We start from the raw sequence: 117,220 nt of genomic DNA, 5'->3' as shown, positions 1-117,220 counted from the left end.
CACGCTCAGCAGCTGGGGCCGTTCCCCTCGTGTGGCCAGGGGACAGCCCTCCAGCAATTAGGCTCTAGGTGACCGTGTCCCCCTCACACCCCAACCTGCTTCCTGCTCCACTGGGTGTGGAGTGGGGAGTCCCCCCATGGGGCCTTCTGTGCTTCCCGAGAGGGCCCGCGCTGCCATGGCAACCGGGAGCAGCTTGCGCCCTCGGCCTCCGCAGGGCTGACAGTCCTGTCATTAGAGCTGCCATGCAGAAAACTGGGGCCGATGGCAACAGGCCTCCATCCCCATTACCATGGCGACGGCCCAGCCACACTTCGCCACCTGTGCAGTTCCCAGGGCAGGTTCGTGAGGTCTTCAAGCCCATGTCCTAAGGAGCAGAGGGGACAGGGAGCAGGTAGTGTGGCCATTGGTACCTCCACCTGCCTGGACTGCCAGTGAGCTCCGTTGCTGCCTCCCCTGCCTACCATCTTGAAACAGCCGGAGCAGTGGGCCCAGCCAGCCAGAAGCCCTCGGACCCTGGGCTCAGCTGGGATGTATCCACACCTCTCCCTCTGCAGGGAGACAGCCCTGGGATCGGAGCAGGGGGCCAGGGTGCCGGAGCTGTCCCTCTTGCTGGCTCAGAGTGCTCCCCTAACCACCGGGGTGAACTGTGCAACACCAGGGACCATCCAGCTGGCGTTTCTGGCCTCAGCCTCCGAGGTTCAGTGTGTTTTACACTCGCAGTGCTCCTCCATTAGGACTGGCACACTGCCAGGGCTCACGTGGCTGGTGGCTGTGGGGTGGGACAGTGTGGGAACAGAGCAAAGAGGGGCCAGGACTGAGCACTGGGCTGCTGGCATTTGAGTCCAGCAGAGGGAGTGATTGGGGTGGCCAGTGATGTTCCAGATGGATGTTCATCCATCAGATTGCTCCAGATGGATGTTCAGCTGTAACATTTTAAACCAGCCTCCTATTGACGATCATCTGGGCAGTTTCGGTTTTACCCGTTGTGCGTACGTGTACTCCACCAGAGTTGACACATGCACATATTTCTTCAGGATGCTTCCTAGAGGCTGAACTGCTAGATCCAATGCTGTGCACACTTTACACTTGGGTAGATGAGACAACACTGCCCCCTCAAATGGCTTCGCCAATCTCTTAATCCTCCATGGACATTAGGAGTTTGGCTACACGCTGGCCCATCCTTGAGAGTATAAACCTTGATAATTTTATGCTGATCTGTTGTCTCCTTGTCATTTGAACTGCAAAGGGCTGGCCCCTATTTTTGTCATATTAGTGGTTATTTGCATTTCTTTCTCTAAGGATGATTGGTTTATATTTTTAAACCATTTTGTTATCGAATTATCTTTTACCTTTCAATTTGTATAAAGAATTTTTATGTTCCATCTGTAATACCTATTAAACCATTGTTAGATATGCTGTGCTGTCTCCCACAATGTGTTGCTAAGTTTAGACTTGGTCAATGCTGTCTTCCATCACACAGAAGTGTTTCCTTTTTATGAATTTCAGCCTTTGCTTTCTTGTTCTGAGGTTCATGTCTTGTTAAAAAAAAAAAAAAAAGCATCTCCGTAAAGCTTTATATCAAAAGATATTCACTGCATCGTTACTTAGGATAGGAAAAGAAAAGAAAATTGCTACAAACAGCTAAAATGTTCATAAAAGGTAACAATTCAGTAGATCATGATATAACTTTGAAGTAATCTACAAAGAAGTTTTTAAAACCTGTGTGCATGGTTCGTAACATTGTAAATGCTTGGAATAAGGTTAAATGAGAAAGAAATCCTCAGTAAAGTTGTATCTTAAGCAGGACCTAAATGGCCAGCCATTCCTACAGTTCTCTTCCACGGGTCTCTTTTCCAATGACCTGTCCAGCTGACCACAGCTGGGCCAGGGGCAGAAAGCTGACCAGGGAAAGCCAATTTATCTACAGAATGGCCAGTAGGGAAGATAGTGATTAACTGAATCATGCAGAACTTTCCTGGGTGGAACCTGACATTGAGGACCCGAGAGAGAAGAGCAATTGGACGCAGGGGAGAGGCTAAAAGAGTGTCAAATCTCCAACATCGTGAAGCAGTGTATCAGTTACCTATCGCCTATCTATCTATCTATCTATCTATCTATCCCCAAACTTGTTTTTTAAAACAGCAATAAAAATTTACCTGTTCACACACGAAAAAATAAAAGTGTTTCCACCCAAAATTGGAAAAATGTTTTCTCACATTTCCTACTAATATTTTTCCTCCCCACCCCCCCGCCCCACGTTTAGTGCTTTGATCCTTCTGAAATTTATGCACAGTGTGAGGTAGGTGTCTAATATCTATTAGGAAGGTGATCATTTTTCCACTGACCTGTAATGTTGATGACACACAGCTCACATACGCTGTTATATTTCTCTGCTGTAAGGGAATGGCTTAGCTCTGGCCACCTTGCAGGTGCACTCATAGGCCATGAGGCCAGGTGTGAACCACAGCTAACCTGAGCCTGGCAGATCAACTCTGTGCTCCTCCGGGAACTGAGGATGGACTAGTGAGGACCTGCTGGGGGGCCACTTCCCACTCTCTTCCCCATCTGCCTGGGAGGTGGTCAGGAGGGTTTCCCCCATTCTCTGTTTCTGAGACGTGAAGCTTTCTGCCCATGTCCCTCAGAGTGTAGCTGCTGTGTAGCTAGCATGGCCCACAGTCAGGGGCGATGCCACTACTTGAGGTGCAGACACCTGTCCTTTTTCGTTTCCATGTTGTCCTTTCTAGTGCACAGGACAAGAATGGGGAGTGACACCGTGGGGTGCTCTTTGATGTGTCAGTAACAGATTGTCTGCATGTAAAAGTGGCTCTGGGGACCCTGCCTGGCATGGCTTCAGCTCTACCAGTCCGCCCACCCAGCAGTCCATCTGTGGTCCATGGTCACAACATCCTGGCAGAGGAAGAGTTCAGTATCTGATGATAGTTGCACTTGGGCAGAGAGCAGCTCTTTGTCCTTACCCGACCTGTGTCTCTAGGACAGAAATAATGTTGCAGCTTCCTACCTCTTGCAAGCATTTTGAATATTTCTTGAGAAAGGACATGCTTAGTTGGCTAATTATTATACAATCCGGGCCCAGCACTCAAGTGTTGTGACCCTAGGATCTGCCCAAAAGAAAAAAATGATAGAAGCCACACCCAGGAATTTCCGGGACCTCTGGCTCTCTTGGCAGCCGCTCCATCTTGGGAGAAAGTGCTTTAATAAAACTCACTCTGCTTTCCTTCCCTTTCTGGCTGTCCTACTCGTCTTTCCTTTCCTTCTCACTCTTCCCAAAAATTTCATCGCGTTGCCAATACGCTTCACTCTTAGCTGGTGTAATGTTTTGATTTCTTGATATCTGGTAGGGCAGGTATCCCTTTGCCCCCACATTTTCTTTACCATGAGCCTTTCAAATTTCACATAAATCTTCGAATCCACTCATGCTACCTCAGAAAACAATGCTGTTCATTATTTCACTGGAATGCGGGGAATTTGTGGATTCGTTTTAGAGAGCAGACATCTTTCTCTATCTCGAGGTGAGTCTTCTTATTCAGAAATACAGTGGGCTGCTCCGTTTGGTCAGGCCCACTTCGTACCCTTCAAGGGACTCATTTTTTTCTCATTAGATCTTACACTCTTTTTGCTAGATTTATTGCCAAAGAAAAGCGATGTATTTATTAAAAGGGTGATTATTGTAACTACTACCGATTAAAGCATGTGTGATGCACAAAGCACTGCTGTATTCAGTCCGTCATTTGAGCAGCCCATCTTGGGGCAGCAGGCAAGACTGACGTCATTGCCACTTTCAAATGAGGTCACTGAGGATGGGGAGGTTGAGGGATGGGGGTGCAAAGGGGCGGGACCTGCCCGCCTTGGGAAGCATCTCCCGCTTGTTCCTGTGCTCCTGCTGCTCTCTGTCACTCACTCACACACACACACACACACACACACACACACTCACTCGCGCGCGCATTTATCTTCCAAGTTCAACCGTAAGTTGCTTAGAAACTGCTCTGGGCTCTCAGACTTTCTTTCTTTCTTTTTTTTTTAATGTTTTTTTTATTTATTTCTAGGAGAGAGAGAGAGAGAGACAGCGTGAGCAGGGGAGGGTCAGAGAGAGAGGGAGTCACAGACTGAAACAGCCTCCAGGCTCTGAGCTGGCAGTCAGCACAGAGCCCGACGCGGGGCTCGAACCCACGAACCGCGAGATCATGACCTAAGCGAAAGTAGGACGCTTAACCAACTAAGCCACCCAGGCGCCCCTGGGCTCTCGGACTTTCTACAAACCCCGGAGTTTCTCCTGAGGGTCTCAGTCATGGGCTCTGTTCTGATTGGATGGCCTACCCCTGGAGGGCCTGTATTGATTGGCTGAGGCCTGGATCACGTGCCCATCTGTAAAACAATTTCTGTGGTAACGGATGAACTTTATTGATTGGTTGGGTGCCCACGTGCCAGCAGTGGAGGGTCTGGGGGACACTCAGAGGGGTGCTAGGGGGGTGCTCAGCGTATGGGGAGGGCTGAGGGGCAGTCAGAGGGGAGCTGGGGGGATGCTCAAGGGGAGGAGGTTGTTCAGTGTTGGGGAGGGCTGAGGGGTAGTCAGAGGGAGGCTCGGGGAGGGGGTTCTCAACGGGGATGGGGACTGGGGAGGGCTGGGGGGCACTTAGAGGGTTGTTCAAGAAGGAGGTGAGCTGGGGGGGCTCAGGGGTGTCCAGCGGGAGCGGGGAGGCTGGGGAGTGTTCAGTGGTGAGGGAGGGCTGGGGCTAGTACTCTGGGGGGCTCAGGAGGACTGTGAGACGGGGCTTGGTGGACCACCCAGAAGGGGGTTCTAGGGGCTCAGTGAAGGACTGGCATGGGGCCTCCCTAGGGCTAAATGGAATGAGGCTTCAGTGGGGGTGGGGTTCAGGAGGGACTCAGTGGGGACGGTGGGCCAGGATAGGGCCTCAGGGCCCCTCAGCCAGCTGGGGTCAGCATCTTCTCAACCACGCCCCAGCTTTCAGATTCTTCTTCATGACTTTTCCTCCCATCCTGCTCTTTGCTCCCCCTTGGGAGTCCCGGAGACTAGGCTGCCCTGGGGCCCAGACTCCCCACTTGCAGGGCTCCCCCTCCCCCTCCCCTCTTCCTTCTCTGCAGACTTCCTCCCACATTCTGTGCAGGCTCCACAGTGGTTAGGGCGCCATCCTCAGGAAGTCGAGCCCCACCCCTCCCCAAATGGCCATGTGTCCAAGCGTAGGCTACATATCCATCCCTGGCCCCTGAGCTGGGGTGGGGGGGGGGGGGTGTCTCCAGGTAGAGCTCCTGAGAAGAGTCTGTCTTCCTCCTGGCACAGAGGGTGCACCTTTTCACCTGGGCTAGTCTCCCACTTTGAGGAGTTAAAAGGAGGGGGACAGTGGGCTTCTTTCATCTGCTGTCTCTCAAGAGCTACTAGCTTAAAATGGTGTCGGCTGGCACATTTAGGAGTGACATGCCCTGAAGGCCATAGGAGGCCTGATCACACTTGTGGCCCTTTCAGGGCTCCTTTCCTGTGCAGGCTGCAGAGGCTCACCTTCCATGTACAGTGAAAATAGCCCAGACAAGGGGGTATGGAGGCCAAGGCCACTGCCTGGCCAGGTTCGTGCAGCTGGCTGGTTCTTCTCCAGCTTCGTGGGGATTCCACTGTGCAGCTAAAATGGGCACCTTATGGGAAGGTGGGTGGGCACCTGCCTGCCCAGCAGGGCTGAACTCAGCCCTGGGCCGCTTGTCGTGGGCACATCACTCCAGTCCTGTTTGTGGGGCACTCTTCCTCTAGGGCCCAGCGCGTGAGGGACAGTCTGGACTTCAGAGAGCTTTACTCCCACAGGTGTTGCAGGGACACCGCCAGTGTCCCTTCCCTGTAACCTAGCTCCATGATTTCAGGCTTACAGAACAATACAAAGAATTCCTGGATACCTTGATCCCGACTCCTTAAATTTACCATGTGTGCTTTACCCTTCATATATACATCTGAACATCGAATGCTTCAAGGCTAAGGTGCAGATATGATGTCCCTTTCCCCCTAAGGACCTGTGTACCTGTGTGCATTTTCTAAAACCCAAGAATTTTCTTACATAACCACAATGATCATAATGAGGGAATTAAAACAGATACGATAGTATTCTTCAATCTGTAGGCCTCACTCGGATTTCAGCCCGTCAAATCTCTGCGTCCTACAGTCTGCAGGATGCCTTGAACCCATGGTAGTTGCTCCTGTTTGTCATAAATGATAATAATAGATGTAATCATCAAGGTTGTTACTAGTTAAACATTTACAGTGGCTAGAGCTTCGGATATAAACTCACCATTCCCAGCACATACCTATAGAAAGGGTTATGTTTCCAGTTTTACAGATGAAAACAAGAGAGAGACTCAGAGAGGTTAATGGTTTCGGGGCAGAGCCAGGTCTGAATCAAAGTTGGGTGTCAGCTGGGGTGATAGGATGGAAGGTGGGCTTGCTTTTCAGTGAGACGGACGATGAGGTTGAGGCGTTTGGGAGTGAGGCTTCCTTGGCGGTGGGGCTGGGCTGTGAGTTCGTTATGTGTTTAGTGTTGACATGTACCTAGAGATTTCCTTAACCTGAGCTTGTTCTGTCTGTAAGGTGATAGTAACGTCTTCCTCTGTTTCGTGAGGATAGAACGAGGGAGCGCACAGAGTACTTGGTGTGAGGCCAGCTGTAGGAAATCTGTTACATGTCGGGTGAATACATTTAAACCTGTTGCAACCAAGAATTGCCCTCCTGGTCCCTTTAAACAACTTTCAGGGTCAAAGGAAAAGGGGCAAAAGGGTTTTGTTCAGAAATGGCTGTCGCCCGCCCCCTAGAGGACGACAGTGTCAGCACAGCATCTTGAGACTTTCGTGAGCCCGCCCCCATCAATGAGTGACTGGCCTGGCATTGGCCAATGTCTGTCCTTAGCGTTTTGTACCCAGACACGTGTGTGTATAAGAACCTTCCGGGATCTGCAGACGGAAGAGAGCCAGTGAGGAAGGTGCTGAGTTGGCAGGTGGTGGGACCTTCCTTTAGACACAGAGACAGCCTTCTCCACTGCTCGCCAGAGCACTTTTGCCGATGACTGGAGACATTCTGGGTTACCAAATAGAGGGAGGGGTGCTACTGATCTCTAGTGGGTCCAAGGCCCGACATGCTACCTACGCTGCACAGGATGGCCCCCAACAACTGGGACAAGCCCCGAGCTTCCAACCACAACATGAATAGTGCTGAGGCTGAGAATCCCTGATTCAGAGTCATGTGTACAGTGATGCTGTTGCTTTGTCACATGTGCCATCTCTGTCTCAAAATCTCAGATTCAGCTGCTTGTAGCATAATGGTTATGTAAGCTTACTGTCAGCTTCCAAAAACCAAGGGCCTTTTATGTGTCCTGCAAGATGCTGATTACAAAATATCATTTAATAAATAAGAAACGGGCAAGTTGCAGTACCTTCGTGGAATTGTGCCCCACCCGTCCCCAAAGCATTAATGTCAACATCTCGAGCAAAACGAGGTCTTCTAAGTCACTGTACACCAAGCTGCTCCCTAAGCGTGGGGCGGATTTTCTGCCGTTTTGAGGTGATGCCGCTCTGTTCCTCTCTTTGTCAGAGGTCTGCCTCCTACAACAGTGCCCAGACAGGGAGGGCAGGCCCAAGAAGCCCTTAGCCCTGCAGGTTTGTGGTGACAGGGCCTGTGTGACCAGGGGCAGGAGGAAGGCGTGGCAAGGACGTGTTCTTCGGAATCAAACCTCTGGAATGAGAGGCATGCCTTCACATCCCTGCAGGAGCCTGCCCGTCACTCTGAAGGAGGCTGGATTTACACACTGCTTTACAGGCAGCCCTCCTGAAACCACAGTCCTGTCTACGGTCCACAGGGCACTGGCTGCGGGTGCTGCTCCCAGGAGCTGCCCAGGAAGGCTCAGGACAGTCTGGTAGGGAGAAAGGCAGCCTGGGAGCGGACAGGACACCTCATGAGAGAGGGGGGAGGCAAGGTGGGGACCGGACAATACAGGTAGGGATGGGACACCCCAGGAGGGGACGGGACACCCCAGGAGGGTACAGAACATCCCAGGACGGACAGGGGAAGGCCCAGGAGGGAACAGGACACCCCGGGAGGGGACGGGACACCCCAGGAGGGAGGGAGCGACCCTAGACTGGCCGGAAGCGCGGGGCCGGGCTTACGCGCATGCGCTGAGCTGCCTCCCTGTGTCCTCGTCCCACCGCCTTCGTATTTCCGGCATTTCCTATTTCCTTCCAGGGCACGAAAGCCCTCCGCTGGCCTCGGGCGGCGGCCCCTGACCGGAACCGGAAGCGGGACCCGCGCCAGGCGGGGAAGCCGGCGTCCGACCAGTCAGCAGACTGTGGCGGTCCCCAGGGGCGGCGGCCGCGCTGCTCGGTGCGAGCCAGTCCCGCGGTGGGGCGGGCGGCCCGAGGGCGCGGCACCATGAAGCTGTACAGCCTCAGCGTCCTGTACAAAGGCGAGCCCAAGGCAGTGCTGCTCAAAGCCGCGTACGACGTGTCCTCCTTCAGCTTCTTCCAGAGGTCCAGGTGAGCGGGCCCAGGCAGGGAGGCCCGGGGGGTGGGAGAGGGACGGTGGGGAAGAGGGGGAGGGCGGGGGAGAGAGGGAGAGGGAGGGGTGGAGGAGGCCCGGAGGGCGGGGGAGGGAGGTCCAGGCGGGGCGGGGGAAGGGTGGGGGTCGAGGCTAGTCGGGGGTGGGCGGCGGGGGCGTGGCCTCCCGCGGCGGAGCGCGGCGGTGGTCTCCTCTTCGGTTTGGGGACTGTACCTCGGAGGAATCCTCTTTGTTTCGCTGGAAAGGTTTATACTTTTCTAGGATATTATCCTTGTGCTCAGTGTGTTCTATATATCTGTCGTTATAAAATTATCAGTGGACTTGGAAAAAAAATGCCGATTCCCAGGTTGATACCCGGACTTTCCGAACTAGAGAGTTGGGGCCCAGAAATCTGTATTTTAACCTAGGCAGGTTGGGCGCCACCCCTTGGGAGCCGTTTAGGTTATCGGGTGGGTTTTCCCAACAATTCAGTGGGAGGGGTGCTCCGCTTTGCGGACGGAATCACCGAGGCCGCGAGAAACCAGCCAGGACCCACAGCCAAACTGTGTGCTGCTTCTGGGGGAGCCCTGGTGGTGCAGAAGGGTCTGCGCTGAAGATTTGGAAGGAAGCGCGGAATGTGTAGGGCCTACAGGCTTCCCCCTGTTTCTGGATGCTTCAGTATCAAGAACCTGTATATTGGAGACCCGGCAGCCCGTCGTGGGAGGGCTGGGCTGACTCAGGTACAAAAGGGGAAGGACCCTCCAGGGTCCATGTCTGTGGCCACACCGTCCGTCTGGACTCTAAGCATGCAGTTCCTGTTCCTGATGAGTGGGCTTTGCTGGCAGAATCTAAAACAGTTATGTTGTTATTTTGTGAAACGTTCTGCTTCTTTTGGGTCCTTAGTGAAGCACCTTCGTGATACTGTTTCCTTTAGCTGGGCTCCATTCTCTACTTGTCTGTGATGGGACATTTGGTACCAGCTTGGCCAGGTGATTCCCTTTCTTTGTCCTGGCCCATGTATACCGAGGGTTCTCAGGGATTTCAGGGTAGGGCCCTGACATCACTGGCAAGGGTTTCCAGACCATTTCTGGCGGTGAAAACAGCTGCAGCACTCCAGGGACACCCTCTTAGGGCAGCACACCATCCAGCTGTTTTCTTCTTCGGTCCTTCCTGCCTCATGTGACCAGACCCCAGGCTGTGAAACCTTCAGATGGTTCCCTGGCTTTTCTGGCTCTTGTGTGCAGACTTGCAAGAGTGTAATTCCTCCTTTGCCTAACGACCGTCCTTCTGTGAGCTCTGTCTCTGGTTAGTTTTATTGCAAGAACTTCCTTATGCAGAGACTTTTCTCTGGGATTATTATGATCACATCACTCTCCCAAAGCGACATAGCAAGTGCTACCATGCACTTGTGTGGCCATCACATCGCGTGCACAGACACAGCGCCGCAAGTAACTTGCTTGGAGGTCACACGTCTCGCACGTGGTGGAGCTGGGGTCCAGACAGGGACGTCCACCACAGGGTCAAAGGTCCTCACTCCACGTAGCCCCTTGCATGGCAGTCCCAGTCACGGGCTTTCTGTTGGCCCCTGTCCCTCTGGCTGCACTGTTGCCACCTGTGACTGTTGTGTTCCGGCTGCATCTTACTGTCGGGTGGCCCTGGTACAAGTCATTTCCTGGTCTCAGCTGAGCCATTGACTCCCAGAGCGGCCTGGCTGACGCACCACGGTTGAGCCAGTGTGCCCGAGGCCGAGTTTTGTGCCCTCGGCTATGTCCATGGTGCACGCACACCCTGCTGCAGCGTCTGGCATGTGCGGCAGCCCCCCGGTTGCATATCTGCCAGCTTCTGCTCCTGTGTGTGTCCTGGGGCCTCCGCTGACTGCAGTGTCAGCTCCCCATAGCCTGTAGAAGGTGCCTGGAGGTCAGGAAGTGGGTTGTCTGGCGCGGTGGGAGCAGCAGGCGTGGGGTGTACGGTCGGGGCGGTTGGTAACAAAACAGCGTTTATCCCTTGTCGCCAGGGCCGGGAAGGCAGTGAATGAAGCCAAGAAGCACTAGTTCCTTAGTGTCCGAGTTCAGAGGTCACCTTCCGTTGTGCTGGGGACAAGGTGACCAGAGTAGGTAATCCGCGTTGTGTTTCTTAGTGTTCAGGAGTTCATGACCTTCACAAGTCAGCTGATTGTGGAGCGCTCGGCCAAGGGCAGCAGAGCTTCCGTCAAAGAACAAGGTAAGAGGACCGCCCCCTCGTGGGTGTGCGCGCCATCCCTCCTGGGCAGCCTATGGCTCCTGGCACACCTCTGGCCTGTTCCTCCCTCCTCTTCCTTCTGTCTGCACTCGATGCTGAGCCCACTGCTGGCGCCTGAGTGGTCCAAGTAAACGTGCCCCCGCGGCTCAGACCTGCTTCAGATGAGGGTCTGACTCTTGGGGCCGTAAGCGGCCTTCCTGAATTCTCTTTTCATCCAGAGCTGGGCACACCTCAAAAAAGGATTTCCAACCAGCCCTGTTAAGGTAATTCTACAGCCTGTGCTCCTTAGGGTTTGGACCAGGAATCCGAAAACTCACCACATTTTCTCTTGGCTGTTGTTTTTTCCTTGTTCATAATTCAGGTTTCCTGTGAGAATCTTCAGGCTTTTATCGGAGAGGCATATGTTGTACAGACCGATCAGGAGAGACAGACGTGTCGTACCGACACATCGTGTGAACTTCATTGGGCAGAGATGGCCCATCGCACACAGTGCCACCCTGGTCACCATCCCCGGGGTGCTTCTGTTCTGTGTGAGATCCCAGTACTGATCATGTCGCAGAAGTGAAATTGGGCCGTGAGCGTGGAAACACTCTGGTTCCCACCGGCTGTGTCTGCTTCCCCAGTTTTCTTCCTGAGATTGGTTCCATCCGCACCAATCCAGGGTCTCCGGTTCTGTGGATGCACCTCCACTCGCGTGTGATCCTTCTTATTCGGGAGTGCAGACAGAGCCTGGAGAGTGTCGGTGACAGTCCTATCCCCCACCCTGCTCTCCTTTACTGCCCTTTCTTGACTCTGGAGCTCTTCATCTCTCCCTCTCCCCTTTCCTTGTTTTCGTTTTGCGTCAGGGTCTGGTGCTTGAACATCTTAAAGACAAGAAGGTTCTTGTTTGTCAGCTGTCAACCTCACATCCCTTTTACTGTGGTGTAATTTTTAATCCTTTTTAAAATGACAAAGCTTTGGGGTGCCTGGGTGGCTCAGTCGGTTGATTGTCCGACTTCAGCTTAGGTCATGATCTCATGGTTTGTGGCTTCGAGCCCCGCATTGGGCTCTGTACTGACAGCTCAGAGCCTGGAGCCTGCTTCGGATTCCGTGTCTCCCTCTTTCTCTGCCCCTTCCCTGCTCATGCTCTGTCTGTCTGTCTCTCTCAAAAACAAACTTGAAAAAAATTTAAAATAATAAAATGACAAAGCTTCGTGTCCTGAATGATGACTGTTTTGTAGTAGCCTTTGTACAGACTGTACTTTTGGATAATTTGATGATTTTAGCACAGGCATCCGTAGCCAGCAGTGACTAATTTTTTTGTAAATGGACCTTCTCTCAGCTGTCCTCCCCTCCCCTCTCCTCTCCCTCCCTTACACCCTCCAGCACAGAACAGAACAGGCCAGGTTTCCTGTAATGATGAAATCTGGGGCCCCGAGAGGTGATGTCTTGATTTGGGTCCACTCTTATAGGGATTTTTAAATTATTTTTTATTTATTTGAGGGGGGGCACATGCATGCGTGCACAAGTGGGGGAGGGGCAGAGAGAGAGGGGGACACAGGATCCGAAGCAGGCTCCAAGCCATCAGCACAAAGCCCAACACAGGGATTGAACCCACAAACTGTGAGATCATGACCTGAGCTGAAATTGGACGTTTAACTGACTGAGCCACCCAGGCGCCTCTCTCTTTTTTTTTTTTTAAGTTTATTTATTTTGAGAGAGAGCAGGGGAGAACAGAGGGAAACACAGAACCTGAAGCAGGCTCCAGGCTCTGAGCTGTCAGCACAGAGCCTGACGCAGGGCTCAAACCCATGAGCTGGGAGATCGTGACCTGAGCCAGAGTCTGACGCTCAGCTGACTGAGCCACCTGGGCGCCCCTATAGGGATTTTTAAGAAATTGGAGGCTGCTTGTCTCATACAGGGTCTCCTCAGCTTGGGACAGAGTGGAGCCTGAGAGGTGCAGCCCCTGAACTGCAGCCAGGCCTGGTCTAGAGCTCAGGGTGTAACTTGGAAATGCATCTGGGGCTGTGTTGCCTGAGACGTTTTCTGCTCTCCTGGCTTTGCACGCCAGGCCCCTGGGCATTCGCTCATCCTAAAGCAGGTGTTGGGCCGTGCCATGCTAGTGGCAGAGATCCATTATGCACTGTCCTGTGTGAACTTCAATGACCCAGAAGGCAAGGGCTCAGCCTTGCGATGCTTTGATGATCAGGGGTGAAAACGTCTAATGGCCTTAGGTTACCATCTACATGTCTGGCCTCTTCTCAGAGTATCTGTGTCACGTCTACGTGCGAAACGACAGCCTTGCAGGAGTGGTCATTGCTGACAGTGAATATCCGTCCCGGGTGGCCTTTACCTTGTTGGAGAAGGTGAGTTTGCAGTGTGGCCAGACTGGATTTGGATGGACAAGTGTGGTCAGTGCCCAAGGGACAGAGGATGAAGTAATATGTCCGAAATCAACCCATTTTTTTCTTGGCCCTAAACCAAGAGACAGTCTGGCATCCCTTCCCAGTTTCTTTCCCTGGCACTGATTTCTGCCTGTCCTCGCTCCCATGTCTGGGCTCATGTCCCCAAGTGCCACCTTGACTCACCATGTCTGCCTCAGTGTCACAGCCTCCTTCTGGGATGGGCCCTGGGTCCATCTCTATCTGTGCTCTTTCCCGGCCATTCCTCTGGCCAGTCTCCTCCTGCCTCTGCCCTCAGCAGTGGTGACTGTGGCTCCGTGCCCTGCCCTGCGGCCGCCTCCCTCCATCAAGCTGTCCCTACAAACAGTGGGCCCTCCCACCTCTGTGCTTCTGCCTGTCCCGCAGTGATGGGCACTCCTTCCCCACTCTGGTCCATTGCCTGTGTGCGCTTTGGTCCTTTGAGCAGCACTTGTCATAAACCCTTGAGGGTGCCGGCCCCTGGCCTCCTGGAGCACAGCTGCACTTACAAGCCAATGAAATCTGGTGGTCACTTAAATCCAAAGGATCTAGTTCCCTTTTGAAGAACTGTTTTGGAAACCAGGAGGGCCAGCACTCTTTCTCCTAGAACTTTATGACCACATAAAAGCAGAAATAGTTTAAAATTTGAATACTTTTATTGTTCTCCAGATGAGGTTCATCTTAGGCTGGGTACGCTTTGTTTTTAATCACCAGAGTACTTAAAACTTGAGCCTCAACGTGCCCTTGGCCACTAGCTGTCCTCCCCTTCCCTCCTCCTGGGGCCTGCCTGCCTCTCTCAGGTAAGGCCATCTGCTGAAGCCTATAGCTGTGGGCGGTACTGACATGCTCCTTTGTCTTGCAGGTACTAGACGAATTCTCCAAGCAGGTGGACAGGATAGAGTGGCCAGTCGGATCCCCTGCTACAATTCACTACACGGCCCTAGACGGCCACCTCAGTCGCTACCAGGTAGGCTGTCTAGTCACCCCGGGGAGAGGCCGTGTGACACAGGAAAGCCAGCACCCCTGACTGCTGTGGCTCTGGGTGACTCCGGGCAGCCTTGGTGTCGACGTCTCTTTGAACCATGCAGGGGCCCACGTTACGACCTGGATCTAAGACCTGAAACCGGAGCCCCGCGGCAGGCTTCCACCTCCCTGTCCTGTGTGGAAGCAGCTGCAGGTTTTAACTTGGGAAAGTGTGTCCAGCTCACTTGGTTTGAGCTTTGTTTCCAAATGGTCCTGATATTACTTTTGGCTCTTCCCCTAGAATCCTCGAGAAGCTGATCCCATGACTAAGGTGCAGGCTGAGCTGGATGAGACCAAAATCATTCTGGTAAGCAGGGTGGGGGCCAGCACGTCCCAGAGCTGAGGGCAGAAAGCCTGGCAGCCACCACGCTGCCATCAAGGCTTATTGGGAGTTCTCATCCAAACACTTTTCTTTTTTCTTTTTTCCTAATGTTTATTTTCGGGGGGAAGAGGGCAGAGCACAAGTTGGGGAGGGGCAGAGAGAAAGGGAGACAGAATCTGAAGCAGCCTCCAGGTTCCAAGCTGTCAGCATAGAGCCTAACGTGCAGCTCGAACCCGCAAACTGTGAGATCATGACCTGAGCCAGAGTCTGGCGGCCGACTTACTGAGCTACCCAGGTGCCCCTCAAGCACTGTTCTGAAGGGGGTGTTTGCCTGCTTCTTCCTATGCGTCCAAGGCCTCAAAGCCAGACTTGCTTAGGCAACGCTATATCTATCTTTCCTGCCAGTTGTAGGGGTCCACACAGAGAACCAGTGTGGACCTCCATCCTACCCTCCCACCCTCCCCCCTGCCAGTGAGGTCCGCCATTCTCCTGCCAGTGTGGTCCTCCATTCTACCCTGGTGTGATCCTCCGCCCCCTCCCTGTGTGATCCTCTATCTTCCCTCCAGTGTGGTCCTCTATTCCTCCCGTGAGGTCCTCCATCCAACCCCCCCTTGTCCTCCACCCACCCCTGTGCAGTCGTCCATCTGCCCCCACATGCAGTCTTCCATCCGCCTCATGTGGTTCTCCACCACCCCCATGCAGTCCTCCATCCCACCCCTTTGAGGTCCTCCCCCCTCCCCCGTGCAGTCTTCCATCCCCGCCCCCTGTGGTCCTGCATCTACCCACCTTGTGGTCCTCTATGCCTCCCCCATGAGATCCTCCATCTGCCCCCACTGTGTGGTCCTCCATCCCCCCCCATTCAGTTCTCCATCCCCCACCCCATGCAGTCCTGCATCCACCTGCCCTGTGGTCCTCTATCCCTCCCCCATGAGGTCTTCCATCTGCCCCACCCCAATGTGTGGCCCTCCATCACCTGCCCCATGCAGTCCTGCATCCACCCGCCCTGTAGTCCTCCATCGCTCCCCCGTGAGGTCCTCCATCTGCCCCCCCATGTGGTCCTCCATCCCACCCCCGTGCAGTCGTGCATCCACCTGCCCTGTAGTCCTCCCTCCTTCCCCCACAGGATCCTTTATCCACCCCTGTGTGGTTCTCCATCCCCCGCCCCATGCAGTCCTGCATCCACCACTCCCCTGCCGGTGCAGTCCTTCATCCACTCCTGTGCGATCCTCCATCCATCCACCCCGTGTGATCCTGCCTCCACCCGCCCTGTGGTCCTCCATCCCTCCCCCTGTGGTCCTCCGTCCCCTGCCCCGTGAGGTCCTCCATCCACCTGCCCTGTGGTCCTCCATTCCCCCCCGCCCCATGTGGTCCTCCATCCCCCTGGTGCTCCCCTCTGGGCAGTTGCTGGTTGTGAAGGTCTGAGTTCTTTGGCTCTGCTATCCTGTGCTGATGCCTTTTGTAGTTTGTCTCCAAGCCCAGTAGGTGTGTCCCTTTGCGGGATGTGGGCTGTGGGGGCAGCCAACAGCCGCCAGTATGGAGTAAACACAGATCTAGGGTTGTTAGGTCCTGGTCAGCAGACCAGGAACCTGCATCTTATTGAAATCTCCTGGTTTGTAACCATTGCTTCGGCTTTTCATGCACCCTTTTTTTCCCCTTAACTTTGATCTATTTTTGGTACTTGAGGCATTTTTGTTTTCATCTCAAGTTTGGTCCTGTGGTCCCTGCCTCATGCCTGCCACCAGTCTGTCCAGTAGTCGGTGACCATCAATATGTCCCTCTCTGCTTACAGCTCCTCAGCGGCTCTCAGGACAGCTGTGGGGCCACGTGCAGGCTCCCTGGCATGGCCCCATGGTCTCGTGTCTCCCTTTCCTCCCTGGCATCCCTGCAAGTGCCTTCGTGCACAGGCCTCCAGGACGCCACCACATGGTCTTTACTTGTCTGTGCGTCTCCCTAACTAGTGTGTGAGCTATCAGGACTGGGAGTTTGTCCTTATTCCTACGTCCCTGTCCCCAGTACAGTGCCATGCTTAGGCCACCAGTGCCCAGTGGCTCATGGACCCCAACTGAGTGGATACAGAGCCCAGAAAAGGTGCCCAGGAAAACCCTGCCCAGACATAAAACTCCTGCCACCGCTGGCTCATCTTTGGTGCACACACGTGTTTCGGGGGACAGGACCCAGGTGCTCGGGACCACGCTTTGAGTCACGTGGTTCTGGGGCTTGGGAAGGAAAGTGAGACATGACAGTCTTGAGGTGTCTGCATCTTTCACCGTCTGCTCCCCTACGTCTTCTGACCGAGCCCCATCCTCTTGTCCTGCGCCCTTCATCTCCTGCCCCATTCTGCTGCTCCTGCCGCCTGACTGCGGAGGGCAAACGCGTCCTGGCCCTGTTCTGGCTGCAGAAATCCGGTTGCTGGTCCTGCAGCCGGTCTTCCCTTCTATGTCTTCCTGTGGCTGACTGCTGTGGTGAGAACCTGAGCTGTGCAGCTGCACGTGGAGATGAAAAGATTGCTTATTCTTAGGTCTGCGCATTTCATGCTTGTGTGCCCACGTTTCTGCCACTCACTCCAAAGAGGCCTCGGGGAGTCCTGTGGCTGCTCCAGCAGTGGCTGTCCAGGCTGGAAGCGAGCCAGCCACTTCCCAGTGGCACCAGGGCCGGGAGCTCTTCTGAGGGCCCTGTCTCTTCACTCCTGAGATGGGGTCTGGGTGCGGCCGTTCCCTGGGTGCTAGCATGCTAACACAGTCCCCTTCAGGGAGGTGAAGCGCAGCTGTCTGGTGGGAATGCGTGTGTGTGTGTGAGGGCAGGTATCAGTGATTTGTAGAGTGTGCTTGTCTCAGCCTGCACTGTGGGCACCCCAAGGGATAGTCACTAGGTCCTGTCTTGTTTCATCCGCAAGCCTAGGACGCGTCTTGACGCATGGCAGGAAGGAACCCAAAGGAGATGTGCTTCTTGTGGCTGAACTTCAGGAGGGACTCATGTCAACTAGCTTTGTGAACAGAAGAATGTTCCTTCCTTTTGTGTCCCTGCAGCACAACACCATGGAGTCTCTGCTGGAGCGAGGGGAGAAGCTAGACGACCTGGTGTCCAAATCCGAAGTGCTGGGGACACAGTCTAAAGCCTTCTATAAAACGGTGAGCACTGGCGCTGGTTGCTCTGGGCACCGTTCCCTAGGGTTCTCCGCACTGCTCGAGCCTTCAGGACGTTCAGTGACCTGTGGGGAGAGTGGAGGGGGTGGCCCAGGTCCAGCAGCGGCCGCAGGGTCCTCGAGTGCCGCCATAGCGGAAGTGGGCAGAGGCCTCTTCCGGCCTGTTTGTGGCCTCAGGCCCCAGGACCCCAGGAGGGTGGGTCTGCTCGGCTACTCATGGAGCAGATAGGTGCTCAGTCTTCCCAAAGAGGCCCTTTCGTCTCTACTTGTCTCCCTGCAACAGAGAGGCCTCACTATCTGGACGGTGCTGGGGCTGAGTTTATTTGTCCATGCACATCTGCTGTCCTGTGTGCTTGGAAGGGGCCTGGGCATATCTGTGAGTCGGGGGCGGGAGGGGGGTCTACCCAGTTCTCTGAAGTCCTTCTCGGTATCGCCTCCCCGTGTGCTGTCCTATAGCACATGGGGACCTAAACTGGGCCAAAGTCAGACACTCAGTCCCCCCCACGTGGCCTTGCTCCCCAACCCCCAGCACTGACGGGGGCCCACCTCGGGTGCCCCCAGGTCCTGCACCGGCTCAGCGGTCCGATTCCTGGAGCCTCACAGGGCCCTTGCCGCGTGTGCCCTGGTGGAGCTGCCGGCCACCTCTGTCCCCTCCAGCTCCTGTTTGTTTCTTTCAAGGCCCGGAAGCAGAACTCTTGTTGTGCAGTCATGTGACAGCAGCGCGCAGAGGCCCCTGGGCCGAAACGCCCCATCATTCGCATCAGAACCACAGCCCCTCGAGCAGCAGAGCCACCACGGGAAGTCTCTGCACCCCTGGAGCCCTTGGCAGGGACCGAGGGGTCGTGGAAGAGCCTGGGGGTGGGGAACATTCAAATTTACATGCCTGGTGATTTTTGAAAAGATGGTTTCAGGCACCCAGGGGTGTATCATTAGGCCAGATGAAACTATAAACTCTGAGTGACTCACACCGATGCTGACGGGCTCATCTCTCACTCCTGGGAAGACCCGTGGGCCCCAGACCTGGGCAAGGCCCTCAGCAGGTCGGATCCTGCCTTGTTGGGCTTTAATCTGCCTTTGGGTTGTGTCTGTGCATGGACTGCGTTAACGCTGCAATAAGCCGAGGGGAGGCTGGACTGCAGGGCTGGGGACACAGAGCTGGGGCTTGGGTCTTGGGAAACCCACTGTGGGCAGGCCTGAGGCGTCGAGGGCCAGCAGGGTGTAAGCGCTTCAGGCCAACGTCTGTGGTGGGAGGCGACGGTCACCCGGCTTCACAGATTCTGGGGCACCTTTGCGCTTCTGAATTGACCTCTTGCTGAGGGCACTACTTGTCCGTCAGGTTCCACAGAAATGCCTGCAGGGGTGGAGGGGTGGGGGGCCTCTTACCTGACTTGCAGTTGGGCTCTGACCGCCAGGTCACAGCAGTGTGTGCTCTCAGCCTGTGTTCCCTTTGTGTCGTTGGTAACAAGACTGTCCTAGCAACCACCTGGGATCTGTGCACCTTTGCAAGTGGCCTTTCCCGTGGCTGCCATTCCTGGGCACCAACACCAGGTACCGGCCATCCCGAGCCTTCTGACGCCCCATGGGTGCGGTCTGAGCCAGCGCCTCCCTAGCCCGGCCCCTGCAGGGGCACTGCTCGAGGCCCCCCCCATCCAGCAGCCCAGGCCCTGCTGCCTCCTCGTGATCTGTAGTGCTTACTGAGGACACAAGCTTGCAACGCGTCCTTGGGACCTGCTCGCCCCGAAACCCCTCCTGGAGTGGTGTCAAACGGTCCCATTGTGGGGGCACCCTTCCCTGAGCTGGTTCTTGCCCTACCCAGGAGGTCCCACCACCCTGGCAGCAAATGCCAGGCCTTGAAGTCTGTTGTGTGGACTAGAAGGTGGGACTTTGTGGCTGCTGAGGACCCTGCCCAAATGGGTGTACCTGGCGGCTGCCCTTTTGGCTCTGGGCACTGTGCCAGCTCCTAATGTAGCCTAGGCTGCGGGACTCTGGGCAAGGTGCCAACCCGCCTGCTTGCTGGCGCCCAGGGGACTCCTACTTCCCCTTAAGGACAGCGTGGTATGTGAGTCCTCCAGTCTTGGAGGTGGCTGAGGAGGAGCGGGGGTGGGTATGGGGAAGTGTGGATTGGGGTGAGGTGGGTGGGGCTGGCTCACGCCTGTGTAGGCACAGAGCACTTGGCAAAGAGTGTATTTTATAGTAACTGCTGCCTAACTGTTCTGTTTGGAAGATTTTTTTTCTGGATAAAGTTGTCTTTTTAAATTCTACAATAGTCCTCTGCTTTGTTCAAGCCTCAGGGATGCCTCCCCGTTGTGCCCTTGTGAGGTACAGGGTCCTGGTGCAGAGGCTAGCCCTGCTGTGACCCCTGGGCTAGGGGGACCGGCCTGGGAAGCTGCTTTGCAGCCACAGCTGGGGCCACACAGATGGAAAGTCCTCAGGAGCTGGGGGCGGGCTCTACAGGCATGTGGGGTGCCTGGTGCCTCCTTGGGTGCTTATAGGCCGAGGAGCCTCGAGTCTGATATCAGGTTAGTGAATAACCTCAGTGGCTGGTGGTTAGAGGGTCTGAAGACTTTGCAGCCTGTCATTGCTGGCACCGGGCCTTGTCTTCGGTCTTAGTGTGACTGTGGAAATGAGAAGTAGCTTTGGGATTTGTGGCTGGACTGAGGGCATTAGCTTCTGCTTGGAGGACCTGCTGGGGCACGGGGTCTCCCCGAGGCCCAAGGAGCCTTGCCCAAAGCAGGTACCATTTAAGTGATGAACCAAAGACTGTCTCACTGACCTCGCTCTGTAGTTCCCCAGCCACCCTGCACGGGGCACCCAGCCTGCAGGTCCTGCTCCACACCCCAGGACTCCAGGTCCTCGGGGGTGGGCCAGGCTGTGGTGAGTGCCTGCAGGGATGCCTGGCCTGGAGAGCCTCCTCGGATTACGGCTGATAGGTGAGTGGAGCCCTAGATACAGAGCTGCTCACTCCAGGGTTGTGTCCTAGATTCCCTGAGCCCTACTCTCGGAGTCTCTGTGTGCTCTCTGGCACAGCCTTTCCTCCTGAGAACACCTGCTGGGCACCAAGGAGCTGAAGTCAAGAACCTCCAGTTCTAGTGGGCAGGACTGGGGTGGCCAGAGAAGACCCTCCGCCCAGCGTGCCCTTCTTACCAGAAATCACTTAGATACCTGAGTCAGGAATGTTTGGTGTTTAGGATTGTTTTGAGGCCCATGTTTCTGTCCCAGAAAAGCATGAGACATAAAGTACAGGCAGGCATTGGCAGGGCCTGGGGACATGGTGTGGAGGGGAGGCTCCCACATTTGTATGAGGGAGCATGTGGGTTCTAGCAGGGCTGCACTAGGTCTGTCCAGGAGGGCAGAGGGCCAGGGCGCCCGCAGCAAAACCGGCAGAGCACAGGCCCCAGAAGCCCCAGCCTGGCTGGGCCCGAGCACGTGCAGCCATGTGCTGCTCAGATGTCCTCAGGCCAGGTGGCCGTGGGGCCGTGCATTCAGACAGCCCCGGGGCCACATGGTCCTGCCTTCTTGTGCTCAGTGCTCATGCAGCAGGCACAGTCCCAGGGAGGGTGCTCTTGGGGGAGGCCCCGGATGACTTTGCCTTCCCACGCTGCGGGGGTACAGTGGTCAGCTGGTGATGTGTCCATCCTGAGTGACAGGCCAGGGCCACAGATGATGGTGTAGAGCCCGCCCACCAGGAGGGTGGGGATGGGGGATGGTCACAGGGAAAGGGAAGGAGGGCCCTGGGATAGAGCCCCCAGCTGCACATGAGGCCGTTTGTCCTGTTTTTCTTTTATTTGCAGTTTCCCGAGACAGAACAAAATAATGATTTTTTTACACTTACAAGGCTCAGAAAGAAAAGACAATGAAACTCAGCAAAAAGAGAGAAGAGGAAGGGCCGGCCAGCACTGCAGGCAGCCGGCCTTCCGCAGAGCCGGCCGGCCGACGCCACCACACCTCGGACGTCTAGCTAGAGGAGCAGGTGCGGCTTGTCGAGAGGGGTCATGCAAAAGAACTATCCCCCAGAAAAAATTCCCAAATTATCCCAGACAGGCAGCTCTGTGGAGATAACAGGTGAAGAGGGGAGGGGGGGAGGCTCCCAGAGGGGAGGGTGGCCGGGCCACACGGGGTCCACGGTGAGCACTGCCAATACCCGAGGCCCAGGGAGCCTGGCAGATGTTTACCCTGTGTCCATGGGTGGAGACAGCTGTCCTGAGCACAGCCGTGGATGGCTCCCTTGGCTTGATTTGTGGGGGAAGATAAAGAAAATCCTTGTTGAAAATGTGAATTAAGGGGGCAGGTGTTGGGGCAGTGGGTCCCGCATCTCTTCTATCACAGCCCCTGACCACCCTGACCTGGCTGGCTGCCCTGGGACCCTTGTGCTGCCATCTCACCACAAGGCCCGAGTCTGAGGCACACCTCCCTGCCCACCAGCATGAGGGACACCTCAGGATGGGCCCAGTCTGCCTTCTTCCCATCCCAGGGTCCCCGTCACACACAGCAGCCTCCCTCAAGAGGCCTGGCCGGGGTTCCGCCATGCACTGCCCCTTGAGCCCAGGGCGGCCCACCTTCCTTCCCTCCCTTGGCTCCAGACCCAGACTTCAAAAGCACTGTCTGCAAACACCTGCCTGGACCAGCCTCTGCTGGGAGCCCAGGGAGCCACATGCCCACCTTCTGACCCTGACCCCTCTTCCCTTCCTGTCTCTTGACCAAGGCCGGAGCCCCTCATCGCCGCGCCAGCAGGAGGAAGGTGGGCAGAGGGGGAGGTGACCCTGAAGGGGAGGGAGGCTGGCCCAGGGGCTCCCCTCCCAACCAGGCTGCAGCCAACAGCGTCCTCTCCACAAGTCTGCCAGGCATGAGGTCTGAAACTAAGGGGTGCCCCCACCACACTTCCCTGGCCCTGGAGGGATCAGAACTGGAGCCCTGGGACAAAGGGGGCTTCTTGGATAGCTTGCCCGGTGCCCAGGGGCTGACCCAGCCTCTGCACTGCTCATCCATGTTGGGGGCATGAGAGGAAAGGAGGGGGACAGCCGTGCTCAGGTCCCCTGGGCCCCAGGTGGCCGACACTCCTGACAGCAGCCATGCACGGCAGGGAATGCAGACGCCTGGGGACGGGCGTCACCTAACACACACCGGTCCTCGGCCCGGCCCCTGTGGACACGTTCACTGCCCCACGGTCCCCAGGGGCCAGGAGTGGACAGACACATGGAGCGTGGGTGGGGGGTGCCCGTCGGTCCGAATCCCCACAAATGCCAGTGATTTTTACAGCTTTTTCCTTTTTTTTGTTTTTGTTTTTTTTTTCATTTCATCCAACATCAATTGTTTCTGTGGTTGTTGTCTTGTTGTTAAAAAGAAATCACGTCCGGTCTTGGTTTTCTGCAGACACAGGCACCAGGGGAGGAACGAGGCAGACACAAACATGCGACAGGCAGGCCACCGTGGGGTGGCCGGGCTCCAAACACTGAGTCTGTCCCGCGACTCGGGCCGCGGCTCTGAAAGGGGGTGAGGGCGGGCGATCAGCCCCGCCCCCAGGGGTGTGGCCCGCGCCCCTGGCAACCCGCCCCCAGCCCCTCGCAAGGCCTCCACCAGGGACACCCACCTTCACTGCAGCGGGGCCACGGGTGCGCCCGAGCAGTGGAAGTGTACGTTCTGCCACTTGCCATCACGGCGATGCCACACGCGCGTCTCCTCAGACTGGCTGGTGCGGGGCCGGCCCTGCCCGTCGATGTACTGCGTGAGGCGGATGTAGGCGATGCACGCAGCGTCCTCCCCGATGACGTGCACGTGCGGGTTCAGGATGGTCGTGTGGATAGGCTTGCTGTTCTTGGCGAGCACTATGGGAGGGGGCGGGGCCAGGGAGCTGGGCTCCACGGGTGCCCTATGCGCCCCACTGCCCGTCCCCAACCCCACCCACCGCTGGTCTCTGCCTCTCTCCTGTACCTGCCTCACCCGCACCCTTACCACCACCCTGCGCCCACCACCTATCCACTGCCCTGTGCCCCACCCGCTATTCAACCGTACTCACGGTTCTCAAAGTAGAATCTGTGAAAGTCCATCCCTTCCACCAGATTGCCCAGGGCTTCAGGCTCAAAGGAGGTCAGGCCTGGGTCACAGATTTTCCTGGGGAGCAGACCCAGGTGAGGAGGGGCCCTGGCCGCACCCTGCTCCTCCCTCTTGCAGTGGGGAAGCAGCCCCCCCCACCCCGCAGCCCAGATGCCCGGCTCACGCATAGGCTTCAAAGTCCCCGTTGTTGACTGCCTCGATGAGCTGCTCCGTGATCTTGATGACCTCCTGCTTCCGTGCTGCAGGGACACAGCCACCTAGTGATGGGAGGCCACCCCAAGCAACCCTGCTGCGGGCCTAGGGCAGGGTGCCCCCAGACCCCACCTGCCTCTCCTCCCCCAGAGGGACCCAACCTGTCCAGCCCGGACTGCACCCTCTGAGGCCACCAGCGGCCCCCGTGTTTCCAAGTCCACATAAAGCATCTCCATGGAATAGAAACACTCCCTCGGAGGGACCACATGTCTGGAGGCCGGGAAGCAGAGCCCGCCATGACCCGCTCTGCATGCTCCCCCATCCCTGGGCCGCATCCACCGGGCCTTTAGCAGCTGTGGCACTGGGTCCAGTGTCCCAGCTCCTGCCACCTGGATGGGGCTCAGCAGCCCTGCCCCCACCCATCACGTTTTTGGGATCGTCCACTAAGAGATGAGGCCAGGAGGGAGTGGGGGCTGCAGGGCAAGGATGTGAGCAGAAGTCAGGGGGTAGGGCCACTGGGGTCCAGTCGGGAAGCCAAGTCCGTGGGTCTCTCCCTGACTGCCGCCAGCCTCCACTTGTACGGTTCTGGCATAGGTGCCCCCACCCCCATTGCCAATCCAGCCAGGGCTCTGCTGGCTCAGCCTCTGGACCCAGTCAGGCCTGGTCCCCAGGGTCCCCTCCACCTCTTTAACTACAATTTATTTTCATGGAAACTCAAACACATGGAAGAGTGGAGACTACTACAGCCCCCCACCCTGCTGATTCAAACCAGCACAACTCAGGACTGCTAGGAAATAAAACCTCACAGGTATGCTTGTTAGTGCCTGTGTCCCCCTAAATCCTGTGCTTCACCTCCCTCCCCAGAGAACTCCTGTCCTGACAGAGGTGCTTACTGCCCTCCCTGCAGGTACACACCAGAATGCACACGGCATGAGCACATGTGCACACACATCACAGTGATCCATTAAAGCAACAGCATGCTGGTGCTAAACCTTGGACGCAGCGAATGCACTGAAGGCAGGACCACCTCTCCACAGGCTTCCTCCTGGGTCTCAGCCACACCAGATCCGTGTGTCTGAGCATTCCCAGCACCCCTGCATGGCCCTTGGCTCTCTGCCCCTGGGGGTGGGCGTCTGTCTGCAGGTCTCCACTCTTTAGTGAGCAGTACCCCTGGGAACAGCACACAGGTGAGCTGACCCACAGGGCAGGGTCCCAGTGCATAGACTGCAGGGTCTAGAAGGTGCACGTGGTATCCTGAAGCATGTGCCCATAGCCCTGGAGTGGGGGCTGGCCCCTTCTCCCTGCCACAAGCACCCACAGATGCTCACCTGGAGGGTGGACGAGTCTAGGCAGGCCATGAATGCTGCACAGGTTTGAACCGCGAGGGCACGAGGCCCTCATGACACTCAAGGTGTTGGGTGCACGCGTGGACTTGTGTCCCAGGAGAGGGCGGGCACATGTGCACATATGTGCTTGTTTGCATGTGTAGATTCGTGTGTGTGCTGACTTGCAAGTTTTTCCTACTTTGAAAAACCCTCTCTCCAGGCCCAGCTGACTTCTGCTAAGGTCCCGTTTCCCCCAAACTCTGTGTCTGGACCATGTTAGGCTTTGGGCTCAAGGCTGTTGCTGCACAGCCGGGCTCCAGGAAGGTGGGCTGCAGGCTTGTTACACTAAGGCCTCACGTCCCCCGTGTCCGCCTGCAGAGCTCTGTCCCTGCTCACGCCGTTCTCTGTTCTTAGTCTTGGGCTCCCCGGGCAGGGCAACACTGGACATTCAGGGTCCCTCTGCATCACCTGCCTTCCCAGCAACCTGCCACCGCCCTGCCCTCTGCTTGCGCATTTCTGCTGTGGGGACACTCATCCACCCTCCCAGGTCCCTGTCTCCTTAATGGAGATGGCTTCCCATGGCAGCACCAGAGCCGGGCACCCTCTACCTGTGTGAGGGTGGCGGCGCCTATGTGTCCGGACACCCGACACTCATTAGCCTCCCTTTCTCACAGACAGCACCCCACAGGAACCCGCAGCCAACAGCCCTGCCACTGGGGCTGAGCGACATTTCTTCTGTCTGGTTTCCGGGACACTCTGATTTTATGGTCACCCCAGACTACAGCAAGTCAACCTCATCTTCCACTTAAGGAGTATTGAGTGTTTTTAAACTGTAATAAAAAATGAGAATCCACAAGAAGGAAGTATTAAGTAAACAGGAGGAGAGAGTCAGGGTCATGACACAAATCGCAGAGCCTTGTGTATGGGAAACAGCCACTGCACCCATTCTGCAGACATAGAAGGCAAGACCTCAGAGAGGCTACTCCCTGGACCCAACCCTGGCCTGTGGGGCATGCTGCATGAGGGGCTCGCTCGAGGCGAAGCCTCTGAGCTAAGCACAATCTGACCATCAGCAGGCGACTCCGGAGACGGGGTAAGGGTCTGGCTTGGGAGGGGTTCCAGAGGTGAACAGGAGCCCCTCACACTCCCTCTGGCTCTCCTGGGGCGAGCTCACAGGCCAGGGAGGCCAGGCTGCTGGCAAAGGGTCTGGGGGGAACACTGGTGGCCCCAGACTGGCCCTAATACGGGTACCTTGGCATCTGCAGAGGCACCAGGTGTGCCCAGCCATATCAGGCAGGCAGCTGCAGAGGATCAGCCTGGATTGGGTGTAATCCCTGATTATGGAGAATGTGTCCTGGGCCAGTGGGCACCGACCCCATTTACACAGGAACACAGCTGGCAGGCGCATTCCTAGGGAGCAGGGGACCCAAGACCCACAGCCAGACGGCCCCTACAGCCTAGGCCTCTGTGCTGGGAGAGGCGGACCCTAGTCCCAGCGTTGAAGATGGGGGCACCAGGGCTTCACTGCTCAGAGCCTTGAGAGCCAGGTCTCAGCCCAAACAGTCCCTTCTCTAGGCTGACCTGACTCCTGGCCTTCACGTGTGGCCCACCCAACACTCAAAGGAGCTGGGGTGCTGGGAATGGGAGGCAGGGCACATCCAGGAGCTAGGAACCTGGGAGGAGGAGGCAGTGCATCTGCCCTCAACGTCCCTAGTGCTCACCCCTCCCCCACCAGTCCTGCCACACCTGTAGCCACAGGCCCCTGGCACCCCTCCCTTCAGCTCTGCTCCTGGCCCCTTTCTGTGGTCCCCACCTCCATAGTTTGGTTCAAGGTGGACCCCCAAGGTCAGCCCAGTGTACTCAGCCCCATAGCACGCCCTGTTCTCAGAGTCCCCAACCTATCCTGCTGTGCAGACTCTGAGGACAGGTGGCAGACCTGGGCCGGGGTACTGTGGCAGGTACCCCCTTCCACCCCGAGTACACTTCTCCATGAACCCAAGTCCCCTTGCTATGAAGCAAGGCCAGGCAGATCCAGGGTGGTGGGGCATGGATGCTGCACAATGGGGAGTTCTGACCCCTCCCCAGGCTCTGATGCACACCTACCACAGCCCTGCCCCCTCCCTCACGAGACCCCTAGCCAAGCCAGCAGGGGTGGGGGGTGCCCAGAGACCTGCACCTGCCCTCGTCCCTCTGGCCAAGTACGCTCCCTGGGAAAGCCACTGCTGCCTGAAGGCTGCCCCTGTGCCCCCCCCAACCCCCCGCCACTGCCTTGCTTGGCTCCCCTTCCTCCCTGCCCTGGCCCTCAGGCCTAGCCTGGGGGTGTGGGGGCACAGAGCCTGCCAGCACTCACCCAGACACTCCCCAGCCATGCCCGGCCCCTGGCCCGCAGCCTCTCATCTGACAGCACCTCCCTGCCGGTCTGTGTCTCCAGGCAGGTTGGGGGGGCTGTGGCCCTGGGCTGTCATCCATCCCTGTAAGCGATCCTTGTGGCAGTCCACGGACAGGCTGGAACAGCCGGCTCCTCCCTTCCTGCCTGGGAGGGGGGCAGCCCAGTGCCCCCCGGTAACCGACACTGCGTCACACAGGCCTCTAGTTCACCCTGATCATTCCTGAGCCTCTAGATCACCCTGATCTTTCCTACACGAACGCCCATCTGCAGCCACAAACTCAGCTTCTGAGACCAAATGCCACCTTTGTGTGGAACTCCCTGTGCCCCACTTTCTGCCCCACAAGCTGGCTCTTTCCCAGAGTGAGGGGGCAGCACACCACAACCAGGGGTCTCGACATCCCTGTGAGCCCCCAGGAGCAGCCAGGGGGCCACTCAAAAGTGCTACTTACATGGGGTGGGTGGGGGGGCTGGGAGAGCTGAAGATGGGCAGGGTGGGGGCCCCTGGGCTTCCGGGGCCCCTGAGCCCCTCCTCACTGTGTTCAGGATGTCAGAGAGCCTGGGGGCTGGGGTGGAACAGACCAGATGTGAACAGAGAGCAAGCAGGGAGCAGGCAGGATAGAAAACTGGGCTGATGAGCCAAACCAGAGAGAGTAGCGGGGCAGAGTGGGACATAGAGGAGGCATGGGGATGTAGGGGGACAGAAGGGGGAATGTGGAGGATGTAGAAGGATATGGAGGGTGAAGGTAGATGTGGGGAACACTGGAAGACATGGGGGGACAGGGAGGGTGAAGGTGGATGAGGAAGTAGGGGACATAGGGGGACACACGGGGGTATGTGGGGGATGTGGGGGGACAGGGAGGTAAAGGTGGACAGGGAGAGGCTCCAGTAATGCCTGGCAGATGCAGTTGTCTGCCTGCGACAGGGCAGTTGCTGTGGGCGGAGAAGGGAGCACTCCAGGGAGGATAGAGGAGGCAACCCAGCATGTGGAGAACCCAGGAGGGCAGGAAAGCCAGGCCTTTCCCTTCTCAGCCCATAGGCCTGTGGTTGAGAGGGGCTTCTGTAATAGCTCCTTGACCCTAGGCTCACTGGAGCCCGCTGGGTGCTCAGGGCAGGGGGCACCATGAGGCCACAGTGACTGGGAAGGTCAGGCAGGTGGTCTGAGGAAGGCAGGAAGCACAGTGGGCGACCCCAGAGGGCCCTGCCCTGCCCCAAGCTCAGGAGACCCTGGGGGGCTAGACCACAGTGCAGGAGGGAGGAAGGCTCGGAGTTGTCCTGAGGAGTTAGTGCCAGATGCCCAGCCAAGCCCGATCAGTTAGTCTCTGGCAACCTGGCTGGAGCAGTTGAGGCCGTGCATGGTGGATGCAGGAGCCACTGAGCAACAGGGGCAGCAGGCCTGGGACCACTACTTACACAGAGTGGGCAGGGGGCCTTCAGCTTCCAAGGCCCCCGAGCCCTTCCTTGTGGAGCTCAGGATGTCTGGGACTCTGAGGGCTGGTGTGGACAGGAGGCAGAGCATGAGGTGGGGTGGAGAAAGTAGGGCCCTGCTGTCTCCTGCCCCAGGACAGGTCTCAGCAGCAAGAAGCCGCTGGGCAGAGACCAGAGTGCGGCCTTAGCCCACATGGAGGGCCGGTCAGAGGGGCAGAGGCGGCTAGAGGGGACCTGGGTGGAGCATCCCTCCAGAGTAACAGGACCTACAGCAGGGCCCCGCCTCCTGATGCAGAGAAAGCAGGGGGCGGGGCGGGGGGGGTGTCCCTAATGGTGTGTGTGTGTGTGTGTGTGTGTGTGTAAATGACTGGGGGGGGGTGGCTTCTGAGCTCCCCGAGCCTCTCCTCAGGGAGCCCTTCCTCACTGTCAGGGACCCTGCAGGGAGATGAAACTGGAGACAGGTGAGGATACACAGGAGAGAAAGGACAAGGGACGGGACCAGGACCCCAGTGGGGTCATCCTGAGAAGCCCCAGACACCGCTCACAGCTGCCCTAAGACCAGATGGTGGGGTCCAGAGGCAGTGGGGATGCGGGAGGCAGGAGTGCTGGGAGACATCCAGACCTGTAACCCTCAGTGTGTGTGAGTAAGCCCTGTCTTCAGGGATGTCTCCGGGGGCTGTGGAGCTCTGGGCTGGGAGGAGGCTGGCTGGGCCGGGCTCTCCCGGACCCTCCCGCAGGCTTAGGCCATCCAGGCCCCCACCTGGCCAGACAGAACGGCAGGGACAGAGTTTCAGGGAGGCCTCCATGCTGACAGTTCAGGCCTGTGTCTGTCTGGAGAAAACACATGAACAGCCACTCTCCCTTCATTCAAGGGCCTATGCTTACCTTTTGGGGTGCCACTGCATCCCCCAAACTGACAGAATGGCTGGCCATCAGGCCCTGGGGCATCCCTGAGGGGTGTGTGAGCGTGTGGCTGAGAGGGTCAGCTGGCCTGGCCTGGCTGGGATGCCACATCCCTTCCCTGGAGAGGCTGACAAGGTGGAGAGCAGAAGAGGCGTGCCTGGGCAGGCACGTGGGGCAGGTGCTCTGTCACCCTCTGAGGCACAGGCATGCCCACTACACAGACTGGAAGCCCCACCCACCCACACAAGCGGTGAAAACACCCAAAACCCAGGAAAAGCCCCCTTGCTAGCTATCTACTTATCAACTGCCAGATAGGCAAGATCACAAACACAAGGAAATTTAACAGAAGTTGAGTAAATTCAACCATGAACTTGTTCCCTCACAGGAACTGGTCCACCGCAGGGTGGGAGTTCCCGTGCTTGTCAGGGCGCCAGCACCGGAGACTGCCTGGTGCTGGCCTATCTGCCAGCACATGCTGGACAGGTCCCCGCAGACACACCCTCCTCGAAGATGTCCCGACCCTCACAGCCCACCCACCTGCCTCTACCTCGCAGACACCCTGCCCCCTCGCTGGTGACCCGCTCCGATGGCCCACCCACCAGACACCTCCTCAAAGACGCCCCGCCCCCTTGACAGCGTCCCGCCCCCACAGCCAACCCACCAGCTACCACCTCAAAGGCGACACGCCCCGTTGCTGGCGCCCCCTCCCCCCCACGGCCCCCCCACCAGCCGTCTCCTCGCAGAGGACCCAGCACCCAGCCACTGCCTCGCAGATGCCCTGCCCCCACTGCCCACCCACCAGCCATAGCCTCGCAGACATCCTGCCCCCCATGGCCCACCCATCACCCCAGCAGAATGGCACAAGTACCTTTTGTGTCTTCGTCCTCTATGGTGGTGTGGGTGCTGTCCGACGACTCCTGGGGACACACAGGGACAAAGCAGGTCAGGACGTGGCCTCCACGGACGGTGGAGGTGCCCTCCCAAGGCTGCGGGCCCCAACCCCAGAATCCCCAGGTCAGGGCAGGAGCTTCTTGCTGGCCCCCAGAGGTTACTGATCCCCAGGGCTCAGCCGCTCAGGTCCCCAACAGCCCAGGGCCCTGACTGCACCTTCTCCCGACAATACGCCCAGTGGAAAGACCCTGTGCTCAAATGACTCTCTTTAATAAGCCAGGAAGATGGGTTCTTTGAAATTCCATGACCCCTGGTGAAGAACAAAGGTACCCACAACCTGTGCATTTTGGGAGACAGGGAGGGAAGCTTCCAGAAGGTCAAGAGCCTTGGCCTAACCCAGGCAGAATGGAGCTGCACCCACACCTCCTTTCCTAGGAGGGGGACGCCTGCCCCTTAGGCCTTGACCGTCCAGCCAGGCTGAGCATCACCCCCCAGGTGGCCTTAGAGGGCAGACACGCAGCCCCACACCTCCCAGCTTGCTTCTCTTCAGATAAGAAACCAGGTGCTGTTCACCTGTCACATGGTTCCCAAGAGGCTTCCTTGCTCATCAGAAAGAACATGTAAACGGAGTCCTGGAGACCCTGACTGAACACACTGCTCTGGGCCCTGCCCAGAAGTGGGGGGTCTGCAGGCTGGAGGACCAGGGATCATCCTACGGTCTAGAGGTCTAGAGGCCTCCTGCAGGGAAAACAGGAGCCTCTCACCCCAGCCCCAGGGCCCATGGAACACTTGTCTGAAGCCACAAGGCAGGAGTACAACCAGGCCTTTCCCAGCACCTGGAGTCTGGCTTGGTGCCCCTGGTCCTGGCCCACAGCCAGTGTGTGGGGGGCCCTTTGGGGAACCTAGGCCTGGGTGTGTGTGTGTGGGGGGGGTGCTGGTCCTAGAAACGCAGCTTGGCCAGCCACATCCCTCTCGACACCCGAGAGCCAGCCCCTTCTCTGGCCCAGGCAGGAGAGATGCCTATGCAGCAGAGATGATGTCAGAGCGGGAGCAGAGAGGAGACAGGCTGGCTCAGCAGGAAGCAAGGGGGGCAGAGGTGAGCAATGGGGGAAGCCAGGGACATCTGAGCTACTCCTTCCTCGCCCCCACACCAGCCCTTCTCCCTTGGGACCGTCTGAGGCTGCCCTGCGCTCCTGGCCCCTGGCTGCCAGGCAAGCAACGTGACACATGGACCCTGTTCTGGGGCCTTGGCAGTCACAAAATTGTGGCTCTCACTGTACACCTGTCCCCTTACTCTCAGCACAAGTGGCCCCCCCAGGGGTCACAGTCCCAGACCTGCCCCACCCCTGCTTGACTGCCTCCTGCCAGAGCACAGGCTTCTAAGGGGGGGGGGGGCGCAGCAATACCTTGATCCCATCCACAGGGTTATGAATGACGGTGGTTTGAGGCTCCTACAGAAGAAGGAAGCAGAGGGAGGAAAGAGGGAAGTGAGCGGGGCAAGAGAGGGGAGGGTAAAGGGCAGCTAAGCAGGATGGCAGGAGGTGGAGCGGGCTGCGGAGGCCAAGGTGGGCCCAGAGGTGGGCAGAGAGCAAGCGTGTGTGCCCACGGAGCATGGGGAGAACGTGGGGGCCCTGGGTGAGGTAACAGAACCTCCCCTCCCTTTGCTGCCTGACCCTCTGCCCCAGCATGGTGGGGGGCATGGTTTTGAAGATGTCATGGGGGTGGAGTGGCACATGGGATGGACGGGGTCCGAGAGGGGGCTGGCTGTGTGGGATCCTCCCCTCCTGGACTGAGGCCGCCCCCACATGCGAGATGGCCATCTGGCAAACCCAGCCTTCCCATGGGCACGTGGGGCTGGCTCCCGGGAGTGGGCCTAGGGCCCATGGAAACACCACACAGCCTCCGAGAAAACTCACAACCTGTGACCAGCAAACCCCAACAGGCCACCATGGGCCCAGAGCACCCCTGCACCAACAATTGGGGAATCCCTTGGACAGGGTCCCCCCGGTGAGGGCCAGAGCCAGCAGGTTCCTCTAAACTTGTGTCTACCTGCCCCTTCCCAGCCAGGAATCCCTGGATCTTTCCCTCTGGGCCACAGCCTGCATAGCCATGGATGCATCTCTCTCCAGCCGTTCAGGGGCCTGCAGGCCATGGCCTCTGATGGGAAGCCGCCTGGGCTGGGTCATCACGAGGGACAACACCAAGGGCTCTTGTTTCCCTCCAGATCACTGGGTGGGCTCCGAAGCTAAGACCAGCCTCACCCATTCTTCCTGGGAGAAACCAAAGCCCTCACCTCCTGGACACTGCATCCCTGCAGCACCTGGGAGGTGTCTTCCTGACAGGCCACACCCCTGCATAGTGCCTGGTCTGGCCACTCTGGATGGGCCTGCCAAGAGCAGAGGAGCAGATGTGCCCTGCTGGCCCCCTGAAGGCCTCTCACTGCTGACCCACAGTCTACCCAGGCGGGAGGCTGCCAGTCCCTGGCACCTGAGGGCGGCTCCCTAGCACTGCCCCCGGACTGCCCGGATAGGGCTTAGCCCTCATTCCACACCCGAGAGGCAAAGGGGGCTGGAGAACAGAGCGTCCACCAGAGACAGGCTGGGGCTGTACCCCACCTTCACCCCAGGCCTCCTGACGGGTGGCCACCACACACCCAGGGTGCAGGAGGGCCCAGAAGCAGGGGGCTGAGAGGCTCAATACCAGGGCGGCCGGAGGGAGCGTCCCCTTAGGGCTGGTCACAGCTGCACTGTTTTTGGTGCTGTTCGTCTGGGGCTGTGGAGAGAGAGAGGAGGTTAGAGGGACAAGGGGGACCAGCCTGACCAGGAGGGAGGCCCTGCAGGACAGTGGGGTGGAGCCAATTGGCAGGGTTTCCCCCAAACCCCAGGGACTAAAGCACTCACCTTCACTGCATCTGCTTTCTTGTTGAGTAAACTCTTGGCTGCTGCATGAGAAGGATACACACAGCATGAGCAAAGGACCTGGGGCTAACATTGCCCATCCCTCAGGGGCCTCAGGGACCAGCCAGGCTCTGGGGGCCCTCAAGAGCAAGTGGGAAGGAGAGCCACCCCAGGTCCTGAGGCAGAGTGGTTTCTGTGGCCAGCTGGGGCCAAAGTGGGCTGGTAGCCAGTTCTGAGCAGGGCCATCCTGGAAAGGGCTGCCCAACACCATCATCTCCAGGACAGGGCCTTTCCCCTGGCCATGCGCTATGACCCTGCAGGACACCGGAGGTCTCCCCTCCCACCCGGTTCTGCCCCAGATAAGAACACTGGACAGGGCACCAGGGTGGGGTGGGGACATCTGTCTGTCATTCTCCGCATTCTTGGGCAGGGGGGATGGGCTGTAGCTGGCCACCCAAGCAGGGAGGAGCTCATCCCCAGGGGCCTGCCTGCTCTCAGCCTCCTGGTCCCTTCCTCAGCCAACAGGACTCAGGTCCCTGGCTGTACCCCCCCCCCATGCCCCTCCAGCTCAGGGCACCCAAGGGGCTGCCTCGTTTTTCGTGAACCAGTCCTGGAGTCCTGGCCCTGCTCTGGAGACACCAGCCCCAACATGGGCCTCTCTGTCCCCCCGAGGACCCTGGGCTCTGAGGATGATACTCTCGGAGGAGGGTCCCAGGCTCCCACCCCCTGACAGACGCCCGGCAGATGGCCTGTGTCACCCCAACATGACCCCACAGAGGTCGGGGCAGCCTGGCCCTCACCTCCCCCTCTCCCACCTGAGCCCACCCTCCCTGCATCTGCTCTCTCCAGAGCGGTTAGTTTTAATGGTGGAGTCACGGCACGAAAGAGGTCAGCTTACCTCGCAGGAAGGGAAGGGTGAGGACAGAGTAGTGAAGGAAAGAGAGAAAACAAGATTCATGTGGTCAGGTCGGGGTCTGGTGTGTGGCCCAGGACTCAGCCTTGTCCTGCCCGCTCCACCCACGCTCCCAGCCGGTGCAGGTTAGAGAAGCAGCCCTGGGGGCAGACGCAGAGGGGTGGGGCCCAGGGTGGTCTAGACCGCTGCCCTTCCCAGCCCCCTGCTCTACAGCTCTAGCCAGCCATCCCTGAGCAGAGCTCCCCGCTCAGCAGGACCAGGGTGGTCCCCAGGGAGCCTGGCCCAGGACCCCTCACTGCAGGCAATGTCCCTGGAGGGACGCCCACTCAGGGCTGTGACATCAGACCCCTGTGCACACTTGGACCCAGAGAAATGCAGCGGTTCTCAAAGTGGGTTCCCCATGCCAGCAGCGTCAGGACCACCCAGGTCCACCCCAGACCTCCGGGGTCGGGGGAGGTGGGTGTGGTATCTGTTCAGCTGTTCATCTGTCGTAGAGGGTCCTAACGCTGCTTCACCTTGAGAACCACTGTTGAGTCCCCAGTGCAGTAGCCAGGCGGGGGCCCAGGCCTCTGGGCTGCCGCCTCCGGACCGCCTTCCTCTCTCCGCCGCCCTGACTAGGCTCTGTGCAGGGACACAGGTGACTGTGCTCGGCTGGAGAGCCCTATGGGACCTTCTGAGAGCCACTGTGGGCACAGTTTCTGTTCCCAGACCTCCCCCCACAACCCGTCCTCTCCTCCCCCAGGATCCAGGGGGCAGCGTTGCACCACAGAGCCTACCTCTTGCCCCAGCCCCGCGTCTGGTGGGCCTCACCCCATGAGAGGTGTCGCGGGGTCCCAGTAAGCGAAGGGACAAAAGGCTACCCCTTTCATCGCCTCCCAGGCCCACCCGCTCTGTGTCTCAGCCTCCCTAGGGAAGCTGGATCAGAACTGTGTCCTGAGGCCCGGCAGCCAAGACCCAAGAACGTCCCCGCACCAAAACTGCCACCTTCTTGGAGGCACCTCTGGCTGCAGGAACAGGGGAGGGGCAGGCCAGCCCTGCACACAGGAGCTCTTGTTCCTGAGCAGTGTCAGTACAGCCCCCTTGACCCACCCTGACCTCAGCACTCCCCTCCCTCATACCCCTATCCCTACCCCAGCGTCCAGTGCACAGGCAGACCCCATCTCCTCTGAAGTGGGAGTCATGCGGGGACCCCTCCTTGTTGGCTGAACAGCTGGGGGTGGAGATCCTCCAGGGACAGGAAGAGAAAGCCCCCTCACCCCCAAGGCACACACACGCATCAAGGCAGCTGAGCAGGCAGGCAAGCTGACCCCACACCCGAACTGAAGCCGGGCCCCGCGGCAGGCACCTTGTGGCCTCGGCCTCAGAGCGGTGCAGGCTGGGGCTGGCCCAGCGCCCCGGAGGAGATGCAGTCGGCACTGGCTGGCCTCCACCCCCACCCCCAAGCCAGGGCCTGGGCGGAGGCAGATGGAGACCCTGGGACAGACCTGGGTCTCACGAGGGTAACCCCCTCAGTCCCTGACTCTTGTTAAAACCCAGACTGTGCTACTCAGGATGGCAACACCCATCTGGGGACTCGGACGGCTCCACCAGGGCCCAAGCTCCGGAAAACCCGACAGCAGACACCAATCCTCTCACCCAATTCCCAAACACTGTCCCCCAGGAGCCACTTCAAGCAGCATCTGTGAGTCTGGGCGCAGCGTGGACACAGAGTTGTGGCCCTCCCTGAAAGCAGCTTCTAGAAGTTCACATCTCCACCCCAGACTGGCTCCAGGGCCTCGTTGAACCCCCTCTACACTGGCAGTCAAGAGCACAAGCTGTTCCCTCCGTGTTTTCTCAAGTCAGGTGCGCTATATCACAGCAGGAGCCAGGGGGCCTGCAGAGGCACCACAGAGCTGTGGCAGATACGCAGAGACCCTTGGCCTACCCACCAGGGGTCCTCTGGCCAGGCTGTGGTCACCCCCTCCTTGAGGAAGGCCAAGACCCTCCCCTGAACCTCAGCATCTGTCTACAAAGACCCCCGGGCTCCTCTGGCCCAGGTGCTATGTCACCAGGGGGCCGTCTCTGTGCAGGAGCAATGGCCTTGAAACTGAGACCCCACCTAGTGCCTCTGGCTGAGCTGGGCTGACCTAGCAGGGGGGCCCTCAGCCCACAGGGCGGGCCCAGCCTCTGCCCCTTCCGCACACCGGTCACCTGGGACAGCCATGCTGGGCTCCGTCCTCATGCACTGACCGCCCGGGGACACAGCGGCCCTTGGCGGCTGGGGCTGCACATGCACATGGCCTCATGCAGTGCTCAGCCACTGCTGGGCAGGCGGCTGCAGGCAGGGGCCCGCGGCAGAGAGCAGCCAGAGGTCCCGCTTGCTGCGGCTGGACAGCAGCCCTTCCTTCCCCCGGAGCTCCCTGTTCCTGCTATGTTCTCCTCTTCTCGCACGCTCTACGAGGGCTCTGGAGGTGAAGCCAAGGACAGCCCTCTGGGAGTCTCGCCTGTTTGACACGTCCACTGAGCTCACAGGAAGGGAAGGACTCTCCTTCCCGAGGGCAGCCTTCCCCTGAGCATCCCATGGGGACGTGGCTGGGAAGGGGCCCTCTGGCTGGGCAGGCGGGGCTGCACACCAGGCGGGGATGTTGAGGCAAGAGCTGGGGTGGACGGGGTGGGGGTGAGCCCTCCACCCCACCCCAAGCCGAAGCACAAGGCGACGAATGGCAGTACCTAGGGCCCACAGCTCCAATTGGGGAGCCCTGGGATCGGTCATCAGCTGGCTCCGTGCACCCTAACCCTGCCCATCCCCAGTTCATGCTGCTCCAGCAACAAGTCCTGGGGTCTGCTGGCCCTCGGGGTTCTGCCTAAGGTTACAGCTGGATGGCCAGGGCTGGCTGAAGCCAGCGAGAGGTCTCTCAAGGGGCAGGGTCTCTGCCTCTGTGCCTTTATTCCCTGGGGCCCTCCATTTGGGGTTCGAACTCAGCATCAGCCTGGAGGCTTCCTATGGGTGGTCAAGGACACCATGAATGAGGGGTTCCTGACAGACAAGTGGGGAGAGAGATCAGAGTGCAAAGGGCTCTGACCAGAAGGGTCACCTGACCCCCAGACTCAGGGGCCAGGACCAAAGTTCAGTGAAATGCATGTGGGTGGAGGCATAGCTTAGGGGTCACCTAGCCTGGCCCCTCCTTTAGCAGGTGGGGTCCAAGGCCCTCTGAGTACGACCTGTGCACGGCGGGAGCGGGGGCTCCCGGGGCCTCTGGGGCGGCAGCTGCGTGCAGCGAGGGGGCTGCATGCTGACAGGGGGGACCCTGGTCAAGAACATCTACCTTGTTCCACCAGCCCCATGGTGGTGCCGGAGGCCGCGGTGGACATTGTGGCCGGAGCGGTGGTCTGTCTGCCCACTGTTAGCACCGGGTTAGAGACGAGGGAGGGGCGGACACAGACGGGGTGGGCAGGGGAAGGGAGGAGAGACAAAGGAAGCAGAAGAAGATTAGAGTCCACAGTTGGGTGGTGAATGGTTCCAGAGTCCCGTTCACAGGAGAGTGGGGACAGGACGGAGCCGGCTGGGGAGCGCCTGCCTCCTTTCTCCCTAGAAAACCCCCTCAGGGGCTTCTCGAGTCTGCTGGGAAGGCTTGCGCATAGGACAGGTCCTATTAGCATTGGTGTGACAGCACGGCCCCCCCTCCCCTGCAGTGAAAGTAACAGGATGGGGTGCTGAATGCACATGGACAAGAACGGACCCCAGACGCTCCCGCACCTGATGACGTGGGCGACAGACACCACAGGACAGCCAGAAGGCGACCTGCCCCTGGGGGAGACGCTGTGCCCAATAGGCCTGCCAGGGGCCCCTGGCCTTGGGGTCGCCTACAGACCCCCTAGAGAAGCCGCACGCCCCCAGCCCTGCCCGCCCTCGGTACCCCAGGCGGGTGGCCGCCAGCACGTCCGGAGCTCAGCAGGAAGGTCCTGGGCCATCCTCTCCCCTCCCCTCCCACACACAGAACGGTGCTCAGAGGGCTCAGGACAACAACGAGGCCACAGAGGTGCCAACCAACATCCGGACAGACACACAGAGCCGCAGCCCTGGCGGCAGGCAGCTCAGACACTGGGGCGTCAGGCGAGGACACAGAGACCCAACACGAAGGGGCGGGGCCGGGTGGGAGGGGGCTGGCCCCCGGGGTGTAGCCTGTGAAGCCCAGGCCTCCCTGCCCTCAGAGGGCAGAAGGCTGGGCTGCTGAGCAGTGGAGGAGAAGGGCCAACAGGGTGAGAGGGGCGGGCCGCTGGCCACGGGTCAGTCGTGAGCCTTCTCTTCCTGGCGAAGACTGTTCTCACCTGAGAAATTTCTCGTGGCCAGCATGGTGGTGAGGATGGCCCCCTGGAGAGAGACATACATCTGAGGCCAAGAAACCCTGGCCCCGACCTCAGCCCCTGGGTGCCTGGGCAGGACCAGGGTCAGGGCCTTGCAGGCGTGAGAGTCCTCAAAGGTGCCAGGACCCCTTCCTACAGAGCCAAGACAGTGGCTGCCCACTGCCCAAAGCCTCCCTTCCTGCAGCAGTGCTTTGGGGAGGCCCACGAGGGGCCGGCCTCCCGCAGGTCGGCCCCCTGCCAGCTGTCCCCCACCCGCAAGTGCCAGCTAGGGTGCTCTCCTCACCGAGCCCACCGGGGTCCACGGCTGTCCACTCACTTACATGGAGCAAGTGGCCTCGGAGAGCACTTGGCCCACGGGCCTGCTCTGTGCACCTCTGGTGTCACTGCCACATCGGGGCTGAGTCCACCTGGCATGTCTGGTGTGGGGTGGTGCCAAGGTCACTGAACCCCTGTGCCTCTCCTCGCCAAGCCTGTCAGGACCCTCTGGCCTCTCTGAGCATGGGGCCCTCAAGGGCACACCCCTGGGTGCGGTGGGGCAAGTGGGCAGGGGGCTGGGGGCTGGGTCCGTGCCTCACCTTGAGCTTCCTCCGGGCATTGAACTTTTTCAGGCACTCCACGGTCTCCTGCCTGTGCATCATGGAGGCCACGGTGGACCGTTGCTGTGGGAAGAGGGGAGTCAGCTTTGTACCTGAGGCATCTCAAGAGGAGGGTCAGGGAGAGGGACAGCAGGGGGCCATCTGTTCCTGCTGCTGCCTGGGCCCCCGCACCTCACCCCTCACGGCCTGCCCTCCCCTCCTCGAGCCACAGCCCAGCTGGCTTGTTCTGGTCTGCCTCTGTGCTCCATCCCCTCACACCTGGGACAGGGCCTCTCTGCCCCCGGAGCCTCATCCTCCCAGAGGTGGAGGCCTGTGCGGTGCCCAGCAGACCAGGGGCTCTGCAGGAGCGAGGGGACCCCAGGGTAAGCTCGCCAGGAGCACTTACACAGACCCACGGGTGCTTCAGTGCCTCGTGGGCGGTAATGCGCTTGGCGGGGTTGATGGTCAGCATCTGATTGATGAGGTTTTTGGCTTCAGGAGTGACTGTGTCCCACTCAGGGGATGGAAACTAGAAAGCAAGCAACACGTGACAGAGTCTGAAGCCTCCTTCCCAGGCAAAAGCCCGAAATTTCCGAGAGGTGTCATCCGGGTCAAGATTCTGGGGGCAGGTGGTGCCACCTGTCCCCTGCCCCCCCAGACAGGGCGGGGTCCCAGCACTCACGTCGTAGGCTCCCGCCTTGATCTGCTGGTACAGCTTGTGCTGGTCTTCATCCCAGAAGGGTGGGTAGCCCACGAGCAGGATGTACAGGATCACCCCTGTGCAGAGCAGAGTGCCAGCCTCACACTGTGCCTGGCCTGCAGCCCCCGCCCCCGCAGCCCGCTGCCCCTACCCCTGCAGCCCTCTCCCCCTTCCCCACCCCCATGCAGCCCTACCCCCAGCCCCTACCCACAGTCCCTCCAGCACCCAGCCCCTATTCTGCTGCCTCCAGCCTCCACCCCCACCCCCATGCAGCCTCGTCCCCAGCCCCCAGCCCCTACCCCTGCAGCCCCTGCACCCCCACCACACAGCCCCACCCCCAGCCCCCAGGAGCCCCGCCCCCAGAACCCAACCCCTTACCCTGCAGCCTCCAGCCCCTGTCCCCACCCTGCAGCTCCCACCTCCAGGCCCCCACTCACTAGGTCCCCCACCCCTGCAGCCTCCCTGAACCTCTCAGTGTCCACCGGCACCCACCCCCCACTCTCTAGACCCCTCCGCCCCCACAGCCCCACCCCCATTCCCCAGATCCCACAGCTCCCACCGTGCCCCGCACCCAGCACAGCCCATCCCTGTGCCCTTGGAACACAAGTACAGTGACACACCAGTCAGGACACACTGCTCCCCCCCACCCAGGGGACAGGGGGGTCAGGGGCCCACCTCCAGCACTTAACAGCTATGGTGTCCTTGGCCTTGGCTGTGACGGGGACCCTGCCCAGAGCCAGTGAGCCCCATGAGGTCACTGGGGTCCTCGCATCCCCCCACCCCTGAAGTGTCATCTCTAGTGCTCAGCTCTGCAGGGGACCCTCTGGCAGCCCTGCGTGGCTTCTGCCCAGACCTCTCACTGGGGAGGTGGACTTCTGTGACTTGGGAGGGGCTCCTGGCTGGGGGCAGCCCAGGGGTGGGTCTGGCACAGCCCAAGTGGCACAAGTGCACGCCTCCCTCCCTGAGCCCCCAATACCCCCCACTGCACGGAGGCCTCACCACATGCCCAGATGTCCACTGGCTTGCCATATGCCTCCTTGCGCAGGACCTCTGGGGACAGGTAGCCTGGCGTGCCAGCGAACCCTGCAGACCACGAGAGGCAGTGTGAGGGCCCAGGCAGCTGCTGACCCCCGCCCCACCCCACCCCCCACCTCGCCAGCTGGGCACTCACCAAACCATGCCTGCTGGTCTCCCTGCACCTCAATGGCCAGGCCAAAGTCCGCCAGCTTCACCGCAGCCCCTTTGCATTTGCTGGCCAGGAGCAGGTTCTCCGGCTGCAGGGAAGGCGACCAGCCAGTGGGCGTGTGGTTACACGACAGACACGACAGCGGCTTGGAGGCTGCCCTGTGGGTACCACCCGGGGCGTGGCTGACACCCTGTGACCTTCCCAGGGACAGAAGGGAGCGGGCTCACACCCAGGGCAGTGACCCCACTAAGGGCACCCTATGAGCCCTGGCAGGTCATGTTCTCTCCCCACACCTCATGTCTAGGTGCTCAGAGGGTGGGGGGCTGCCTGAGGATGGTGACCCCAGAGGGCACAGAGGAGGGACACGGGCCCCACAGCCCAGGCATCGTGGAACATCTGCCCACCAAGTCCCTCTGGCTCGGCTGTCCCACCCCTAGGTGGGAAAGGCCTGTCGCATGTACCCAGCCTCAGGGAGCAGCAGCCTTGCTCAAGCTGAAATGACATTCATGCCCTGTCCCACAAGAGCACCAAGGGGGCTGCTGTCCCTCACTGGGGACACTTGGCCCCGAGGGCCCAACGGGGTCCCTGTACACTGTGTCCTGTACACAGGGCCCCTCCAGTCCTGGCCCAGCCACCTCCGGCGGTGGCGGCCTCCAGACTTCCCCATCCCTGATGGCCAGGGGCTCCTGGGTCCCTCAGCCCTTCACAGGCCACCCTCCGAACAGGTGGGCCCACTGAGACCACACTGCTATTTCAGGGTAAACACGCTTGTAACCCTGACATGTCAGATTGTGACAAGAGGCACTCAGAACCCATGAAGGGTGCCGGCCCCACAGCAGGAACCAGGGTCCCTCCGGGCTCCATCCCCGCAGATGACACATGCCACGGGGACACATGCCTGCTCGCCCAGCACAGCCTGGAGGCCCCTGAACACCTTCGTTTTGACCATGTAAGCAGGACAGGGGGCCCCCCACATTCTCCTGCTCCCACATGAAGGAGTCTGAAAGAGTAGGGACAGGGCTGTGGCCGGCCAGGGGGCTTCACGTGAATTCTACAGATCAGGGGAAACAAACCTGCACTCCTGAGAAGCAAGAGTTAAGTGAGCTTCCTCTCAGGGAAAGGCTGGAGACCCCTGGAGAGGAAGGGATGCGGCAGAGCCCCGCCCCCCATGCTCTCCTCCCTCCCCATCTTGGCTGAGAGCAGACCCACCATGCTGCCGCCTTTGGGATTCTGTCCCAGTCAGGAGACCAGGAGACGGGGTTCTCCTCCAGAGGAGGGCACTCTGCCCTTCACACCTGGCAGGAGGCAGAAGGGTGCTGTTTGCCCCGAGGTCACAGCTGGACTGTGGGGAGCACTGCCTTGGCCTGAAGAGTTAGGTATGAATCATGAGGGTCAGGAACAAGGTGGGGATGCACCACCAAGTGATTCTGCTTCAGACCAAATATGATGACAGAAGGGGAGACCCATGACAAGGCAGGCCTCTGGCGCAGGTGCGGAGGGCTGCAGGACCATGTGGGAACTGCAGAGAGGGAGCCCTGGCCTGCTCCTGGCATGACCCGGCCCCAGAGAAGCCGCCGCAAAGATCGCTCACACGCACACACTCCTTGGTGGGCCCAAGGTGACCCCATTCGGTGTGAGCACCCATGCACTCTGTGGGAAGGCTGGTTTCAAAGGCTGCCTGGGGACTCTGCAGGAATGACAGGCCCATGCCCACGCCCCAGAGAAAAAGCTGACGGGAACACAGCTTTGGAGAGACTGGGAGGCAGGGGAGGGCTGCTGCTCCTCCTGAGGCCATGCCAGGTTGCCTAGAGCTGAGCCTGGGACAGCAGAGATCTGCACACTGGGCTGGACACTGGCAAAGAGCAGGGAGGCCAGCCCCTCACCCCCTGCTCCCTTGGCATCAGCCCTGCCTGCAGGCACATCACCTGCGTGCCCCCCGCCAGGTCTGAGTCTCACCTGGAGCCCAGAAAGAGACACCCAAGTGGACGTGGGATGATAGGCTGATTTTTGACAAGTGCCCTCTCTCAGTCCTGGAGCCTGGAGGGGTCTGGAGGGACATGTGCAGACACACACATGCACGCACACATACTTCTTCCTACACACATACATGCATGCACACACACACATGCAAACGCACACACACCCAGATGCCTTCATGCACACATGCACGTACAACTTCATGCATACACACATGCATGTGCACACCTTTATGTGCACTCACATGCATGCACACGCCTTCATGCATACACACACATACCTTCATGCACACACACATGCATGTGAGCACATTTGCTCTCCTGCCTTTGTGCACACATATACACATGCCCACACAAGTACACACATGCACACCTGCACACATTCTGCGCACACACATGTGTGCCCACACACCCAGCATCTCCTGCCCACTGCTCCTCCGGAGCCTCTTTTTACAAGACATGCAGGTACAGACAATGGAGCCCTGACACAGAGCAGAGTGGGGAACTCACCTTGAGGTCCCTGTGAACGACCCCCATTTGGTGGCAATGGAGAACCGCCTCCAGGATCTGCTGGATGCAGTGACTGTCGCAAACAGCAGGCGTATTAGTGAGGGTGGCCCTAATTAGAGGGGTGGTCAGGGGTGCAAGAGTGGGGTGCCGTGTGGCACTGGGGCAGGGTCAAAGGGAAGCAGGGATGGTACCTGCCATACCGGCCAGAAGGGGGCCTCTGGGGCTCTTGCCTCACCTCCACAAGCCAGCACAAGGCAAGGCCAGGCCCCCCCCGCACCCCTCACCCTGCCTTCTCCTCCGACCAGGCTCATGAAGGGACCCTCAGAGGAAACATCCGTGTTTGGGGGGCACCTCCCCAGGCACATGCCGACCAAGCATGACCTTGAGCCAGCACCCTCTAGCTCAAAGGGAGGGAGGCCAGGGCCGAGCCCACACCCTGCTAGGTGGGCTTGAAGGGAGAGGGGGGAGAGGGCACTTTGGAGCGGGGTGGTGCCCCAGCACCAGGGCCCTGCTGTGTCCTGGGTGGTGCTAACGCTGCAGCCAGTGCTCAAGTGTTGAAGCAGGTGCTGTTTCATTTCAGCAACCCCGAACATCCGCAAGGCTGCTGGCTGCTCAGCTCTGTAGCCTAGGGGCCGGGAAGCTCTCCTGGGGGAGAGGCAGCCCAGCTTTGCCCAGAGCCCCAAGCCCCGAGCCACGGAGAAGTCTGGGAGGACTGGCTGGAGTGGGAGGTCTGGGCTGCTCTCAGGCACCCTGGACACCTGTGCATCAGCAACATCACTGCACACCAGCCCCAAGGACCCCTGCCTCTGCGCACACAGCACCTTGAGGCCTGAGCCTGCCTGTGCCCCCAGATGGCCCAAGGTGTCCGAACAGTTTCCAGCAGCCCCTGGAGCCGGGCACAGGCCGCCGGGAGCCCACTGCCCAGGGTCTCAGTCTCAACCCCTCTGGGTGGGGGTAAGGGAGGGGGGCAGATTGCCTCAGAGCCCCTCCTGCCATGGCCGGACCCTGTAAGGTGACTGAGGGTCAGCTGGAGGGGGCGGCTCTGTTTTCCTGACAGCAGACTCAGGGAGGGCGACAGACCAGGTCCGCTCCTCAAACAGCTCTGGCCACATCTGGAGACCATCTGCCACTGCGTAAAAAAGCAAACCTGAGTGTCCTTCCTGTAGAAGCCAGGCCCTTGGAGCCCCAATAGTGACAGACTCCCAAGCTTCATGGGGGTCAGGGAGCTGGGGCCACAGCCCCCTCCCATGTCCTGATGCTCCTGCCCCCTTGTCCTGGGCTTTCTGTCCCTGTGTCCTGGCCTAACTCACCCTCAGAAACTGCTTCCTTGCTCTTGTGATTCACAAAGCCCTCATCTGCATGGAGCAGTCCCCTGGGACCCTCGTCCCTGTCCTGGTGGCACCAGGCCCACATCCAGCCACCACCAGACCCTGTTACTGCAGCCATGGGCTCAGCCCCCGCGGGCTGATCCCCACCCCCCCAGGCTCATCCGGGGGACCTAATCTGCTCTCCAGAGTATGGCCATGAGGTCTGGGAAGTTCTCCTGGGCCAGGTGGAGCCCCCAGCACTTGCCACTGAGGTGGCCAAGCCAGGGTCGAGACAGGGGATGACTGCCAGCCCCAGAGAGCCGCCGTCCGGAGGGTGTGTGCACGGTGCTCAGCTGCAGACCCCCGACCACCTGCGCACTGCAGCACCCACACAGGGCGTGGGAGACCCCTGCAGGGCGGCTCCTTCCCGTGATGCAGCAACTCAGCCCTGGCTGTGGGTCTGCGCGCCCTGCTATGTGCCCTGCCGTCCCCCAGCACCCCGGCCGCCCTCGCAGCCCACGGCAGGTGTGTCCTGGGCCTCTGGCCATTCCTGCAAGCCCCCGGGGTGACCTGGCTTCAAGCTCAGACCTGCTGAGATCACTGCCCTCCCACTTTGGCCCGGCCCGTCTTCCACCTTTACCCTCAAGACCCCTTCTGGCTCCGAGCCCTGGCAACACCCTCTGGACCCCCCATGTTGGTCACCCCCTGCAGTCACATGGCTGGCACATCCTGTGTTGGTGTCTCTGCACTGAACAGAGGCCTCTGTGACAGCAGAGGCATCGTTCTTTCCTTTCTGTGTCCCTCATCCCGCCCGGCAGAAGATGCTCTGAAAACATCTGTCAGACCCAAGGGTCCACCTGCCACAGGATAGATTGATGATGTCGGCTCAGAGGGCGTGAGCCCAACCCTGGCCTCCTCCTTGTCCCAATGCAGGGCCCAAACCGTCGCCAGAGATGTGAGACTGCGGCCCCTGAGCTGGCAGAGAGGGTCTGCATCTCTCCAGGAGCATCATGGGACTTGGCCGTGCGGCTGAGATCAAGGCCTACAGCTCAGGACAGACACTGCTCCAGGGGCTCTGCAGCCACCCTGATGTAGAAACGGGCTGGCAGGGGCTCCCTCTGGTGCTCAGGAACCAGCTGGCTGAGCAAACCAAGTTCCCCAAGAGAAGGCTGTGCGGGGCCTCCCTGCCCACGCGGTGGTGTGGGCGGGTGTCCAGGACCAACATGGGAGCTACCTCCGGGGCCCTTTCCAGGCAGCCCTGCCTTCTGGGGGTTTCTGAGCACCACTCCTGAACCCTGAACACCAGTGCCCTCACCACTCCCACCTGAGACCACAGCCTGGGCGGACGTGAGGCCACCTGGCCAGTCATGAGGTCCTGCCCGGCTTCTGCCTCCTGCTCACTGTCTTCCTCAGTGGGACCTTCTGTGGTCAGAGCTGTTCCCAAGCACATTCCAGATGCTGGTGGAGTCCTGGCCACTATATTCTCAGGGTCCCGGGCTCTGAGGTCACCCCAGCTATGCCCCTGCTGTGCCCTCCCCCTCGGGAGCCAGATTCCCAGGGGCCCTCGTACATCTCTCTCAGTGGCCACATAGCTTTTTAGGCTTTTAGCAGCAGCGTTCTAAACATTCTGAACTTTGCTCTCTCTGCTCTGAAAAGAGACCCTTCGGTCCCCACAAACCGCCAGGTCAAGATCTGACTTCTTCCTGAGACCAGTCTCTGGCCTTCTGGATTAGGAACTCCTCCGGGGCTCCCACCTCCTCCAGAAACTGGACACACAGAAGCCACCGGACACGGGGCTGTGAGCGGCAGGGCCCTGGAGGACCCTGAAAGGGAGCTCCGTGCCCACCATGTGCGCCTGGTGCCTTGGGTCCCCAGAGAAAGACAGTTGACACTGGCACCCTCCCAGGACGGGAGCTTGCCTCAGTCACGTCCACCACAGTTCCTGACGATGCCCACAGGCGCCCATGGCATGGGCAGTGGTGGGGGTTAAGGAAGGAGGACCTGGGCAGAGGGTTTCAGGTGGGGAAAGAGGCCAGTGAAGGTACATGATCTCCCTGGGCAGCCAGGTGGCATGGGAGGCAGAATTGGAAGGAGCCCTCCTTGACCCCGCGCTGACCTGGACCTGGTCTGGGGACAGCCTGCTGGGACCCTTCCGTCCTGGCCCCAGAGCCCCTCCCGCCCCTGCAGACCCCAGGGCGGCTGGGCCGGCAGGCAGGCACCTACGCTCGGGGCATTCCCGTGGACACTTCTGAGCAAGACAGGGCAGTGCTGCTCCATGGCTTGCTATGCTCGAAGAGGGAAATAAGGGCTGTGTCTTCCTGCTGCTGAAGGGGACAGGCCACTCCCAGGGCCCTGGGCTCCTCAAGGAGCCTCAAGAAAGCAGCCCCCACCCCTGGGCAGTCTGGCTGGAGGAGAAGCCCAGCCCTGCCTGTCCCTGACACCCCAGCCTGACAGCTCAGCCTGACCCTGCCACACCGCCCGCCTGCAGCCCCTGGGTTCTGTGGGGACCTGCTCACACCTTCTTGCAGAGCCCAGGCTGTCACCAATGGGCAAGGTCCCCCATGGGTGCACAAGTGAGTCATAAAAAGCTACTTTTAAAGATAACGTTCATTTTCTTGAATAGAAAAATAATACATATTCATTAAAAAATTTTTAGAAATAGACAACACAAAAAAATTAAAAATAAAAATCATCCATCGTTACGTCCATGGCCTAGAGATGGCCACTGTCTCCCTTTATGTCTGTCATGCGAGTGTCTCCTGGCCCGGTGAGCAGGGGGACCAGCGGCCAGGGAGCAGCCTCAGCAGTCTTCAAGCTGAGACGCACAGTCAGGGTTCAGAGGGCCTGTGGCCACCAGCATGGGACACAGCAGGTCATGAGTGGCCTAGCCTTCCAGGGAGGAGGCCCCACTGTTCCCAGATCACTGGGCCCCTCATCCCCTGTGTGGGCTGCCCCCAGCATGAAGGGCTGTCCAGGGGCTTCTGCCCCCCCACCCTGGGGAGGACACACAGAAAGGGATTCCTGCAGGGGCACCTGGGGGGGGGGGTGGCTCAGTCGGTTAAGCTTCTGACTTCAGCTTAGGTCATGATCTCGTGGTTCATGGGTTCTGAGCCCCGCGTCAGGCTCTGTGCTGACAGCTCGGAGTCTGGAGCCTACTTCAGATTCTGTGTCTCCCTCTCTGCTCCTCCCCTGCTCTCACTCTTGCTCTGTCTCTCTCAAAAATAAATAAAAAATATTAAAAAAAAAAAAAAAGAAAGGAAGGAAGGAAGGAAGGAAGGAAGGGATTCCTGCCTTGTCTTTGGTGAAGCATCTGGAAACTGCCTGGCTCCTGGGGGAAGGCCCATGGGCCTTGGTGCCGGCCATGGGCCACAGAGAGACATCTCAGGGAGGGCAGGGGGGGCCACCATCATAGGCTGTCTGCTCTCTCCCTTCCAGTCGCCCCAGGGAAAGCACTCCAGTCTGTGGGCCAGTTCCCACCCCAGGGGTTCTGGACTCCAGCCATGCCTCTACTCTGCGGGAGGACACTCGGGCTGCCCCTGTTCTTGGAACCTGCCCAGACTGCCTGATGAGGCAGGGGTGGGTAGAGAAGAGGGCAGGGGGAGTGAGGGCTGCACACCTACCTGGCATCTGCCTCACTGTAGTACTCTCTGGCCACGATGTCTTCGAAGAGCTCCCCACCCGTCACCCTGCAGGTGGAGCACACAGGTCAGTCTGGAGACACCACTTCTGTCACCCTCACAGCCACTGACATCAACTCCTTCCCCTCCCCTCCCCTCCCCCTTCCACTCCCCCTCGTCCTCCTCCCCCTCCCCCCTCTTCTCCCTCACTCTCCCCACCTCCTACCCTTTCTCCTCCTCCTCCCCCTCCGTCCTCCTCCTCCCTCCTAGGAGGACTCCACTATCAGCACTTCCTCCTTAACCCTATTGCCAATTGTCACCTAGGACTGACAGCTTACCAAGTCCTTACTCGTGGCAGCATTTGATATTTTAGTTCTCACCCCTGCTCCAGGTCACAGCACAATTATGCTCAGAAAACCAAGTCTCAAGGAACTAAGTGGCGGAGCCTGGCCCAGGTCTCTGCAATGTTCCCTGGGCCTGTGACTCTAATTCCAGGCCCGACGAGATCTGGCCCCCTCAAGTCCCCCAGGACAAGAGATGTGTCCCTGCACAGAGCAAGGGGCCAGAAGAGACTGTGTCTGGATCCGGTCTCTGGTGGGCAAGACCACGAGGTATTCAAAGTCTGTCTAGGAAGAGAGTGGGGTTTCTGTCCCCACGTGTCCCTGCTCAGAGACTAGCCCTCAGGCCCTGCCATTGGGATGAACACCCAGACACCAGCCACTGCCTAGAGGGCCTCTGGGAACCCAGAAAGATGCCAGGTTCCCTGGGGTCCCTCGGGCTGGAACCCATGGTGTGGACAGGAAGACAACTGGGTGAGACACACAGGGAGAGGGGAGGGGCTGTCCTGGGCTTGCCCACAGGGGACCCGCCCAGGCTTCCCACCCTCTCCAGCCACACCTTGTCTTTGTGCCCAGTGCCCAGGGCTGTGGCCTATGGTAGGGGCAGTGCTGGACGGGTGACCCTGTCATGGGTGGGCTATCCTTTAGCGGTGGACAAAAATGAAAGCGGGACATGCTGGGTGGTAGCACACCCGCTACTCTGGCTAGACGCCTGCCTCATGACCCCACTGGCCATGCCGACGACTCTGGGAGTGAGGGGCTTTTAGGGCCCAACTCTGCCACCAAGAGAGCCTGAGGCTCAGAGCAGGCGACCGCCTAAGGGAGGCAGAGCCTGGAGAATCCAGGAGAAGGGATCTGCCGTCGATCTGCACACAGCGCTCACCGGTCAGGCTCTGCACACCCGGCGCCCACACAGTGCAAAGGCAAGAAAGCCACCAGGTACTGGCCAGGACCCAGCAGGAACACAGGGATCCACCCCAGGAAGCCTTGCCCAGGGCTAGGGACGTGCCCTCTGGGTCCCTGGGTCCCCGCGTCCACAGGAGGCTGCTATGCTGACAGGCACCTGGGGCCACATAGTGCAGGGTTACAGGGCAGGGCACTGATTGCTTGGGGTGGAGAGTGTCTCACACTGGCAGGAAGGACCTGATCCGGAGACCGGCACCTCCCTCCTGTCCTCCCTTTCCACAGCTGGACAATGTGGCTGATTCTGGGCTGTCCCCAAAGCTTGGTGACATTCCCAGGGAGGGAGTGGGGAGACCTGTCAACTCCTGAATCCATACAGCCTCCAAGCTTGGGGCCTCCCAGACTCCAAGTGCTTCCCCAATTCTGGCGCCACAGATCTGTCGAGGGTCTGCGGAGTGATGGGAGAGGGCCGGGGTCGGGGGGGTGGCTGCTGGCGGGGCCTGCCTCTATTCATCCCTGCTCCTGCTCCCCCCCCCCCCCCCCCCCCCCCCCCCCCCCCGCCGAGAAACAGCTGCCTGAGGCCCAGTGCCGCAGGCTTGCAGGCCACAGAGGTCTGTGGGGAGAGCATGCAGGGCCCAGGCCCTTCCCCTCCCCTGACCCCTACAAACACCAGCCACATGTTCCCTGCCCGTTGTGTGGGCTAAGAGATAAGAACCTGTAACACGTGCACACACATGCGTGCAATTACACACACACAATCATGCACATGTGTACCCCATTCTCTCCCTCCCAGTCTGCTCCTAAATCATACCCACCCACCTGTCTGCCACCAGGGCCTGGGCAAGGCCACCCCTCCCAGCCCCATGGCTTCTACAATCCCTGCAAAAGAAGCAGGTGAAGCCGGGTTGGTCTGAGGGCATAGGGTGGGGGGTGGGGGTGACACCAAACCTGCCCCCTCTGCAGGGGTCACAGGGTAGACTTTTGGGGCACAGCTTCAGCCTAGCAGTGGCAGCTGTGTCCCCAGCCAGCCGTGGCTGCCTGGGGTATTGAGAGGTGACTAAGCCCCTGCAGGGACAGGAGGAGCCAGAGAAAGCCCAGGGCTCTCAGGCCCATCTGTCCTTTAAGGGAGGAGCAGCTGTCCTTGAGGCAGCACCCCGCCATGTGGCTGTCTGAAGGCCACTAGAGGCCGCCCAAAGCCTAGGCCCCTGCCTACCCAGAGCCCTGGTCCCAAGACACAATGACTCACAGATGCTAAATATAGCCCTGCTGTGGGAGCTGTCAGCAGGAAGCCAGAGGCCTCCAGGGCCCCAGAAGCCTCCTCTGTCTGCCACTGCTCACACACACACATGTGCACACACGGGCTCACAGGGGCCACAGGCCCCAAGGACAAGAGGGCCCAGTGGGTAGACGGCCCCTTGGGGGACATGGACCCCGATGGTGCAGAGTAAACAGGAGGTGGGGACGCTGGCAGGAAAGGAGGGGCGGGGGTCGGGGCCTGTCCTCCGGGGGCTGGGGAGGCCTCGCATTTCACCCCAGGAGCAGCCTCGGGGCCCCCCCCCCCCCCCCCCCAGCTCCAGCACTTACAGATCAAAGACCAGGTAGTGGAAGCCTTCTTCCGAGATGCTGTCGTGGAGTCGCACTGCAGACAGAAGAGGCCGTGAGGGGCTCGCCCAGCCTGGGGCCCGACCTTGCTGCTGAGCTCCCCTCCACACCTGCTCAGGCTCACCTCGCACGCAGAGGGAGCCCACCTGTCCTGACAAGGGCCTGGGCTCCCCATGGCCTGGGGCTGGGGCCCCCGGGGGGGGGGAGCTGCAGGGCAGAGCCTGAGGGGCTTCATGGGGCCTCTAGGTGTCTGCTGCCGCCTTTCCTCTGCCAGAGGGAGATCCAGGTCCCTCTCAGCAACCCCCTCCCGGGGCACATAACAGTAGCAGGAGGGGTGGGGCTCCTTGGACCAGGCCCTGGAAAGGAGCCATTCATATGGAAGGCGCTCAGTGGGGCCACATCATGTGGCTCTTTGGACAAGCTGGGGAGCCTAGGGAGGCATCACGGGCAAAAGCTCAGGGCCTGGGTTTGGGCTTCCCCTCCTGCCTGGTCCACTCTGTGTGTCCCTGAGCCTGGGGCATGTCGGCCACAGGGCTCCCCTCCTGGCCTGGTCCACTTTGTGCGCCCCTGAGCCTGGGGCGTGCCAGCCACACAGCCCACTAGTGTTTGATGAGTGAGCTAGTGAATGGCAACTCAGTGCACACGCCAACCACATGGCCTCCTCTCTGTCCAGTTGGAGACACACCCACACTGAACAGCACACATTTCTAGGAATGGTTCATTGTGGGCACGGCCCCTCACATGCCAGCTCCTGCCCTCTGTGCTCTGGGAGCCTCCCTCGTGCAGACGCCTCTCTCTGTACCCGCGCCAGCCACCTGAGGGATGCTGCACAGAGAGGTTCAGCCACCGGCTGGGAGATACACAGCTCCCCAGAGGCCCAGTGGTATGGGGGTCAGGGATGTGGACTCCCACAAGCTGCTCTCCTCTCCTGGCAAGTCAGGCCACTGGCGCTCAGAGTGGGGTGCAGCACCTTCTCTCAGGCCACGGCCCCTCCCTCGCACCCCTGGCGTTGTCCTAGTTCCTGACTGCCTGCAGACCTCCTCCCTCCTCAGCTCCAATCCCCCCAGGGAGTCTCCAGGAAGCCCAAGCCGGCATCTGTGCTGACAGGGGCCAGAGGTCGGCACCAAGGGTGGGCTCCCCACAAGCAGCAGGGGAGTCTGGGCCCTGAGGAGGGGGCCACGCACTGGCTCGGTGCGGGGTTGGGGGGTGGCGGCTGGCTCCCCTTTCTCTGTGTCTGCTCAAGGTACAGCACCCAGCCCTCTCCCCTCTGCCCTCACTGTGGTCCTCCAGGGCCCACGGCCTCCCCCGCTGTCTGGGCTCAGTCACCCCTCCCAGGGACGTCCGGGAGGCCTCGGCCCACACAGCAGCCCAGGATCCACTCCAGCAGGCTGCCCCGCTGGTCCCCAGCACACAGCAGAGCCTGCTCACTGCACCCTCCTCCCCGGAAAAAGGTGGGGTGAACAAGAGCTCACTGCCTCCTGGCTTCGCCTCAGCAAGGGGACTTCTGAGCAGTCTCCTCAGCCCTCCACCACCCCCCTTAAGCTCCAAGTGAGAGAGGACTGAGGGTCCCTGAAGGCAGCACCCACTGAGGGACATTCCTGGGGGCCTTCCGGTCCTTCCCTGGGTGGGGGCCCAGGGGTCCATAAAGCTGGGTGCTGCTCCCCAGTGCCACTGAGAGGGGGGTCCCGCCTCCTTGCCCAGGAGACATAGGGGGTCCATGTGGAGTGCAGGCTGTGTGCACGTGGACACTCATTTTTTTCTAAAATTTTTAATGTGCAAAAATATTTTAATGGTTCAGAAAAAAACCTAGCCAGCTTATCAGACTGATTTGTGACAGAGCTAAGTAAAGAAGGGGACCATCTGAGCCCACTTAAAGACAGCAGGTGAACACCACTGTGAGTACGGTGCATGGTGGCAAGAAAGTCCTGACTGCATCTAGGAGCTGTGCTTGACACAGAGGGCCTGGGGGGCACACCCGGATGCTCCCCTCCCCGGGGCCCGGCTCCTCCAGGCCAGGGGGCTATCAGGAGGTCCCTCCACCCTCCCAGGTAGGCTCTGGACCCTCTCTCTGGACTCCCGTGCTTCTGAAACAGGAAGGCCCAGCCCGGGTGTGTGACATCACCAGCTGCAGGCCCCAGGATCCGGACACTGGAAACCTGTCTCCTGCCCCCTGTCCAGGCAGGGAGCCACCCAGCACACTGTCCTCCACGGCCCCCACCTGCCCAGATCAGGGGTAAATCACCCAGCAAAGGCGCTCAGTTCTAACCCAGGAACCAGGCCCGAGGAGAGGTGGTCAATGTGCAGAGGGGAGGCTGGGGGGAGATTACCTCCCCCCAGCCTCCCCTCTGCTTCCCTGCAGCCTCCAACTCCACAAAGAAAGGCCTCAACACTGCACCTGCTCCCCACCTGACTCATCCCAGGTCCTGCTGGGCACTCCCCACTTTGCAGATGGGGAAACTGAGGCTTCTTCCCTCTTCTTTTCTCCTATCCTCCCCTCATCCTGGACACAATTGCTCCCTAAGGAAGTTGGCACAGGAAGGGGAGCCCCTCTCAGAGCCCCTGACCTGTACCTGGCTTCCTCTCCCAGGGGTCTGGGGGCACTTCTGTCTAGGGTGGAGCTGGGCAGACTCAGGCCAGGGAGCAAGGGGCTCCCTTCACCTCCCCCGGAGGAATCTCTCCCACTACTCCTCAGAGAACCCCTCCTGAGTCTATAGAGCATGTTCCCCCTGGACCCCAGTCTCAGCCGTGCATCCACCTCTTCTGAAATGTTCTGTCTGCACCCCAGTGTCAGCCCACCGTCTGCCTATTCTGGAATGTTCCAGCTGAACCTTAGCTCTGACTCCCCTGTGTTCTGGAATGTTCCCTCTGCACCCTAGTCTCAGCCCTGACTCCCTATGTTCTGGAATTTTCCAACTAAACCTGTCTCAGCCTTAACTCCCCGTGTTCTGGAATGTTCCCTCTGCACCCAGTCTCAGCCCTGTGTCTGCCTGTTCTAGAATGTTCCAGCTAACCTGTCTCAGCCTTAAATCCCATGTTCTGGAATGTTCCCTTTACATCCCGGGCTCAGCCTGGCCCCCTCCATGTTCTGGAATGTTCCCTCTGCACTCCAGTCTCAGCCTGGCCTCCCCATCTTCTGGAATGTGCTAGCTTAACCTATCCTGTCTCAGGCTGGCCTCCCCCATGTTCTGGAATGTTCCCTTTGCACCCTGGGCTCAGCTCTGACTCCCATGTTCTAGAATGTTCCCTCTGCACAGTTCTGCCCTGTGTTTTGGAATAAAGCTGCTACAAGGACTTGAAGGACTGATGAGAACCGACCAGGAACTACATGGGGCATCCAGGCAGGGCAGGAAGACGTGAAGAAGTGTCTCAAAGTACCACAGAACACCTGGGTCCTCCTCGCTTAAGAGGGGATTCCTGAAAAGTGCTCAGAATGGTGGCCTGCCCTCAGCTGGTGCTCACAGGATGCAGGGGAGAGGCTGCCAAGGAAGGAGTTGGCAGCGTGCTGCTATCTGCCAGGAGCACGAGGAGAGAGGGGAGAAGTGCCTGGCGTCTGGCCCAGATGCACAGAGGACAACAGCTGGGGCAGTGGGAGGTCAGGCTGAAGCCCACCATTCACCCAAACACCCCCTACCCCCTGCCAGTGAAGACTGGGCCGAGGTCCCTGTGGACGCCTGTGTCAGAGCCACTTGGTGAGCTGGTGAAGGTCACAATTCCCAGGCCCACCCCAGGCCCGAGTCAGGCTTCCTGGTGACAGATCTGGGTCCAACGCACTCACCCTGAGAATCTGGAAGTAAAACACGCTGGCCCAGGCCCACTGGCACAGGGGCTACCCAGGAAGTGGGGGATCTGCCTCCCTACCCCTCCCACTGGTCCAGGACAGCTACAGGCAGGGCTGGGCCCCCAGGCCCAGCTCTAAGGCCTGGCCGAGGCTTCCTGTAGCCCCTTGGGCCTCCGGGAGGCTAAGGGTCCTGGTCTGGGGGTGGCTCCTGCACTGGCTGCCCCCACCGCCTGCTGTTCATACACAGTCCTGGGTCCTGTCCTGGAATGACTAAAGCAGAGTCCTGGCAGGAGGGTCCCAGGACTTCACCTTGATGAGCTCTGGGGTGTCCCTGTGGCAGCACACCCAGAGTCCCCTCCGTGCCTCCTGGCTGCTTCTCAGAGTGGGCTCCAAGGCCCTAAAGGGCCATACTCAGGGAGGGACAGGCAGGTACACACAAACCCCTGCTCCACAGGGCAGCAAGCAGGGGCCACATGGGTGCCACGTGGGTAAGGGGTGGGCACATGGCTGAATGGAGGTCAAGGGGCCCGCTTACTCCAGGGTCTGCAGCCCCTACAACTGTACCACTTACGGGGACATGATCTGGGCTTTTAGGGCAAAGGGCTCCCCCAAGGCTCCCGGGGCTCTGTGCCCCTGCCGAGACCACCGCCCCAGGCCACAGCGCCAGGGATCGCAGGGGTCAGCAGCGGTTCTCCAGAAAGAGACCTGGGACCTCAGCCAGGACGACGCCTGCTGGGGTCTCTGAGGATGTTCTCGCCAGAGTCACACACAATTTGGGGTTACAGAGCGAGGGGAGGGGGCCCATCCAGGTGGAGTTCCCACAGGAGGCTGCCCCAAACCCCCAGAGTCTGATGTTTCCAGGGGCCACAGGGAGGGGCACATCTATGGAGAAGGAAAAGCGGACCTTCTGGTAACTCTCTGCAAGTCCGGCCATCGGGGGAGAAAGCCTGCTGACAGGGGGAGTAGAGAGGGGGGCCCCAACCCCTTGGGGGGCTGCTCACCGATGTTGGAGTGCTTCAGAAGGCGGCAGATTCGAGCTTCTCTCTCCAGTTTCTGGTGATCTGGGGACAGAAAGTGACATGGTATAACCTTGTGCCCCAGCAGCCTGTGACCCCCTATGCCTGGCACCACGGAGACGGCCAGCTGCCAGACACACTCACTGCCTTGGAGAAATGGCTGCTGCCTTCCCAGTGCGTGTCTGCCAACCGCCACAGAGGGGTCGCATCAGGTCGTGCTCCTGTCCCTGCAGGGGCCACCCCAAGGCCGGCTGGGGCAGGAAGAGGCTGCCAGGTGTTTACAGCTCTAGGCTACGAGGCCCGCGGAAGCGGGAACCCGAGGTGGTTCAGGAAGAGAAAGTGTGTTGGAACTGAGGGCACCGATTTCATCCTTCACTTATTTGTCCGAATTCCAAAGTCTACAGGGCCTCCCGCTGAAGCCCAGTGTGCCCTTCACCAGCAGCCGTGTGGCCGGGGTCAGTGTGGGCCTCAGCAGGACCCCACGGGGGACATCTGGGGTGAGGCTACATAGATCTACAAAGCACAGGCCTGGACTGTGATGGGCGGCTGAGTCCAGGCTCCAGGGGAGCTCGCCATGGGCAAGAAGCAGTCAGAACGAGCTGCTGGGAGCCCTCCCTGCTCCCCACCTGCTCGTGGCCAGGGCTTCAACTCCAGAGGCTGCCCCTCTAAGGACTGAGCAATTCATCAGAGATGTTCTACTTCAGGGAGCCTGGGGCTTCAGTCCGTGGAGCATCCAACTCTTGATTTCGGCTCAGGTCACGATTCCAGGGTTGTGGGATCAAACCTTGAATTGGGCTCTGCGCTGAGCATGGAGCCTGCTTAAGATTCTCTCCGTCTTTTTTTCTCTCTCTACCCCTCTCCCACGACTACGTATGCTTTTGTCTCTTTTTATTTTATAAAAAGAAAATTAAAAATAAAATTATAAAGGGACACCTGGGCGGCTCAGTCAGTTAAGCACCCGACTTCGTCTCAGCTCAGGATCTCACGCTTTGTGGGTTCAAGCCCTGCGTTAGGCTCTGTGCTGACAGCTCCGAGCCTGGAGCCTGTTTCGGATTCTGTATCTCCCTCTCTCTCTGCGTTTCACCCCCCACCCCTGAGCTCATTCCTTCTCTCTCTCTAAAATAAATGTTAAAAAAATAAAAATTAAATAAAATTATAAAGAAATGTTCCATTTTACACAGATGTCACCAAGAGAATTTTAAAAGTTAATGGAGGTTTCAATAGCAAAGTACTTGAAGTACCCACAATTTCATCATCTAGAGAATGCAGAATTAACGTGGCTGCAATCTCACAACACAGCACACATCAACGTGCACACACCACCCTAACATCCCCACATAAGGCTGAGTGACAAAAGCCACTTAGAAAAGAAGCCCTAAAATGCACTTTTGTTCACCGAGGTCAACACACACAGGTCACCAGATACACACGTGTGGCCTAAACTTCAAGAACGGCAGGGGGTTTCCAAGTTATCAGCGTGGGACGCAACGGGGGAGGGGGTCCTGGGGTCCTGATGCCCCGCCGCAGCCCTGCGCACGCTGAGCCCCCCAGAGCAAGAGTCTGGGGAGCACATTACCAGACCACCACCCGGCTCACAGGGACGGGGGGCAGCACCGCCTGTGGGGCACTGTTAACATGCTGAGTACACAGGGTCCTCGGAGGTAGGAAGGCCCCTGTGCAGGCTGCCTCGCCCAGTCCCTGCTGGGCCCTGGGCCGGGAGACGGTAGGGGGCCGGGGGCGGGGGGGAGGCAGACACAGACACACTCAGTGTCTTTCCTGAGCAAGGGGGTGGATGTTACGTCCACAGACAGGAATCTCTGGGAACACCTCAGGTCCAGCTCGGCCTCCCCCCTCCCAGCACCCGAGCCTCTGGAAATGCTAGCACCCCCTGCCCTGCCCACCCAGCACCCACCTGCCTGGCAGGACACCCAGGAGGGCTCTGGCAGAACCAAGGAGAGGTGCTGGGCTGAGGGACAGACCCTGCCCCCACCCCTCCCTCATGTCCACACCCAGCGAGCCCTGGAGGAAGCTGAGCACCTGCACACAGACAGCAGACCCTGGAAGCAGTCCAGGCATCACCATCACCAGCAGTGGGGGGTGGAGGGGGATGAATTGAACACGCCTGTAATGGAACGCACACAGTGATGACTCCACTCCATCTGTGTGCAGCTCAAAGATGGGCAGCACCAAACAGCACTCGGTCCAGGGCTCCCTGGACCTGAGGCCCACCTCTGGAGGACAGCAGAAGGCGGGTGGGGAAGGGGCTGTGGCCACACAGCAGAGGGCTGTAGGGAGCTGGCTTCCTGCAGGCCAGAGGGAGGGCTGATGGGGGCAGGTGTGTGTGTGTGTGTGTGTGTGTGTCATGCTTTGTGCTGTCATTCAGAGCGTTTTCTTTTTCTTTTTTCTAAGCTTATTTATTTTGAGAGAGAGCACGAGTGAGGGAGGGGCAGAGAGTGAGGGAAAGAGCGAGAACTCCAAGCAGGTTCCATGCTGTCAGCACAGAGCCTGACACGGGACTTGAACTCATGAACATGAGATCATGACCTGAGCCCAAACCAAGAGTTGGACACTTAACCAACTGTGCCCCCCAAACGCCCCTGTAGGATTTTTTTTTAAGTTACTATCCGAACATTTTTCAAACTCAGAGAAAAGATGCAAACAGTGAAGTCCTCAGAAAACGCACATTTGTATAATCGGTCCTCCCATGTGCATGCACTTACTTTTTCTGAGGGTCTGACAGAAGCCACACTTGGCATCCTTTTACCAGGGAACATCGTGGTGCATGGTGTGCGTGTAAGAGCAAGGACACCATACTGATAATCTCCGTGCACAGCCCCGTGCACAGCCCCGTGCACCAGGTTGAACGTGGCTGCAGACCTCGAATCTAACCTACAGTCCACATTCCGGTTTTGCCAACCGTCCTGGTAACACTAGAGCTGACCTTACCACACACCCCACTGTGTGCGGATGCCAGCTCAGAAGCTCATCCCCATGTCCTTGGGTCACGGAGAGCTCAGGAAGGTAGGGTGGTAGGAGCTGGGGCAGTTTCCTCTGGGGAAAAAATGCCTGATTTGGGTCATTTTATGTCATTTTTATGACATAAAAATCAAGAGGAAAATGCATGTGGGAACCCACCTTCGGGAAGCAGGTAACTCAGAAGGCTGCATTTCATTACTGAAAGCTGCTCTGGAGGGCACAGCTTCCGGGCGCGTCGGGGCAGATAAATCATCTGTGTGGCCAGGAGAGGAAGCCTGGCTGCCCAGCCCACATGGCGGTGTCCTTCCCATGGCCACTCAGGTCCCCAACCCTCCAGGCCGGCAGCACTGGGCTGGAAGAGGCCTGACGCGGCGTCCGTCACCACACACGCTGCAAGAGAGCCCGTGTGTGCACGCCACATCCAGTCAGTAACAGCACTGCCCCCAGAAAGCAGAATTATGGGCTTATTAAACAGTAATGTACTTTATTCTTCATATTCTCCCCAATGTCGACAACAATCTTGTTACTTTTATGATTAGACAAAATATTGTTTTTTAAAAAGGATCTGATCGTGTCTCCCATGAGCACAAAGCCACTGATGAAATGAGGGCACGTCGTGAAAACCAGCCATGGGGACACCTGTCCTGAAATGAAGTCTAAGCCGCTATCACCTGACCTCAGGACATCCAGGACAGGTGCGTGGCCGTGGGAGGAAGGAGCCAACCCCCTAACCCTGCCCAATGGCCTTTGATTTCTTCCCACGATGTTGGGAAAGTCATTTCTTAATTTCCAAACAAACATCATAAACCCCATCATGGACACGGGTGAGTCAAATTTAAGCCAGTTGGGCCCACTGGAAGCACATCCTGGTCCTAAATCATCAGCGGGACCTGGGAAGAACACCTGCACCTGCTGAGGCAGGATGGGCCAGCGACCCAGAACCAGCCCTGGGACCCTCAGGGCCCGTGCATCTGCTCATCCCTGCTGCCTGCCTCCTCCTCCTCCCCGGGGCTCCAGTCGCAGGGGCCACCTGGGCTTCGGACACACCAGTGACCACTGAGCAGGCCCCGGGGCCAGCACCTTCCCAACCATGCTCACCACAGGACGTCCTGGCCCAGCGGGCAGCAAGCTACTCCAGGAGGGGCTCACCAGGCACCAGCCAGGGCTGCGGGGGCTGCGGGGGTTGAGGGGTCCTAGGACCAGGCCTGCCTGGAGACCTGGCACGAGGCTCAACAGGGCACCCCCCAAAGGGCTGTGGCCAGCTGTCCTGAGTGTGCAGCGCTCCGGAGTTGGCCTGAGGCCCAGGCACCTGCTGACTGGGGTCCCATGGCCGTGGCCACAGCGGTTAGCGTTTTGTTCTGGAACGACAGCACACATCACAGAACAGACACAGCACCCACCCGTGCAGCTTGTGAAACTGAGGACAAGAAAACCCAGGAACCGGCCCCACTGACACCCCGCATCCGGCCCCCTCTCCCCAGTCTTCCGTGTCAGACGTGCCCCACACGTGCACCAGCTCCAGGAACTGCGCTTTGAGGTCATTTTCCAGGGGAGGGTCTGAGGGTGACTTCTAAACAGGATCGGGACACAAGTGGGGTGGGGGGCCAGGGAGTGAGGGCACAGGCCAAGTTCCCCCAACTTCCGGGAGCCTCACCCCACAGAGGGGAGGCTCCTCTGCCCTTTTCCCACCTGAGGACCCGAGGCCAGCACTGACAGCGTCCTGGGAACCCAGGAGACAGGGAGCAGGTGGAGCATGGCTGTGAGCTCCAGGGACAGGGGAGGCCCTGATGCTGTGTGCGGGAGACTCAAGGGGGACCCCGTGCCAGAGTGAGGTTCTGGAGGAGTGTGCATTCACGGGGCAAGATGCAGTTCTCACAGCCTCTGACGTGGAACCCTGCAGGGGACTCCTGAGCTCAGTGTCTCATCTCGTAAATGCTCGCAGGCCCTACGCGGAGACAAGCCCAACGGCGTGCATGCAGGTCCTGGAGCCAAAGGCGCCGTCCCATCATCCCATCGAGTCCATTCGCTCCCGTGAGGAGGGTGCTGGGCCATGCAGGCAGAGGAGAAACGCCCCCGGGGTGAAGCACAGCATTCCTTTGCGTCCACGGAGAGCGTGTCACACAGTGAAGCCAAACCACTTCTCAGCAACACCAGCTACACTGACGGGGCAGTCTCCCCTTCCACCCTCCTGTCGATGCCAGCCCCCCTGGGTGTTTCCACTGCACCGTGTGCCAGGTTCGCCCTGCCCCCAAGGTGCCCCCAAGAAGGGGGCCCCTGCACACCCCCCCGAGGGGACAGCAGATCCTAGACCCCAGAGGCCCCCAGGAGAGGAGAAGAGGCAGTCACTAGGCCCTGCCTGGCACCCACCGCCACAAGAGAGATGGACAGGGGCCCCCAGGGGGAGGAAGAGATAGGTGCCTGCCACATACAGCCACACGAGGGCGCTGTCTGTGCCACATACACCATTACACAACAAAGCCAAGGAATGGCAGTGGGGGACTGAAGCCAGCCCCCCACCCCCCACATGGTCCTGGCCATAGCACACACCAAGTACCTCAGGTGGGGACTCCCCAAAACAGGGTCTCCCAGGAGGGATCCCCCCATGTGGGGTCTTTTCCCCCAGGCAGGGTTCCCCCAGGTGGGGGCACCCCAAGTCAGGAGGTTGAGGGTGGTGGGAGGGTGCACCCACAAGTGTGAGAGGACATTCATGGGCCTTGCAGTGGGAGCAGCAGTCAGGGTCCAGGGAAAGAGGTGCACAAAGGTAGTCAGGGTCCCTAAGGCCAGGACTCGACCCCAGGCTAGGGGCTCCTCACGGCTCCCTCAGGGACGCAGCCCTCCCAGCCCTGACACCATCAGCCGCCATCCCCTGGTCCCCACCTGCTCCCTGTCTGTGGGTGACTCAGAGCCGAGATGGGGGCACCAGGAGAAGTGGGACAGGAGGGATGTGGGTGGGCGCCTGGTCCCACGTCAGCTGCCAGGAGCAGTGGCAGAAGGACACCCGTGAGGTGGTGGTGTGGGTGGAGGAGGGATGAAGGCGGGGAAAAGCCCCCCTAGAAGAGGAGCCATCAGCCATGTCCCCTCCCAGGCTTGGTGGGGGACAGGTGAGGCCACCTCTCGGGAAGTAGGGGTAACTGCCAGTCGTGCTGGGTGGAACACGAAATACCACATGGGAAGTCCACACGGCCCAGCAGGCAGTGGAGGCTTGGAGGGTGGCTGCTGGGCCCCCCAAGGACCCCTGGGACAGGACAGGCACTGTCCTGGGAGGCCATGCCAGCACAGGGGCTCCATGGGCCTCCTCAGCTCCCCTCCTTCCAGCCTGGAGGACGTCCTGGGGACGCAGGGACAGCAGGGCTAGGAGGCTGGCACATGTCTGGCCGAGGTCACAGGTCACGTCGGCTGCCATCAGGATCCTCCACCCAATCTACTAGCTCCTGGACAGAGCCTGTGGGGATCTGCGTCAGGTCAGGCCCCTGCCCTAGGGTCACCATGCACGTCTGCATGGACACAGGAGGGTCCACCAAGGCCCTAGGAGAGGACAGCCAGCCCTTGGGCTGTGGGGTGTGGGAGTATGTGTGTGGCCTGGCCCCAGAGGGAGACATGGAACAGTGCTGGGGGGGCACATGGGGTGGGCAGTCACAGGGCTGCCTCGCTGTCAGCTCGGGGCTACGCACCAGGCAGAAACAGAGCCCCAGGGATGCCAGGTGCTGACCACCTCAGGGGGTGGCTCCCTTGGGGGGAGCCATAGCCTTCAGTCAGGGGTGGGGGGAGCTGGCTCCCTGGTCCACACCCTGCATCCAGCCTGGGGTCCACAGGGCCTGGAGCTACTCAGGCTCCTGCTCCCTCCAGGCCAAATCGGCAGTGACCCCAGACCAGCACCATCGAGCTACGGGGTGCCTGTGTCCCAGCCTCTGGTGGCCAACGGGACGCTGGACATGAGGCCCTGAACCAAGCCAGACCTCACTCTGAGTCCGTTTCCCGTGTGTGAAAAGGGGGGGGAGGTTCCAGGAGGGGCCCCGAAAGAATGGAGACCGCAGCCCGCAGCCCCCACCTCCGCCCCTCCCCCAGCCTGTTCTGCAGAGCTGGGCACCTGGGCTGTTCGTCCCACTTCCCTCCTCCAGCCCCATCAAGGGAGAAACCCTGGCAGGTGTCCCCAGATCCTTGGTCCCTGGTTTCTGTTCTTGGGAAGCAGAAAGGACCTGTGCCCCAGGGGACAGGCTGCACTAGGCCCTGGGACGTCTTTGAGAGGCTCCGACCCTTCACTCCCAGCCATCTCCATGCCTGCACTATCAGACTGCAACAGGGAGCTTTCTAGAACCTTAGGAGGCTCATGGATATCCACATCACTCTGCACACAGGCCAAATATCAACCCTGGAACTCTGGTGTTCCAAGTTCTCAAAGCCCCAAGAGATGCAGCCGTGGAAGCCAAGCCAACAACCCGGTAGCTCTGGGCCTCTGTCCTGGGCATTCACACCTCCAGGGTCCCTGGGAGGGCCGGGTGGCTTGGGGAAGAGCGTGTCACAGAAGATGGGCAAGTTCTGAGCACCTGCTGACACTGGTATCCCTAACCATCGGCTTCCCGGAGAGCACTGGTTTCAGGAAGGATGCAAAGTCTGGGTCTGGCCTGCTGACGGGACTCACGGGGCTGGGAAATGTGGACAAATCAGCCGAACCCAGAGGCGGGGCAGGGTCCACCTCGGGGCAGCGTTTGCTGTTTGCTTCGCACAGGCCCCTCAGGCTGCCAGGGGCTCCCCACAAAGTAGGGCTATTCCAGTTGCCCCAACTTTCAGGTGGGGCACAGGGCACAGTGAGGGTGGGGGTGCGGCTGGAGGGCACGGGGGGTGTGGGGAGGGCTGGCACCAGAGCCCGAGTGCGGGCAGCAGTGGGGGAAGGCCCCAGCCGCCCTGTGGTGTTTCCTGCAGTCGTGCTGCCGCCGTGGCCGCGTGCCGGAGGAGTGACAGAGATGAAGAGAGCTCCCGTCACAGGCTTCGCATGTTTTGTTCTAAAACGGCAACTGGGCAACCAGCAATTAGAGCGCCGACATCAGGCAGCTGCCCCACCCCGCAAGGGCGTCCGTGCCACCCTGCAGCTGCCTCTGGGACAAAGACAAGCCACTGGGCTCCACCCACACAGCAGCACTAAGGCCTCTGAGCTGTTCGCAGGCCACATAGGGCCATGTGGCAGCTGGGTCCCCAGAGCCTGCCTCCCTGCCTCCAGTTGGCCCCCCCGCTGCACTGAGGCCTTCCTCACTCCTTCCTCGGGCTCAGGGCCACCACCCCACATGAGCCACAGGCCCTGCAATGCAGCAAGGACTGAGACTGGGACCCCAACACCCATGCAACGTAGCTGTGGGCTTCCTGCCCCCTCTGCTCCCATGTGAAGTCCCCCCACCCCACAGCCACTGCCCCAGGCAGGCCGGGCACGGTGCCCTCCCACCCCCCTGCCAGAGAAAAATCATTCACAGAAGCTGATCATGTCCCACGACGGACATCAGGGACACCCCACTCTCCTGTCACCGCAAAGCCTGCCTCCCACAGCCCAGGCTGCCCACGCTATTCCCAAGTGTGTCCCATGTACCCGCGTGACGTGCAGTGCCCTCCCTGGGCGCTGAGCCACTTCTGGCCATCCAGGGTCAGTGTCCTGTGTTTGCTCATGTCCATGACCCTCAGGTAGGGCCCCATGCTCACCAGTGGTGACTTTCCTCTGAAATCCTCAGTTTCTTCGACCATGAAATGGGACCCTGTCACCTTCCAGAGCAAGGGGGTGTGGTGACACAGGAGCCCCCCAGTGGCCACCTCCTTTCCTACTTCCTTCCACAACCTGGGTGCTGCAAGTGCTACTGGGTAGGGTCTCATCACAGCCCAGCCCCAGGACAGCTGCCGTGATGCTTCCTGGGCACCACTGCAAGGACATGCTCTCGGCAATGGGCAGAGACCGAGTGCCTTCTGCACGGGCACGGCCCCAAACAGTGCACCGCTTACCCGTCCTCATTCTGCTCAAAGACAAGCCCGGACTCCGCAAGGCCTCCGGGACCCACTGAGCCAGAAGGTTGGGGCCAGAGGCTGCAGCTGTGCCGGCCAGAAACGCTCCTCTGACCCTGCACCCACCTCCAGGGGGCCCTTGGTGCATATGGAGCGGGCAGTGGTGGTGAGGACCCCTTCAGATCTGGGGAGTGGCAGGCAGGCCAACGGGCCCTCCTGGTAACCCCGGCCCTCACCTTCTCCCAAGCCTCCACAACTCAAAGGGGTGACCCCTGCGGCTGCCTGACCCCACTCAGGCCTCAGGTCAGCAGCTCCCCAAGCCCCTGGGATGGACTCGGCTTCCACAGAGGTGGCCACACCCCAGAATCACCAAACCCCAGAAGCAGGAGGCCCAGGCTCTCCACCTCATCATCCGCGAGGCCACCAAGAATGGGGAGGGAGTGTCCACCAGGACCCCCATGGGCACAGCCTGGCCTCTGCGCCTTTTCCTTTTCTGCTCTTGCCCTGGGCCCTCCTCCCCCACCCTGCCCCCATTTCCAGAAACTCTGATTTGGTCTATTCAGTAGATTAATCACAAAAACAGCTCTGTTTAGCATTGTCTAAGGAACCACGGAATGTCCAGTTAAATTTGAATCTCAGATAACTAACTAATTTGAATTGTCAGATAACCAACAAGAATTTTTTAGCATATGTATGGCCCAAATTCAGATAAACAATGAATACTTTTCTAGTGGAGGTGCCATTCAGTTTGGGCCAAGTTTCTATTCAGGTTTTTTTTCATGGTCTATTTGGAATTCAAATTTAACTGCTAAATGTGGCAACCCTGCCTGTCCCCCTCCTCCTCTGACTCAGGAATGAGGGTCCCCAGCCCCAACTCCTCTTGTTACCCCCCCTCACTTGCACAGGGGGCCCCCAATTCCTCATTAGCCCAAGGCCCTGCAACAGAAACTCGAGAGACCGGGGCTGTGGAAGGGGAGGGCCCAGAGGGAGAAACCCCCTTCCCACCCATCCTCCAAGTCCCTGGGGTGACCCCTCCCACTGTGCAGGGTGCCCGGGGAACCCCCACGTGAGGGCAGAGTGAACTAAATGTTGGTCTGGGGTCTGGGACATACGTACTCTAAAAAAATCATTGTTTATCTGAAATTGGGACCCGCTTAGACTGTGAGGCTGTTGCTCAGCCCCTGGCCTGGGAGGAGCCTGGGGACAGGGCTGAGTGGAGTGGAGGGGCTGCCTGAGGGGGTGCTGGGTCCAGGAGCCTGAGTGGAGGGAGAAGGCAAGGAAGAGGTTCCCGGGGCTGGGAAGGGGAAGGGAGAGGAAGGGGGAGCAGAAGAGAGGGGAGGGGTAGAGCCTGGCAGAGAGTGGTCTGAAGGAGGAGATGAGAGGGGTCTGGACTAGAGGAGGGGAACGGTGGGGAGGGGGGGGGGAGGAGGGTCGTGGCTGGGAGGGCAGGAAGGAAAGGGAGGGAGGGGCCCTGGCTGCGCATGCTCAAAGGCCTCTGCAATGCGGCGGCATCCTGTCCTGCGTTAACCCAGTTCCACAGAGTCCAGTTGTCTTGCAGCCTGTGGGTCAGGGGGCCTGCCGGAAAGGCTGCCGCAGGAAAAGGGAAAGCCCCATTCCCGCCCTCCCTGCCCCCCTTGCCGGGCCCCCTTCCCACACCCCTTGACTCCCCCCCCCCCCACCTCAGCTCCTTTCCCAGTGTGGGCCAGGTGGTCAGGTTTCCTGGGGAGAGACGGGGCGGGCTAAGCTCCTTTCCCATCACACCTTCCAGTGGGGGTGCCCCCAAAGCACAGGGGCCACAGGGCCCTAAGGAGAGGGTGGCCCCAGGGGACCCAGGCAGGGAGCTGGGGGTGAGCTGGGCATCAGCTTGGGGGTGAGAGGAGGCCCAGAGGTGAGCCCTGATCTCACCTGTTACTTCAGTCCCCTCATCTGTGAGGTCAGCCCCCCACCTAGAAGGTGAATCCTACCTGTGAGGCCGGTTCCCACCTGTGAGGTCAACCATCATCCCTCCTGGCTGGATGAAATCTGAAGCTGCTGGTGCCTCAGGGTGCCCCAGGCTCTGCTCGTCAAAGCTGTGTGTTACTGAGAAACAGGTGCCCACCCTGGACCTCAGAGGATGTGGAAGGGCACTGAGAAGCCGCGTGAAGATTCAGTACTGCTGATCGTCAAGGAGTAACAGCTGCTGGCCCCAGTCCTTGCATGGTCTTTCCTCCCTTGTGGTGAGTCTCTGCCCCCGGGGTCGCTCAGGGCTCAGGCCCACAGTTTGCCCTTCAAAGACAACAAAACTGCCCCAAAGAGTGGCCATGTGGTGCTGCCCGGGAACCGGGGCAGGGCCCACAACAAGACAGGCTTTTGAGACTTGTGTGCCCCATGGATCTTGCCCTAGACAATTCACTTCCCTCTACCTCCTTTTGTTAGTGGGTCTTTAATAATCAGCTCAGCGTGTTCAGACCCTCCTTAATCACATACAAAACAGGTCTTTGCCCCTAGCTGGGTGCCATGTGCGGGTGACCTGGTGGCTCCTGGTAGAGTCAGTTCCTGGGCCAGGGTGGGTTCTGTGTGTCCAGTGCCAGCTCACTCCTCCTGAACCCTCCACCCTGTGTGTGGCCGGCCACTTCCCTACCCTCAGGAACCTCGAAGGACGGTGGCTGCTCCCAGCGGAGATGTAGCCCCTCCACACTGCTCTGGACTCGAGCAACAGCGGAAATGAAGGTGGGGGCAAGGTCTCTGGGTCCAGTCCTCCACCCCCCCCTGCACCCTCCTCCCTGCCATGGGCCCCCCTCCGTCCCCTACTCCCAGAAGGACAACAGCTGGGCACACATCTCTGACGTGGTCTTCCTGGTGATGGAGCCGGCCACCTGGCAGGGTGGGAGCCCTGGCTCAGGACACTCTCTCTGACCCTGAAGGGACAACCACAGGGTGACAGCCAGGCCTTGCCCCGCCCCCCCTTGGGCTTTGCCACAGAAACACAGTGCAACTTGGACATCCCAAAGGCTTAGGTGTCTGTATGTCCAGGATGACCAGGGGCCTCCCCTGCAGACCCGACACGGCAGCAAATGCCCAAGACACCCCCCCTCACCCCCCTCTCGGCCTCACAACCCAGGCACTACTTGCCCTAGCATACGCGTGTCTCCTCAAAGGTCACCCAACAAAAGCTCGTGTTCCTTCCACCAGAAGCCTTTATGGAGCGCTCACCCCCCACCAGGCCCTGGCAAGGACAGAGTACTGAACGAAGTCCCCACCCACAGGGCCTGGAAGTCCAGTGGGAAAGACAGCAGTGGAATAAAAACAGGGTGTCTGGGTCCCAGATTCCACTAGAGGATCAGGGAGACCCCTTGGAGGAAACGCCATCAACACAAGTTAAGCAGACAGAAGTTCGGGAAAAGCATCTCCAGAGAGAATACATGTGCAAAGGCCCAGGGGTGCCTGGAAACACTTGGAAGAAGCCAAGGGCTGGAGAAAAGGTCCGGAGAGGGAGAGAGAAGACAGGGCCAGACAGCAGCATTAAGCCAGGTGAGAACTTCAGGCTTTGTGAAAGCTGGCCCCAGGAGCTTCACGGAGAGGGCAGCTCTCACCTGGGAGCAGAGAGGTGCAGAGAATAAACCAGCTGTGAGTGCCCTCCAGCAGTGAGTGGTTGGTGGGGAAATGCCCACAAGCTTGAGGATTTCCAGGGCAGCTTCATGGGGTACTGGGATCTGGAGGCTGGGCGGGCAGACCTCTAACCGGAAAGGGGAGCAAGGTGGAGAGGGAAGGTCTCAGGCAGCACTCTGCCCATGAGTTCCTTCCAAGCACCTTCTCCTCATACTGCATGGCCAGGGACAAATACGTACTAGCTTCATCCCTCTTTTATGGCTGGGGAAACTGAGGTACAGGGTGGGCACGTGGTGTCGAGACCAAGCGCAGGGCGGAGACCCTGTCCCCTCACCCCTCCCACTGCCCCCTCAACTAGGAAAGCCGGGAGGGGCTGGGAAGGGTCCGGGGATGCCGAGACCCCGGTCGCAGGGAGGCGGCCAGCTGTCTGCAGACTCCTTTTGTGCCAGAGGAACGCGCTGAACGCCATGTGCAAAGTGACAGGCCGTCTGGGACGTGCTGCGAGATGGGGGTGTGGGGCTACAGATGGAGCTGAGAGCTGACAAATGCTGAAGTTGGGGGATCGTTCTGTCATTTTCCCTAGATCTGGGGATGTTTGAAATTTTCCATAATAAAGAGTTACGCAGGAAAAAATAGTCCAAGACGACCACGGTGCGGGGTGCCGCGGAGGTAACAGGGCCAGCCTCTCCAATTACCACTCCCCGTCCCCAGCGGCACCCCGCGAGGACACTGGCCTGGGGCAGGGCACCAGGGTCCGCTCAGCTCTGTGGCAGCACCACTGGTGGGGCCTCCAGGGGCCTGGCCGCAGCGACACAGAGGCCGAAAAGCAGCTGTTGGTCATGAAGGGGCCAGCAGGCACACTGCGGCAGGGGCAGAGGAATGAGCAGGCGGAATATACCTCCATTGTAGGCCTTGCCCATCCTGGCCCTCCCTGCATGTGGAGCACTTTGCAGGTATAAACCCAGGGGTGGGGAGGGTGGGGCGCCTGGGCAGCTCAGTTGGTTAAGCGTCCAACTTCGGCTCAGGTCATGATTTCATGGTTTGTGTGTTCAAGCCCTGCATCAGGCTCTGTGCTGACAGCTTGGAGCCTGGAGCCTGCTTCCCATTCTGTGTCTCCCTCTCTCTCTGCCCCTCCCCTGCTCAGACCTCTCTCTCTTTCTCACCTTCCCCATCTCTCTCTCCAAAAGTAAACAAACATTAATAAAAAGGATAGACAAATAGCCAATATGTGTATGAAAATACAATGCTTTCTCTCTCTCAAAAAGAAACTTTCTTTTTTTTTTTTTTTTTACTGCACCAGGGTGGTTCAGTTGGTTAAATGTCTGACTTCAGCTCAGGTCATGATCTCATGGTTTGTGAGTTCAAGCCCCATGTCAGGCTTTGTGCGGACAGCTCAGAGCCTGGAGCCTGCTTCAGAGTCTGTGTCTTTCTGTCTCTCTGCCTTCCCCCACTCGTACAATGCCCTCTCTAGCTCTCGCACGCTCTCTCTCAAAAATAAAACAAAACATTAAAAAATAAACCACCAACCAAACCGGAGAGTGTGACGGTAGTTTAGAGGAGCTGCATGATTCCATAGAAATATACCCACATGCTTTTCTGCTTGAGCCTCACAAACTCCTATTCACTCCTCAAGACCCTCCCTGGTGCTCACATCCCACACATGCAGTTGTAGTGGCTTCTGTGGATGTGTTTGCTCAAGGCCAGGCATGTGGGAGAGGCTGAGTAAACCTGACAGATGAGTGAGGGTCTCCCTCACTAGTCTGGGGGACATCTGAGGGTAGACTCTATCCTCTCGCTGTGGCCAGGAACAAGCCTGTGTTCCACCTGCCTTACAGACTCCACGTGTGCAGACATAGCCCCCAAAACCTGGTTAAAGCCGGCATCCCACCAGCACCCCCACCCAGTGTAGGGGACGCAGCGGCACACGCATTCAGGAAGTGCTTAGCCACACTGCTTTAGCACTATCGTTACCGCCACAGCCCAAACATGGGGGCTGAGCTGTGCGGGCGCACAGGCCTCACAGAGTCAGCCCCTCCGGCCCCCTCACCACGCCAGGCCCAAGCCAGGCAGTCCCCCAAGCTGCTCCCTCGCCATCAAGGGACAGTCGGGACCTTGTGCTTCTGGATCTCCCCAGAGCCTCCCCACGTGGTGCTCAGGCTCCAACACACACAGCAAACAGAGGACATGGGACTGTCCCTGGCTGGCACTGCAGGCTCCGCACCGTTAGCAGGGACAGGAGTGCTGAAGGTCTGGTACACAACAGGCGCCCAAACAATGCCTGGATGCAACTCAAAAAATGGCGCAGGGTGGGCTCAACTGCTTGCCCTGCTGGACTGTCCATTGCAGGGCCCAGAGCCCACAGACTGAGGTGACTTTCAGCCCCAGTCTGGGGGAGACTCAGACCAGCACTGCCTACACCCAGCACCCCTTCGGTCAGAGAAGGAGCCTGTGTCTAGACACTCACTGGGGGTCCCCTGAGAGGCAAGAGAGCACCTGGGGCCCAGGGGTTACCTGGCCTCCTTCTGAGCGTGGGGTTGGAGGAGCAGAGGGACCCACATGCTGCCACCTCGACAAGGTCCTCTGGGGGCCCTGCTGGATCCCCTGCCCAGATCCCAGCCCCTCGGCCCCTTGAGTCTGCACATGAATCACCTGCCTGTGTCCTACCCCACGACACGGACCCCAAAAGAGCAGAGTTCATTGTGCACACAACAGGCCACCACCCAGCAAGGGCTTGGGGGTGCAGGGTGGGTGGGGTGAGGCCATGTGCCCAGGGCCAGCTGCAGCCTAGTACCACAGCCCCCTGCATCCCAGAGCCCTTCCCAGCGCAGGCGGACAGCCCCCTGCTGCAGAGGACATGGAGGGGTCATGCTGGCAGCCCTGTCACCACCAGTCTTCAGGCCTCCAAGGACTGCCGCCTCCAGCCCTCCCTAAGCCCCCAGACCAGTAGTCAAGGTGCAATCCCAGCATGAGGGTACAGCTCCCTCTTGCCGCTGTCCCTCCCCCATCGGGCCAGGGGCACACCACTCACATCCGGCCGAGCTCTGTGCCTGCAAGAGCCTGGCCCACGCCGACACAGCCCATGCGTACCTCTGGCTGACAGCTTCTTGGTGTTGATGATCTTGGCTGCATACTCATGGCCGGTGCAGAGCTTGACACAGCGCCGGACCACAGAGAAAGCCCCCCTGCGGAGGAAATGGGGGACAGAGACAGGAGAGATGATTAATCTTCCTGTGAGCACCCCACACCCAACCGTGAAGCCCAGCCTGAGCAGACGCCTGTTTGAGAAAGAGACGCCAAACGGGTCTGGACCCCTTCCTTGGCGCCTTCCCCTGGCCTGGGGGACACCCCGGCATCCTCGAGGGTCAGCTGTGACGGGGGCCTGCCTGAGGCCTCCTAGCATGTGCTCTCGGGCCCTCGGCACCAGACCCCAGAGCCCCATGGGTCCTGTACAGAGCGACCATCTGGCCCAACTCCAGGCAGTGCGGCAGGCTTGGGACTCATCAAAGATTTCAGAGGGAGGGAGGAGCATCGTGTCACTGAGCTGCACCGCCGGAGGACGGGGCCCTTCCCTGGTCCTCTGCCTCCACCAGGCCTGTCACAGCAGAGCAGGAAGGGGGCCCAGCACCAGGGCTGAGGGCCAGAAACCTGGGAGCACCGGTTATCGCTGTGGGGCCATCTGGAGAGGCCGTGGGGACAGGCCACAGGCACTGCCCCTCGAGAGGGGACGGGTCTGCCAGAGACCAGAGAGGAGGTCTCGTCAGAAGGTCCAGGTTTCTGAGAACGCTAGACCCGGCCCATGAGACGGGGCCGAGGAGCCAGAACAGGAAACGACCTGGGCCGTGTCTCAGGCCAGCGGCCGGCCGCTGGGGACAGGCGGGAGCACCCCTCCGCTGTCCTCCCGGCAAAGCTTGCCAGGCGAGAGCCCCAGGGCACAGCCTCCCCGCCGTGTACACAGCCAGGTAAACCCGCAGCCACCGAGCTCCGGCTCTGGGTGATGCCAAGGCGGCATCTTAAATAGAAAACACTCTTTGCTACACAACAGCCCCCCGCATCCGTGGTGTCCTTCCAGTAGCTTCAGTTACCGGCGGGCGACCAGAAGCAAAGACTCCTTCCGACACACTGTCAGGTCAGCAGCCGCCTCATATGGTGTCACAGGCCTTCAAGAGCCACCTCTGTCACCACCTCACTGGGCTTGTCATCCCGTCAGGCTGGCATGGGAAGAGGTAGTGCAGGGCAGTCAGAGGGTCTGAGAGGCCATGTCCACACGGCTTTCTCACAGCGTGCAGTCACACCTGGCACACTTCACCGTCCCTGCTGTGTCTGTCCCTGCGTCTGACTCGGAAGTTCAGCAAAATCACAAACACGCATGCGGCTCAGAATGGCACGTGCTGTCAGGCGTTCTCCAGTTTCAGGCCCTCCCAAGGAGGGACTTCTGTGAGCCTTCTTGAGATAAAACTTGGTCAGAATGTACTATTGGTTTCCCTGGAAGAAACTAAGTAGCACGCTAACCCTAACAACCCCGATCGTCATTCGCAATGGTGGCACTTAGGGCCGCGTCTCTGCTTTCATCGATGTCCACCCAGGAACTGGGCAGTGGCTGCCTCTGGGCAAGGGCTTGGGGGGCAGGCAGGTTGGGGGACGCGCACTATTTACTCTACAATCTCTGCCCTTGTGATCTTCCTTGCTGTGTAAGAAAAAAATATAAGGGAAGCATGACTTTTTGACCCTCAAAGGAGAAAAGCCACCAACCTCCTGCCAAACTGGGTTTTAATCCTGCTCTGTGGCCTCTTGGCCACACTCCATTGGGCTGAGTGTCATTTTCCTCATCTGTGTAAGGAGTGAGAAAGCTCCCAGGGCTGCCCGAAGGGTGAGTGAGGCGCTGCGTGGTCACCTGCCCGACACTGCCCTGGCCTGGTGCTCACCAGCCTCGCCCCTGCTGACCCCTGCTCCAGGGAGGAACAATGCTGCATCTGCAGGCCTGAGCAGCCACCACCAGCTTTGCCCGAGCAGGCGCTCTGCAAGCCCCTGTGGACAGTCAGGACCTCCTGTGCCTGAATGTGACCTCACGGCGCAGGGCTGACCCCCAGCTGGCAGTTGCCAACAGCTGGACAGCATGTTTATGGCAAGCCTGTGGCAGGCAGGGCGCCTGGGGAGGCACCCAAGGACAGAGGTGGGCTCACTCTGGGAGCAGGGCCAGACCCATCAGGCCCTTCCCCCAGCTGCTGTCCAGACAGGGGAAGCGCAGGAGAGAACAACGGGGAGCTGGCAATCCTCCTGAGCATAGGGCAGAGCGCACGCAAAAGGACCCAGAGCCGACGCCCAAGAGGACGCTCTGGACAGTCAGCTATGCAGACCCTGCCCAAGGCTGCCTCTGCATGTGGGGGGGGGGGGGCGGGGCGGGACAGAAGCACAGAAGCTCTATGCCTGGGATGGTGAGGGTCTGTTGTTAAGGGCACAGCAGACAGACGTCAGATACAGAGGAAACGAGAGCAGTAGACACAGTGCATCCAGCAGGCACTCAATAATGGAGCTCATGGGGAGCTCACTGGACACAGGCCTTTTCCTCCCGGTGTCCTGCCTGGCAGGTGTGGGGAGGGCACTTCCTGAAACCTCTCTGCGGTGGTCCCTGCTGCCCAGCTAGAGGAAAGTTATAGAAAGAGCTGCCCCCCCTCCCCCACTGGACATCTGCACCCCACACCCATCCAAACCCAGTCCAGGACGAGGAGCAGGGCCTGGGGCTCCAGCCTCTAATGGTAGATGCCGTGTAGTTGGTGGGAGAGGCCAGCCAGGCGCGCAGGGCAATCCGGGCACTGAGCAGCAAGGAGAAGCTGGCTGGCGGGCAGCGAAGCTGGGTGAGCCCGGAGGCCAGTGCGGCTGCAGGTGACCCGTGCTCCTTAGGCTTCTGGTCGCTGTGGACCCCCAATCTCTGCCCACACTAGGTGTCTGCCCCTTCACCCTCAGCTGTCCCTGAAGGACTCAGAAACTGCTCCTCCCACATGGGCCACCTCCCCTCCCAGCCCCTCTGCCTCCCCCTTCTCCAGCTGCTCTGCCAGTGGGTCCTCAAATACTGAGCTGTCACGAGGAGTCCCCCAGAACCGCAAGTACGAAGAAGCATGTGCGTTTGGGCCACCCGCTTGGGGCCCCAAAGTCCAGCTGAGGTCCGCACGCCCCTCCCTGGGGACTTACTATCATCCCAACAGAAGAGACAATGCCTCTGACAAAGGGCTATTCGGTGCTCTGAGCTCCCAGGACGGCCCCACAGTAACCAGGATCTTTTTTAAGCCTTCAAACCAGCAAGGACGCTAAGCACATTTTCCTTTTTTAATTAGCTCGACGTGACTTTTTAAAAGCCCCATAACATGCTTGCTGCCCAGGGGCCTCATGATCTGAACGCTTTATTCAACTCACTTTAAAACGTGAGTTCAACAGCGGGCACCTGGCAGGAAGTGTGGCAACCTGTGGGTTCAGAGCCATTTCCCCACCAGGCCAGCCCTCTTCCCACCTTCCTCCCTGCCCTTTCCTCCACACAGGCCCCTACCCTCCCAGCTTCTCCCCGACAAGCTGCCCTGGCAGCAGCCTGCCACGTGGTCCATGGGCCCCTGGAGCTTCAGGCAGCACGGGGCTGGCCTCACCTGGATGCAGTGCCGGACCGGACCGTGGCCCCATTACCGCGGTCTGTGCCTCTATGTCCCATGCTGTGCTGGAGCGGGTGCGGTGGGAGGTCTGCAGGCCTCTCAGGGTCTGATCAGGGGCCCCACTGCCTCAGCCCCTCAGAAGACGCCCCCATCCGTCCACAGATGCCCCCAACCCCTCACTCCCTGTCGTTCTCGGGGCCGTCCCTTCCTCTCGATCCGCACAGCCAAGCGCGCTCGACTCCCGGGGCAGACTGCATAGGGCACGCCTGCGCGGAGGCGCACGGCTCGTCTGGCCCCGCAGCCTCTCAACTGCCCCCACACGCCCTACCCCCACCAAGTGCCAAGTGGAACCCGCCGCCCACGCAGCACCTGCAGGGGAGGACTTGCCACTCCCAGGTCCGCCCGCCTGCCGCACCCGCTCAGCCAGCACCCCGCCCCTGCGGGCCCCGCCTGTGTCTCCCCTGCCAGCCCCGCCCCGGTCAACCTCTCTCCCTCCTTGTCCGCTCCACCCGCCCCACCCCTGCATACCCACCCCGCGGCCCCTGCCCCGCCCCTGCATCTCCGCCCCCCCATCCCGGCCCCACCCCTATCAACCTCGCTCCCGCCCCTGTAGGCTCCACACGCCCCTCCCCTGAGCCCCGTCCCACCGCCCCTGCCCCGCCCCTGCATCTCCGCCCCCCCATCCCGGCCCCACCCCTATCAACCTCGCTCCCGCCCCTGTAGGCTCCACACGCCCCTCCCCTGAGCCCCGTCCCACCGCCCCTGCCCCGCCCCTGCCGCCCCTCCCTCCCCTGTCAACCTCGCTTCCGCCCCTGTTGGCTCCACCCGCCCGCTCCCCCTGAAAGCCCCGCCCCTCACCCTGCCACTCCCCCTGTCAACTCCGCCCCCGCTCCTGAAACCCCACCCCTTCTGTCGACCCGCCCCACGTCTGCATCTCCGCTCCGCCGCTCTGTTCCCACCAGGTTTCTGGGCGGACACCGCGGGGCAGAGGCAGACCCTCTCTGGGCACCGCCCCCCCTCCCCGGGCCACTCCCCGCCTCGTCCGGCCCTGCCTGCCTGGCCTCATTTGTGAGGCTCAGAGGCAGACATGTGCTCCCGGGGCCTTCCCCGCAGCGAGTTTAGCCACGACCCATGTCCCTACCCTGCGTCAGTCCCTTGGAGGGACCACCGCATCCCAGGGAGGTCTCACATTTTAGAGTCAAGAAAAGCAAAAAGGGGCAGAAGCACTTGGCTTGTCCTACTGCTTCGGTTCCCACTGCACGTTAATAAATGGGTGTTCTGGGACCTTCCTGAGGCTGCCCCAGTCCATCCTCCCTGGCCCCAGGTGGGCTCAGCTCTGGGGCGTACCGGCCACAGCCCCGGCATGGCCCGCGGACACAAGCCAGGGAAGCCTTCACCTGTTCATTCCCGTTCACGTACACGAATCAAGCTATTTATTCGTGTGCTAGCTAAACATTCTGTCCCACCTTTGAGTGAAATGAGCTCTTGGGGACGAAGAACTGAAGTCCTTTGGTATTTTCAATCTCCACTTAAGCAACTGGGTGGAAAACAGTAACTTCTACATGAAACAGAGGGCTGGGATGGTCGTTTTTATGTATTTTCCTGCTAATAATAATAACAATAATAATAATACGATCCATGCTCACAGGGGAATAGTCAGCAAGATGGTTTAGACCAAGCTGAAGGTGCCTGGCCTCCAAGACCTGTGAGCAGAGCCCACCTGTTGTTTATATCGCTCTGTCCTCTCCTTCTGGAATACACTGTGGACAAGCCTTCCTTCCACAGCATGACTGGTGGCAGCTGCAAACCGCCTCACCAGAGAGGCCAAGAGGGTATGTAAGCCTTCCTACCTCCCCAGCCCCAGGGCTGGAGCTCGAGAGGAGATGGTGCTGGTCCCCGACAGGACTTGCGCAAGCATGTGTCCTGCTCGGCGGGGGTCCCGCTGCTGGAGTGATGTCCAGGGCCAGAGCCCCTGAAGGCTGCCCACCCCCCAGCAACAGGCTGGCTCTTGGGACCCTGGGCACTGCATCCCACTCCTGTGCAGGGAGGAGATGGGAGAGTGGGCCTGGAGAAGCCCGGCTGCAGACCAGCGTGGGCAGTGTCTTGCTGTTGCTGGGCACCAGCGCCCCCATGGCCTCCGCAGCACCCACACCAGCCACGTGTATGAGCGCCTGGGTCATGGAGCACCCTCTTTGTTGAGCTTCGCTGCATATGCCGTCTCCACTCTCTGACCTAGATCATGGCTCTTCCTCTTCAGAGCAAAGAACATTCCTTCCATGCCTGCCAAGCACTTCCTCTACTGGCAGGCATCTGGGAGGTTCCTAATGTCCTTCCTCAGAAACCGGCTGCTGTGGACAACTCAGCTCCACAGAGTTTCTTTCCAAGGACACTACAGCTGGGCGATTCACAACTCACAACGACACCAGCTTGTGCCTGCCATGGTCCCAGTGTCCAACCCTAGCCTTTCCCAGGCTCTCAGAATCCCAGCAGCCCCCAGTGCCAACCTCCGAGCCCAGAAAGGTGCTAAAGCCTCGTCCCTGCCATGCTAGTGTCCTAGGGCCACCTTAACAAAGCACCATAGACTGGTGGCTTAAACAACAGAAATGTATTGTCTCCCAGGTCCAGAGGCCAGAAGTCCAAGATCAAGGTGTTGGTTCTTCCTGAGGCCATGAAGGAGGTTCTGTTCTAGCTTCTCCCTAGATTCTGGGGATTTGCTACAGATTCCTGGTGCTCCCTAGTTTGTAGAAGCATCACCCTGATCTCTGCCCTCATGGTCACATGACATTCTCCCTGTGTGCATGTCTCTGTCCAAACTTCCCCTTTTAGAAGACACAGTTATATGAGATGAGGGGTCATCCTATACCAGGGTGACCTCATCTTAACTAATCACATCTGCATCGATCCTATTTCCCAAGAAGGTCATATTCTGAGATACTGAGGTTAGTATTCCAACCTATGAATTCTGAGGACACACAATTAATCCAACACACAACACATGCTGGCCCTTGACGCTACCTTATGGAGTCTGCCACTAGGTCCACTGGGCAAACATTTCACAAATTATGTGCCTCAAATATTAGCTCCACAGGATGTTAACATGTGGTGGGTACCAAGGAGGCTCTGTGGGCAAATAGGTTTGGGAACCAGTATGTAAACACTGTTTTCTTCCCTCCCTACTTTCTTTCCTTTCCTTTCCTTTTTTTTTTTTTTTTTAAATTGCAGGACTTCTCAGGGCCTTTAATATGGTCATCTGTGCTGTGAATTTCCATCTCGGGAGTATGAGGTACAGCCTTTCCCTGACTTACTTCATCACAGAATCTTTATTCAGAAAGTCTCATGAAGGCCAGGACTGGGGGCAGAGAAACTTCTAGTCTAAGGCCTCCATACTGACCCCTTTATGAAACTCTATGTGACCTACTGAAGTCCAGCAACAGACGTCTTCTGAATGAGTCCATCCACAAACCAACAAATGACGAGGACATGGCAGAAATGTCCCCAGCCTGCCCGCGGACACACACCTGAACATGAGAAGAGTGACCACTTCGCTTGGAATCTTGAGCGTGCATCTCTGAGTTGGAACCCAGCAGGGCCCCCGATCACGTGTGCTGCACGCCCCGACAAGATCTAGGTGTCAGTACGCACGATGGTAACTAATCAGCGTGACTTCCTACAGTCACCTCAAGTTCGCACAGTCCCACCCAGAGGATGAGAGCCCGGCATTGGCACGTGTCCACACTGCTCAATGTAAGTCCCATGGCTCACACCACCACCCTCAGCACTGCCCAGAACCACCACACCTCCCCACAACAGCGGGGGCCCCTTGGGTCCTGGTCATACAGGCAGCAGACATCCTTGAGGAGTTTCCTGGGGGCCTCAAGGCAGCAAAGCAGACAGGAGGGTGGGCACCGGCCCAGGGGATGCGGCGAGGGCTGAAGTAGGGGGGAACACACTGGGATCATTTAATGGGGGCAGAATTAGTTTGGAAAGATGAGAAAGTTCTGGAGACAGATGGTGGTGGGTATGTGACACTGTGAATGGACTTAGCACCACTGAACTATACATTTAAAAATGGTTAACATGGGTGTGCCTGGTGGCTTAGTCGGTTAAGCGTCCGACTTCGGCTTAGGTCATGATCTCATGGTTCATGGGTTCGAGCCCTGCATCGGGCTCTGTGCTGACAGCTAGCTCAGAGCCTGGAGCCTGCTTCAGATTCTGTGTCTCCCTCTCTCTCTGACCCTCCTGCTCACACTCTCTCTCAGAAATAAATTTTTTTAAATGGCTAACATGGTACATTTTATGTGTATTTTACTGCAATGAAAATATAAACAGAGGTGCTATGCTATCTCCACACTAAGCCAAAAAGGCAGGAGTGGCCATATTAATTTCAGACAGAGCAGGCGGGGCATGACCATTATCGGGATAAAGAGGAGCATCACACAATGATAAGAGGGTCATTCCTCTAAGAACACATAACAAGCCTTAATATGTACATGCCCAAAGAGAGTGTGCCAAACCACATGAGGCAAATTTGAATGAACTGCAGGGAGAAGGTGATGAATCCACTATAATGGTTACAGACAACACCCTCTATCAAAAGTAGACAGACCCAGTGGCACCTGGGGGGCTCAGCTGGTTGAGCATCTGACTTCAGCTTGGGTCATAATCTCAGAGTTCATGGGTTTGAGCCCCACCTTAGGCTCTGTGCTGACAGTTCAGGGCCTGGAGCCTGCTTCGGATTCTGTGTCTCCCTCTCTCTCTGCTCCTCCCCCCCACTCATGCTCTGTCTGTGTCTCTTTCAAATATATAAATCAACATTAAAAAAAAAAGAAGTAGACAGACCCAGCAGGCAGAAAACTGGGAAGGCCAAAGCTGAACTCACCAACACCATCAATAGACTGGATCTAACGAACATCTACAGACAACTTCATCCAGCAACAGCAGAACACATGTTCTTCTCAAGCTCCCATGAACCTTTACTAAGACAGACCACATTCTGGGCCACAAAACACACCTTATCAAATTGATAAGAATAGAAATCATACAAAGGATGCTCTCAGATCACAATGGAATTTAACTAGAAACAAAACAGAAAGATAGCTGGAAAACTCCACAAATACATGGAGATTAAACAACACACTTCCAGGGGCGTCTGGGTGGCTTAGTCAGTTAAGCGTCCGACTTTCACTTAGGTCATGATCTCGTGGTTCATGGGTTTGAGCCCCGCGTCGGGCTCTGTGCTGACTGCCAGCTCAGAGCCTGGAGCCTATTTCAGAGTCTGTATCTCCCTCTCTCTCTGACCCTCCCCTGCTCACACTGTCTCTCTCTCTCTCTCCTAGAAATAAATAAAAATATTTAAAAAAAAAAACAAAACACTTCCAAAACTAACATGGGTCAAAGCAGAAATATCAAGAAAATATTTTAAATATTTTAACTAAATGAAAACAAAAGAAAACTTAATAAAATTTGTGGAACACAGTAAAAGCAGTGCTTAATGGAAAATTACTATCATTGAATGCATATATTAGAAAAGACTACTTAAGCTTCCACCTTAGGAAACTAGAAAAAGAAGAGCAAGTTAAATTCAAAGTAAACAGAAAATATAACAAAAGAGCAGAAATCAATGACGTTGAAAACAGGAAATAGAAAAATATCAATGAAACCAAAAGCTGATTCTTTGAAAAAGTCAAATTGATAAGCCTTTAGCCAGGATAAGAAAAAGGGAGAGAGAGTACACATTACTAATATCAGAAATGAAAGAGGAGCCAACACTACTGACCACACGGAAATTAAAAGGCTAGTAAAGGAATACCAGGCCCACAAACTTGATAACATAGATGAAATGGACCAATTCCTTGAAAGACATAGTCTGTCGAAACTCACACAAGAAGAAATAGACAATCTGAATAGACTTGTATATATTAAATAAATTGAATCAATAATTAATAACCTTTCCAAACAGAAGGCACTAGGCCCAGGTGGGTTCACTGGTGAATTCTACCAAACACTTAAGGAATAAGTTATACCAATTCTCTACAATCTCTTGAAGAAGAAAGAAGAAGGAATAAGGAAGAAGGAAAAAGGAAGAAGGGGAAGAGGGAGGAAGAAGGAGGAGGAGGAGGAGGAGGAGGAGGAGGAGGAGGAGGAGGAGGAGGAGAGGAAGGAGGAGAAGAATTAGTAGCAGCAGCAGCAGTAGCAGCAGCAGCAGCAGCAGCAGAGGGAATATTTCCTAACGGTGAATCCCTGAACTGGTTCAATATTTGAAAACCAGCTAACATAATCCACCACATCAACTGATTTAAAAGGAAAAATCACATGATCATATCAATAGATGCAAAAAAAAGCACTTGACAAAATACAACCCCATTCAGAATAAAAACTCTGAGCAAACTAGGAACAGAGAGGAACTATGTCAGCTTGATAAGGAACACTGGATTAGCTCAAAATGTCACATGGTCTGAGTGGCTTAAACAACAGGAACTTGTTTTCTCACAGTTCTGAAGGCTGAAGGTCCAAGATCAAGGTCCAGCAGGGTTTGGTTTCTTATGTGAGCTCTCTCCTCTTGACTTGCAAGTGGCTGTCATCTCACTATGTGCTGCCATGGCCTTTCTTAGTAGGTGCAGATGGAGAAAGAACAAGTGAACTCTCTGGTGTCTCTTCTTAAGTTTTTTAAAATATTTATTTATTTTTGAGAGAGAGAGAGAGAGCACGTGGAGTAGGGGCAGAGAGAGAGGGAGATGCAGAAACAGATGCAGGCTCCAAGCTGTCAGCACAAAGCCTGATGGGGAGCTTGAACTCACAGACTATGAGACTGTGACTTGAGTCAAAGTTGGATGCTTGACTGACTGAACCACCCAGGCACCCCGGTATCTCCTCTTATAAAGACACTAATCCTATTAGATCAGGGGCCCAGGCTTATGACCTCAATTAACTTTAATTACCCCCTAAAGATCTTACCTCCAAATACAGTCACATTAGAGGTGAGGGCTTCAACTTATGAATTTGGAGGGGCAGGACACAGTTTAGTCCATAGAAAGCATCTACAAGAAACCTACAAATAACCTCACACTTTTGGAGAGAAAGTAGATGCTTTTCCTACAAGATCAGGTACAAGGTCAAGATGTCCCTTTTCATCATCATACTGGGAATCCTGGCTAATGCAATAAGACAAGAAAAGGGAATAAAAGATGTACAGATTGGGAAGAAAGAAGTAAAATGGTCTTTCTTTGCAGATGATATGATTGTCTATGTAAGAAGTCCCCTAAATGGACAAGAAAAAAACCTTTCTGGAATTAACAATTAAAGCAAAGTTGCAGGACACAAGGTTAACGTAACAAAAGTTAATTGTTTTCCTACATTCCAGCAATGAGCAAGTAGAATTTGAGATTTAAAACACTATACCATTTACATTACCACCAAAAAATATACTTGGGTATAAATCTAACAAAATATGTATAAGATACTGGTTTTGAGAAAAACTCAAAAATGAATGAATCAAACCAAATGGCAAAGATAACCAATGTCCATGGACAGGAAGACTCAATACTGTCAGGATGTCAGTTCTTCCCAACTTGACCTACAGATCCAATGTAATTCTTTTTAAACACATTTTTTAAATGTTTTTATTTATTTCTGAGAAAGAGAGAGAAGCATAAGTAGGGGAGGGCCACAGAGAGAGGGAGACACAGAATCTGAAGCAGGCTCCAGGCTCTGAGCTAGTTGTCAGCACAGAGCCCAATGCAGGGTTCGAACCCATGAACCACGAGATCATGACCCGAGCCGAAGTCAGATGCCCAACCAACTGAGCCACCCAGGTGCCCCAATGTAATTCTTATCAAAATCCCGGAAAGAATCAAAACCAGTACTAAAGTTTATATGGAGACAAAAGACCCAGAGTACCCAACACAAGATCAGAGGACAAAGAGAACAAAGTCCCAGGCTGACACTACCCAACTTCAAGACTTGCTACAAAGCTGCAGGAATCAAGACAGTGTGCTTCGGTGAAAGAATAGATAATGCATCAATGGAACGGAATAGAGAGCCCAGAAATAGGGGCACACAAATACAGCTGATTCTTGACAAGGGAGGAAAGGCAAGTCAATGGAGAAAATATTATCTTTTCAATAGAAGGTTCTTCTATGGTCTGAATGTTTGTGTTGCCCAAAGTCACATGTTGAAATCTTAACTCCCAACGTGATGATATTAGAAGGAGGGGCCTTTGAGGAGTGATTAGGTCATGAATGGGACCAGTGCCTTAGAAAAGAGACCCCAGAGAGACCTCTCCACACCCTCCACCAGGTGAGGACATGAGGAGGCCACCTATTTAGGAAGCAAGCTCTCACGAGACACTAAATCTGCAAGTGCGGTGACCTCGGACTTCCAGCTCCCAGGCCTGTAAGGAATAACTTTTCATAAGACCCCAGCTCACATCGTTTTGGTCTCAGCAGCCTGAACAAACTAAGGACTGGAAATGAATCTATAACAGACTTCACATTTTTCACAAAAATTAACTCAAAATGGATCACAGACCTAGATGTAAAAGGCAAAATGACAAAAGTCCTAGAATGTATCATCTGAGAAAATCTAGGTGACCTTGGGCTTGTTGATGACTTTCTCAGATATGGCACCAAAAGCATTTCCATGAAAGAAACAACCAACCAAACAGGGTTCATTAGGATCAGAGCCTCCTGTTCTGTGGAAGCAATGCCGTGAGACTGGACGGGCGAAGACGAGGGGAGGCAGTGGCGAAACACACATATGTGCAGGACTTCTATTCAAAATATACAAGGAATTCTCCCTCTTTTTAAATGTTTATTTATTTCTGAGAGACAGAGGACAAGAGGTGGAGGGGCAGAGAGAGGGAGACAGAATCCTAAGCAGCTCCAGGCTCTGAGCTGTCAGCACAGAGCCCAACGTGGAGCTCTAACCCATGAACTGTGAGGTCATGACCTGAGCTGGTCAGACACTTAACCAACTGAGCCACCCAGGCGCCCCAGTAAATTTTTTTCAAGCTTCTTTCCTTTTTTTTTTTGTTTTTAGTAATGGCTACACCCAACATAGGGCTCAAACTCACAACCCCAAGGTCAAGAGCCGTGTGCTCTTCCGACTGAACCAGCTGGCTGCACTGAACAATATACAAAGAATTCCTAACACGCAACAATAAGCAAATAATCCAACTGAAAAAACAGGCGAAAGACAGGAGTGGACGCCTCATCAAAGAAGACAAAAAGACAGAAGTAAGCACAGGGACAGATGCCCCACATTGCATGCCGTCAGGGAAATGCAAATTACAACAACAACGAGATTGCGCTTCACCCGGATCAGACAGCCCAAGATCCACCCGACGCTGGGTGCGGGGCGGCAAGAAACTTGCGTATGGCTGGCGGGCACGCAGCATGGTGCAGGCACTTTGGGGGACAGTCTGAGGATTCCTCACAAACTAAACGTCCTCTTACCACGGGACCCAACACTTGCACTACTTGGTATTTCCCCAAAGGACCAGACACTGTGTCCACACAAAGACCTGCCCGTGGATGTTCACAGCGGCCTTATTCACAGTTAGCAGAACCTGGAAACAACCAGTATGGCCTTCAGCAGGTGGACACAAGGCACTGTGGTCCCTCCAGACAGGGGATGCTATTCAGCACCAAAAAGAAATGAACTACGATCCATGGAAACCTGAAGGAGCCCAAATGCACATTGGAGAGAAAGAAGTCCACATGCAAGACTCCACCAAGCAGGCATTCTGGAAAAAGCAAAGTTAGAAGGACGGTAAAAAGATCAGTGGTCTCCTGAGGCCAGGGGCCCAGGGGGCTTGGGGGCTCAGAGTGCCTGACGTGCAGTCACTGCACTGTGGCCCCACGCCCCTGTGCACCTGTACAGAAGTGAACGCCCCAGAAACCGCGGACAGTAGTACCGACGCATCGACACTAGTCACTGCTGCAACAAAGGACGAGAACTGGGACTGCGGCGGAGCTGGGATGGGGGCCCTGCCTCTCATTCACTTTTCCTATAAACCTAAAACTGCTCTAAAAAGTACAGCCTGGGGGCACCTGGGTGGCTCAGTCGGTTAAGAGTCCACCTTCTACCCAGGTCACGATCTCACGGTTTGTGGGTTCAAGCCTCATGTCGGGCTCTGTGCTGACAGCTCAGAGCCTGGAACCTGCTTCATGTTCTGTGTCTCCCTCTCTTTCTCTGTCCCTCCCTTGCTCGTGCTCTGTCTCTCTGTCTCTCTCTCTCTCTCCAAAATAAATAAACATTAAAAAAATATTTTAAAAAAGTACAGTCCGTTGTTTTTTTAAGGAGAAAAAGAAAAACTATTTTTATGACACAGGGTGACAGAGGGATTCCCCAACCACACGCAGAAAATCATATGCCACTGACCGATTAGCCTCACGTTGGAGCCTTGAAACCCCAGCCTGACCAGGAACCTCCACAACACGAGGAGGTGGGATGCTGTTGGGGGTCACAGACTCCCTGGTGCAGGCAGCACCCCAGAGCCCCTCACATGGGCACTGCCTTCTGCAGTTCTGGGCTCTGAGGACCCCACGCTGGGTGGGCCTGGCTAGGGACACGGAATGCCTTGCTTAGGTCATGGCAGTCCCCCACCCAACCTGCACACTCACCTCTCAGGTGCCCTTTGCTCAAGAAGGATTGGGGAGGGGCGTGGACCCAGATGTGCTCAGGGACAGACCCAGAGGAGTCGAGTCCTGGGACTGGGGCCCAGTGGGACATCCCCTTGCCCAGCACGCAGAGGAGGGGTCCTGAGCTGGCCAGGGTCTCTCAAGGTCTGGCTCATGACAGCTGAATGAATCTCTGGAACTTTATGAGATGGCTGAGGTCGCTCTGGCGCCTGCATGTTGGCCGAGCATGGTAGGCGTATGAACAGCACATGGACGACGGCATTGTCACTAGCCCCTCTTAACCCCAGGGAGTACTTGCCAGGCAGCCCGGAGCAGAGACCACAGAGGCAGCGTGGGCCCCCTGCTGCACACCCTAAGGGCCACCACCCCGACTCTGCTGTGGATGGCTGGAGGGGGGCCATGGCCTCTTTACACCCGCAGCAGGAGTGCGGAGCCAGGGGGCCAGGGGCTGGCGGGCAGCCCAGCCAGGAAAACCGTCCATGTACCCAAAGCCTGAGCTGGACTCTGGTGAAGGTGACGCCGGCTTTTGAGAAATGGCGTCCCCACGTCCACAAGCCCAAGGAGCTTCCGTTCTCTTCTCTGTGTGCCACCTGCCTCCAGCAGGTGGTTTGGTACCTGTGGCCCCACCTGGGGGAGCGTACATCACACGCCCGGAAGGCAAGCTCTGTTCCCCTAAAGTGAACTCGACACCTCAGGGGCCGTGCCTGTGTCTCTCCTCCTTGCTGCCCGAATCCAGACCGCCAGACTCCAGCCACCCTGGGACAACACAGGACAGCCCAGCCGGGCCTGAGGGTGCCCGCACCCCTCCCCACGTCGGCTCTGAGAGGACCAGGCAGGGTGGGACACTGCGGACAAGGGACCCCACCTGCATCCCAAGGGTGAGTCCAGTGTCCTTGGGGAGCACCAGTGACCGCTGGGCCTGAGACCAGCCTGCAAACACCGGCTGCTGTACCCCCCACGATGCTGTGCCCCAGTCAAGCACAGCAGGTGCCAGGCAAACCCCTCGTGGCTGCAGACAGAGGGCCATTGTCCTGAATCACCCACCCACGGAGCTTCCCGGAACCTGACGCTCTCCCTGTTTCCTGCTGTGAGAAGCCGCCTTGGACAGAGGGCCATGGCCCAACCAGGACTCCCACCCCTACCCTTGCTCCCGCCACACGGGTGCCCTGGACAAAGCCGGCAGCACCCCATGGGCCCCCGCATCTCCCCTTAGCTCAGACAGACAACACCAAGCCGTTTCACCGCCAACTGGAAACACATCTGTTAAAAAAAATTTTTTTTAATGTTTTATTTATTTTTGAGAGAGAGAGACAGAGCATGAGCAGGGGAGGGGCAGAGAGAAGGGGAGACACAGAGAATCAGAAGGAGGCTCCAGGGTCTGAGCTGTCAGCACAGAGCCCGACACGGGGCTTGAACTCACAGACTACAAGATCATGACCTGAGCCGAAGTCAGATGCTCAACCGAGTGAGCCCCCCAGGCCACCTCCATGTTTTAAAGCAGGAACGTATCACGAGAAGGAAGTAAACAGCACCTCACTCAGGAAGCTCTCAGAACAGAGTGGCCGCAGAGGCATGACCTGGCCTGGGTCTTGGTGGTGCTCTCCTGGGGGACCCTGGGAGCTGCCCATGCTCTCCAAACGGGTTCTCAGGGGTGCGTGGGAACCCCTAAAAGCCCTCCCCCCCGGAAGTGGGGTCCAAAAGGAAAACCACAGTGGGGTGTGTCTGACAGGCCACCCCCCCCTTCCGGGCCAGGGCGCATCCTCTGTCTCTGCCCTCCAATGACCGCCAGGCCCAGGGGTCCACGGGGGTCAGTCCAGGCCCTGCAGGAGCAGGTGCAGGTGGCCATCCTGCCCTGGGGGGGGTCACTTCCTCAGCCTGAGGATCCCGGCACTGCCTGCCTCACCACAAACGCAGTTTTGCAGTGTCACCTCTGTGTCAGGCACTGTCCCCAGAAGCGGCCACCAGGCCTGGCCTAGGAAGAAGGGTCTCACCAGGCAGCCGCTCAGTCCTCCCAGGAGCAGAAGGTTCAGACAAGGAGCTGCTCAGGCCCTGGGGCCCGGGTCAGCCCTCCCACCTTGTGAGAGGCCGCCTGCCCTGCCTGGGGACAACAGTGTAAGGTCCAGGCCCTTGTACTTGGAGAGGAGGCTCCCAGCCCCCCGCCTACGCCGGCTGTGCCCCCACCTCCTGCCTGCATGCCCCGGGGCTGCCCCTGACCACATCTGAGCCCAGCTCCGTGTGCCACACCTGTCCCCGCTCCTCCCCGGAAAGATGTCTGTGTGCCGCCCCATTAGCATGACCAGGATGGAGGCAAAACCCCCCCGGAACAAACAGGATTAGACCCACACACAGCCACTGCGGTGGCTCCTCACGGGACAGCACTGGGCACCTTCTTCTGGCCGGTGCTCCACAGAGCGGCCTTCAGAGGCAGCTCTTCAAAGCCATGGCCGCCCCGGGGACCCAGCGCAGGCAGTCAGGGGCAGGGACAGAATGGGGTCAGACCGGGTAAGGCTGCAGCTAGTGTCGAGGCAGCTCGGAGGAGGCGTGGGAGGTCAGGAGGCAGAGTCTCAGGTGCCCTGTGGGACAAGGCCTGCTGCGCACAGGCCCCCGGGAATACCGCCACAGGGCAGAGGGAATCGGGGAACTTACGGTGCAGTCTCTCCTGCAAGGTGCACGTCAGTGAAGGCTTTAGGGACTTGCTTTTGTTGCCCACACTCCCCCCCTCCCAAGTTTATTCCGAGGACTGGCTGACATGCACCTGAGCTCCTGACAGCCGACCTCTGCAGCCAGGCTCCTGCAGACATTCGGGCTTCCGCAAAACCAACACAAAGGTCAGAAGAGATCTCAGAAAGTCTCTGACCCCACCCTCCTGGCTTATAGAGGGGGAACCGAGACCAGAGAGGTTACCTGGAGGTCCAAGGCCACACAGCCCAGTGCTGCCAAGCTGTGGCCAGAAGGAGACTGTGTGTATGGCTTTTAAAAATGTTCAACGCATGACACGTTCACAGCAGCTGGGAGATGGAACCAGCCCGGATGTCCAGCAACAGATGAACGGAGGAACAATGCAGAGCGATAAAACACAACGAATTTCTGATACACGTGATGTGACTGAATCTCAAAGTCCCTGTGCTGAGAGATGCCTCACAAGAAAGCATGTGCACGAGAGACGAACGTGCCCCCCGTCACCATGGCCAAGGGGCTAAATTCAGCCCCCAACCCCATGTCCTTCAGTGGGTGAGCTGAGTGTGGTCCATCCTACAGGGGAGGGTCAGACGTGAGTCACACACACATCATACACACTTCACACGCATGTCACATGCACGTCCTACACGCGCACTTCACATGCACGTCTTACACACGCAGTCACGCACGTCTTACACACGCAGTCACGCACGTCCTACACGCGCACCTCACATGCACCTCACACGCATGTCCTATACACGCACCTCACACACATGTCCTACACGCGCACCTCACATGCATGTCATGTGCACGTCCTACACACGCATCTCACACGCATGTCCTACACGCACACCTCACATGCACGTCCTACACGCGCACCTCACACGCATGTCTTATACACGCACCTCACACGCACATTCTACATGCACACCTCACACGAACATCACACGCACACCCTACACGCGTATCACACGCACATCACATGCACGTCCTACACGCACACTTTACACATACATCACACGTACATCATACACACCTCAAACGCACATCACACGCGCATCCTACATGCACACCTCACACGCACATCACCTGCACGCCTCACATGCACATCCAGACAGTGGAGCATCTCAGCCTTGAGAGGGAAGGACACTCTGATGCCTGTCCCGATGTGGATGGACCCGGAGAGCTGATGCTGAGTGGGAGGAGCCAGACACGGAAGGACACGCACTGGAGGGTCCCACTTCCATGGGGTTCTGAGCGGGGTCCAGTCCACAGAGACGGAGAGACATGGTGGGCACCAGGCAGGGGGAGTGTGGGAGGCTGGTGTCTAATGGGGACAGAGCCTCCGTGTGGATGCAAGAGGCCCAGGGATGGATGGTGGTGGTGGCTGCACAGAGCGTGGGTGTGCTCACTGCCCCTGGAGCTTGAAGGTGGGGATGGTGGGGGCTCGTGCCACACATACATCCCCAGGTACCTGGCAGAAATGCGGCCGAATCGCTGAGAAATCGTTAAGAACGAAGGAGAGAACTTGGTGCTGGTACTGCTCTGGGCAATACCAGGATGTGAAGAGTCCCCACAGCTCAGGTGAGGAAGCAGACGGTGCCTTTGCGCATAGACATCTGGGGACAGAACTTTGCGAGGCCCCCCTCCTCCATCCACGCTGCACTGGGGCTCCCAGAGGCCTCCTTCCTGGTCTTGAGCTGCCCCCCCCCAGCCCCCGGGGAAAGTGCTCGGGTCACCAGAGGGCACGTGGGGGACCCCGGGGAGGGCCCAGACTGGGACAGGTAGCTGGCTCCCCACACTATGTGGCCACAACCAGGGATCTGACATGATCCTTCTGCAGCCAGCACACCCCATCATGCACACTCCCCACCCAGAGAGTCCCCCATTCGAGGCCTGTGGAGCCCCACACCCCCCTCACTGTGCAGTCTGGGCCTGGCCCTGTCCCTGCTCTGGGCTCAGGACCCCTGACGGTCTCCTGCAGAAAGGGGCTGGCAGGCATCGCCCAAGTTCTGCACCCAGCAAGTATCAATGCTGCTGCCAGGGCCCCACGCAGACCCTCCAGGGAAGGAGGGGGACAGTGGGGTCCCCAAGGCCCACCTCCTGCCTGGCCTCAGCACGAAGGCCCTGGCTGGGAGTCCTGGGTGGGACAAAGGCCACGGGGCACAGAGGCCAGCAGAGTCCCGGGATGCAGTGCAGTGGGGGGTGGGGGTGGGGCAGAGTTCATGGAAGCCCCTAGAAGCAAAACCCTGAAATCAAAGTGTCACAGATATAAGTACTCTCCCTTACGTGGGGTCCAGATGGGGCCGGAGGACCCTCACCCTGTGTGGCACGGGGCAGCTGCATTCCAGGTCAGGGCACCCCAGCCAAGGCCCTGCTCCTGAAGGGCTGGGGGCCCCTGGTGGGCAGGGGTCACACCCATCTGGGAGGCACTTGCAGGCGGGCAGAGGGAGAGGGGAGGGAGGGAAGAAGCAGGAGGGGAAAAAAGGGAGAGACAAGGGAGAGAACTGGCTAAGGACTGACCCCAGGCGGCCAGATGTTCAGGAAAAACAGAACCTGGGGGCTGGGCTCCAGCCCTCCCGCCACCGCCAACCCTGCTGACAGCCTGTCCGCCTTCACCACCCATACCTGTCAGCCTCCCTGCTTCCGGGGGAGCCTTCCAGAATCGGGCGCGTGGGCTTTGTCCCCCGTCACGCTGCCATGGTCGGCTGTGGACCAGCGCCAGCTGGGTGTCGTTTCGGAAGCTTGGAGAGTAGGAGGCGGGTCTTGAGCTCCAGCCTCTGCCCCCTTGGCCTCCACCCTGCCTGCCTCTGCTGTCCGGGCGCCCCTGCCGGGGAGGAGGGAGTGGGCCCAGGACTGAGGGGGCGGCGCGCTGCGGCTGGCATGGCGGCAATGGTGCCCGGGAGCCACCAGCCTCGGCCGCTCTCACTGCTAACCTTCTCAGCAATGCGAGTGCTGAGAGCCAGATGCTGGAGTTCTCTTCTTTCCACATAGGCTTTATTTATTTTTAAACCTCTTTATTGAGATATAATTCATGTACCAAACAATTCACCCACTTAAAGTGTATAATTCGATGGCTGTTACTATATTCACAGAGGCATCCGTCCGTCACCACAGCCCAAGCTTACAACACTTCCATCCCCCGAGACGCACCGCGGCCTGTCAGCGGCCTCTCCCGCCGCCACCCCAGGCCCCTGCTCTGGACGCTGCAAAGGAGATCTCGTGCCACATGGGCTGCGAGCCCACCTTCTTTCACTGCACATAACATTGTCAGTGTCCACCCGGTTGGGCCGTGTGTCAGTGGTTATTAGAACTCATGTTTTTACGCCTGAGTGACATCCCAGCGTGTGGCTATGACACGTGCCCCTCACACATTCTGAGGCACATCTGGGCTGCTCCCACTTTTCGGCTCGTAGGGACACTGGACTGTGAGCAAGATTCCGTGCAGACCTATCCCTTCCTGGCTCTTGGGTACATTTCCGGGAATGGGACGTTTCGGGGACCTGTTTTCCACAGTAGCCGCACCATTTTGCGTCCCCAGGGCCGCAAACGAGGGTCCTGATCCCACATCCTGGCCGTTGTGGGTTCTTACCTGCCTCTGTGAGCCGAGCCATCCCACGGGAGCAAGGTGGTACCTCCCTGTTTTCACCTGTGTTTCCCAAATGACCATCTTTTCATGCATTTCTTCGGAGAAATGTCTGTTCAGGTCCTTCTCCCACTTTCTGACTGGCTTGTCTGTCTTCTGGCTGCTTGACAGTGTGCTCTTGGACTACCCTAAATACAAACGCATTGTCGGATGTGTGATTTGCAAACACCGTGTCCCATTCTGTGGTCTGCCCTGTCCCTTTCCTGATGCTTGTCCTCTGAAGCATCACAACAATCACATATTTTTCTTTCATTGCTTGTGCTTTTAGTGTCACATCTGAGAAACCACTGCCAAATCCCGGGTCACAAAGATTTACTCCTGTGTTTTCTTCCAAGAATTTTATGGGTTTAGCTCCTACAACCGAAATGATGGTGTTTCGGTTTTAGGCAGGGTTCTGCCTACATCCTTTTGCACACGGACACCCAACTGTCCATGTGCTGGGCAGTTTCCCCACCGAAACGTCTCGTTGCCCTTGTCAACATCTGATGACCATAGATGCATAAGTTTATCCCAGATTGTCAGTCCTACTACACAGACCATGTGTTTGTCCTTACACCAGTACCCATACCATCTTGAACGTCATGGCTGTATAATTAGGGTTTTTTTTAAGGTAATCTCTACCTCCAACTTGATGTTCGAATTCACATCCCTGAGATCAAGAGCCACTCCTCCACCGATGGACCCAGCCAGGTGCCCCTAGTTTTGAAATTAGCAAGTGTGAGTCCTCCCACATCATTCTTCCTATTCAAGATTGTTCTGACTCTTTCTGGGTCATCCCTGCATTTTTCTATGAATATTAGGAGGATTAGTTTGTCGATTTATTTAAAGTCAGCTGAAGGGCACCGGGGTGGTTCAGTCAGTTAAGCATCAGACTCTTGATTTCAGCTCAGGTCATGACCTCACGGTTCATGGGATTGAGCCCTGCCGTGTCAAGTTCTGCACTGACAGCGTGGAGCCTACTTGGGATTCTCTCTCTCCCCCTCTCTCTCTCTGCCCCTCCCTCAAAATAAATAAATAATAGTAAACAATTAAGTAAATAAATAAATAAGTAAATAAAAGCAGCGGGAACTGGGACCGGAATCACAGGGAATCTGTCGGTCAATCTGCAGTGTCCCACCACCTTACCAATAGCCAGTCTGCAGTTCATGAACATGAGATGTCTTTGCATTTACTACGATCTTTTCAAATTTCTTCTGACAGTAGTTTGTGATTTTCAGAGTCCAAGTTTGTGCACTCCTTTTACTGATTTATTGCTAAGTATTTTATACTTTTAGATGTTATTGTGAAGGGAATTTTCCCAAATCCTAATTTTTACTTTGAGATCAAACATTGCTAGTGTCATAAAATATCATGGAGCTTTGTATCTTGATCTTGTATCTTGCAACTTTGCAGAACGCAAAGGGACTTTCCTGGGACTTCCTTGGGCAATTCTGTACACACAAGATCATGTCATCTGCAAACAGAGATGGATCTACCTATTCCTTTCCAATATGGGTGCCTTTTCTTTCTTTTTCTTGCCTAACTCTCCTGGCTAAAGTCTCCTGTAGTGTGTTTAATAAAGGTGGGGAAAGCAGACATCCTTGTCTTGTTTCTGGCCTGAGCTTGTCCCTGGGACAAAGCACTCAGTCTTTGGCCATTAAATATGACAGCTGTGGGATGTTCATACATGCCCTGTATTAGGCTGGGGATGTTCCCATCTATTCCTAGCTTGTGGACCGTTTTAACCAGGAAAGGATATTAGATTTTGTTGGATACTTCTCAGCATCTACTGAGATGACCATATAACTTTTTTGTTTATTCTATTCATATGGTGTATTGTGACCAGACTTTGTATGTTGAACCAACCTTCCATTATTTCAGGAATAAACTTTCCTTGTTCACAAGGCATAACCTTTGTCTATGCTGCTAGATCCATTTTGCCAGTATTTGGTCAAGGATGTTGCCTCTACATGCACACTGTAGAGGGACCTTTGTCTGGTTTTGGTATCATGGTAGTACAGGCTTCAGAGAATGAGTTGGGAAGAATTACCCCCCACCTTCTGTTTCCTGAATGAATTTGTAAAGAACTGCTATTAATTCTTCTTTAGACACTGAGAAAGTCTCAGTGGGACATTTCAGAATTTCTCATCTATTAATGAGTCTCTGTTGCTGCAGGGGGCCTAGTCAGACCTTCTACGTCTTCTTTAGTCAGTCTCAGTTGCTTGTGTCTGTCTGAGAATCTGCCCACCCCGAGTTATCTGACCAGTCACCTGGCTGTTCATGGACTTCTTGGCGTCTTCTTATTTCTGTAGGGTCAGTTGTGCTGTCCCCTTTTTTCATTCCTGCTTTCATTCACTTTTTTACTTTAAAATGTTTATTTTTTAAGTTTTAAAAAATGTTTATTTTTGAGAGAGACAGAGAGACAGAGACAAAGAGTGAGGGAGGAGGTGCAGAGAGAAAAGGAGTCACAGAATCTGAAGCAGCTCCAAGCTCTGCGCTGTCAGTACAGAGCCCGATGCGGGGCTTGAATCCAAAAACTGTGAGATCGTGACCTGAGCTGAAATCAGATGCCTAACTGGTTGAGCCACCCAGGCGCCCCTATTTATTTTGAGAGACAGCACAAGGAGGAGAGAGGCAGAGAGAAAGGGAGAAAGAGAGAAAGAGAGAATCCCAAACAGACTTTTGCTGTCTGCACAGAGGCCATCACAGGGCTCGATTTCACAAACTGTGAGATTATGACCTGAGCTAAAATCAAGAGGCAGTTTCTTAACTGACTGAGCCACTCAGGCACCCCTCATTCCTGATCTTAGCAAGGAGTCTCCTCTCCTCCTGACCGCCCCTTTCACAGCCACAACCTCTTCCTGACTGGCACTCCTGAGTCTCTGAAATTACTCCCAGAGGTCACCTTCCACCCTGTCAGGTAGCGTGTCTGTAACTTACCTCCCCACCGATGTAAGGTCCCCAGGAGCAAGCACCCTCTGTTCACTATTGAGGCCCCGGCACCAAGCCAGTGCCTGGTGGACAGGCACGTGTGCAGGCAGACTTACTGACTGAATGAGTCTGTGGAAGAGCCAAGAAACCAGGAGAACTGCAAAATAAGTAAGTGAATGAATGACAGGAATGTGCTTGAAGCTCTAGACCTGCTCTGCTCTTACGGCTGTCGCTGCCTACAAGTAGCCGTAGGCACCCGGGACGCGACTGGCCCAAACCCAGACGTGCGGTAAAGTATGTGACAGATTTCAAATGCGTAATGTTTCTAAAACTATAAAATACCTCACAAGAACGCCTACATTGATTATGTGTTGAAGTAACACTTTGGACACCTTGAATTAAATGCGTTTATCGTTAAACTTCGGTGGCCCTGTTTGGTTAAGTACTTAGGGACATTTTTAATTACGCACGTGACTTACACCTGTGGCTCAAATTGTTTGTTCTAGACAGTGCTGCTCTAGACAGATAGGATCAGGAGTAACATGGCTGAGTGTACAGAGAACGGAAGGCCAACTCCACACCCACGGTCACAGAGCCAAGAGAGGGAGGAGGGCCTGGGCCCGGCCTTGGATCTGTGTCTGTGCTGCACACCCTACTGCCACTGGGACCTTGTTCCTCTCGTGTCTGCATCAGCTGGGCTGGGGCACGGACCCCCACATCTGTGGCAGCTGGGCCAGGATGCAGCCCCCCATGTGCAGCCCAGCAGGAACCACTGTTCTGGCCCCTTTTCAGCAGGTACGCCCCTAACTAGACCAGTGTTCTTTCCCCAGAAAGTGCTGGCCAGATGGCCTGGCTCTAACCAGTGACTGAGGACCAGGCTGCACCTTGACACATGAGAACAAGAGCCACACGAAGAACTTTATCAAGATGTGGAAAGGACGCGGCAAAGCTGTGGCATCAACCCCGCAGCTGCACCTCACCAGGTAACAAGCCGGTGTCTGCGCGGCGCTGAGGCCACCGGCCCCTGCCATCCCCCAGTCTCCCCGGGAAGGGGCCGCAGCCTTCGAGGCTGCTCTGCTGGGTACCTATGGCGTTCCGGTCACAGCTCTCCGTCCTGGCACATGGTCCCGGGTGATGCAGAGGCAGGGGCTGCCCCTCGGCTCCCAGATGGGCTGGACCCCGGGGTGGGCAATACATCAGAGGACCTGGGGCTCTTCTTGCATGACAGTAATGGTGGCATCTCCTTCTGCCATCCACGCCCCCATACAACTGCTTGGTTACGCTTCCCCCACAAAATTTTCTTCCATCTTTGCCCAGCTATTGCCAATCTGTTCCAGCATCCAACAAAAGCTTGTATCTGCCTTCACAAGAAATCCTAGCCTGAGTTACGTCAGGGTCCTCATGTCCATGAGGAAAGAATCAAGTCCAGCAGGAGCTACAGCCGCTGACCGGGCCAGAGGCCCTCCAGAGTAGGGGGCAGAGGGCCCTGGGGTTTGGCAGCAAGTACTGCCACTCTGACATGTTTTTATTTTAAGTAGATTCAGATTTTTATAGGAATAAAATATACATATCTATGTAATATGCCAATATGATAATTTTCGGAAAACCAAGTTGATACATAATGTATTTTTATGTTTCGACACTAACAAAGTGACTCGCAGCTGTGAAAGATGCTTTAAAAATCAGATTCCATTTTTGTGGGAGAGAAAGAGGGAATTCAATTTTTTGAAAATATATCTGAAATCTCCAGAAAGGCCACACTTCTTGCCTTGAAGCAGGGAGGTGGCCTGGGAGAGCAGAAGGAGCCACGGGACGTGACCGAGGACTCCAGCTGCCTGGACTGTCGCGGTGGACACCTGTTAAATCCCAGAGGACCCACAAGGACTCTCAGGGAACAGGGTCATTTTAGGCAGAAGAAAATACATATTTCTCTCCCCTAGGCACTTGGGCGATTCCTCAAGTAGAAAGAGGAGGGGAATCTGCCTTTGGGTTCTTTTTGAAGAAGACAGGACCCTCGTTCTGATTCATGCACAATGACTGTCCCCCCGATAAGCCTGGGAGCCCCGATTTCAAACACAGGGCCCTCTCATCCCTCCATCATGCCTGTCAGAGAACCCCCCCTCCGTGTTCAGAGCACCGATGGCCCTGAGGTGGAGGGAAACACTGACACGGGTCAACATAAGTTTGTCAGGGGCAAACACAGTGGCGAATCACATCTATGTGATTTTTAACATCAGACATACATGCAGCACATTCTGTTCACATGTGTGCGTACACACAGGTAGACACATGCACAGCCCGGGCTCTCTGGGCACAGGGGAAGCAGGGTGTAAAAGCGTCACTTCACACACTCATATATTTATTTCTCTTCATAAGATAATATCGCCCTTGCAGTTCGTTTGATTAAGAAAATAAAACTTCAGGGGTGCCTGGGTGGCTTAGTCGGTTGAGCGTCCGACCTTCGCTTAGGTCATGATCTCGCGATTTGTGGGTTCGAGCCCCGCATTGGGCTCTGTGCTGACTGCCAGCTCAGATCCTGGTGCCTGTTTCAGAGTCTGTGACTCCCTCTCTCTCTGACCCTCCCCTGCTCACGCTGTCTCTCTCTCTCTCTCCTAGAAATAAATAAAAAACATTTAAAAAAAGAGAAAATAAAAAAAGAAAATAAAACTTCAAGTCCTGCCGATCCCAAATGAAGGCAGAGTATGAGGTGCTGGGGGATGGAGACCAAAGGAAACACGGGTTTTTCAGGAAGGAGCCAGAGGCAACGCTTGTGCTGAAGAACAGCCCTCTGAGGACAGGCAGAGTCCCGAAAAGCTGACAGTCAGAGTAGACCACAAGCGGGTGTGAGTCAGCCGGCGGAAAGTACGGGGCAGGGTCACAAGCTTCCTCAAGAAGCAGAAGGCAGACTTGGGAGCCCAGAGCCTGGATTCCCATCCGGGCCTGCGCGGCCTCGGCCCTGGCGGGGCCCGATCTCTCCTCCGTTGGCCTTGGCTGCGGTGGGGGAATGGGGGCTGCACCTCTTCCTTGCACGGAGCTCGCTGATGTCAGAAGCACCACTTAACCGCTAGGACTGTCACCAGGAGGCAGAGTGCAGGTAGCGCGCGCGAGGTATATTCTTAGCTCCCAGCAAAGTAGGTTATGGTATAAAAATACCGTTCAATAGTAACTAAACTAGCGTCACCTTCATGTGCGTCTTGCAGCAGTCTCAACGTGTGTGACTTCTTTCCTAAACACCCTCCGTTACGGATGAGACTCCAGCCCTGGGCCCTGTTCACTCACCCCTCCCTCAAGGCACAGCAGCACTGCCAGGCCTGGAGCCCACCTGCAGACTGGGGTGGGGTGGAAGCTGCCCCTGTGTGGACGGGCCGGGGGTTTGGGCTGGGCAGCAGGGAAGGAGACATCATGGACAAAGGCACTGAGGCTGGAAACCCTCACTGGAGGGCATGAGAGAACAACCACGTGGCTCCCTCTCCACAGAGCCCACCAGGCTTCAGAGCTCAGGAGACTCTGCCATTCTTTTGCTCTGAACTTCCTGTCTATCCACCGACCCGCTGGCAGGTCACTTGCAGGTTGACAGTGTGCAGAGGCCCATTGGTGGGGGGGTGGGTTCACAGCCTGGGACGGGGCCTGCTCTCTACTGCATGGAGTCAAGGACACCCCAAGGTCGACTCCGGGCCTAGCAAAGTTCTGGGGGTGCTGGGAGGAGTGGGGTGCCCTGGCCTGGAGGCCTGGCCTTCCTCGCTGCTGGGCGGAGCCACCCATCCCCTCTGAGCCGTGGTTCTGTGTCTGTAAAAGGGGGCAGGAGGGTGACTTCCCGCTCAACTCCAAACAGTGCCATGCATTTTGGAGGTGGTCACACAGAGGGGCCAGAGCCCCGAAACCAAAACCTCATGGCAGCTACGTTCTTCTGGAGAGATCATCCACATTTTAAAGGAGGTGACCCCCAAAAGTGGCAGATCCTGGAGGCCGAACGCAAAACATCTCTTCCTACCCAACCGCCTGTTGAACAGCTAAGATCCTCCAGTGACAAGTGACAGCATGCCAGGAGGGGCTGGACGTGCAGGGGGACGCAGAGTGCGGCCAAGACAGACCCTACAGAAGCCCTCATACCAAGGGGCTGGACGTGCAGGGGGACGCAGAGAGCGTGGCCAAGACAGACCCTACAGAAGCCCTCATACCAGCACACTCACCGTGGGACTGGACAGAGTGGCCACCGGGAGCCACACAGGCCTCCGTGCAGAGGGCGGTGGCTACAGCATGCCTCCCGCCAGCGGCCATGGCCAGTCAACGCATCGGCGCAACAGGAGGCAATGGGCTGGAGCGGAGCGAAGACACGTGTCAGAACTGTCGCAGAAAGTTCAGACACACCAACAATCCTATGCGTTAGTTGTGGGCACTTACAGCTGAGTGTAAACAAACGAGAGCGTTTGGAAGCATAAGTTCCAAATGCATGATGACGCCTGGAGAACAAATCTTCCTCTGTGTTTTCCAGCTGTATCGGGCCACCCAGGCGCCCCCCATTTCCAGCTTTACTAAGACGTAATCAACGTACCACCTCGAGTGCGTATCAGGTGTGGGATGTGGCGATCTGTTCCCCACGTGTGTGTCAGGGGACGATCCCCCGTTATGTTAACACAGACATCAGCTCACGCGGTAGATCTTCGAAGATCTGGTGCCGTCACCCAGAATCGCGGTGCTTTTCGGTAAGATCTGCGGGACTCAGTCTCAGTTACTGAACATACACTCATAATATTTTCAATCCTTGGTGGAACAGACACAAGCAATGTACGAGCTTTCAATTCTTCATAGAAGAGATACGACTGTTCACTTTTATTACTCCTGGAATGTTTCTCAATTTTTAAAACCTATGCAACATAAAAAACTAACACCTTGTTGCCAAGGGCTTGGCGACCCTGCTGTGTGCCTGCCTGGGCACCCCCGGCTCAAGGGGGCTTTTGGCCAGGACTCAGGAGAGAACCCTGGCCAGGCGTGGCTGCCCTGCCCAGCGAGGCAAGACAGGGCAGAGCCCCAGAAAACAGCTCGCCTTGGCCCTCAGACCCCGCTACCCAGGTCCCCAGGGAAGGATCCTGAGTGCAGCCGGGGGTGAGGGCAGACAGGGAAGGGGCCAGGGCAGGCAGGGGGGCCACGGCTGCATCACCGGGGCAGCTGTGGGCCCGTGGCCTAGCCCTTCCCAGGCAGAGAGCTCAGTGTCATCCGGTGCCAGGGGCTGCAGCTTTAAATAAACTTGGACACATCCACCTGAGGCCGGGAAGGAGCACCAACTGTGCCCTGGGCAGGCACTGTCAACAACTGGCCAACATGGCCGTCTGGACCCCTGCCCCCCTGCAGCTCACCCCGCACCTGCTTGGCCTCCCGTACCCAGGATGCCCCAGTAGGGCTGTGACAGGCGCTCGGGTCCCTCCCGGGGCCCGGGGCCTGAGGGCTCCATGAAGGAATGCTGGACTAGGCTGAAGCCCTCCTGGTCCGAGAGGGTCGGCCCATGGTCCTGGGGCACATTCCCTTCCCCTCCCAGGCCCATGCCCCCCTGCCCCAAGGCTGGGGTGCTTCACCCACTCAGGCTCCAGCCCTCCAGCTGCACAGCACGGCAGCCACGTGGCTGCCTTCTCGAAGCTGCTCCTGCTCCTGCTGACTGGGGAGGAGCCTGGCCTCCGCTGTGAGGTCCCCTCTTGGCCTCCACCCAGGGTGGCCCAGAGACCTCTGTTCAGCGTGGACGTGGGTGGCAGCGCCCAGGATGATTCGTTGCTGCTGGGACCGCAGGCCTGGAGTTGGGTGGGCCACTCTCTGCAATGCCAGACCCACCGAAGCCCACAGAAAGTGCAGGGGGGGTAGGCGGAGCCAGCTTTGGTTGAGGAGAGGGGGGCCCAGGGGCACTTGGCTCAGGGTCACTGTGCTCCTGGGCAAGCACAGAAATGACCAGAAATTCCCCCAGAAAGGATGAATTCCTCCCACTGCCCCCCTCGTCCTGCGAAAACGACCCTCCTGCATCTGAAGATCCCCCAGCCGGCTGCCCAGGGCCAGCTTCTCTCAGGCCTGTGTTCAGGGCCTCAGAACTGCACGTGGTGGGCACACTGCCCCCCGGGGCCTCGGCCTCTGCTCCACTCTCCAGGTCCACAGCCCCAGAGGCCGGACACCCAAACAGCACCCGGTGGACGGAAAGGAGTTTCTGGGCCTTCAGGGCCAGGCCAGAGGTTTCCTCTGCCCGCCCTCAGGCCTGACCCGCATCCGTCCCTGGAAGCAGGGAGAACAGCACAGGCCGGCACTCTTCTCAGATCAGCACCCCTCACCAACACGAGCACCATCAGGAACCTTTTTTAGAGAAGGATCTGCCTTTGAATGTGTAAGAGGAAACCTCGCCAGCGGCCCCCACCCCCCACGCAGGAGGGCGGGAGGACGACAGAGGAGGAGGGGGCTCTGGCCGTGAGGGCCTGGAGCCTGGGGATTCAGGGGTTCGGGAGCCTGACCGAGGGAGGCCAGGCACAGCCACCCTAATTCACTCCAGGCCAGGAGGAGCCCCTGCAGAACCGAGAGTCCAGGGGCACCCCACCACCCATGTTGGTGACCAGAGCCCAGGGGCCACCTGTTCCCCAGGGGCGAGGCCCCACCTGAACCGAGCCTTCGAATCCCCTCACCACGTTACCCATCCTCACACCCGCACGCGCGTCAATAACTCTCCGAAATCCACCCTCCACCTACTTCTATGACCCTGAAATCAGGGAGCCCGTAAGGCCCCCCTGCAGGACCCCCCTCATCTTCACCCCAGGGATCTGCTAAGCTCCCCGACCTCAGCCCTCGGCTCCCCTGCCTCCTCTTTCCAGAAGAATCTGGGGAAAATCCTCCAGAACCGTGAGTCTGCGAGGACCCCATGGCAGAGGCCGTTCCCACGCGGCCCGGAGCGCAGCGGGCACCGTCCGTGCAGATGGAGCCACGCGGAGGAGCAGACGCGGAGCAGGTCCCGCCGCCCCCGCACCCGGCCGCCGGGTGGGGGTGGGGACAGCGCGTCCGCGCCAGGAGCGACCCTCAGGCCAGGGCCGCCCCCTACCCCGCGCTCCAGGCCCCGCGGCCGCCCCCGCGCGCCGCTCCTCTCTGACCTCCCGCCGCCAAATGCGTCACGTCTGCTCAGCGCTCCAGGGACACCTGCTGCCGCCCCCGCGGCGCCGAGCCCCGCGCCCAGAGCGCCGGCCTCTGGTCGGGCGGCCGCGCCGAACAGGGCCGGGCGGAGCTGCGCGCGCCGAGGTCCGGCAGCCTGGCCCGGGGCCCGGGGGTCGGGGCCGCGCGGGGCCGAGCGCCTCGGGCCCTAAGCCGGGAGGAGCCGGGGGCGCGCGGGGCCGCAGTGCGCCCCGAGCCGGCGGCGCGTAGGGTCCGGGGGTCCGGGAGGTCCCGGCCCTCCGCGCGCAGTGCCCTCCCGAGTCCCCGCCCGGCCCGCACGCGCCGCGGCTCTTACTTGCCAATATCCTCGTAGAGCTGGTACTCGTCGGTGAAGCGGGTGCAGGTCACCGTGGTGGCCATGGCGGCGACAGACGGGCTCGGCGTGCGCTCTGCTGCGCTCGGGCGGCGGCGACTCCGGCTCCCGCTCGCGGGCACGGCGGCGACACGGGCGCGGGCGCGGGCTACACCTCGGCTCGCGGCGCCGGGTGGGGGCCGGGCTGGGCTGCGCCGGGCGGCGAGCGCACGCGAGATCTGCGCGCTCCGTCCCCGCCAGGAGCGCGCCGCACACCTACGCGCGGGGAGCGCGGGCGCGGCTGTCACCGCTGCCGCCGCCGTCGCCGCCGCCGCCGCACCCGCCGCCCCTGCACGCGCCCTGCACGCGCCCTGCTCCCGCACCGCTCCCGCGCCCTGCACACGCACCCGCACCGCTCCCCTGCACCCGCACCCACACCCGCACTGTTAACCTCACCTGCACCGCTCCCACACCCACGCCCTTGCCCTGCACACGCTGGGCCCGCACCCAAGCCTGTGCGCGCGCACACACAGGCACCACAAGCCACCCAAGCCAATTTCTCAGTTCCCTGCTGGAGACCCCCTTGAATACACACAGGGGACTGCACACAATGGACGCCGCCTCCTCTCTTCCCGGAGTGCCCACCTCACCCCGAAAGGCAAGAGAGGACTCAACGCACCTGGGTGGACGAGGGCAGGTGTGTCAGCCTCCACAGGACTCATTCCTCACACCCCCAAGAGGAGATGCTACCAGAACCCTCCTGTCGCGTCTCCACCGCTGCGCACACTGCAACGGTCGTGCGCCCCCCACTCCCGCCCCCTCCCGCAGCCCGGCAGAGCTGCCCAGGGGGGCCTTGGACACCATGCGGGGTGGGGGATGAGGGTGCCTGCCGGCTGTCTGCTCTCTGTGGCCCCAGGCCCCTCTCCTTTGCTCCCGAAGACTGGTCGCAGGAGTGTCCCAGCAGAGGAGCTGAGTCGGAGGGCCCCGGAGTCGGTGGAACAGGGCTACGAGGGCAGTAAGTCAGGAGGCCTGAGAGTTCACAGCTCTGTGCCCAGTAAGTGGGACACGTTCTTCCCTCTCAGGCCTAGTCCACCTGCCTGCCCCTTGCTGTGGCCTAGAAGAGGGTCCATCTTGAACGTGACACTGGAACAGAGGAGGAGGAGAGAGCAGGAGGGAGGTGCAGGAACAGCTGGGCTGACCCCATTTCCCGCAAACCAGGCTCCCCGAGGGCTGCACCCAGGCTGTCCTCTGGAACCAGGCTTCAGGGCCAGTGGAGGACCCACCTGGCTCCGGCACCCACACCCTCGTGCAGGTACTGAGGCAGGGTCTGCCCAGGGCAGGCCCTGAGGACAGAAGTTTCCAGCACCCAGCTCTTGATGTAGGTCAGGCAGCTGTCCTGATCTGAGCTACTTACAGCTCCGTGGACTCCCCAGGCAGACGCTGCAGGCCATCCTGCTCTCTCACTCTGGCCTCTGGCTGCCCCGAAGCCACATAAAGTGTTTCCTGAATAAAAGGCCAAATGAAGGGGTTCTGGGGTGAGGGGAGCCAGGGCCTTGGCACATGGCTGTGGGTGGATGAGCAGACTGGCAGCCAGTCCCTGTTCTGGGTAGGTTTCTAGACCTAACTGGCACCCAGGAGGCGTCTAGAGGCGGAGGTATATTCTGGCAAGTGCCTGGCTTAGAGCAGGGGGACCCTGCGTGTTGGGTGGGTCTGGCCTTGACCTTAGTAGTGCCGGGCAAGAGGAGAGACCACTGGCATGCCTCCAGCTGACTAGCACTCCCTGGGCACCTCCTAATGGGCAGCTGTCCGCCTCTCCTGGGCAGGGTGGGGGGTGCTCTGTCTTACCACACACGCTGGGCCGTCCACATCCTTTTGGGCTCCAGAAGGAGAAGGAGGCAGTCCCACACAATTAGTAAAGCAAAAAAAACAAACCTGCACCTCCTTCTCCAAGCTGCAAGCAGACACTTTGTGCTGCCAAGGTCACACACGCTCCTGGCAGCATGTCAGGACAAAGTGGCATTAGAATCATGATGACAGCTGATACTGATTGGCTCACAGCATTGTACATGCACTCTCTCATCAAATTCTCAAACAGTCCCAGGAAACACACTATTATTATCCCCATTTTACTACATGGGACGGTGGAGAGACAGAGGTAAAGTAACTTACCCAAAGTCACACAGCCAACGAGTGGCTGGGACTCACACCCCACTGCCCTATCAACTGTATCTTGTCTTTTATTTTCATACACATGCACACACACATACACACACGATGCAAACGCACATATTCATACACACACTCCTTGAAACCCCAGGCAAGGAGATGGTGGCATTCTGGGGGGCTGTTTTGAGGTGACTTTCTCTGGCTCGGGAGGCCGCCGAGGACCAAGTTTCCACAAGAAGTCAGGGTCATTAAAGGGGTATGATCAAAGGACCCTCTTTTACCCCTGTTAGCAACCGGGGTCCCACAGGCCCCTTGCCTGGGTTGGAAGGTTCAAGGCGTGATGTGGAGTGACTCGGAGGAGGGCAGGAAGGGCAGGCTGATGAGGGCGCTGCAGGGGGGTGGCTGAGCTGCCCAGACTGCCCCACCTACAAGCTTAACCCCACACCCTACTTCCAGAACCACTTATTCTCCACTTCCAGACTCAGAGAGTTCCTCCCCAGCAGAGGAGAACACTGGAAGGGAGAAGATCAGCCAGCCATGACTGCCTTTCTGGAGTCTCTGGCCGCCAAAGCCCTCTCATCTGGCTCTGGCCTCCCAGCCCTCCTCCAGGAAGGACCCTCTTCCACCCACATCCCCACATCATCTCTGCCTCCCACCTTATCCTCTCTAGCTGGCTTTCGTCAGTGAGGAGGGCTCTCCCTCCCAGGTGGCAGCTGGGGCGGGTGTGGGGAATATCAGTACTGGGAGGTTATTGTTAGGACAGTCACCATGGCAACAAGCATCACATCTGCAGAGCCAAGAGTGCTGCACATGGAGCTCATTCTCCCAAAGAGAGACATAGCCTTCCCTGTCCTCCTCACTTCCAGGGCCTGATGTCCCTGCTACCACCTTTCCCAGGCCCAGCCGTCTGCCTGGAAGAACAGGCTATGGTTTCCTAGAGGAAGCCCCTAATCCCAATCTCCAATCACCTCGCCCTTGATATGGCAGCCAGTGAAAGACACTGTGGCAGGCATGTGGAGGGGTAATGGTGGTGACGGTGATGGTGATGATGGTGGTGATGGTGGTGGTGGTGATGGTGGTGATGGTGAGGGTGGTGGTGATGGTGATGGTGGTGATGGTGGTGATGGTGATGGTGATGGTGGTGGTGATGGTGATGGTGGGGATGGTGGGGATAGTGATGGTGATGGTGGTGATGGTGGTGATGGTGGTGATGGTGATGGTGGCGATGGTGGGGATGGTGGTGGTGGTGGTGGTGATGGTGGTGATGATGGTGATGTGATGGTGGTGGTGGTGGTGATGGTGATGGTGGCGATGGTGGTGATGGTGGTGATGGTGATGATGGTGGTGATGGTGGTGATGATGATGATGATGACGGTGGTGATGAAGGCCATAGCTATAATTTACAATGTATCCACTACCTACTGGAAACTTCTACAGTTTCAACACCCACCAGTTCATCTAAACCACATAGCAACTGGCAAGATATGGGTTACCATTAACCTCTTTTTACAGATGAGGAAATTGAGGCACAGAAGGGCTCATGTGACATAGCTAGTCTCTGGCAAAACCAATATTGTTGTATAGATCCACATAATTGATAGCTGGGGCTTTTAACCCCTATGCTCTGCTCATGGGTGACTGCGGGCCTTGTTCACATGGCTACTGTGTGCCAACTCTGCTTGGCTCTGCCCAGGCACTGGTCACCTCAGGGGATAGGTGGACACATCTGCTGCCTGTGCAGGGCTTATGCCCAAGGCCAACAAGTAACAAGTAAGAAATGTGACATTTGTTCTAAGTAAATTTAAAACAAAGTGATTTGCTAGACTGTGACAGAGCAGCAAATTCAGAGTGCACACCCAGGGAGGGCCTCTCTGAGGAGGTGACATTTCAGCTCAGATCTGAATGAGAGAGAAGGAATAAGGAAAAAAGGCACGGCTGGCAGAAGCAGCAGTTATGCAAAGGCCCTGTGGCTGGAAGCAGGTGGTGTGCTGAAGGAATGAAGAAGGTGAAGAAGCGAGGGCTGCAAAGTTATCTCCCCATCTGCTCAGGACCTGAGTCATGCGTGAGTCTAAATGCCCCAAGCCTATGTGGGAAGCTTTGGCAGGCATGCACAGTGGTTCCACACAAGGACACAGGAGCATGGACCCCCCACCCCTGCCGCCGCCGACTCCCTTCTTGCCCACTAGGCACAAGGTGGGGAGCACCATCCGGCTGACAGACACCACACTTTGGGCAGAAGGCATTGCTGTACACCTGAGCACACTGAGAAGAGCCCTGCAGGGACTCCCGCTGAGCACACTTCCAGGCTGGGGCTTGGCCTTGTTCCTGCCACCGCGGAGGCCTCTGGCTTCCTGGAACCCCCTCCCTGGCCCTTCCTGCCCAATGTCCTCCTGGGCAGTGTCACTGCCAGCCTCCTGGACGTGCCTCAGGCCCTGGGACCCAGAAGGCCGGGCGTCATCCCCATCCAGTGCCCCTGACCCAGGGTTGGGCTTGCATGGTATCCCCATTGACCAGGCCTACTCAGGCCAGTGGGACTGGACAGCATGACACCAGCACCCCAAATGGCCAGGAGGGGCCGGGGAGCCACCCCCACCACTGTTCCCTCAGCACGAACACCAGGGACTTGTCGTGGGAACTGCCTCCAGGTGTGAGTCAGGCCCCTCCTGTGCCCACCTGCCTATCGTCTACCCTCAGGCCCAGAGGGTACGAGCCAGAGGCTTGGTTGGGTTCCTGGAGCGAACGAAAATACACACCCGCATGTGTGGGCCTGGTGCTTGTGTGGCACAGGGGTCTGCTGCCCTCTCCGTGAGCGGGCAGCCATCCTGGTGCTGGTGGCTGCTGGCCTCCACCGGCCCCGGGGACTCAGGCTGCCCCCGGCTCCCTGCTGGAGTGCTCCAACACGGAGATCCGGTCGTCATGTCTGGGCGTCTAGTGGCAGGGTAGCCAAATGGAGGACAGGCAGTGGACTCGTCAGCTTTGTCCAGAGTCTAATCACAGGACGTCATTTAGCTGCAAAAGATGCTGGGAAAAAGCCTTGACCCAGCTGAAATGTGAGCATCTGACCCCGAAGAAGAGGGGAGGCTGTGTGTTGGGGACCAGGGGCATCTCCACTGCCTGGCCGTGCATCCGTCCGTGCAGCCGATGGCCCATGGGCACAACCAGCTGGGCTCTCCCGAGCCTCCGCTGGTTAGGACTTACTGTGGGTGACGCATGCTAGGCACTAGCATGGCGTGCCAGCCACTATGGAGAAGCGTTCACCAGCTTCTCCTAAAATGAAACAAATTCCTTCACTAGATCCCACTGATTCCTCTCGGGTATTTACTCAAAAGAAAGAAAAAAACATATGTCAGAAAAAAAAAATTGTAGAAAAGTGCTATAGCAGCCACCCTGGGAGTAGCCGCGCCCTAAACACATAGACACATGAGAATGAGCAGCTCTGGGCACAGCCACACGGTACGGCTCAGGGACCACAGCTGAGCAGAAGTGGCTGGACACAGAGAACATGTCGTTCCAGAACGGAGCCACGGCTGTCAAAATCACAAAGTAGCTGTGCATGCAGAGGCTCCGAGTGGCCCAAGGGAGCATCCTGGGGTGGTGGACATGCTCTGTGCGTTCGCGGCAGACACAGCTGTCACACCCTAGCAAGGGCACACTCAAAAGGAGCACCTTCGTCCCTCAGTGTAACTTGCACGTCAGCTGCCTTGGTGTCACTGGTACTGGTATCCCGTTTGGGGACGTGAGGGGACAAAGGAAACCCTACGGAATCCTAGCAAAGCAGACTTCAGGGACAATGGGGCATTACAATAAAAAAGAAATAACTGAAGGAAGCCGAGGAAATCCACCTTGCAGGAAACTGAAACGGCAGATGATAGAAACCACCAAACACCCCCCTCCCGAAAGGACCCACATGAAGCCGTGGCGCCCCGCACGGGAACACACGTGGTCCCAGAGGAGACAGGCCAGCTCGACTTCCCGGAAAACAAGCAAGACCAGGGTCTCCAACAGAAGAAGCTGGGAAAAAAATAACAAAATCACCTCAAGAAAGGTAAAGGGATGATGTGCTGAAAACCAAACAGAAATTAGTGGAATAAAAAGCAACCAAAACAGAGCGAGTCAGCAATACCAAAACCTAGATCTTTGGAAAAAAAATGTTTTTAAGATTTTATTTATTTTTTTAATGTTTAATTATTCTTTGAGAGAGAGGTGGGGGCAGAGAGAGAGGGAGACACAGAACCTGAAGCAGGCTCCAGGCTCTGAGCTGTCAGCACAGAGCCCGACACAGAGCTCGAACTCATGAAGCTCAAGATTATGACCTGAGCCGAACTTAGACATGTAACTGACTGAACCACCTGATGCCCCTAAGATTTTTTTTAAATTTCTTATGTTTATTTTTTTTTAATTTTTAAAAATTTTTTTTACTGTTTTATTTATTTGTGTGTGAGAGAGAGAGACAGCATGAGCAGGGGAGGGTTAGAGAGAGAGGGAGATACAGAATCTGAAACAGGCTTCAGGCTCTGAGCTGGGTGTCAGCACAGAGCCTGATGCAGGGCTTGAATCCACGAACCATGAGATCATGACCTGAGCCGAAGTCAGACGCTTAACAGACTGAGCCACCCAGGTGCCCCTTTATGTTTATTTTTGAGAGGGAGAGAGAGGGAGCACGAGCAGGGGAGGAGCAGAGAGAAGGACACACAGAATCCGAGAAGGCTGTCTAGAACTCACAACCCTGAAATCAAGAGTCATTCATTCCTTCAATGGAGCCAGCCGGGAGCCACTGAAAAAAATTTTTTTAAGCAGCAAAAATAGACAGATCTTTGACAAGCCTAATAACAAAAATAAGCCCCAAAAGGAGGTATAAAAAAGGGGACAAAAGTGAAATAAAGAGATAAAGATTATAAAAGAACACTGTGCACAGCATGCTACCAATAAATGGAAAAACATTGTTGAAATGGAAATTTTTCTAGGAAAATATAAAATTACACATATTGACTCGAAAACAGTGTAATGCCATAGAAGAAATCTAAAGGTTGTGAACTCTGCAAAATAAGAATGCATTCACTTATTATATTTTCTGAAAGTCAAGAGTGTCCACAAGGGAGTGAGTGAGCAAAGCCTGTGGCCCTGACGAGGCAGGTGGCCAGGCCCCTGAGCCCCACTGTCCTGGTGCCCCAGGACCTCCTCCTGAGATCGTCAAGGGTAAAACATCAGGAGACAGTGGGAGCTTCCCCTTTGGTGTTATTTGGTGTCACATTCGCCCATGAACCTGGGAGAACCTGCGTTTCCTGCCCCTGTGCCTTCTGTCCACCTGCAGGGCAACTGGCCGCAGCGAGGGGTCCCCGCAGCCCTGGGGGGGACACGCTGGGAAGCGAGTGGGGCTTTGTAGGGTGTGCTGGCTGAGTCTTGGGTGCCTGTGGGGGCTCAGTTATTCAGGGTTTCGGAGGAAAGAAGGATTTGTAATAAAGACATGCACAGAGGTGCTATTTATAACCAAGAAAACTGGAAACAACCCAAATCACCCCCGCAGGGACTGGCCTGGCAGATACACAGAGGAGGGGAAGGGAGATGCCAGGCCACGTGACTCGTGGGGAGGGGGAGCTCCGTGGCGACAAGAGCCTGGTGCGTGGGGGGAGCCAGATATAATGCAGTTTGCACACAGCGACCATAATTACGGGACACCACAGGCATGGGCTCATTTACAGGTGTCAGGCCAAGGCTGAGGGGAAAACTGCCCAGCACCTCCAGGGTAGTCCTCCTGTGGGCGGGGACCTCTGCCAACGGGGACACCGGGTCCTTAGAGGCAGAGCCAACCACAGGAAGGGGGCATAGGGGGCTAGCTGTCCGCCCAGGGCCCCCCAGCCCTTGCCAGGCCGTTTGCACAGAGCCACCTGCCCAGGGCTACGAACAATGGAAACAGACTTTAAGATCATGGGCCTTCACCCAGAGATGTGACGCCCACCTCCAAGCTCACCACCTCCTTCACAGGAAATGGGGGTGCTGGGTCTCCAGGAGCAGGAGGGGAGGTGACACTTCAAGCCCCCCATGAAGTGTCATTCCCCCCTCCACGTCCTGCTGGAATACCCTTCCTCCAAGGTGCTTCACATGCTCTGACTGTCTCCATTCAGGGGCCTCTCGGGCTTCTGGACTCCCCTCTGTCAGTGGGTGGAGGGGGTGCAGGTGGGCCCTAGGCCTGGTGGGCGACAGCACTTGGGGCTCCCACACAGCACAGGCACAAGAGCAGAGCTCCCTGAGGGAGGGGACTACGAAGTCCCTCTCCACACGGCTGGAGGGCAGGACCTCAGCCGGGGTCTCTGCAGACGGGCCTGTGGGCCTGGGCCCCATGAGAGAGCCGCCCTGGCTGTGGTCACCCCGGGCCAGCCATCCTCACATGACCGTGGCTCCGGGGCCACCACCGATTGGGCCTCTATCAGAGCGACCAGGTGACTGACCTTGGTGGGACCCAGGGTCTCCTGAACCCCCCTTCCCAGCCCTCCCCTGCTCCTGAGAGAAACAGGGGGCCACACCCCAGATAATGCAGCTCCCCCCTCTTTCACAGTGTTGATACTAATAATGCTGATAACAGCTGCCGTCATTGGCAGGGGCCTAGAAGGGTCCATCTGGAAGGGCACCTGGGAACAAGTGCTTGGAGGCCACATATGTGAGCAGTGAGCACAGGCTCACGCAGCTTGGGCTGCGTGTGGGTGGTGGGGGCTTTACGGTGGAGACACCAGGTGCGCTCAGGGGTGTGGAGGCACATGAATGGTCAGAGAAAGGGCTGAATGTTGGCAGGACAAGAGGACAAGCCAGCGGTGGGTCTCTGGGGAAGCCGGTCTGGAGGGGAGGTCTGAGAAGATGCAGGCAGAGGATGAGGGAACAGGACGACGGCACCCTGGGAGCTGAGGCTGAGGCAGCCCCGGGTGGGGGGCATCACTGGGTGATGGGGCAGTGTCTGGGGTGCAGGGCGTCAAAGAGGGCAGGGGGCAGGGGGGTGGACAGAGCACTTTCTCCTCCGGGAAGGTGCTGACTGGTGACTTGCACTTGTAGAAATTATGGCTCTGCTGCTAGCCGACCAACCCTCCCACTGCAACCTGGGCAGGATGTTCAACACCTGCATCCAGGCCTGAACGCCAGATGGTGCCAGACTGGAGGGCCCGAGGGAGGGACAGCTTACAACAGCCGGCTTGGCGGTGGCACAGAGCGCCGGGGCAAAGGTCGCATGGACCCGATGAGAAAGAGACCAGACTTGGGGCTGTAGAAGGGAAGCAGTGGGAATGTGTCGGGTGGATCATGGGAGAAGAGGGAACTTGGGCAGGGTCCCCAAACCACACGTGGGGACCCATGCGTCCTCAGCTGTCCATACACAGCGTGGAACTGGGTTGTGCCAAATTACAGGTCCCAGGAAACAGCTCAGATTTTCTGGGATCAGCAATAACAAAGCACAAAGCCAAGCCTGAACAAGTTCAAGGTCACAAGCCAGTGGCTGAACTAACTACAGAAGCAAGTTAACATTCTTCCAAGGAAGTTAACAGAATCTGGAGTTTCACAGTGCACACCATGTCCACTGTTGAATTCTTTTTATGTTTATTTATTTTTGAGAGAGAGAGACAGAATGTGAGTCAGGGAGGAGCAGAGAGAGAAGGAGACACAGAATCCGAAGCAGCTCCAGGCTCTGAGCCCGACATGGGGCTCAAACCCACGCACTGTGAGATCATGACCTGAGCTGAAGTTGGACCCTTAACCGACTGAGCCACCCAGGTGCCCCTTTTTTTATTTTTTATTTTTTAAATTAATTCCACCGTTCAATTAAAAATGATCACTGGCGGGGGTGGCGCCTGGGTGGCTCAGTCGGTTAAGCATCTGACTTTGGCTCAGGTCATGATCTCATGGTTCCTGGGTTTGAGCCACATGTCGGAGTCTGTGCTGACAGCCTGGAGCCTGCTTCAGATTCTGTGTCTCCCTCTCTCTCTGACCCTCCTCTGCTCATACTCTCTTTCTCTCAAATATAAATAAAAAACATTTTTAAAAAATCTAAAAAATAAATAAATAAAATTAATCACTAGGTATACAAGGAAACAGGAAGATGTGAACTTGAGGCAAGAAAGAAGAGGTCTACAGGAACCGAGCTGCTGACCCCCAGTGACCCACATGCTGGCCGCAGCTGGCTCTATAGTGGCTCTTATAAACACGTTCACAGGACTGAAGCAGCTATGTTCTCAGTCAGTGCATGGATGGGGAACGCCAGCCCCCATGCCGAATATCAACGGACATGATTTCATCTGCAGACTAAGAAGCACACAGGCCAAGTGGACCTCGGAGACCTTGTGGAACAACGTCACAGGGTCCTCCCTCTTGGGGTCCCAGAGGAAGGGTATGAGACTGAGGCCGAACAAATATTTGAAGACACAGTGGCCAAAAAACCTTCCCAAATTTAATGGAGAATCTGAATTTACATATCGAATAATCTCCACCAACCCCAATCAAGACAAATATAGAAAGAACAACAGACAGAGTTCTGAAAACCAAAGAAAATTCTGGAAGCTGCCAAAGAGAAAAGAAACATTACTCACGGCAGGGACAGTAAGAATTATGACTTGTCAGAAACAGCAAAGCCAGATGATGCTGAAATGGGGTCATTGACGTGCCCCTTAAGTTCTCATACAGCAAAGATGTCCCGAAAAAAACAAGGTTGACGTAAAGACGTTCCTGTAAATGAAACTAGGAAAATCCGCTGGTGGGAGAGAAGCAGCCCAGGCTACGGCCGTGCCCCGGGCGCAGGGAGGGCTGTGGGTGGACGAGCAGGAAGGGATGAAGTGTAGGCAACATCACCAGGAGCAGGATGGAGCGACGTCACGGCATTACCTCTGCGTCCCTGGGAGGAGACACGGAGAAGGAAAGCAGCTGCCCCCCTCTACACACCCTGCTCTTGGGGCAGCAGGGTCCTGGGCTGAATGCTGAGCCAGAGGACATTATTCAGGCCACAGCAAACCTGGCACGGGGTCTGTGGGGCCGATGGTGACACTGGAGGTGGATCAATGCCTGATGTCCACGTCTGCACCACGTTCTTACAGGAGAGGACCCTCGTCCCGCAAGAGGGCGTGAAGGAATCATGAGGTCTTGTGCCCACAGCCCATTGTCAAATAAGTCAGAAAAATACAAACCTATAGAAAGAAAGGCATGTGAGGCAAAGCAGTCACATGTTAACTTCCGGGGCATTCGGCAGGAGAGTAAGTAGGAGCTCTTTCTGCTGTTGCAACTTTTCTATGATTTGAGATTGTTTCAAAATAAGACATTTTATTTTTTTTACATGTTTATTTATTTGGGTGGAGGGTAGAGAGAGAATCCCAGTCCACGCGGGACTTGATCCCACCAACCATGAGATCATGACGTGAGCTGAAATCAAGAGTCGGACGCTTCAGCGACTGAGCCCCCAGGTGTCCCTGAAATAAGCCATTTGATAAAGGGCAGGAAAGAAGACGAGAAAGCCACAGGACAGCCATCCCGTTTACTGAGGTCTCAGGTCTGCACAGGTGAGTGCCCAGGTCACCCACCCCCTCCGCCTGCACAGCTCGGCGTGGCCTGTTCGCAGGGGCCATGCAACGGGCACTGCATTTTGTCTGGTGTCTGGCTTTCTCTCCCCAATGCTGTGTCTGTGACACTTCTGGCTCTTGTCATCGTGCCACTAGATTTCTGCTGCAGTCCGGCTGCTGTCAGCATCCCCGCTCTGTCTCCGGAGAGCACACGTGTGCATTTCTGCTGGCATATACCTATTGGCGGATTTCAGGGTCGCTGGGACGCGTTTGCTCACCTGTGACAGACACAGCAGAAACGTCCCGAAGTGGCGGTATCAGGTCCCATCCCCAGTACACAGTGAGCGTTACACCTGCCCCACACTCTGGCAGGTCCAGAGCTGTGGGGGGTTGGGGGGGCAGCCACGTATCCAGGCTGTGTTGCCAGGCGGTCTCAGCTTTCACTTTCCCGTAACTGGACGGGGTGCCCCAGCTCATGGACCATCGGAGCCTTTTTGTGATGTGAAGCTCATGTCTTTTCCCCATTTTTCTACTGGCTGTCTGTCGTTTTCTTACTGATTTGGACAAGTTCTTTACATATCCTGGATCAGAGTCCACTGTCACATATGTGTGCTGCAAATACTTCCCGCTCCATGGCTCACCTTCTCACCTGCTTGCATGTTATTAATCATCTTTTGGAATATAGAAGTTCTTAATTTCAGTGGGATCAAATTCACCCATGTTTTCCTCACTGGCCCTGTGCTTTCTTTTCCAACATAAGGAGCTGCTGTCTGCTGCAGGTCATACAGATGCTTCCTTGCATTTTTTATTGTTTGTGTCTATTTAGTTCTATGACCCTGATGAACTGGGTGTGTGTGTGTGTGCGCGTGTGTCTGCATGTGTGCGTCCCCATGTGTGCATGTATGTGTGCGTATGCATGTAGTATAGAGGCCTCAAGAATTATTTTCCACACACAATTTAATTTCTCCCCAATGATTTTGCACAAAATGCTTCTTCTTCTAATTTATAAGCACGTGTTAACTTTGCCCCACATATGTGGGCCTGATTCTGGGTTCTGTTCCATAAGCCCATTGTCTATCCTTGACCAAGGACCAAGGCCACCTCCGACAAGTTCTGTGGCTCTGTTGCATGATGCCTATTGGGGACGCATCCCTCAGCTGGCCTGCTCTCGTTCCTCCTTGTCCTGCAATTCATCTTAATCTATCCTTAGTCCTTCATGGTATCAGGCAGATCCTAGAGTCAGCTTCTCATGTACGGACACACACACACACACACACACACACACACGCACACAGTTATTCTGGGGCAGCGTGTGCATTAAATTAGCTCAGGTTGTAGAAAATTAAAATCATTTCCTTATTGAGCCTTCCAATCCACAAGCATGGCATATACCCTTCCATTTATTTAGGTGAGCTTCAATTCACCTCAATAAACCTCATAATCTCCTGTGTAGACGTTTGTCTTTGCTGCATTTATTGCTAGGTATTTGATATTTTTTAAAATGTTATAAATAATTCCTTTTTAAATTCATTTATTTATTTTGAGAGAGAGACAGAGAGAGCCTGCAACCAAGGGAGGGGTAGAGAGGAAGAGGGAGAGAATCCCAAGCAGACTCTGCACTGCCAGCACAGAGCCTGATGCGGGGCTTGAAGCCACAAACTGTGAGATCACGACCTAAGCCGAAGTCAAAAGTTGGACGTTTAACCAACTGAGCCACCTAGCTCAGAGCCTGGAGCCTGTTTCAGTCTGTGACTCCCTCTCTCTCTGACCCTCCCCTACTCACGCTGTCTCTCTCTCTCTCTCCTAGAAATAAATAAAACATAAAATAAATAAATAAATAAATAAATAAATAATTCTTAATGTTTATTTTTGAGAGAGAGAGAGAGAGCAGGGGAGGGGCAGAGAGAGAAGGAGGCAGAATCAAGCAGGCTCCAGGCTCCAAGCTGTCAGCACAGAACCTGATGTGGGACTCAAACCCACAAACTACAAGATCATGACCTGAGCTGAAATCAAGACTTGGACACTTAAGTGACTGAGCTACTCAGGCGCCCCTATTACTCTTCAAAGCTTGTTTTGTAGTTCCTGCTGGTCACACTCGCTCTTTGAGACAATCTTTGTGCTTCTCCTGGTGCGGTTCACGGAGGCTCTTAAATCAGTGGACCAGCTGCACTCGCTTGTCTTCAAAATTCTCAGCCATTATTCCTCCAGCATTTCTTCTGCTCCAGGGAGAAATCTTCCTTTTCTTGTTTCTTTCTGGGACCCTAGAACTTCTCAACGTGTCCCACAGACTTCTGTATTTTCTCTCTCTCTCCCATCTCTGTGCATCAGGCTTGAGATTTCCTCCAATCCCATCTTAAAGCCACTCACTGTAGTCTCAACATAAGTCATTGTGTTTTTAGCTCTAAAATATGTTTTTTCTCTCATGAAATTCCTCATCTTACTGTTTTCTTTAAAATATTAGTAGAGGCACCTGAGTGGCTCAGTCGGTTGAGAATCCCACTTTGGCTCAGGTCATGA

At 57.6% G+C, this 117,220-nt stretch overlaps 2 protein-coding genes and 1 long non-coding RNA gene across 8 annotated transcripts; 2 read left to right on the top strand and 1 right to left on the bottom strand.

Moving 5' to 3' along the window:
- The first annotated feature begins 8,286 nt into the window (after positions 1-8,286).
- On the top strand, positions 8,287-18,635 carry YKT6 (YKT6 v-SNARE homolog). Its single transcript, XM_039242995.1, has 7 exons — positions 8,287-8,538; positions 10,677-10,759; positions 13,022-13,122; positions 14,039-14,143; positions 14,441-14,506; positions 17,548-17,649; positions 18,342-18,635. The coding sequence occupies exons 1-7, from the start codon at positions 8,435-8,437 to the stop codon at positions 18,375-18,377; spliced, it is 597 nt and encodes a 198-aa protein (XP_039098926.1). The 5' UTR covers positions 8,287-8,434; the 3' UTR covers positions 18,378-18,635.
- Positions 18,636-22,944: 4,309 nt separating this feature from the next.
- CAMK2B (calcium/calmodulin dependent protein kinase II beta) lies at positions 22,945-103,146 on the bottom strand. Of its 4 annotated transcripts, none has more exons than XM_039242970.1 (21): positions 103,017-103,146; positions 72,132-72,226; positions 56,487-56,546; positions 51,690-51,744; positions 48,868-48,933; positions 43,941-44,013; positions 41,440-41,542; positions 41,268-41,351; positions 40,251-40,345; positions 39,975-40,097; positions 39,569-39,652; positions 38,958-39,000; positions 37,955-38,029; positions 33,740-33,777; positions 33,540-33,611; positions 32,246-32,290; positions 30,817-30,865; positions 23,878-23,971; positions 23,677-23,771; positions 23,251-23,485; positions 22,945-23,143 (listed from the first exon to the last, which is right to left on the bottom strand). In XM_039242970.1, the coding sequence occupies exons 1-20, from the start codon at positions 103,079-103,081 to the stop codon at positions 23,253-23,255; spliced, it is 1,647 nt and encodes a 548-aa protein (XP_039098901.1). In that variant the 5' UTR covers positions 103,082-103,146; the 3' UTR covers positions 22,945-23,143; positions 23,251-23,252. The 4 variants fall into 4 exon arrangements, with proteins under 4 accessions (XP_039098901.1, XP_039098902.1, XP_039098903.1 ...); XM_039242971.1 differs by having other exon boundaries at positions 23,878-23,953; XM_039242972.1 differs by lacking the exon at positions 37,955-38,029.
- On the top strand, positions 67,438-69,717 carry LOC120238900. Of its 3 annotated transcripts, none has more exons than XR_005530327.1 (3): positions 67,438-67,672; positions 68,702-68,966; positions 69,403-69,717. It is a non-coding gene; the product is annotated as an uncharacterized LOC120238900 (long non-coding RNA). The 3 variants fall into 3 exon arrangements; XR_005530326.1 differs by lacking the exon at positions 69,403-69,717 and adding an exon at positions 68,083-68,165 and having other exon boundaries at positions 68,702-69,076; XR_005530325.1 differs by lacking the exon at positions 69,403-69,717 and having other exon boundaries at positions 68,702-69,076.
- Positions 103,147-117,220: the final 14,074 nt, after the last annotated feature.

This window comes from Hyaena hyaena, unplaced genomic scaffold, assembly GCF_003009895.1.
Source record: "Hyaena hyaena isolate Hyena2069 unplaced genomic scaffold, ASM300989v1 scaffold_218, whole genome shotgun sequence".
NCBI lineage: Eukaryota > Metazoa > Chordata > Mammalia > Carnivora > Hyaenidae > Hyaena > Hyaena hyaena.
This window is presented reverse-complemented; position numbering and strand designations above follow the sequence as displayed.

Bases quoted from the DNA above. Each gene is read 5' to 3' on its own strand.
- YKT6 (XM_039242995.1), top strand. From the start codon at position 8,435: ATGAAGCTGTACAGCCTCAGCGTCCTGTACAAAGGCGAGCCCAAGGCA. The intron at 13,123-14,038 runs GTGAGTTTGCAG...TTTGTCTTGCAG, and splicing joins CCTTTACCTTGTTGGAGAAG to GTACTAGACGAATTCTCCAA. The intron at 14,144-14,440 runs GTAGGCTGTCTA...CTCTTCCCCTAG, and splicing joins GCCACCTCAGTCGCTACCAG to AATCCTCGAGAAGCTGATCC.
- CAMK2B (XM_039242970.1), bottom strand. From the start codon at position 103,081: ATGGCCACCACGGTGACCTGCACCCGCTTCACCGACGAGTACCAGCTC. The intron at 56,547-72,131 runs GTACGCATGGGC...TTCTGTCCCCAG, and splicing joins CAAGAAGCTGTCAGCCAGAG to ATCACCAGAAACTGGAGAGA. The intron at 23,772-23,877 runs GTGAGCCGGGCA...TCTGCTCCCCAG, and splicing joins GGGGACTTTGAAGCCTATGC to GAAAATCTGTGACCCAGGCC.